This window comes from Rattus norvegicus, chromosome 9 (genome assembly GCF_021556685.1).
Source record: "Rattus norvegicus strain SHRSP/BbbUtx chromosome 9, alternate assembly SHRSP_T2T, whole genome shotgun sequence".
NCBI classification, from domain to species: Eukaryota; Metazoa; Chordata; class Mammalia; order Rodentia; family Muridae; genus Rattus; species Rattus norvegicus.
The window spans coordinates 18,984,548-19,119,910 of NC_141542.1; the positions used below are offsets into that span (position 1 = coordinate 18,984,548).

General features: G+C 41.8%; 4 protein-coding genes and 1 pseudogene across 10 annotated transcripts in view; all 5 read right to left on the minus strand.

Moving 5' to 3' along the window:
• Positions 1-11,997: 11,997 nt before the first annotated feature.
• Positions 11,998-19,832, minus strand: LOC148003401 (uncharacterized). Of its 2 annotated transcripts, none has more exons than XM_087568606.1 (5): positions 19,639-19,832; positions 18,656-18,815; positions 17,536-17,667; positions 16,685-16,868; positions 11,998-12,385 (listed from the first exon to the last, which is right to left on the minus strand). In XM_087568606.1, the coding sequence occupies exons 1-5, from the start codon at positions 19,766-19,768 to the stop codon at positions 12,236-12,238; spliced, it is 756 nt and encodes a 251-aa protein (XP_087424732.1). In that variant the 5' UTR covers positions 19,769-19,832; the 3' UTR covers positions 11,998-12,235. The 2 variants fall into 2 exon arrangements, with proteins under 2 accessions (XP_087424732.1, XP_087424733.1); XM_087568607.1 differs by having other exon boundaries at positions 11,998-12,401.
• Positions 19,833-48,161: 28,329 nt separating this feature from the next.
• Positions 48,162-69,044, minus strand: LOC148003402 (disks large homolog 5-like). Of its 2 annotated transcripts, XM_087568627.1 has the most exons (6): positions 68,758-69,028; positions 60,328-60,463; positions 59,446-59,605; positions 57,983-58,114; positions 57,131-57,314; positions 48,162-53,014 (listed from the first exon to the last, which is right to left on the minus strand). In XM_087568627.1, the coding sequence occupies exons 2-6, from the start codon at positions 60,455-60,457 to the stop codon at positions 53,009-53,011; spliced, it is 612 nt and encodes a 203-aa protein (XP_087424753.1). In that variant the 5' UTR covers positions 60,458-60,463; positions 68,758-69,028; the 3' UTR covers positions 48,162-53,008. The 2 variants fall into 2 exon arrangements, with proteins under 2 accessions (XP_087424753.1, XP_087424754.1); XM_087568628.1 differs by lacking the exon at positions 60,328-60,463 and having other exon boundaries at positions 68,758-69,044.
• A 15,983-nt stretch (positions 69,045-85,027) lies between these two features.
• LOC148003403 (disks large homolog 5-like) lies at positions 85,028-90,275 on the minus strand. Its single transcript, XM_087569132.1, has 5 exons — positions 90,122-90,275; positions 89,232-89,391; positions 87,770-87,901; positions 86,918-87,101; positions 85,028-85,045 (listed from the first exon to the last, which is right to left on the minus strand). The coding sequence occupies exons 1-5, from the start codon at positions 90,249-90,251 to the stop codon at positions 85,028-85,030; spliced, it is 624 nt and encodes a 207-aa protein (XP_087425258.1). The 5' UTR covers positions 90,252-90,275.
• A 7,388-nt stretch (positions 90,276-97,663) lies between these two features.
• LOC148003404 (reticulocalbin-1 pseudogene) lies at positions 97,664-98,469 on the minus strand (annotated as a pseudogene).
• A 21,506-nt stretch (positions 98,470-119,975) lies between these two features.
• Positions 119,976-135,363, minus strand: part of LOC134480512 (uncharacterized) — a 23,468-nt gene continuing 8,080 nt past the window's right edge. Inside the window, exons 2-7 of one of the 5 annotated variants that reach the window (XM_087568602.1) lie at positions 133,166-133,434; positions 128,177-128,308; positions 127,299-127,458; positions 126,179-126,310; positions 125,325-125,508; positions 119,976-121,019 (exon numbers count right to left, since the gene is read on the minus strand). In XM_087568602.1, coding sequence (XP_087424728.1) covers positions 121,014-121,019; positions 125,325-125,508; positions 126,179-126,310; positions 127,299-127,458; positions 128,177-128,308; positions 133,166-133,256 — 705 coding nt within the window. In that variant the 5' untranslated portion in view covers positions 133,257-133,434 and the 3' untranslated portion in view covers positions 119,976-121,013. Of the gene's footprint in view, positions 121,020-125,324; positions 125,509-126,178; positions 126,311-127,298; positions 127,459-128,176; positions 128,394-133,165; positions 133,435-135,363 lie in introns of those variants that run through there. The other 4 variants (XM_087568601.1, XM_087568603.1, XM_087568604.1 and 1 more) reach the window with 4 other exon arrangements.

Below are 135,363 nucleotides of genomic sequence, written 5' to 3' on the forward strand. Positions count from 1 at the left end.
ATCATTGCCAAATCAAATGCAAAGAATGACTACATCTCATCAAGAACTAAGAATTACAACTGTTCTCCAAAGTTTCAGGCTTGCCCTATACCCAGGCCTGTGGCCAATATAATAATAATAATTGTAAACTTATCATTATTTAAACTTTAACTCTTTACTTTTATACTTCAGAGTCCAAAGCTCTGTGTAGAGGGCCGCAATACGTTCGCCACCACTAGTTGGCGCTGTCTTCCACTGCGCCCCACGTGGTAGGTCAGGATAGACTCCGCCATTGCAAGATGGCTCCAACCTTCGCCACGCCAGCCGGCCCCCCCTTTCAGGTAGTTAACTGTGCGCATGTGCAAGAGTGCCTTCCTGCCAGGTCTTTGCCCATTCCGGGGCGTGCCTGATGAGATCATGAGTAAGCAACCAATCAGGTGTGGATGCGTGCGCGAGGGTTAAATAGGCGCGCCTGGCCGGTGCGCGGGGCTTCTGCATGAGATAGGAATAAAGTATCACTCATAGCAAGAATTTCTATGTCTCGCGTGCTTCTTGCCGGCGGAAAGTCGCGCGTGGGACATTTGGTGCCGAGAAATCCGGGACAAAAACATCGCTGGCGCTACGAGAGGCCTCCGTTTCACGGAAGAAATTCAGAAGCTATGGAATACAGGTAAAAAACTCTGAGAGACCATGGCTAGCCTTGATCTGCTCCAACTCAGTCCCCTGCCGGACACGGCAGGTGCCGCTGTGGTTGCTCTGGCAACCCTTGGGCTTTTTCTATTGACCTTTGAGTTTCTAGCTACCGCCAAACAGCGTCAGAGGTCGCGTGGGAACTGCCCAGCTGTAACAGCAAAGCGGAGAGCGTTGGGGGCAGGGAGAGACAGTGCGTCAGAAACAGAGTTAGAGAACGAATTAAAGAGTTTTAAGGGAAAAAGTGCACTTAAGAAAAGAGACCCTCTCGAGGACTTTAGATCCGAGGGAGAGAGAGAGTGGGGAAAAAACGCTCCAGGAGAGAACAAGGGAGGAGATAAACAGAACACAGTATTTTGGGAGAAAAACTTTTGTCTTAGTGCTTATGAAAGGTGTAATTAAGCTCCCGCACCGACTCTGGGGACACTGCGGCGTCCGGGCGCTGACGCGACAGCTTTACAGAGTCATACTGATCAGATTTGATAGAGGCAGACCGCCTGAAAATTTATTCAGGAGAATCAAACAAAAGGACATCTCAGTGCCCGTGCACAGCCTGATAGAGTTAATGTAATTGGGTTGTGAGTAAAGATACTCAGGGCTGTGTTTCACTTCCATAGCATTGGCGAATATCGGTCGTACTGCTCAGATATCTCTCAGTGTCTTACAGAATTGGGTTTCAACACGTTGGTGGACTAGTCCAGGAATTGAGACAATCCATCGCCCATATCAGCTCCACTCGATGGATAGTCGCCGTGAACACCATCTGGCTTTTTCCCCTCTTTCTCTATTGTTTGTCTCTGGTGCACCAGGATGTCCCCATGTCTGTCAGTGTATGTATGTGGTTTTTGTTTCTCGTTGTCTAAAAGTTTTATGTTTCATGTTCAAAAGAAAAAATGGTAAAAACTTTATCTGCCGGTCGTGCACACCTTGACTTGGTTTTAACTCGCTTCAAGAAGGGAACAACGAATAAAAAACAGTTTTAATCGGGTCTTTGAAGCCCTGTGCCTAGAGCCAGGTGTCTAGATTAGCTAGAGAAGCTGACCAGAAGCTAAGCGTCTACACGAGCTGATCTTAAAAGCGCCAACAGCTTCTTTGGTACAAGAGTTGATAGCTGTTTCTCTTAGAAAAATCCCTGACTGATTAATTGACTCAACAAGTGACAAGGTGCTTCTCCTAAAATCATAACAAAAGGGTAAAAATGGTGTTTGGTCTAAATATTAAAGATAGGTGTAGCCACTTCAATTTTGTTTCTCATTGGTTTTAAATGTATAAATATGCTCTACTTGCCTTGGTTATGGACTATTGGCTTTCAAGTTATTGGATATGGTTAAAAAGGTATAATATTGGTAACAGAAAGTTGACATAAAGCTGGTAATCTGGATGGAGTCATTCTAGATATCGTGTGACATGAGCCAACCCAGGGAAACAGGTCTAAATTGAGGTAATATTTTTATGGAACTCTTATCCTAGAAACCAGGCTTCTAAAAGAATTTAGGACATTGTCCCTTGAGGTATTGGAGACCGCACCATTGTGAGTCCAAATGTAAGAATTGACAGTCAAACTTTGTAACATAATAGATAGACCTGGGGTGCCTTGGAGACTAGATTGTTTGTTGGAGGTTGAGTTTTGCTTTCCAAAGTTGTGGCTTGCCCAGAAGTTATCTGTATTCTAATGCTAATTTCCACTGCCCAGAGAACAGCTGCCTAGTCCCGTACTCAGAACTCAGGTGACCTCGTGGCTGTGTTCTGGTGTTAAAAAGAGATCTTAAAGATTGTGATTTAGGATTGCCAGTGTTACATTGACTAACTCAAACATATTTTTAATTAAGGAAAAATCATACAGGTAGAGATTGTTACAAGATTTACGAAGGATTGATGAGGTTTTGGAACTTGTGAGAGCATTACAGCCAGTTTACTTACTCCAACTGCCATTTCAGGATAGATTTAGAGGATTGCTAACAGCCTCATGTTAGATAATTTTGTTGCTTCTTCAGTGTAAGAAGTTAGAACTTAAATCTTTCAATGTATATAGAAATTTTTACTACAAAACTTTGCTCTTAAATTGAGCTTTAATATTTGGGGAGTAGCTGTCACACTACTCCAGATAAGAATATTTGAAGCTAATTTTAAGCTTCTAAAGATATGTCAATTGGCTAAGTACCTCACCTTACCAGAGGACTTAGGTCTTTGTTATGCACATTGGAGATAAAGCTTCAGCTGTGTTAGTACAGAGTTGTGGACTAGAGTCATGGAAGTATTTTGAATAGAAACCTGGTAAAACATCTTATTCCAAACAACAGTTAATTGGTTACTACTAAATACTGATATTTGGCCTATTACATATACAACTTTTTCAGGCAAAATTGATAATTTTACTCTTTACATGCTTTTGTACTTCCTGCATATTTGTGCGTACAACACATAGGAAATGCGCTTAGTGCATTTATAGGTGGTTCATCTAATGAAAAGGCTACATGTATGATTACATCACTTGTTTATTCTCCTGAGTTTCTGCTGCTTCAGCACAGATTATTAAATTCCATGGTTTAGCCACTGTTTTTAAAATGTTAAAAAATCAAGCTTTCAATTCATATACTGATAGCCAATGTGTGGTTTGTGGTTTACAATTGATTTCAATTACTTAATGCTTTATTAGAGACAAGTTTTCTACATGAAATCAGTGAGTGATTTCAGTGTAAATGTCTGACAACTCACTGTCCCTTCAGTGCTCTGGCTCAGACAACTAAACAAAACCATAGACCCAGCTCTTTAAAAATGGTAATAGAGTTGCTAACACACCCTCACGAAAAGAGGAAGACTACATTTGCTTACTTTCAACTCCCAGCTTCACCCTGCCAGCTCAGGGATTTCTAGTAAGACTGAATCTGGACAATATTTACAAGATTTGACATTTCTAATTAATGCTTATGTTTAGGTAAATAAAGTTTGTGAGGTGCTAGAGAAATGGCTTAGTGGTTAAGAGCACTAAATACTGTTCTTTTATAGGACATTTAAGAACTCAAACTGGATTGCCTGGGCTCTTTAGCAAGGGAGGACAGATACCAGACAGATTATAGTCCTTACATAAGAACAATTAGTAAAAAAATCTCATTCTTTATATATCCAATACAATTATGCTGGAGACAATAATTTGGTATACAGGTCAATTTATAAATACAAGTGCTCAGTGTCCTCAATTTAATCCTCGAGGACTTACCTTAATAAATAATATCTTTACTATATCTTAATAAATAAAAGAAGGAGTTATCCCTGTATGCTAAATAATGCTCCTTTTATTTCAATTTTAAAATTTTGGATGCCAAAGTTTATGGCACCCTACAACTAGGCATACTTCTGCCTAGGTGAAATAGAGAGATCCACTTATTGACATGTTCCTGTCCAGATATTTTATATGGGGAAGAGGGAATGTTTGTGTTTTTTCTACAGGATGCTACAAGAGTGTGCCAGCTGCCTGAGTGGTTGCTGAGACTTGCTGATCCTGGTTATTCAGCTCTCCTGGTTCGGGTCCCTGGAGTCATTCCTCTGCCCTGAGAGGAAGATAGAAGATTCCCCTTCATCCTTTGTCATCACAGAGATTTTGCCGTTGCTGCAGTCAGTGTTACCGCTGCGTGTGTTCCCGTCCCACTGTGGCCTACGCTCAGACTCTGTACACTGCTGCTTGCTGACTCCAACTGTTACCCCTGTCCCTTCATTTCTCTGGTGACTCTTGCTGCCTTAACTGGTAACTGGTGTTGTCATTTTACAGATTGTAGCTTCACAGAAAGCCACCTGTGTAAAGCTACAGTGACTGGAGAACTCTGTCCTGGAAAAGACCTTGACACTTTCGCTGCTATTGTAGCAGCCTTTACTGCTGCAGACATTGTGTCTGCAGTGTCTGGAGTTATCCTCCCCCAATCTATTGTTAGACAAGTACAGTGGGTGAACTTTCTGGAGTAGTTACTAACAATTGGGAGTTCTAAATTTTATAGGAGTGGCTTGACTACGGTCCTTGTTGGTAACAGCTGAGGAGGACCATATGAGGTGCCCACTACTTATCGGGAGTGGCTCTGTTTGATGCAGCCCTATGCTGTGGATCAGTATTCATACCATGGTTGGTTTGCAAACTCAGATCTCAACAGTAACGTGACAAGGCCGTTATCACTCAAGCACTTGTGGCCATTGTACAAAGGGCCTCACCTGGAATTGGGTTATCTTGTTCAGGATTTACTCTGTATCTGAGTTCCCTGCTCCTGCACCCCATGGATCTGTGGGTCCATTGCACTGGGAGAAGAGGGACTCTCACTGTATCTGAGTTCTCTGCTCCTGCACCCCATGGATCTGTGGATCCATTGCACTGGGATTGAGAGAGACTCAGTGTTCCTTTGATCAGCCCTTGCACATCGCTGAGGTTTCCTCATTGCACGCGATAGGGTGATCATGACTGCTATAAATTATATAAATTATAAGGGTGAGATGTAGAGGGCTGCAATAACATTCGCCAGCACTAGATGGCGCTGGCTTCCACTGCGCCCCACGTGGTAGGCTAGGATAGACTCTGCCATTGCAAGATGGCGCCAGCCTTCGCCGCACCAGCCGGCCCCCTTTCAGGAAGTTAACTATGCGCATGTGCAAGAGTGCCTTTGTGCCAGGTCTTTGCCCACTCGGGGCGTGCCTTATGAGATCATGGGTAACAACCAACCAGGTGTGGGTGCGCCGCACTAGGGTTTTATAAGCGCGCCATGTTGGCGCGGCATGGTTTTTCCTCTTCTAAGATTAATAAAGTGGTCACAGTAAGGATTTCTAAATGTCCGCGTGCTCCTTGCTGGCGAAAAGTCGCACGCAGGACAGGTCCTAATAGCACAGTCCTACTTTCTTAGAGTAACTCATAGGGACTTACTATATCCATACACCCATAGCTCCATATGCACTGGACCCCAGCGAAGTGCTCAACATTCATTGCATTTGTCACTCAGTTTGCCACAAATGTTAGATATCTGAAAAGTTCACCAAATTTGAAGGTGTGAATAAGTCCCAGTGACTGGAGTAAGCTCAAACAGTCTGTGACAACAAATAACTGCTTGAGCATCCAAGAGACAAGACGCTCACCAGGATCATAGTCTTTTCCCAGTAAGAAAATTTTAATATTAAGGCTTCAGATGAAAAGATAAATTAGGAGTTCTAGGCCAAAAAGTTTTATCCTCTGGCCTCAGGGTTGCAGCCATTCTTTCAGCCCTTCCTGGCCTCTCACAGGATCAGAGTTCTCACCTGGAAGCAGGAATATCTGGAAGGCACATAATACATATCCACAGACTACACTTTGGGTACAAAATGACAGGCAACTTCAAGGCTTAAAGTCATTCTCTCTCTCTCTCTGTTTCTGTCTCTCTCTCTGTCTCTCTGTCTTTCTCTCTGTCTCTCTCTCTCTCTCTCTCTCTCACACACACACACACACACATTTTGTGGCTACACACACTTAACATTCTTTTGTGCACTCTGCCTTTTTAATTGCAATTTTCTTTTCTCATACTCCCACGATCATGCACACGTCTGTTCATTACCCTTTCATTCTCACACACACTCTTCATACACACCTCATACATATCTCACACATACCACATGCACTCTCCTGTCACGCACACACACAATCTTCATACACACCTCATACATATCTCACACACACCACATGCACTCTCCTGTCACGCACACACACAGTCTTCATACACACCTCACACATATCGCACACACACCACATGCACTCTCCTGTCACGCACACACACAATCTTCATACACACCTCATACATATCTCACACACACCACATGCACTCTCCTGTCACTTACACAAACACTCTTCATGCACACCTCATACATATCTCACACACACCACATGCACTCTCCTGTCACGCACACACAGAATCTTCATACACACCTCATACATATCTCACACACACCACATGCACTCTCCTGTCACGCACACACACAATCTTCACGCACACCTCATACATATCTCACACATACCACATGCACTCTCCTGTCACGCACATACACAGTCTTCATACACACCTCACACATATCTCACACACACCACATGCACTCTCCTGTCACGCACACACACAATCTTCACACACACCTCATACATATCTCACACATACCACATGCACTCTCCTGTCACGCACATACACAGTCTTCATACACACCTCACACATATCTCACACACACCACATGCACTCTCCTGTCACGCACACACACAATCTTCATACACACCTCATACATATCTCACACACACCACATGCACTCTCCTGTCACGCACACACACAATCTTCATACACACCTCACACATATCTCACACACACCACATGCACTCTCCTGTCACGCACACACACAATCTTCATACACACCTCACATTCTCTCCTCACTCATTCTCACATGCTCTCCTCATGCTCTCTCCCTGGCTCTCACATTTGTTCTCAGACTTGCTCCCTCATTAGCTCCCTCATTAGCTCCCTCATTCACTCTTCACATTCTCACTCCACTCACTCTTCACATGCTCTTCTCATGCTCTCTCATTCGCTCTCACATTTGTTCTTACATTTGCTCTGTCATTTACTCTCTCATTCACTCCCGCATGCTCTCTCTCATTTACTCTTCACATGTTCTGTAGCCTTTCTCTTGCCCCAGTCCTTTATTCATGATGCAAAAGCGGGTAGAAAAATGACATTTTTTAATCATTGCCAAATCAGATGCAAAGAATGACTACATCCCACCAAGATCTAAGAATTGCAACTGTTCCCCAAAGTTTCAGGCTTCCCCTATACCCAGGCCTGTGGCCAATATAATAATAATTGTAAACTTATCATTATTTAAACTTTAATTCTTTACTTTTATACTTCAGAGTCCAAAGCTCCGAGGTCAGCTAATTGCATTTTCCTGAGACTCTCTAATGATAAATGACATGGGCAAAACTGCCAGGCAGTGGCCAGAAAGAATCAAGGTAACCCTTAGCACAGTAATTCCACTAGCTTTCTGTTCCTTGCACACAATGACTCTCATAAGAGTTCCAGTAGTTTGACTTAGTTTACTAGTATATAATTTTATATATTCTATATTTCCTTAACTAGTCTGTAATATTATATACGACTTATTTCCTAACTTCAATAACCTTTTCCTTTCCTAGCGCCCGATTGTTGACTCTAATTCATTTTCTCTTATTTCCTTCAAGCTGTCTTTGCAAGTCAAACCTTAATCTGGAACTTCAATTGTGCAGTTATTACATATTTTCCAAGATGAGAATACACAATATGCACCTGGGCCGCTAGGGATATGCTGTGCTGTGCCCCTATGCATCAATTTCCAATTGTCTAAGAATCATAACCTCAAGGAACATCTAGTTTCACAGAATTCACCAGAGCAGAAGTAGAAAGACGTAGGAAAGTCAGACATAATAGAATAATTGTGCACACCAAGGCCACCTGATAGGCAGTCACACACAAATGAAATCTATACAGCCCTTGTCCAGGGATAAGGTTTGGAGAAATGGAAACAACCAGTTTTTAAAAAGAGCTACTGCGGGCTACTGAGATGTCTCCATCCCGGACTGCTGCAGGCAGCCTCTTATTTCAGATGGTGGGTTCATGGAGAGATGTGTCTCCTGCTTCTCAGGGTTCCAGAAGCCACCCTACTTTACAAGGAGCTGCTGCAGGCTTCTGAGATGTCTCCATCCCGGCCTACTGCCTGCAGTCCCTGTCATTGTATGTTGTCCCCAGCATTAGCTAGAGCAATCAGACAACAAGAGGAGGTCAAAGGGATACAGATTGGAAAGGAAGATGTCAAAATATCACTATTGCGGACGACAGAAGAGTACAATTGATTCACCCCAAAAGTTACACCAGAGAAATCCTAAGCCTGATAAACAACTTCAGCAAGTGCCTGGGTATAAAATTAACTCAAACAAATCAGTAGCCTTCCTCTACACAAAAGATAAAGAAGCTGAGAAAGAAATTAGGGAAATGACACTTTTCATAACAGTCCCAAATAATATAAAAATACCACAGTGTGACTTTTATCAAACAAGTGAAAGATCTGTGTGACAAGAACTTCATGATCTGAAGAAAGAAATTGAAGAAGATCTCAGAAAATGGAAAGATCTCCCATGCTGGATTGGCAGGATGAAAATGGAAAGATCAACCCATGCTGGGTTGGCAGGATGAAGATAGTAAAAATGGCCATTTTACCCAAAGTGACCTACAGATTCAATGCAATCCCCATCAAAATTCCAATCCAATTCTTCATAGGGTTAGACAGAACAATTTACAAATTCACTTGGAATAACAAAAGAACACAGGATCACTAAAACCATCCCCAACAATAAAGGACTTCCCTGGGAATCACCATCCCTGAACTCAAGCAGTTTACAGAGCATTAGTGATAAAAACTGTATGGTGTTGGTACAGAGACAGGAAGATAGACCAGTGGAATAGAATTGCAGACCCAGAAATGAACCCACACAGCTATGGGCACTTGATTTTCGACAAAGGAGACAAAACCATCCAGTAGAAAAAAGATAGCTTTTTCAGCAAATGGTGCTGGTTCCACTGGAGGTCAGCATATGGAGGAGTACAAATCATCCCCTGCTAATTGCCCTGGACAAAGCTTAAGTCCAGGTGGATCAAGGACCTCTACATCAAACCAGATACACTCAAACGAAGAGAAGCAAAAGTGGAGAAGAATCTTGAACACAAGGATACTGGAAAAAATTTCCTGAACAAAACATGAATGGCTTATGCTCTAAGATCAAGAGTAGACAAATGGGACCTCATAAAGGTACAAAGTTTCTGTAAGGCAAAGGACACTGTGGTTAAGACTAAACAGCAACAAACAGATTGGGAAAAGACCTTTACTAATCCTACAACTGATAGAGGGCTAATATCCAAAATATACAAAGAACTCATGAAGTTGGACTGTAGGGAGACTAATAACCCTAATAAAAATTGCAGTTCAGAGCTAAACAAAGAATTCAGAGCTGAGGAATATGGAGTGGCTGAGATGCACCAAAAGAAATGTTCAACATCTTTAGTTATAAGGCAAATGCAAATCAAAACAACCCTGAGATTCCACCTCACAACTGTCTGAATGCCTAAGATCAAATACTCAGGCAACAGAAGATGCTTGCATGGATATGAGAAAGAGGAACACTCCTCCATTGTTGGTGAGATTGCAGACTGGTACAACCATTCTGGATATCAGTCTGGAGGTTCCTCAGAAAATTAGACATTGCACTAGCTGACGACCCAGTTATACCTCTCTTGCACATATTCCCACAAGATACTCCAACATACAAGAGGGCACATGCTCCACTATGTTCATAGCGGCCATATTTATAATAGTCAGAAAATGAAAAGATCCCAGATGCCCTTCAACAGAGGAATGGAAACAGAAAGTGTGGTACATCTACACAATGGAGTACTACAGCGATATCAAAAACAATGACTTCATGAATTTCATAGGCAAATAGAATGAACTAAAACATATCATCCTGAGTGAGTTAACCCAATCACAGAAACACACACATGTTATGCACTCATTGATAAGTGGATATTAGCCCAAATGCTGGAATTCCCCAAGATTCACAGACCAAATCAAATTCAGGAAGGATGACCAAAATACTGATGCTTCACTTCTTCCTTTAAAAGAGAAGAAGAATCCCTATTGAAGGGATAGGGAGACAAAGTTTAAAACAGAGCCTGGAGGAATGGCCATTCAGAGTCTACCCCACGAGTGACCTATACACATACAGCCTTCAAACTAGATAAGGTGGATGAAGCTAAGAGGTGCAGGCTGACAGGAACTGGATATAGATGTCTCCTGAGAGGCACAGCCAGAGCATGTCAAATACAGTGGAGAATGCTAGCAGCAAACCATTGAACTGAGAACTGGACCTCAGTTGGAGGAATTACAGAAAGATTGGAAGAGCTGAAGGGACTAACAACCCCATAAGAACAACCATGCCTGCCAAGCAGAGTTCCCAGAGACTAAACCACTACCCAATCACTATACAGGGACTGTGCCATGGCTCCATCTGCATGTGTATCAGAGGATGGTCCTCTTGGGCACAAATGGAATGAGCAGCCCTTGGTCCTGCCTAGGCTGGGAAAGTGGATGGATGGTGAACGGAACACCTTTATAGAAGAGGGGGAGGGCGATGGTATTCAGACTTATTTCTGGAAAACAAGGAAGGAATAACATTTGAATTCATAATGAAAAATATCCAATTAAAATTCAAAAACAACAAAATGGTGTTTAGAACTTCAAATAAAAAAAAGCCACAATCAGGAAACAGAATTGTATGCCTCTGGTTTTCTTCAAATATGCTCAGGGCCTGGGTTGGTTCTGGGCCCAGGCTGAACCAAGCAGGTTCCTGCCACTGACTGCTCCTATATTCCTGTTTCCAGAGGCATCATGCAGATTAATATTGGGCAAGAGATATGGGCAAAGTTGGGCAGAAATGGCTTTCTGTCCTGTGGCATCAGGAGTATCTGCATTCCTGGGTGTTCAGCACTCTCCACCACGGGATTTGGGTGCAGGCTTCCTGATTGCTTTAAACTCCCTTATGCCACGTTTATATGTCCTGGGAGATATTACAGAGAAATTAATGTTTATCCCATTAATTTGTTCAACACTCTCATCCACAGAGTATAATTTAGAGGTAACTATATATTTGACAGTAAGCATACACAGTGGGTAATATATGCAATATGAAGTTGAAATTCACAGAGTTTGGAACACAGTGAACAGTGACTGTATAATTGCCTTTGAATCTCAGTCTGACTGGGAAGTGATTTTGATGCCCAGTCCCCATGAGAATGCAGAGATCCATCCCTCCCTGATAGCTGTGGGACTTCAGATGTTGACACTAATGATCAATAAAGAAGGTTCTTAAGAGTGAAGAGTTTGAGATTACTCTTTTTTTTCACCAGGATACATCCAATTTACATGATAGTAACCAGATGCAGGTAGTCAATATATACAGTCTATATCCTTATCAAAATAGAAAACCAAATGAACAAAACAACAAGACATAAATAACAAAACTTCAAATGAATAGGAGGAAAACCAAATAACCAAAATAATCAAAACTCAGGCACACTTTAAATAGAGGAGCTGCGCTAAGCATTGTTTGCTGCTCCTTCTGCAGAATAGATTTATAGCCTGTGTCTCTCCTTGGAGACACAGTAGACAAACAGTTACTGATGGTAATAATCTTTCCAAGAGGAGTGGAAGTAGGTCTGTTTTGTTGGAGTGGGGGTATTAAGAACAAAGCCATCCAATACTGAGTAGAAATGATATTACAGACTTTATCTCAAAGTCTTTCCAATGTTGTGAACTGATCTCCATGAAACTCTTCTGGATGACCCACCAGGACAAGTACACATTTACACGTGCACAGTCTTTCTGGATGACCAGCACCTCTTGATTGATGTGCATCAGCACTTCTCTGAGTCCCTCCAAAAGTTTACACTTGCTGGAGGGTGGGGAGGTGAAAGTACGGCCTATTCAATCCAAAGAAATAAAACTAAAGGAGGAAAATGCAGTCCACAATTGCTATGGACATTACAGATGAGATGCAATAGTGGTGTATTTGCTGTGCACACTTAGTTCTCCTCCTGTAGCACTTCTCTCCAAGGGAGATCTTGCCCTGGTTTGTGTCTTGTTCGAGTTTCTCCTGGAGAATTTCAGACCTAGCAGAGCAAGGGAATAAAGGTTTAGTGAGTGGTTTTCAATTCAGCTCTCCCTCTTTTTTTTTTTTTTTTTATTAACTTGAGTATTTCTTATATACATTTCGAGTGTTATTCCCTTTCCCGGTTTCCGGGCAAACATCCCCCTCCCCCATCCCATTCCTTATGGGTGTTCCCCTCCCAACCCTCCCCCCATTGCTGCCCTCCCCCCCACAGTCCAGTTCACTGGGGGTTCAGTCTTTCAACTCTCCCTCTTACATCAGCTCTATTCAGTTGGACAATCCAGCATGACCTGTCAGCTGAGGTCAGTCCCTGCATCCCCAAGTGTCATAGAGTACCTGCTCTTGGATTTGTATCTCAGCTTTTAAAACTGCTAGAATTTGAACTGTGGACTATACACTGTATTGGAATTTAGAGAAAAATGAGCGTATTTTTCCACTGGTCCAGATATATTATGTTGAATAATAACATTGTACCTATGTCTGAATCTGAGTTCAAGAGAGGGATGAGCAACCTAGAATACCATGTGGATGCCTTCTGGAGAAGATGCCTAGAATTGAGGTGAAAGTTCTGATTATGTTTGCAGTGAAGGAACCTGCCTAGGTTCCATTTTAAGCACTGTACCTGCAAATGCACAGAGAAGCCATCTCACATCAAATCCATGGGAATTGCATGGATCCTGTAATCACTGAGAATGTGCTCCATGCAAATCTTCCCAGCGTATACACGGACATTAAAGGTGATTGTGATGTAGAAACACACCAGCACCCCTGTAAGTCTATGGCTAGTGTAAGGCAATTTGTGAGAGGACAGAAGAGAAAATGTCCTCAATTTTTCCAGAGAGATCACAGGAAGAAAGGAGTAGAACATAGCAAGAAATCCAGAGGATCATATATATTGTTTCATGGGCAAAATTCACATGAACTGTACCAGAACTATACTCTGAGTAGCTCTTTAGCTGCCTGAGGCTGAAATCCATGTAGGTGGTCATTCACCCAAAACGGGTATTTATATAGGGAAGGATATTCAAATGGCTTCTTCCAGCCTGTGTTCCTACCTGAACATTAATGCTTAATGTAAAGACTCCCCAGTATACGCTGGAGGCATAAAAACAAATGTTGAGTGGGATATGTACATAGTGAATAGAGCCTATAGATAGCTCAGTCAGTGATGTGCTGTCCTCTCATTAACCAACATAGACTCAGGGTTCTTTCCCTATTAACAATCTTGCTTTGCAAGTTCCCAGGGCTGTGTAGAGCAGTCTTGTTCCCCAGCAAAGGATCATATGTTGGTGGTGTACTGGACTCTTGTTCTTGTTCACTGTTTCAGACTTTCCCCAAAGTGTGCAGCTTCTTCTAACCTGAGCTGTCTTTACCATAGCCTGAGTGACTTCATGCCCAAAGCTTGAATCATAGGAAATCTCCATAACCAGGATCCAAATCAACAATTTTTCTCCCTGTAATGTGATTGTGCCACAGATATTTTGAGTAAGTACGTAAAAGCTTGCATGGATTTTCTAAGACTGAATCAGAATCTATGCAAGGGCTCCACCCTATGGTACACTTTCACTCCTTGGCTGATGGATGTCTGGATAGATTCTCCTTCAGGGCTACTCTGGGACCACTACAACACTGATGTGCCCTAGTTGCAATGGCAACACCTACTCCTTGTTGTGGAATCACTGGGTTAACTAAACCTTCTGTTCCACTTTCTGAACATGGCTTCTCATAGGGCTACCTGTTCTTACACTCCCAGACCCATCTGAAATTCATCATTTCTCCTAACTCCATTGAGGCTGAAATTAAGGGAGAGAAAATGATGTTGATTGACAGCACTTGCAGAATGCTACACAGATAACATAGGGGAGCGCTTTAGATTATCTGTGCACCTAAAGGGGCTCCTGACACTGCCCTGTTCTTGCACCACAGCATAGCTATGGGGCTTTTGCTGGATGACAATACAACTCCAAGCAACTCAAATTCTCAATGAATAAAATCCAAGCCAAACTCCCAGCGGAAGCTGTAGTGTGCCAAGGTAGCTGGAGAGAAATGGTAGCAGGCCATGTGGAAAGCAACCTTGGAGAAGACACAGTGAGTGACACACCCTTCCAGTGGGCTTTCACCATTCACAAAGAACAGAGAAGCCACATAAACTCATGGATTTTAGAGAGAAGCCCCCCTTACCTCCCTGTACTCCTTTCCTTTGATGTGCTCCAAAGGATTTCAATGCAGACCAGTAGTTTTACCCCTAATCACTTGAAAATCTAACTTTACAGGTGTTTTTGTGTCCTCTTTTTGGGGGGTTGCATTTCTACAGGACTTTATTGTCCTTCTTTTACACCATAACTAAAAGGGACCTGAAAGCTCCAGGCCTGTACCATTTGTTACCACTGTGAAACACGACTCACTTGAACATATTTCCCACTCCTCCCCCAGACTTCACGAGATAATTCTGTTACGGTATTTTTGAAAACAGAATAAATTAATACCTTAAGTGTCCTTTTGCTGTACAGAGCTGGATGGAGATGCCAAATGACTGGGCAGCTGTATTTCATGTTTCATGGATGTAAAGTGAACTCTTAGAGTACTTTTCTCATGAAACTTGGAAATAGAGGGAAACACATTCACTACTGCAAACACAAACACACACAAACACACAGAAATACACAGATACTCACTTGCACGCACAAATGAAAACTTTGATCTTGTGCAGCACATTTCCTGTTGAGTGAGGAATTAGTGGGAGCTATGCTGTGTACAAGTCTCTTAGACTCAAGCAGGCTGTGCTGCCCTGGCCTGTACTCATTTCCACTTCAGGAAACCTTTCTATGCAGATACTTGTTGGTTTTACTAGTAAGTTACATGTTCTGCACAGATAGCCTAAACAATACAACATCAAATTCCCAAGAGAGAGATTCTAGGAAAAGACTCCATCAAGCTCTATGTTGACTCATCATAGGCCCCTCACTAAAACTACCCTGTTTCCTTCATAGAAGACCTTGGAACCATCAGAGAAGACAGGGACTCATGGTCATTTACCAGGAACTTTTCATCACATTAGAGTTCATGTGATGTTAAAACAACCTCAATGTCAGTCAGAAGGAGGCTAAAGAAATAACATACCCTGACTTTTCTGAAATGCAGCACTGTGTACAGTATTGAGAGGGAATCTATCCTTAAAGAATGCCATGCCCATGATATAGTCAGCAAAGCAATATCAGCAGAGGGATGCACTCTAGGATTCCATGCAAGATCATGGTGAAGCCAATAAGACAATCAAGAATCTTCCCGGGGGATACCTCTGTTCAGGTAAAGTGAAGAAATCTAATCCTTATTTTGAAAATAGTTGAATGGTTTAAGAATGTGTTGAGACAAATAAGAGAAAGGGCTCCACCTGGAACTGGACCGGTGATGCAAAGACTGCTGGACAGCACAAAAAAAGGAAGCTTCATGTTTGTTGAGAGACCTAGGCTTAAAGGACGAAGTTGGATAATGACTGGACAAAATTGCTTGTCATTAACTGGCCTCGCCACATGCTTCCTAAGATGCAGATCAGCACAGCAATGCACCTTTCTTGGTGAGAATTGGGGGTATATATGGGTAACTTTGTTCTTGAAGTCTCAAATCTCTCATGCCAACCCTCAGCCTTTGAGAAACCTTTTCCACATCCTTGGTCTTCTATCCAGCTTCAGATTGTAAGGCCCACATATGAACTCTCCAGGAGCACTCAAATAAGACAGGACTGACATGCTGCTCCTCAGGCTCTGTAGTTACCCAAGATCTATGAAACATGAAGACACCATCTTCATATACAGGGAGAAGAGGGGAGGAAGAACAAAAGCCACCACAAATGACAATGAGAACCGGTTCTTTGCCATTTCCACCAGCCTCTCCTCCTTGAAAACTACTTACTTCCTGAGTCTCACAAGATCCCTGTAACGAAAATGAGCTCCAGGCTTTTGCTTCATCCCTCAAAGCCCTGTTCTAGTCTAAAGAGGGGCTCCCACATAGCACCCTCCACACACATGGCATGTAGTGCTGTGATATGTGATCAACCCATCTCCCTTAATAAACTGCAGATTCTCGAAGAGCAGGAACATTCGCTTTCCAAACATGCAGTTTCCTGAAGAGGGGCTATCTCCACAGAAAGCCTTGTAAACCATCACATGAATGAACACTTGGATGAGACCTAGGTCAGGACATGGATCAGTCAATAGACAGTTACATTGGTTTGTCTATGTTTATGGAAAGACCTGAGGACAACCTGACCTGGAGGCCTAATCCTACCTGCTGTTCCTTTGCACTGGGGACACAGATGTTCATTCCGGCCTCTTCACAGAGCCTCTTTGCCTCCACAGAGGATGCTGGCCGTTCAGTCTGCTCCACCAGCAGTTCTCTCTTCTCATTCAGCAAAATCTGTATATTGTTCTTCAATTGAGTTTGCTCACACAGAAGCTGGGAGTTCCTGATGCTGAACCACAAACAAAAAATGGTAAACCCAGCCAGCTTCTATTTGCCTGTCACTCTTGCAAGTCAAATCATCCCTTCAAGGGTCCTCATCCCCAGACATCCCCAGAACAGAGCCACACTATACAAGTTAGCACCAATTAGAGGAGGTCAAATCCAGAACCCACATTCAACATGAATCAAAGTACTTCTGATAATCCTGACACTAAGACGGTTTATATAAATCCAGGAAGAAGAAATGGTCCATATGGGTGCTTATATGTCCATGATATGCTAAAACCATCTTCACGTAGTGGGTAAATCCCCTCTGAGGGGTAATTGAAGTCCCAATAGATATACAATCTTTCCATGTGTTTCTCATGGATCACAGATCTTTAAATCTTCTGTCAGAGTCCTAGAGATTCAGAGTTGATTGATATTCCCATCACGGTACAAAACTTTCTATCTAGAGGATCCTTAATGGGGAAAATAACAATTGGAGGGTCTTCTATACCCTTCACATGTAGGACAACTGAGTCCAAGAGCTACAAACATAAGACCCTTGCCAGGAGGCAGGCTTCTTGTTAAAAGTCAGACACTACAGAACCAGTGCCCTGACTTTGGTTCAATGTCATACAGGACAGGAGCATTCCCTGCCTAGTGCTGGGTTCTCATCTCTGTCAGCGACTCACCGGTAGGAACTGTTCACTTGTATGAGCTCCTTGTACCTCTCCATGGCCTCACTTATTGAACTGGTCATCATTTGCATAGCCATCATTCTCATCTCATGTTCGGATTGAAGTATTGGCAATTCGACATCCAGCCTGTTGTGGGGCATGGCCCAAGAAAAATTAACCATCTGAACTCAGGATTTCAGAATTAAGTGAATTGTAAATTAAAAAAACCCAATAAAAAATTGAAATTTAAGAAATGTGGGGGGAGGGAAGAATGTGGCAAACACAAAGACCAGAGCAAAAACACAACAGTGAGACTCCAACAACAATTCTTTCAAGGAAATATTTCTACGCAAATCAGCAAAGAGTTATTTTGAAATATGGACATTTTCTAAGACTGTGGAGATATGGTTCCCCCAAGACCAACTGTACTGCAGTGGCTTGGGTCTAACAGATAGTTGTGATGATATTTCTTTTGTTTTGAAAACAGGGATTCTCAAACCTTGTTTCCTATTGTTCCATGAATTCCCAGAGGGAATAACTACTTTGACAGGGTAGAGGATTTGTAACCCCTCCTTCCCTCAGGAGGGTCCTATCTACCACCTAAGTAAACAGAAGATGCAAAGTGCTCAGTTGATCAATGTGGGCATCCCCACTATCATGACCTGCAAACTGTCCATCAGACATATCCTAAGATCCCATGAAACTCCCCAGACTCCCTGACCGAGAGCTTAATACCCACAAACACTTTCACATACTTACATACCAATCAATATACAAACACAAGCAGAATCCCAACTACATGCATGGAGGTGCCATAGAATCAGTGTATAATGAAAAAAATTAGAGGAAAAGAGGGATGACGTGCAGGCATTTCATCCCCTCACTTAGAGGCAGCAAGTGTGACCAGGTCCTTCTAGCTGTTGACAGAACCAATGCTAATCCAAGGAGCTCAGGGTCAAGTACAAAAGAGGTTGACCCTAAACACACAGGACCTAGCTTGTCTCACAAGCAAATGCCTTCCAAATCTCCTTAAAATCCAGGATGAGAGGTAAACCTCTCTTGTGCTAAGAGGAAATCTTGGGTTAGCAGAGAGAAAGCACAAGACAGTGAACAGGTTACTGGCCATAATGACTACCTGTGGTCCCAATCATCATAGATATAAAGGTCCAGGATTTGATAAAATTCATCCCTCTCGAATTGACACTTCTGGATTTCAAATTTGAGTTCCTCCAGTTCCTTTAAACACTCCTCTTGCTTACTGATGACATTTTGGGATGATGCCTTCCTACCAAAACCTGTAAATAGATAAACCCAAGTGAATTTGCATATTTGGTGGCCCATGGGCAGAAAAGATCATTCTGAATCCGAAAAGGAGGTGAGGAAGGGGAAATGGTAGAGACTGGGTGAATCCCTTAAAGAACAGAAAAGCTTTCTTAAAGGTGGATTCTTTTTTTTTTTTTTTCCGGAGCTGGGGACCGAACCCAGGGCCTTGCGCTTCCTAGGCAAGCACTCTACCACTGAGCTAAATCCCCAACCCCCTTATAGGTGGATTCTTAAGCTATGTCCCTCTTCCCAACCTCTAATGGCATACACGTGCCACATTCACTATTACAGGACCCCTCACCCTGAATAGTATAACCTGACTGATACATAAACATCTGGGACGTTGTTATCTCATATCAGATGTGTTTCAGTTAATCCTGGAGTTCATACTGCTTAGCACCATCAGGCTCTAATCATGTGTGTTCCACCCAAAGTGTCTGAGAACTCAATTCATTTCTCAGGGTGCATCCTTCCTTGTTCTCACCATCAGAGACTTATGTAACCTACAGTAATCTAGAGGAAGAAATGCTTCAAGTCCCAACCATGGATGGTCACATTTTTAATCTCACTGTGCCTCCTCCTGCCATGCATTGACACTCACAATTAAAATGCTTCCAGAAAAGAAACTGAAGGCTTACCACTTTCTGGCTTTCTCTCAAATTAAAGATCAGGAACTCCTGACTCTTGGTTTGCCTTTGAGAAATCCCAAGGCTCCTGCTTGTAAGGCCTAATCTTAGAAGGCACATCTCAAACATACCTCCTTGAGGATGTTCCCCAACTCTGCCCAGGACTCACCAAGCCTTCCCCAGAATGATTTCCTTCCTTCCAAGGAAGATGAGAGGAGGTCATCTTCCTTCAGCCTTGGTGTGGTCTCTCCTTGATCAACACTTTCCTTCTGAAATAGCCTGAGCGGCTGGCGAAACATGCCTGTTTGTGAACCCAAAGGGAACTGAAGGAATATCCCAAAGGCAGTTGGTGTCACCACAACACTGGTGACATCACAGAAGATTCTAGGGATCTCTTAGATACAATAGATTGTCCAGTGAAGGGCTTACTGATGATGCCACTGGGAAGTTCTATGACCTACCTGCTAACTAGCTCTCCAAAAATTGATCAATTTCTGTGCGGACCCTTTCCTCCAGTCTCTCATACATCACTGGGAATACCATTTGGCAACCTCTATTGCTAAGCTAGATGTTTCTCTGTGCATCATTAGAACTCAACAGTGCTTTTGCTGGGGAGGGTTGCTTACAACCTGAATGAGAGAACAGATTTTTCTTAGCACCCAAATCTCTAGGGACCAAGGAAGAGGGAGTTTTTTCTTAAAAGTAAATCTACTACTCGAGACAATGCATGTGACACACATTTCGATTCCTAAGGTTTTCCTTTTTATGGAGGCCAATATGTTTCTTCTAGACCTCTGAGTGTATAAAACCTGGAAATATTTGCTTACTGTGCAGTCTTGACAGTTGACATTGTTTTTATTTACATATCCATGTATTTCACAAAATCAATGGTCTATTATCTTATTTTTTTAGAATAAAAACTCCTTTTTTCTTGAAACATAGGGATCAACTACAGGGCATATATAAAATAATAAATTTCTGTACCTTTTATATATTAAGTTGGACATCCTCCCTTTCTCAAATATAACAAGACAGTGAAATCGGACATCAGCGAGCAAACGTCAACCTGGACCTTGTGTTACCACATTGTAACCACATAGCCATCCCTTCTCCAATATCGTTCTTCCTGAATTTCCAAGTCCAATCCTGAGGATATTTGGGGCTACATGCTGATATTTTACTCAGAGCAAACATAAAAATCAGGTGGATGGGCAGGGAGTGGAATGGCCTAAGGTTAGGCTAAACCTCAATTTTAATGGGTCCATAAGTTCAGGAGGGAGTCCATTTGGCATTGTCATCTGTGCCTTCTGTGTCCTTATCCCGGGTGTGCTGACTCTGTGATACGATGCCACCTCACCTCACAGATGTCAGGGTGAAAATCATGTATGACTTTTCTGGGAAGAACTCTGCCTTTTACTACCATCTGGAGCTATACAACATCACTATGCACAGCTCAGAAGAGAGGGGTGGAGATTGTGGAGGCCTTAGAAGTTGAGGATCATTTCTGATTAAGGCACATATTTTTTCCTATGTAATTTTTCCCTTGCTCTTTCCCTAATGATGGTTGACTTCATTCCTGGCCTGAAGTCAACTGGATTCCAAGGTTTGGGATTAGGGAAGCCCCTCTTTTTGAGATGACAGGCCCAGCAAGGGATCCCACTGCATACAGGTTCCTATTCCCAAGGAAGTTGTTGCTGCAGAATCACAGCATGGGGGCAGCAGCACGGGACATCTCCCAGCTTTCTCTCCTGCACCTGCAGCACTTTTAATAAGGCTGTTTGTTTGTTTGTTTGCTTTTTATTGGAAATACCTACAAAGCTGGTCAAAATTAATACGTGCCTTAAATTCCAGCACCCACAAAGTATTGTTGTTTTTGCTTTTGTTTTTGTTTTATTTCATTTCATTATTTCTGTAATTGTTGTTAGGATTCTTATTGTTTTCTTTGGTAATTCCATCTAGCTATTCAATTTGTACATAGAATGTAAAGCCATGCTCTGCATGGTCCTGTTATTCATGTTAAGGATTTTTTCTTACCATAACACCACAGATGAACACAATATTTACTTTCAAATCAGGAAAACAGGCATACAGAAGAGAGCTATGTTGTTTGGTCTCAGGTAACCAGCCAATCAGGAGTGTAGGATGGCTTCCCAATGTTTTGGATCAGGTAAGCTTCTGTTATTGAGATGAAAGGCCTCTGCTGAAGCCTCCAGTTGAGTAACAGAGAGCCTGGAAAGACTGAAAGAGTGGTTGTACCTTGAAGGTGAACCCTTCAGTGCCTCTGCAGCCTGAGGCAGAGTTCTACTGGGAACAGAAGAGCACTTGGCCAGAGATCATAGGGGACTGCATTTTGGTTGAGCCCTGAGACCTGGATGAGCAGAGGCCTCCACAGTCCTGATAAAGGGAAGCAGAGCCACATAGATGTGAGGGAACAATGGATCTTTGATCTGCCTGTTCTCTGCTACATTAATCTTTGCTGTATACATAGTATATGTAAATGACTGTAGATGTTAAAGCATGTGCAAGTGTAAACAGAGTAGAGTTAGTTCAGCAATACATTATGTCCCATTTTGTTAAAGACCTTTTTTTATTTCTATTTATATTTTTTTTCTTTTTCTTGACTACTGATACCTGATTACTCTCCCACAATCCTTCCCCAATTCTCCTGGCACAGTCTTCTCTGAGTGTATGAGGGCCAACTGTCTCAGTACCTCCCTTCTTTTAACAAAGCCTTTCCTGGGTGCATTCGTGAGGATGCTGGTTTTGAATGCCTTGGACTTGGCTTTCTTCATGCTCCAGTTTGCTGGCTTTGAGAAGTTTCTGAAGAACTGTCTGTGAACTTGGTACTTCATCCAGATGGTACACAAGAGACAGTGGTTTTGTCAATGGGTCGATAAGTTCTGGAGGGAGTCCATTTGGCATTGTGATATGTGGATTCTGTCTTCTTATCCTAGGTGTTATAATTCCACCTGAATGCTATAATGCCACCCAACCTCAGAGATGTAAGAGTGAAAATCATGTCTGACCTTTCTGGGAAGAACTCTGCCTTTTACTACCATCTGGAGTTATACAACATCACTATACAAAGCTCAGAAGAGAGGGGTGTAGATGTGCGGGCCTTAGAAGTTGAGGATCTTTTCTACTGATTAAGCCACTTCTTTTTCCTATGTAATTTTTCCCTTGCTCTTTTACTAATGATGGCTGACTTCTTTCCTGGCCTGATGTAAACTGGAGTCCAATCTTTTGGATTACCGAACCTTCTAATTTTGAGATGACAGTCCCACCAAGGGTCCTACTGCATACAGAAGGTATGAGTAACTCTCAGGGGCTGGAGTAAGTTAAAAATGTCTGTGACAACAAAGAACTGATTAAGAAAAGAAGAGACCAGCTGCTCATCAAGATCACAGTTGTATGATAGTAAGAAAATGTGAATAGGCATCAGGTGAAAAGATAAATTAATTAGGAGGTCATAGGCCTAGAAGGGTTATCCTTTGCTCTCAGTGGAGCTGCCATTCTTTCTGCCATTCCTTGTCCTCTGCCACAGGACCAGAGATTCCCCAAACAACTGGCTGGCCTTGCCAAAGACCTGGCAGGGTCTCCCTGTAGAATAAGATACTTAGAGTCCTTGAGGACTCACCAAGAGGTCTCCTCCACACAGGTTCCTTGTTGTGAAAGGGAAATGCTCCTGCAGAATCCTGCCATGGCAGCAGGAATTTCAACCTGGCTGCTCTTGGTCCAGCTCACTGGATGCAGGCCTGAGGCCCAGGGGTATCTGGGGAAAGAAGCAGCAGGCACTACCTCACAGCTCTCTCTTTGTTGGATGCAACTGCTAGGACTGTGATGGGATTTTTGTTTCTTTGTGTGTTTATTAGAAATACCTACAAAGCTGATTAAAGTTGTAACATGCCTTCATACCCAGCGTGCAGAATGTTTTTAAATCGTTGTTGTTCCTGTTTTATGTTTGGATTTTGTTTTTTAATCCCCTCAGGAAATTTACCTGTGCTTAGAATGTTAAGCATATGCTCTGGAGGGATCGATTATTCAAGTTAGCCAAAGCTTTTGTTCTCACCATCCACTCCACAGATGATGCCATTTCTTACTTTGAAATAAGAAAACAGTCATAGAGAAGTAAATTAACCTGTAAGCTATCACAGAATAAACACATCATGATTGTGGAATGGCACCCCAGTATTTTGTATTTCCTAAGTTATTTTTATTATAAACTTTTTTTTCTTTTTCTTTGTTTTTTTTTTTTTCTTTTTTTCCCGGAGCTGGGGATCGAACCCAGGGCCGTGTGCTCGCTATGCAAGCACTCTACCGCTGAGCTAAATCCCCAACCCCTATTTTAAACTTTTTTATTGGATTTTTTGGGTACATTTCATTTTTTTTTAAATCCTTAAAGATATCTTTTATTCCTCTCCTCCCATTTACAAGGTGGAATTTCACCTGTGATTGTTAGTCCAGATAGTTTGGTCAATGGCTTAGATATCACCTTGGCCTAGTTTCCTTGGCATAAGCTGTGTTAGAAGCAGACTCAAAGGTTCAGGACTCAACAAATAATGAATTCCACTACATCTGGATACCTAGACTCACAGCCAGGAAGGGACTGGATTTCCATTCACTATTGAAAAAAAAGATGCAGTTCATTAACATGTAAAAAAATTACTCAAGTTATTAAAGTGTTTACCATGGTCATACAGTTTTCAAATACCTGGCATTCATCTTTTTCCAAATCCTAAAATTTCTTTCTTATTCACATTTTCTTTTTTTGATTATTTCTTAGTATTATTATCATATTTTTAAATTTTATTTTTTAATAGATATATACTTTTTATTTACATTTCAAACCTTATTCCCTTTCCCAGCTTTTGGTCCATAAGCCCCCCTCACGTGCCCTCTCCCATATGTATGGTCCCCCAATCCACACCACTTAGAAACCCCTTCCCGGACATTCCCCTGCACTGAGTGTCCAACCTTGTTAAGAACAAGGGCTTCCCCTTCCACAGGTGCCCCAACAAGGCTATTCTCTCCTACATATGCAGTTGGACCCCTGGGTCAGTCCATATATAGTCTTTTGCTAGTGGTTTATTTGGTTGGCATGACTGTTCTTATGGGGTTGCAAGCCCTTCAGCTCTTTGAATCCTTCCTCTAATTCCCATAAAGGGCGTCCTGTTCTCAGTTCAGCAGTTTACTGCCAGCACTGACCTCTTTATTTGACATGCTCTGGATGTGTCTCTCAGGGGAGATGTATATCCGGTCCCTTACAGTAAGCACTTTTTAGCTTCATCAATCTTACCTAGTTTTGGTGGCTGTATATATATATGGACCACATGTGGGGCAGGCTCTGAATGGCTGTTCCTTCGGTCTCTGCTTTAGATTTGGCCTCCATATCCCCTCCTATGTATATTTTTGTTCCCCATTTTAAGAAGGAGTGGGAGCATCTGCACTTTGGTCATCCTTCTTCTGGAGTTTCCTGAGATCTGTAGATTGCATCTTGGGTAATTTGAGGTTTTGGTCAATATCCACTTATCAATGAGTGCATACTGTCAATGAGGGGTGCTGAGAATCTGGAAGAGAATGAGGGACAAGAGATGTGAAGAAGGACGCCAAGAGAAGAGTCTGATCAAGGTGACAATTTTATTTTTCCCCAAGGCTGAATTTGTACCATAAAATGGGTAACAGAGAGAAGAGAGAAGTAAGAAACATTTACCCACGCCAAGGACACAATATTCGTGTGGTCAGGGAATCGGCTGATGTTGACAGGATGTCAGAAAGGTCACAGGTTTGTCATATCTATTAGTCAGCAGGATGTTGGTTTTTCAGAAAGGTTACAGGTCATGACATTGGGTATCTTAACGTCACACGTTATCATATGATTATTCATCTTGCCCACCACATTTGTATTAGTCTTCTGCAGCTGGCTGGGGATTTTCCATGAACCCAGTCATACTTAATGCTCACCATAATAATAACATCAATAATGGAGGGATTCAAGGCCATCGCTCCCAACAGCATACCAAGTGTGTTTTTCTGTGATTGGATTACCTCACTGTGGATGATATTTTCTAGTTCTTTCCATTTGCCTATGAATTGAACATAGCATTGTTTTTGATAGCTGAGTGGTACTCCATTGTGTAGATGTACCACATTTTTCGAATCCATTCCTCTGTTGAAGGGCATCTGGGTTCATTCCAGCTTCTGGCTATTATGAATAAGGCTGCGATGAACTTAGTGCAGCATGTGTGTTGTTGTATGTTGGAGAATCTTTTGGGTATATGCCCAGGACAGGTATAGCTGTGTGCTCAGGTAGTGCAATGTCCAATTTTCTGAGGAACCTTCAGACTGATTTCCAGAGTGCTTGTACCAGTTTGCAGTCCCAGCAAAAATGGACGAGTGTTTCTCTTTCTCCACGTCCTCCCCAGCCTCTGTTGTCACCTGAGTTTTTGATCTTAGCCATCCTGACTGGTGTGAGGTGGATTCTTAGGGTTGTTTTGATTTGCATTTCCCTGATGACTAAGGATGTTGAGCATTTCTTTAGGCGCTTTTCAGGTATTCGATATTCCTCAGCTGAGAATGTTTTCTTTAGCTCTGAACCCCATTTATTAACAGGGGTGTTTGGCTCTCTGTACTCTAACTTCTTGTGTTTTCTGTATACTTTGGATATTACCCTCCATCAGAAGCAGGATTGGTAAAGATTTTTTCCCAATCTGTTGGTTGCCTTTTTGTCCTAATGACACTGTCCTTTGCCTTACAGAAGATTTTCAGTTTTATGAGGTCCCATTTGTCGATTCTTGATCTTAAAGCATAAGCCATTGGTATTTGTTCAGGAAATTTTCCTTAGGGCTCATGTTTTCGAGACTCTTCCCTACTTTTTTTCTATTAATTTTAGTGTATCTGGTTTGATGTGGAGGCCCTTGATCCAATTGGATTTAAGCTTTGTACAGGGTAATAAGAATGGGTCAACTTGCATTCTTCTACATGTTGACCTCCAGTTGAACCAGCACCATTTGTTGCAAATACTATCTTTCTTCCATTGGATGTTTTACCTCCTTTGTCAAAGATCAAATGAGCATAGGTGTGTGGGTTCTTTTCTGTGTCTTCAATTATGTTCCCCTGAGCTGCCTGTCTGTATGCCAATACCATACACACTATTGCTCTGTAATACTGCTTGAGGTCAGAGATGGTGATTCCCCCAGAAGGTCTTTTATTGTTGAGTAGAGTTTTGCTGTCCTGGGTTTTATGTTATACCAAATGACGGCAAATTGCACTTTCTACCTTTATAAAGAATTGAGTAGGAATATTGTTGGTGATGGCATTGTATCTGTAGATTCATTTTGGCAAAATGGTCATTTTTTACCATATTCATCCTGCCAATCTATGAGCATGGGAGATCTTTCCATCTTCTGAGATCTTCGATTTCTTTCTTCAGAGATTTGAAGTTCTTGTCATACAGATATTTTTACTTGCTTGGTTCAAGTAACAGCAAGTTATTTTATATTATTTGGGACTATTCTGAAGGGTGTCATTTCCTTAATTTCTTTCTCAGCCTGTTTACCCTTTGAGTAGAGGAAGACTACTGAATTGTTTGGGTTAATTTTATACTCGGACAGTTTGCTGAAGTTTTTGATCAGGTTAAGTAGTTCTCTGGTAGGATTTTGGTGTTGCTTATGTATACTATCATATCATCTTCAAATATTAGTGTTTTGACTTCATCCCTTCTAATTTTTATCCCTTTGACCTACTTTCACTGTTTGATTGCTATGGCTAGGACCTTAAGTACCATATGGAAAAAGTAGGGAAAGAGTGGGTAGCCTTGTCTAGGCCCTGGTTTTAGTGGGATTCCTTCAATTTTCTCAGTTTAGTTTGATATTACCTACTGGTTGGTTGTATTGTGCCTTTTCCTATATTTAGATATGGGCCTTGAATTCCTGATCTTTCCAGGACTTTATTAATGAAAGGGTATTGAATTTTGTCAAATGATTTCTCAGCATCTAATGAAATGATCATGTGGTTTTGACTTTGTTTATATGATGAATTTCGTTGATGGACTTCCGTATATTAAACCATCCCTGCATCCTTGCCATGAGGCCTACTTGATCATGATGGATGATTGTTTGGATGTGTTCTTGGATTCAGATTGCAGGAATTTTATTGAGCATTTTTGCATTAATATTCACAAATCAAATAGGTCTGAATTTCTCTATCTTTGTTGTATCTTTGTGTGGTTTAGGTATAAGAGTAATTGTGGATTCATAGAAGGCATTTGGTAGTGCTCTGTCTGTTTCTATTTTGCGGAATAGTTTGGACAGTATTGGTATGAAGTCTTCTATGAAGATCTGATAGAATTCTGCACTAAATCCATCTGGTCCTGTGCTGTTTTTGGATGGGAGATGTTTAATAACAGTTTTTATGTCTTTATGAGTTATGGGGTTGTTTGGATGGTTTATTTGTTCCTGATTTAACTGTTGTACCTGGTATCTGTATAGAAAATTGTCCATTTCCTCCACATTTTACAGTTTTGTTGAATATATGTTTTTGTAGTAGAAACTGATGATCCTTTTAATTTCTTCAGATTTTGATGTCTCCCTTTTATTTCTGATTTTATTAATTTGGATACACTCTCTGTGACCTCTGGTTAGTATGGCTAAGTGTTTATTTATCTTGTTGATTTTCTCAAAGAACCAGCTCCTGGGTTTCCTGATTCTTTTAATACTCGGTTTTGTTTCTTCTTGTTTCATTTCAGCCCTGAGTTTGATTATATCCTGCCTTCTACTCAATTTTTTTTCTAGAGGTTTTTGGTGTGCTGTCAAGCTGCTGACATATGCTCTCTCCTGTTTCTTTTTGCAGGCACTCAGAGCTGTGAGTTTTCCTCTTAGCATTGCTTTTATTGTGTCCTATAAATTTGGGTATGTTGTACCTTCATTTTCATTAAATTCTAAGAAATCTTTAATTTCTTTCTTATGTCTCCAATGACCAAGTTGTCATTGACTTCAACTTCCATGTATATGTGGGCTTTCTGTACTTTTTGTTGTTATTGATCAGCAGCCTTAGTCCGTGGGTTTTTGATACGAGGCATGGGATTATTTCTATCTTCCTGTATCTGTTGAGGCCTGTTTTGTGACCGATTATATGGTCAATTTTGTAGAAGGTACCATGAGATGCTGAGAAGAAGGTATATCCTTTGGTTTTAGGGTGTAATTTTCTATAAATATATGTTAAATCCATTTGTTTCATAACTTCTGTTAGTCTTTCTATGTCTCTGTTTAATTTCTGTTTCCCTGATCTGTCCATTGATGAAAGTGGGGTGTTTAAATCTCCTACTATTATTGTTTGGTACAATGTATGATTTTTTCGAGCTTTAGAAAGGTTTCTCATTGTTTAGGGACACAACTGCTATATACTTGACAAATATAGCAATAACCCAGAACATCCGCAGGAAGCCTGTGACCGTTGGCCACATGAGGATGAGTGTCTTTCAAAATTCATCATGATTTTTGATAAGATCTTCCGCATAATTGGTGGCTTGGCTTCCCTCAAACATGGTCCAGTTGTCTAGAATCTCCTCCTTGGACAGCATCTCATGCTTGTTTTCGTCTGACTCATACACCAGATGATGGGCCTCAGCCTGTGCATGCTCATAGTTCTGAGGGAGGATCCAGTGGTGAATCTCATCCTAGTCCAGCTTCCCATCCTTGTTCAGATCTGGGAAATCATTGAACTGCTCCCCAGACAAAACCCAGTCTGTCTTAGGGCAATTGTTCTCATGGGAAAAAGATGTCCACAATGTACTCATCCTTGTCCACAAAACCATCCCGTTCTTGTTGATATCCTCCAGGGTTTCCAGAACTACAATCTCCTCATATGTTCTAAATCCTCTTAGTGTAGAAAAGCAATGAACCCGATCTGAGTAGCTGTCAGGTCACCGTCAAGGCCTTAAACCTCCTCTCATCTCGTGGAGGCAACGTTTTAAAGTTGTGATGATCAGAGCTATCTTGGAATTCAGCAAGGTGTCCCAGGTAGTAGCCATAGGTGGCCTGCTTGTATTCTTCCCAGGAGATCTTTTCCTCTATGTCCCTATCATAATCCTTCCAGAGTTTAGCCACATTATGGTTGATGTACCTTTTCTGTACCTGTTTGACCCAAACTTTCAGGTCTTCAGTAGTAACAAGGCCACCTCCATCATTGTCAATTGGATCAACAATTTTCCCCAGCCTCTCCTGCTCTCATCCAGGCTTAGCTGATCAAAGGTCCTGGAGTCCTCCTTGCCCAGGAAGACCTCATGATTGTACAGGAAGCTGTCCTTGTCCTCTGGTTGCCACTCGCCCTGCTCTGAATCGAGACAAACCATGTGCTCCTTGCTTATCATGCTCTTGGCCCTGAACACCAGGACCAGTGCCAGCAGCAGCCCATGGGGACTCCCAGACTGACACCATGCACCACAGTTGCGATCAAAGGGAGGCAGCAGGGAAGTAGGGACTCAGAGCACCTTAGCCTCTGTCCATCCAGAGAGGGCTTTTGTTACATTTCCAATGTTATCCCTTTTCCTGGTTTCCCATCCAAAAAACCCCTTATAGCACGCCTCCCCCTTCTACTATGAGGGTCTTACCACACCCACCCAAATATCCAGCTCTCCTTGCCTCCCTGTTCTGGTTTATCCTATACTGTGGCATCAAGCCTTGACAAGAGCAAGGGCTTCTCCTCCCATTTGTGCCCAAGAAGGCCATCCTCTTCTACATATGCAGCTGTAGCCATAGGTCTGTCCATGTGTACTCTTTTGATGGTGGTTTCGGCCCTGGGAGCTCTGGGTGTTTTTTAGTGTTGTTCTTATGGGGCTGTAAACCCTTTCAGCTCCCTCAATCCTTTCTCTTACTCCTCCAATGGGGACCCTGCTCTCAGCTGAATGGTTGGCTGCAAGCATCTGCCCCTGTGTTTGTCATGCTCTTTACCCCACTCTTTTGAGCAGATCACCACAGAGCAACGAAGATGTATTGTCTTGGAGTGATGATGTATAGACAAATAGATGATTTCTTAATTCCTAATGATGGTTCGATAAGAATTCCTAAAATTAGATTAGTAACTTTAAGCTTTTATAATAGGACGGCTATTATGTTCTTTCTGGTAATCAAAATTGCATTGAGAACCCTGCCATTCTTAAAGTGTCATGAGTGAATTGCTTCTGCAATACCAAGGAGGCATCTACATATTAGAGCCCATCCTAAGAGGGTATAAACCAATTAACCAAGGTTCATAAAGAGAACTAATGATTTACTATAGGTGCAAGGACTGAACATAAATAATTGACTGAATTTGCCTATAGGTAATTTCACTTATTCTTTTCTCATAAAAATTACAGTTTTTAACTCTCCATGAACGTGCAGAGCTAGTGACAGATGATGATGGTTTATCCTGATGATTACTCTTCATGTATATGCATGTAAACATTCTCTGTCGTAAACTGATTATCCAACTTATGATTGAATTCCTGTGCAAACTTGTGGTGAACTTTTCACTATGTGATGCTGTGTTCAGAAAGATATACAAATGCTGATGACAAAGAGAGAGAAGCTTTTTAGACAGAACTGAACTGAAGAGAACAGAACTCAAGAAGAACATAGAAGTAAAGGCATAGCGTTGAGAGTAAGGCATTAAGAGTAAGGAAATTATTGTGTCATAAGACCAAGAGGAAAGAAGATAAGAAGAAGGGAGCAAGGAGAACCTTCTAAGTCAAACTTTATGGAGGCAAACTTTTGTCTTTTAGGAAAACTGAAGAACTTAGAAATAAAGGTTAAAATCACTGCTCTTCAGCCTTCAGCCTCGCTCACTGGCTAGCTTGTGCTCTTCAGCCTTCAGCTTGGCTCACTGGCTAGCCTCTGCTCTTCAGTCAGGCTCACTGGCTAGCCTCTGCTCTTCAGTCAGGCTCACTGATTAGCCTCTGCTCTTTACTCAGGCTCACTGTCTAGCCTCTGCTCTTCAGTCAGGCTCACTGTGTAGCCTCTGCTCTTCAGTTAGGCTCACTGGCTAGCCTCTGCTCTTCAGTCAGGCTCACTGGCTACCCTTTGCTCTTCAGTCAGGCTCACTGGCTAGCCTTTGCTCTTCAGTCAGGCTCACTGGCTGGTCTCTGCTCTTCAGTCAGGCTCACTGGCTAGGCTCTGCTCTACAGTCAGGCTCACTGTCTAGCCTCTGCTCTACAGTCAGGTTCACTGGCTAGCCTGTGCTCTTCAGTCAGGCTCACTGGCTAGCCTCTCCTCTTCAGCTGGGCTCACTGGCTAGCCTCTGCTTTTCAGTCAGGCTCACTGACTAGCCTCTGCTCTTCAGTCAGGCTCACTGGCTAGCCTGTGCTCTTCAGTCAGGCTCACTGTCTAGCCTCTCCTCTTCAGCTGGGCTCACTGGCCTATGGGGCCCTAGCACATCACTTAACCATCTGCTCATGACTGCCTGACCACAATGACAACCTGGCTTCACTGACTTCTTAAAGTTGTCCTCTAGAAAGAGCACAAGAAACCAAAGAGAAACACCACAGGGACCTTTTACAATGGGCTTTTTTCAACCTTAAGTACTTTCGTTATTTCTTTAAAAAAAGTGAAATATAATTTCTGTAATTCATATGGCCAAGAGAGCTGTGCAGTAGTCATTGCTTTATGGAATTTGGTGCTAAATCAAAAGATTCCTTTATTCTATTACGATGTTATCTGTATGTTGTAAGATGTATCTTTGGAAAACACAACACCAAATTCCTAAAATCTAGATGTTTTAAGACATCAGCTCATGGAGAAACATAACTGCTTACCTATCTAGACTGGCCTTTTTTGCTATACTGCAGGTACTATCAATTTTCCACATTACTTCCATGATTTTCAAGAATGATTAAGAGAAAAATAAGTTGAACATAATGGCCAGAAAGGGGATTCTGTCAAGTTGTCTTGTGTGGGACAAGATACCAAGCTATGACTGGTAAGCCTCAAACCACCTGTTCCCAAAACTGACAGAACTTACAGAAAATACATACTTTCTTATCATTCCTCCTCCCCGATGGTCAGAGATTTATTGAGCACCTACTACGATCCTAGTACTGTGCATCTAAGTGTGTAATGGTGAATCAAAAGCTTAATAAAAAGCTTCATTATGGAATAAAGAAAAATGAACCATAATTTTTAAACTCAGAATTCAATATAGGCAATACCACTATTCCTTTTTTTTTTTTATTAACTTGAGTATTTCTTATATACATTTCGAGTGTTGTTCCCTTTCCTGGTTTCCGGGGAAACATCCCCCTCCCCCCTCCCCTTCTTCATGGGTGTTCCCCTCCCCATCCTCCCCCCATTGCCGCCCTCCCCCCAACAATCTAGTTCACTGGGGGTTCAGTCTTAGCAGGACCCAGGGCTTTCCCTTCCACTAGGTGCTCTTACTAGGATATTCATTGGTACCTATGAGGTCAGAGTCCAGGGTCAGTCCATGTATAGTCTTTCGGTATTGGCTTAGTCCCTGGAAGCTCTGGTTGCTTGGCATTGTTGTACATATGGGGTCTCGAGCCCCTTCAAGCTCTTCCAGTTCTTTCTCTGATTCCTTCAATGGGGGTCCTATTCTCAGTTCAGTGGTTTGCGGCTGGCATTCGCTTCTGTGTTTGCTGTATACTGGCTGTGTCTCTCAGGAGCGATCTACATCCAGCTCCTGTCGGCCTGCACTTCTTTGCTTCATCCATCTTGTGTAATTGGATGGCTGTATATGCATGGGCCACATGTGGGGCAGGCTCTGAATGGCTGTTCCTTCTGTGTCTGTTTTAATCTTTGCCTCTCTCTTCCCTGCCAAGGGTATTCTTGTTCCCCTTTTAGAGAAGGAGTGAAGCATGCACATTTTGATCATCCGTCTTGAGTTTCATTTGGTCTAGGCATCTAGGGTAATTCAAGCGTTTGGGCTAATAGCCACTTATCAATGAGTGCATACCATGTGTGTTTTTCTGTGAGTGGGTTACCTCACTCAGGATGATATTTTCCAGTTCCGACCATTTGCCTACGAATTTCATAAAGTCATTGTTTTTGATAGCTGAGTAATATTCCATTGTGTAGATGTACCACATTTTCTGTATCCATTCCTCTGTTGAAGGGCATCTGGGTTCTTTCCAGCTTCTGGCTATTATACATAAGGCTGCGATGAACATAGTGGAGCACGTGTCTTTTTTATATGTTGGGGCATCTTTTGGGTATATGCCCAAGAGAGGTGTAGCTGGATCCTCAGGCAGTTCAATGTCCAATTTTCTGAGAAACCTCCAGACTGATTTCCAGAATGGTTGTACCAGTCTGCAATCCCACCAACAATGGAGGAGTGTTCCTCTTTCTCCGCATCCTCGCCAGCATCTGCTGTCACCTGAGTTTTTGATCTGAGCCATTATCACTGGTGTGAGGTGAAATCTCAAGGTTGTTTTGATTTGCATTTCTCTTATGACTAAAAATGTTGAACATTTCTTTAGGTGTTTCTCAGCCATTCAGCATTCCTCAGCTGTGAATTCTTTGTTTAGCTCTGAACCCCATTTTTAATAGGGTTATTTGTCTCCCTGCGGTCTAACTTCTTGAGTTCTTTGTATATTTTGGATATAAGGCCTCTATCTGTTGTAGGATTGGTAAAGATCTTTTCCCAATCTGTTGGTTGCCGTTTTGTCCTAACCACAGTGTCCTTTGCCTTACAGAAGCTTTGCAGTTTTATGAGATCCCATTTGTCGATTCTTGATCTTAGCGCATAAGCCATTGGTGTTTTGTTCAGGTAATTTTTTCCAGTGCCCATGTGTTCCAGATGCTTCCCTAGGTTTTCTTCTATTAGTTTGAGTGTATCTGGTTCTATGTGGAGGTCCTTGATCCACTTGGACTTAAGCTTTGTACAGGGTGATATGCATGGATCGATCTGCATTCTTCTGCATGTTGACCTCCAGTTGAACCAGCACCATTTGCTGAAAATGCTATCTTTTTTCCATTGGATGGTTTTGGCTCCTTTGTCAAAAATCAAGTGCCCATAGGTGTGTGGGTTCATTTCTGGGTCTTCAATTCTGTTCCATTGGTCTATCTGTCTGTCTCTGTACCAATACCGTGCAGTTTTTATCACTATTGCTCTGTAATACTGCTTGAGTTCAGGGATAGTGATTCCCCCTGAAGTCCTTTTATTGTTGAGGATAGTTTTAGCTATCCTGGGTTTTTTGTTATTCCAGATGAATTTGCAAATTGTTCTGTCTAACTCTTTGAAGAATTGGATTGGTATTTTGATGGGGATTGCATTGAATCTGTAGATCGCTTTTGGTAAAATGGCCATTTTTACTATATTAATCCTGCCAATCCATGAGCATGGGAGATATTTCCATCTTCTGAGGTCTTCTTCTATTTCTTTCTTCAGAGTCTTGAAGTTCTTATTGTACAAATCTTTTACTTGCTTGGTTAAAGTCACACCGAGGTACTTTATATTATTTGGGTCTATTATGAAGGGTGTCGTTTCCCTAATTTCTTTCTCGGCTTGTTTCTCTTTTGTGTAGAGGAAGGCTACTGATTTATTTGAGTTAATTTTATAGCCAGCCACTTTGCTGAAGTTGTTTATCAGCTTTAGTAGTTCTCTGGTGGAACTTTTGGGATCACTTAAATATACTACCATATCATCTGCAAATAGTGATATTTTGACTTCTTCTTTTCTGATTTGTACCCCTTGACCTCCTTTTGTTGTCTGATTGCTCTGGCTAGGACTTCAAGAACTATATTGAATAAGTAGGGAGAGAGTGGGCAACCTTGTCTAGTCCCTGATTTTAGTAGGATTGCTTCAAGTTTCTCTCCATTTAGTTTAATGTTAGCAACTGGTTTGCTGTATATGGCTTTTACTATGCTTAGGTATGGGCCTTGAATTCCTATTCTTTCCAGGGCTTTTATCATGAAGGGGTGTTGAATTTTGTCAAATGCTTTCTCAGCATCTAATGAAATGATCATGTGGTTTTGTTCTTTTAGTTTGTTTATATAATGGATCACGTTGATGGTTTTCCGTATATTAAACAATCCCTGCATGCCTGGGATGAAGCCTACTTGATCATGGTGGATGATAGTTTTGATGTGCTCTTGGATTCGGTTTGCCAGAATTTTATTGAGTATTTTTGCGTCGATATTCATAAGGGAAATTGGTCTGATGTTCTCTTTCTTTGTTGGGTCTTGTGTGGTTTAGGTATAAGAGTAATTGTGGCTTCGTAGAAGGTATTCGGTAGTGATCCATCTGTTTCAATTTTGTGGAATAGTTTGAATAATATTGGTATGAGGTCTTCTATGAAGGTCTGATAGAATTCTGCACTAAACCCGTCTGGACCTGGGCTCTTTTTGGTTGGGAGACCTTTAATGGCTGCTTCTATTTCCTTTGGAGTTATGGGGTTGTTTAACTGGTTTATCTGTTCCTGATTTAACTTCAGTACCTGGTACTTCAGTACCTAGGAAATTGTCCATTTCCTGCAGATTTTCAAGTTTTGTTGAATATAGGTTTTTATAGTAAGATCTGATGATTTTTTGAATTTCCTCTGATTCTGTAGTTATGTCTCCCTTTTCATTTCTGACTTTGTTAATTTGGATATACTCTCTGTGTCCTCTCGTTAGTCTGGCTAAGGGTTTATCTATCTTGTTGATTTTCTCAAAGAATCAACTTTTGGTTGTGTTGATTCTTTCTATGGTCCTTTTTGTTTCTACTTGGTTGATTTCAGCTCTGAGATTGATTATTTCCTGCCTTCTACTCCTCCGAGTGTATTTGCTTCTTTTTGTTCTAGAGCTTTTAGGTGTGCTGTCAAGCTGCTGACATATGCTCTTTCCTGTTTCTTTCTGCAGGCACTCAGCGCTATGAGTTTTCCTCTTAGCACAGCTTTCATTGTGTCCCATAAGTTTGGGTATGTTGTACCTTCATTTTCATTAAATTCTAAAAAGTCTTTAATTCCTTTCTTTATTTCTTCCTTGACCAGGTTATCATTGAGTAGAGCATTGTTCAATTTCCACCTATATATGGGCATTCTTCCCTTATTGTTATTGAAGAGCAGTTTTAGGCCGTGGTGGTCCGATAGCACGCATGGGATTGTTTCTATCTTTCTGTACCTTTTGAGGCCCGTTTTTTGACTAATTATATGGTCAATTTTAGAGAAAGTACCATCAGGAGCTGAGAAGAAGTTATATCCTTTTGCTTTAGGATAGAATGTTCTATAAATATCTGTTAAGTCCATTTGGCTCATGACTTCTCTTAGTCTGTCTACGTCTCTGTTTAATTTCTGTTTCCATGATCTGTTCATTGATGAGAGTGGGGTGTTGAAGTCTCCTAATATTATTGTGTGAGGTGCAATGTGTGTTTTGAGCTTTAGTAAGGTTTCTTTTACGTATGTAGGTGCCTTTGTATTTGGGGCATAGGATTGAAAGTTCATCTCGGTGGATTTTTCCTTTGATGAATATGAAGTGTCCTTCCTTATCTTTTTTGATGAATTTTAGTTGAAAATTAATTTTATTTGATATTAGAATGACTACTCCAGCTTGCTTCTTCTGACTATTTGCTTGGAAAGTTGTTTTCCAGCCTTTCACTCTGACGTAGTGTCTGTCTTTGTCTCTGAGGTGTGTTTCCTGTAGGCAGCAGAATGTAGGGTCCTTGTTGTGTATCCACTTTGTTAATCTATGTCTTTTTATTGGGGAGTTCAGGCCATTGATGTTGAGAGATATTAAGGAATAGTGATTATTGCTTCCTGTTATATTCATATTTGGATGTGAGGTTATGTATTTGTGCTTTTCTTCTCTTTGTTTTGTTGCCAAGACGATTATTTTCTTGCTTCTTCTAGGGTATAGCTTGCCTCCTTATGTTGGGCTTTACCATTTATTATCCTTTGTAGTGCTGGATTTGTAGAAAGATATTGTGTTAATTTGGTTTTGTCATGGAATATCTTGTTTTCTCCATCTATGTTAATTGAGAGTTTTGCAGGATACAGTAACCTGGGCTGGCATTTGTGTTCTCTTAGTGTCTGTATGACATCTGTCCAAGATCTTCTGGCTTTCATATTTTCTGGCGAAAAGTCTGGTGTGATTCTGATAGGTCTGCCTTTATATGTTACTTGACCTTTTTCCCTTACTGCTTTTAATATTCTTTCTTTATTTTGTGCTCTTAAGGTGCAGCCCGCCCTGCTTGGTGCTTGCTATCCCTGAGGACCAGACCGGTGGCCAGTTGCGAGCGAGCCCCAAGCCTGGATGTACCCTGGCAGGACTGGCCTGGGCTTCTTTCCTGGACACTGCGAGGCTGTAGTCTCCCTTGGAAACACCACCGCTGTCATAGCGCACCCTCCCGTGGCCGAGGTGACCCCCAACGCCGTTACCGCCCCCTTCCCTGGCCGCTTATTCTGCTTTTTCTTTTCTTTTTTTCTTTCTCTTTTTGTTCGCGACGTGGCGCCTGCGAAGAGCTCGCCTCCAGCATGGAGGACATCGTGCAGGCAGAATCACCTCTGGGCCCTGCCGGGGTTGGAGAGGGAGAGAGAGGAGTCAGCTTGGGCGGCGGCGCCCCGGCTGCCGGCACCCGCGGAAGGAAAACTCGCCCAGGCACACGCGCTGCTGCTGGCGCCAATTATAACGCGCGCCCGGTCCCCTCAGGCCCCGCGCTCACCCACGAGCTCTGCGTGCCCTGAGGCCCAGCTCGGGCGCGGTGGAAGGGCGGGGTGGGAAGGACACGTGTGCCCACTACGTGGTGCATACAACACGGGGAGGGCTAAACAGGGAGTTGCAAGGTGCTGAGCTCTGGGCTTCGCCCAGGCCCATCAGTCCTCCCTCAGGGCTCTGCGAAGGCCCAGGGAGGCTTCTGCGGGCCCCCAGGCATAAGGTGACTTACCCAAGGCCATCACCTCTGGAGCTTCGAGCTGCCCCAGGCTTGCAGCTTGGACATTGTCATTGTGGTTGCCACTATCCTAGGCCGGCACAGCAGGGCGCAAGCCACCACCACCTTTCCTCACCTGAAGGCATCCTGATGGTGCTTCAGAGCACATGTCCAGCAGGCGAGCCTCAGGGCACCGGGCCGGGGTCTTGGGTCTGCACCTTGTTGCTAGACCCTCACACATGTGGCAGCATCACACATATGGCTCCTTCTACCAACCGCCACTAATTACCATTTGGACATTCCTTCACAGTGTTCTCAAGAAGAAAGATTGCAAACAAACACAAAAAGAATGAAATTTAAAATCTTTTTTATCAGCTGGAGAGATGGCTTGGTGGTTAAGAGTGCTTCTTTTCCAGTGCTCCCAAGTTCAATTCCCAGCAACCACATTGTGACCTACAACTATCTGTAGTGGGATCCAATGCCCTCTTCTGTCTGAAGCTCTCTTCTGACATGGCAGGCACACTCGCAAACAGAGTGCTCATGTACATAAATAAATAAATCTTTAAAAATAAAACCTTCTAAACAGTTAATGTATCTACATCTAGAAGCTAGAAAAGGGTCACAGCAATATTAAAAATAACTCAGAAATAGTAAAGGGATGTACGAGAGTCACAAAATTCACTGGGCAACATGGTGTATGCCTGGAATCCCAACACTCACAAGGCTGAGGTAGGTGGATTGCCTTGACTTCAAGGCTAGACTAAAGTGTGAGACCTTATACTAGAAAACAAAACAATTGGGGAGGAGATGGAGAGAGAGACAGAGAGACAGAGAGACAGAGAGAGACAGAGAGACAGAGAGACAGAAGAAACCGAGAGGGAGACAGAGACAGAGACAGAGAGAGACAGAAACAGAGAGAGACCTCGATGTCATTTCTTGCACTGATGACAAGCTACTGAAGAATGTCAATGTCTCCTACCAAGCACTGAGATAATGCTAATGACAGAATGGGTTTCTTATTAAGATATCATAAACTGTAGATGGAAAAGTAAAGGAATGTTTAATAAATAAAAGAGAAATCAGACATCGAAACGTAAATTTAGAAGACTGTATATGTTTAAGTCATAGGGGAGGGAATGGGACAATGTGGGGGAGAGAATAATCAGAATAAATTATATATGTGTATGAAAATGTTAACTAAGAGCAACCAATTAAAAGAGAAAAGCAGGTTTATTTTACGATGAAATTGAGTTCCCATATGACACTATGTAACATTTTGTAAATTGATTATATGAATTATCAGCAATAAAAATCAATTGTTATTAAAGATGTGGTTGTGTTCATATTAATTTCAAATATTTAAAATTCTTTCTATTTATTTGCTTATTTATTGATTGATTTTTAAGATAGGGTTTTCCTATGTTGACTTCAAAAAAGAGATCTACCTGCCTATGCCTCCAAAGAGTTAGGATCAAAAGTGTATACTCACACATGAAAGTTACATTCTTAAAGTGAGAAAAAATTACAGCTATCAACTTGGTACAATTATTGAACAGTGATCAAGTGAACAGAAATATCAGAAACACTTTTAAGGCATTAGGTTACTGTTTTCAAAAGGATCTTGAGCAGCATATATAATTAAAATTATCCAGGAGACACATGTTGAAAAAAGACAAGAACGTGGGTAAAGATGATTTAAATATTTTTAATCTATTAAACATTTTAAATTGCATTCGATATGAAAGCTGTAAGTGCTGTAATTCACATTTTTGCTTATATACCATCTTCAATTTTATGTGCATTCTGCAAATATTGTGCATGTTTCTTCAGGCTCTTAATATTTCCCTATGACTGATAACATTCACAGAAATCATATTGAGCAAACTGTATATGTTGACATATAATAGAATTGTATTCTACACAGTATAGCATAGAAATATGTATACATAACTTCCCATATGTTTGTTTATACATATGTAAATGGCTCAAGAATATGAATATCACTTTATCATTTGGTATTATTTTCATCAAAATCCTGAGAACATTGAAATGGCATCAAATAGTGACCAGATCGGCAAAAAAAAAAAAAAAAAAAACAACAACTCCACAAAATAAAACTCTTATAAAGAATCTAACGATACTAGCAAAAGATGCAAAAATATTAAAGTCTCAATGAAGTATAAAGCCAAGATGAAATACTGTATAATATTTTCTCAACTCTAGGATAATTTATTTTTGTACAACTTTCAATAAAAAGCCTGAATTTTGAAGAATTCAAAAGTACTACAGTATAATTATGCAGTGGTCAATACTGTTGCATACCATTTTACATAACTGCATACACTCTCGTTCTTTTGTTCCGTGGTCTAGAGACGAACTCAGGTAGATTTATGGGGAAGCATTGCATTGTAGACTTAAACTGGATTAATTTGGGGGTGAGTAAGTCATATTGTGGTAAAGTTGCTTTAAAAATAAACCGTTGGATATTAGTACGGTAAGTAATTCTCCCTGAAGGAAAAACCAGACACCAAGAACCTAGACCACTGCTGTCCAGGAGAAATTTCTAGATGATAGAAATATTCTATATCTGCGGTGTTTCTGGCTATGGATTCTGGCTGGCTGTTTGCCTCCTGGTTTGCCTGCTGTGACTAAAGAGGCAGATTTTAGTTCTAAGTTTAGTTCATCTCAAATAGCCATGTGTGACCAGTGGGTGCCATTTGGACAGTGTAGCCACAGAAAACTGAAGCAGTGTAACCAAAGACTCACCTAGGAGTCAGTTGACCTCCTAGAAGTGACTTGGGAAAACGTTGGCAATGATAGCCTCTTGGGGAGCTCACCTTCACCAAAAGCAAACTGTGAATCCTCTACTCTTCTGCAATAGTCAGAATGCAACTGGTCTCACACCCACCACAACCCTCACCAAAGACACTTGAGAGGGAGCTGAACCCACTGTGTGCTTTAGATTTCAGTTTAGAAAGCACTTCCTTCAAAGTGGAGCAGACTGAGATTGCCAAGTCCTTTGCGTGGCTCCAGGGACTTGGGCCTGACCAGGAGTGAGGAGGAAATGAAGAATGACATTGGACACACATACATGGGGAAGGCTGGGTCCGTGAGCTGGAGAAAATGCAGCATCCCAGAAGCTCAGCATGTTTATTATATAGAGCTGGCCAGGAAGCAGGGCTGTTGCACAGGGAAACAAGTAGGTGGGCATTACATGCAGATAAACAAGGAGGGGAGGACTATGCATATGTAACTGACAAGGGGTAGATTTAGCTAATCTCAGTAGGAGCAGTCTCTGCAGGGAGCAGTCTTCAGGCTGTAAACATCCAGATGGGGCCAGGGAGAAAGGTAGAGTAGACTTTTTCTGCACATGCTATCAATGTCATCCTGGGAAGGCTTTTGCATGTCTCTGAGCCTCAAGGGGCATGGGGGCCTTTGCCTTTTCCCCATGGATAAACGGCTTTGGGTCCATGGCATGGTCATATCAGGTTTATAGCACACATCCACTTAGGGCTGCACTTCCTCAGGGCTTCCTCTGTTCCCACAGTGAGATCTCAAAAGAAAAACAGAAACCAACAAACAAAATATGTGCTCAGTGAACTGGTTAATTCCCTAACTTATATGGATCCAGTGTCCTAAGTCTAGGACTTCCTCAAAGGCTACAGAAAATCCTGTGGACCTAAATAAGCAAGAAAAAAAAAAACAAAGACCCTTGTCCCCTCCACAAAAAATGAATGGGAGAAAAAATTATTAAAGTTTTCATAGAAAATTGTTTAAGAAAAACACACGGGAATTGTACTTAATAGAGTTAGTGTGCTGAGATGTGAGGCCCACTCACAGCATGCAGCATTTGGAAGTCTCAGACAACTTAACAGAAGAGGACTCCTAATTATTTTTTGTGACCACTCTCCATATACTACTCACAGCTTAATACTAACCTTCATAATTGAGTTGGGGACAGTATTCACCATAGCAGATAATTGAAGCATTTGTGCACACAGACAAATACAAACACACACACACAGACACACACACACACACACACACAAACATGCACACAAAACACACACACTCACACACACACTCACACACACACTCACACACATACACACACACTCACACATACACACACACAAAACACACACAAAACACAAAAAAAACACACACACAGTCAGGAGCACACACAAGAGAAATGCATATTCTATGAAGTTTCTTGGCATATTTTTATTTGTAAGCCTCAATGCTGGAGTATTCTTGGTTTTGCATAAAGTGGGGGGAAAAGTCAGGCTTCATTTTCCCCCTTTTGAAATGACAGATATCTGTGTGTTAAACAGACTCTGATGGCTGTCCAGGCTGCCTCGGCCTATTTGACAGCATCCAGGTCACCTTGGTCAGGACAGTGGTTGCTCTTCTTATTGGCAACTGGTTTGCATCACAAGAGTTTTCCACATCCTTACCAATATTAGAAGTTTGGTGACACAAGCAGCTGGACAAACAGTAAAATTATTGTGGTTTTGCCTTTCTGGAGGACATTAAAATTTACATGGTTTGCATATGGCTTTTTTTTCTTAGCATTTAGTCCTGCTTTAGCACTGTTCAAATGTGGCCATGCAGCCAGCATCCCTTTGCTCCCGGCTCTCAGCACCCCATTCCCGTCACTGATCTGATACATACTTGGTCCCAGAGATGGACAGCAGAGGGACTTGACACACAGCGTCCACTCTGCTCCAATGCTTTGCTTTTTGTAAATTCTTTACAATGGCTATTTCTTGATTTAGTATTCCTATGACCATGACATGTCTTGATATTTTGAGATACGATCTTATTACGCAGCCCAGGGTGGCCTTGATTTCCCAAATCTCTGGCCTTAGTCTTCCACCATTCCCTGATTCTCAGTTTGTTACTAGAGGTAGTTAAATGGCCCCATTTCCAAATCAAATGTTCTTCTGGCTTCATGACTTTGCCCTTTCCACAGACTTTTATTAATTATGCAAAGTAGATGGTGTTTAATGTTTAAATACTAGATATATTAACTCGTCAGACCCCAAGACAACTCTGTGAATTAAACACTCATTATCATCCTCACTGGGCTGATAAGGGAATTGAGTCACACAAGGTAAAATAACTTCTCCAGGGTTGAACATCCAATGGGTGTGAGAGCCAAGCTTTGAGTCCAACTACAAAGTAGATCGGCCTATAATATGTCTGCTGCTGCTGTATATTCAAATGGTAAATTCTGTACCCTAAGGTCTGGTTGCTCCAAGACAAGGAGATCCTCATGTATACCAGATTTTCTTTCTTTTTTTTTTTGCCTCCTAAGTTATCCCTGATTGGTTAATAAAATCCCTACAACATGGGCTGGGCAGAAGAGAGGGGACAGAGCAAAGTTTCCCTGGGCCTGGGGGCTCAGGCAGGGTCCACAAGGAGAGGGAAAAGACATGGAGGAGAAGGAAGGAGACAGCACCCCATAGGGTAGGTGGATCGTGAGTGTATTACCATGAGGGGCAGCCTGTCAGAACAGGAGTGAACCAGGCAGAGCATGGCAAGCAGTACCTTGGGGTTATGGACAGGGAAGCAGAAAAAATAGCACAGAGGGTTGATGTCTGCCCAGCTCTAGTACTTTAAGGCTTATTCTAAATCTAAAAGTTTTGTGTCTTTTATTTGGAAACTAAATGATCTACGGTGGGGGAGAAACCCCCTAATAATATTTACTGTAGCAATGGCCACTCAATTATTGTGGTATTTTAAATATAACACACATTGAATTTCACAATTCAGATGCTAGGCTTTTTATGTTTCCAATGTGACTGTACACCTGAGGTCATGTCTAGGTATAGAGACAGAACATGGCAGAAATGCCTAGAACATTTTAAGGTCATCACACTGACCACATGAAAGCCACAGGCTATACAGACTATGATGGATGGGGAGAAGGCTTAGTGCTCTCTGGAGTCCCCTTCCCTAGTCTTGGGATAAGACTTCCAGTAAGCCAAGACCATATTCCTCTTTCATTTCTCAAGGAGCCAGGGGTAGACCCACATATATGATTTCTTTGCCTGCAGGGTTGTTTTTTTTTCCAAGCGCTGCCCTGTTTGAGGACTTGGCAAAGGTAAGCACCATCAGAGGAAGGCCAGCATATGAATTCTGTATAACTCTGCTCTGACAGCATGTAGCACAATCCTATCATGTACTGGAAGCCTTGCTAGAAATATTAATCAACCTCTAGGATCAAAAGGAAACAACCCGAGGGCCATATGGCTGTAAAGCAAGTCTGAAACCATAGCCCAGTATGGAAGTTCAGCCTTGGATCTTACATCAAACTGCGATAGCACCCAAATGAAAAACGAAACTGAAATGGCAAGGTGACTGGTAATGACCTCATGGCAAGGATATCTAAGTCATGTGGAAAGATCCCAGTGCAAAGACACATGTCCACGAAGCTTTCACCAAGAATCCCTATTCTGTGTTCTACAACATTACACACACACACACAAAGAATACTCATTTATGGTCAGCTATGGGGATTGATTCTCTGGGAATCTGACTTTGAGATTGACATAGATGTATAAAGGTGTTTGACAAGTGCTCTTGGGGACCATGGCTGTGACAAAGAGGAGAGAAGAGGATGGGGCAGAGAGCACTCTGGCTCTAATGCAGTCACAAGGGTATGCAGGCAGCCCTGTGTGGGGCTCAGGAGCTGGCCTGACCCTGAAGTCTTAGCCTGCACTGGAACAAGCAGGAGGCCCGGCCTTAAAGTCTCCATTGGCTAAGGACGAGGTTCCTGGTCAGAACCCAGTTACCACATTGTAACCACATAGCCATCCCTTCTCCAATATCATTCTTCCTGAATTTCCAAGTCCTATCATGAGGATATTTGGAGCTCCACTCTGATCTTTTACTCATAGCAAACATAAAAATCAGGTGGATGGGCAGGGAGTGGAATGGCCTAAGGTTAGGCTAAACCTCAATTTTAATGTGTCCATAAGTTCAGGAGGGAGTCCATTGGCATTGTCATGTGTGGCTTCTGTGTTCTTATCCCGGGTGAGCTGACTCTGTGATACGATGCCACTTCACCTCACAGATGTCAGGGTGAAAATCATGTATGACTTTTCTGGGAAGAACTCTGCCTTTTCCTACCATCTGGAGTTATACAACATCTCTATGCACAGCTCAGAAGAGAGGGGTGGAGATTGTGGAGGCCTTAGAAGTTGAGGATCTTTTCTGATTAAGGCACATATTTTTTCCTATGTAATTTTCTCCTTGTTCTTTCCCTAATGATGGTTGACTTCATTCCTGGCCTGAAGTCAACTGGATTCCAAGGTATTGGATTAGGGAAGCCCCTATTTTTGAGATGACAGGCCCAGCAAGGGATCCCACTGCATACAGGTTCCTATTCCCAAGGAAGTTGTTGCTCCAGAATCACAGCATGGGGGCAACAGCACAGGATATCTCCCAGCTTTCTCTCCTGCACCTGCTGCAACTGTAATAAGGCTGTTTGTTTGTTTGTTTGTTTGCTTTTTATTGGAAATACCTAAAAGCTGGTCAGAGTTAATACATGCCTTTAATACCAGCACCCACAAGGTATTTTTGTTTTTGCTTTTGTTTTTGTTTAATTTCATTTCATAATTTCTCTATATTTGAGTTAGGATTCTTATTGTTTTCTTTGGTAATTCCCTCTAGCTATTCAATTTGTATATAGAATGTAAAGCCATGCTCTGCATGGTCCTCTTATTCATGTTAAGGATTTTATTCTTACCACCAATGCCACAGATGAACACAATATTTACTTTCAAATCAGGGAAACAGGCATAAAGAGGAGAGCTATGTTGTTTGGTCTCAGGTAAGCAGGCAATCAGGAGTGTAGGATGGCTTCCCAACGTTTTGGATTAGGTAAGCTTCTGTTATTGAGATGAAAGGCCTCTGCTGAAACCTTCAGTTAAGTAACAAAGAGCCTGTAAAGACTGAAAGAGTGGTTGCACCTTGAAGGTGAAGGCTGGCACTTCAGTGCCTCTGCAGCCTGAGGCAGAGTAATTTTGGGAAGACAAGAGCACTTGGCCAGAGATCATAGGGGACTGCATTTTGCTTGAGCCCTGAGACCTGGATGAGAGGAGGCCTCCACAGTCCTGATAAAGGGAAGCAGAGTCACATAGATGTGAGGGAACAATGGATCTGTGATCTGCATGTTATCCATTTCATTTATCTTTGCTGTGTACATAGTATATGTAAACGACAAGGGCATCCTACTTTATCACATCTAGTCTCTCTAGATGTTAAAGCATGTGCAAGTGTAAACACGGTAGAGTTAGTTCAGCAATACATTGTGTCCCATTCTGTTAAAGACCTTTATTTTATTTCTATTTATATATTTTTTCTTTTTCACTTTACGTTCTGCTCACTGACTACTGATACTTAATTACTCTCTCCCACAAACCTTCCCCAATTCTCCTGGCACAGTCTTCTCTGAGTGTATGAGGGCCAACTGTCTCAGTACCTCCCTTCTTTTAACAAAGCCTTTCCTGGGGGCATTGGTGAGGATGCTGGTTTTGAATGCCTTGGACTTGGCTTTGTTCATGCTCCAGTTGGCTGGCTTTGAGAAGTTTGTGAAGAACTGTCTGTGAACTTGGTACTTCATCCAGGTGCTACACAAGAGGTAGTGGTTTTGTTAATATTTTTGAGAGTATATTTCAATCAAACCTCTCCTACTAATATCCTAACAATGACAAAGGTAATGGGAGGCTACACATCTATTTCATTAGTTTTCAGTTCTTCTCAGAGCAGCAGTGTAGAAGCCCACAAAGCTGGCATAGTGAAGTGAGGTCACGCAGGGGTCCTAAGAGCACAGTCCTACTTTCTTAGAGTAACTCCTAGGGACTTACCATATCCATACACCCGTAGCTCCATATGCACTGGACCCCAGTGAAGTGCTCAACATTCATTGCTTTTTTACTCAGTTTGCCACAAATGTTAGAAATCTGAAAAGTTCAGCAAATTTGAAGGTGTGAAAAACTCCCAGTGACTGGAGTAAGCTCAAACAGTCTGTGACAACGAAGAAATGATTAAGTATCCAAGAGAGAAGACCCTCACCAGGATCGTAGTCCTATTCCAGTAAGAATATTTAATAATAAGGCTTCAGGTGAAAAGATAAATTAGGAGGTCTAGGCCAAATATTTTATCCTCTGCCCTCAGGGTTGCAGCCATTCTGTCAGACTTTCCTGGCCTCTGTCACAGGATCAGAGTTCTCACCTGGAAGCAGGAATATCTGGAAGGCACATAATACATATCCACAGATGACTCTTTGGGTACAAACTGACAGGCAACTTCAAGGCTTAAAGTTATTCTCTCTCTCTCTCTCTCTCTCTCTCTCTCTCTCTCTCTCTCTCTCTCTCTCCCTCTCCCTCTCTCTCTCTCTCTCTCTCTCTCTCTCTCTCTCTCAGCTTGAGGCTGCACACACTCTGCATTCTTTTGTGCACTCTGCCTTTTTTATTGCAGTTTTCTTTTCTCAAACTCCCACAATCATTCACACATCTGTTCATTACCCTTTCATTCTCACACACACTCTTCATACACACCTAACACATATCTCACACACACCACATGCACTCTCCTGTCACGCACACGTGCACTCTTCATACACACCTCATACATAACTCACACACACCACATGCACTCTCCTGTCACGCACACACACAATCTTCATACACACCCCACATTCTCCCCTCACTCACTTTCACATTCTCTTCTCATGCTCTCTCTCTGGCTCTCACATTTGTTCTTACATTTGCTCTGTGATTTACTCTCTCATTCACTCCCTCATGCTCTCTCTCATTTACTCTTCACATGTTCTACAGAACTACAGCCTTTCTCTTAACCCAGTCCTTTATTAATAATCCAAAAGCGGGTAGAAAAAAGAGATTTTATAATCATTGCCAAATCAAATGCAAAGAATGACTACATCACACCAAGAACTAAGAATTACAACTGTTCTCTAAAGTTTCAGGCTTGCCCTATACCAAGGCCTGTGGCCAATATAATAATAATAATCGTAAACTTATCATTATTTAAACTTTAACTCTTTACTTTTATACTTCAGAGTCCAAAGCTCTGAGGTCAGCTACCTGCACTTTCCTGTGAAGCTCTAATGATAAATGACATAGGCAAAACTGCCAGGCAGTGGCCAGAAAGAATCAAGGTAACCCTTAGCACACTAATTCCACTAGCGTTCTGTTCCTTGCACACAATGACTCTCATAAGGGTTCCAGTAGTTAGACTTAGTTTACTAGTATATTATTTTATATATTCTATACTTCCTTAACCAGTCTATAATATTATGTAAAACTTACTTCCTAACTTCAATAACTTTTTCCTTTCTTAGGGTCCCAATGTTGGCTCAAATTCATTTTCTCTCATTTTCTTCAAGCTGTCTTTGCAAGTCAAACCCTAATCTAGAACTACAATTCTGCAGTTATTACATTTTTTCCAAGATGAGAATACACAGTATCCACCTGGGCCACTAGGGCTGTGCTGTGCTGTGCCCCTATGCATCAATTTCCAATTGTCTAAGAATCATAATATCAAGGAACATCTAGTTTCACAGAATTCACCAGAGCAGAAGGAGAAAGAAGTAGGAAAGTCAGATATAATACAATAATTGTGCACACCAAGGCCAACTGATAGGCAGTCACACAAATGAAATCTATACAGCCGTTGTCCAGGGCTAAGGTTTGGAGAAATGGAAACAACCAGTTTTTACAAAAAGCTACTGCGGGCTACTGAGATGTCTCCATTGTATGTTGTCCCCAGCATTAACCAAAACTCAGACAACAAAGGGAGGTCAAAAGGATACAGATTGGAAAGGAAGAAGTCAAAATATCACTGTTGCAGAGGATAGGGTAGTATACATGGGACACCCCAAAAGTTACAACAGAGAACTCCTAAGCCTGATAAACAACTTCAGCAAAGTGGTTGGGTATAAAATTAACTCAAACAAATCAGTAGCCTTCCTCTACACAAAAGATAAACAAGCTGAGAAAGAAATTAGGGAAATGACACCTTTCATAGTAGTCCCAAATCATATAAAAATACCTCAGTGTGACTTTTATCAAACCAGTGAAAGATCTGTGTGACAAGAACTTCATGATATGAAGAAAGAAATTGAAGAAGATCTCAGAAAATGGAAAGATCTCCCATGTTCATGGCTTGGCAGTATGAAGATAGTAAAAATGGCCATTTTCCCAAAGTGACCTACAGTTGCAATGCAATCTCCATCAAAATTCGATTCCAATTCTTCATAGGGTTAGACAGAACAATTTGCAAATTCATTTGGAATAACAAGTAACGCAGGATAGCTAAAACTATCCTCAACAATAAAAGGACTTCCCTGGGAATCACCATCCCTGAACTCAAGCAGTTTACAGAGCATTACTGATAAAACTGTATGGTATTGTTACAGAGACAGGAAGATAGACCAGTGGAATAGAACTGCAGACCCAGAAATGAACCAGCATACCTATGGTCCCTTGATTTTTGACAAAGGAGACAAAAGCATCCAGTGGAAAAAGGATAGCATTTTTAGCAAAGGGTGCTGGTTCAAATGGAGGTCAGCATATGGAGGAGTACAAATCATCCCCTTCTTATTACCCTGTGTAAAGCTTAAGTCCAGGTGGATCAAGGACCTCTACATCAAACCAGATCACTCAAACTAATAGAAGAATCTTGAACACATGGACACTGGAAAAAATTTCCTGAACAAAACACGAATGGCTTATGCTCTAAGATCAAGAATAGACAAATGGGACCTCATAAAGCTACAAAGCTTCTGTAAGACAAAGGACACTGTGGATAGGACAAAACAGCAACCAACAGACTGGGAAAAGACCTTTACTAATCCTACAACTGATAGAGGGCTTATATCCAAAATATACAAAGAACTCATGAAGTTGGACTGTAGGGAGACTAATAACCCTATTAAAAATTGCAGTTCAGAGCTAAACAATAATTCATAGCTGAGGAATATGGAGTGGCTGAGAAGCACCAAAAGAAATGTTCAACATCTTTAGTTATAAGGGGAATGCAAATCAAAACAACCCCAAGATTCCACCTCACACCAGTCTGAATGCCTAAGATAAAACACTCAGGCGATAGAAGATGCTTTTGCGGATGTGAAAAAGAGGAACACTCCTCCAATGTTGGTGAGATTGCAGACTGGTACAACCATTCTGGATATCAGTCTGGAGGTTCCTCAGAAAATTAGACATTGCACTAGCTGAGGACCCAGCTATACTTCTCTTGCACATATACCCAAAAGAAGCTCCAACATACAACAGGGCACATGCTCCACCATGTTCATAGCAGCCTTATTTATAATAGTCAGAAAATGAAAAGATCCCAGATGCCCTTCAACAGAGGAATGGAAACAGAAAGTGTGGTACATCTACACAATGGACTACTACAGATATATCAAAAACAATGACTTCATGAAATTCATAGACAAAGAGAACGAACTAAAACATATTTTCCTGAGTGAGTTACTCCAATGACAGAAATACGCACATTGTATGCACACATTGATAAGTGGATATTAGCCCAAATGCTCAAATTCTCCGAGATTCACAGACCAAATGAAATTCAGGAAGGATGACCAAAATGCCGATTCTTCACTCCTTCCTTTAAAGGAGAAGAAGAATCCCTATTGAAGGGATAGGGATGCAAAGTTTAAAACAGAGCCTACAGGAATGGCCATTCAGAGTCTACCCCACTTGTGGCCTGTACATATACAGCCTTCAAACTAGATAAGGTGGATGAAGCTAAGAAGTGCAGGCTGATAGGAATTGGATATAGATGTCTCCTGAGAGGCACAGCCAGATCATGTCAAATACAGTGGCAAATGCTAGCAGCAAACCATTGAACTGAGAACCGGACCTCAGTTGGAGGAATTACAGAAAGATTGAAAGAGCTGAAGGGACTCGCAACCCCATAAGGACAACCATGCCTGCCAAGCAGAGATCCCAGAGACTAAACCACTACCCAATCACTATACAGGGACTGTGCCATGGCCTCATCTGCATGTGTATCAGAGGATGGTCTTCTTGGGCACAAATGGAATGAACAGCCCTTGGTCCTGCCTAGGCTGGGAAAGTGGATGGCTGGTGAAGGGAATACTTTTATAGCAGAGGTGGAGGGCGATGGTATTCAGACTTATTTCTGGAAAACAAGGAAGGAATAACATTTGAATTCGAAATGAAAAATATCCAACTAAAAATCAACAACAACAAAATGGTATTTTGAGCTTCGAATCAAAATAAGCCACAGTCAGGAAACAGAGAATTGTATGCCTATGGTTTTCTTCAAATATGCTCAGGGCCCAGGTAGGTTCTGGGTCCAGGCTGGACCAAGCAGATTCCTGCCACTGACTGCTCTTCTATTCCTGTTTCCAGAGGCACCATGCAGATTAATATTGGGCCAGAGATGTGGGCAGAGCTGGTCAGAAGTGGCTTTGTTTCCTGTGGTCTCAGGATTATCTGCATTCCTGGGTGTTCATCATTTTCTGCCCCGGGATTTGGGTGCAGGATTCCCGATGGCTTTAAACTCCCTTATACCATGTTTATATGTCCTGGGAGGTGTTACAGAAAAATTAATGTTTATCCTATTAATTTGGTCAAAACTGCCATCGACAGAGTATAATTTAGAGGTAACTATATATTTGACAGCAAGCATACACAGTGGGTAATGTATGCATGATGAAGTTGAAATTCAGAGTTGGAAACACAGTGAACAGTGACTGTATGACTGCCTTTGAATCTCAGTCTTACTGGGAAGTGATTTGATGCCCAGTCCCCATGAGAATGCAGAGATCCATCCCTCCCTGATAGCTGTGGGACTTCAGATGTTGACACTAATGATCAATAAAGAAGGTTCTTAAGAGTGAAGAGTTTGAGAGTACTCCTTTATTGACCAGAATACATCCAATTTACTTGATAGTAACCAGATGCAGGTAGTCAATATATACAGTCTATATCCTTATCAAAATAGAAGCAAATGAACAAAACAACAACAGATAAATAACAAATCTTCAAATGAATAGAAGGAAAACCAAATAACCAAAACAATTAAAAATTAACCAAACTTTAAATAGAGGAATTGCACTAAGCATTTTTTGCTGCTCCTTTTGCAGAATAGACTTATAGCCTGTGGCTTGCCTTGGAGACATAGTAGACAAGCAGTTAGTGATGGTAATAATCTTTTCAAGAGGAGTGGAAGTAGGACTGTTTTGTTGGAGTGGGGGTATTAAGGAAAAAGCCTACCAATACTGAGTATAAATGATATTACAGACTTTGTCACAAAGACATTCCAATATTGTGATCTGATCTCCATGAAACTCTTCTGGATGACACATCAGAACAAGTACAAATTTACACGTGCACAGTCTTTCTGGATGACGAGCAGCTCTTGATTGATATGCATCAGCACTTCTCTGAGTCCCTCAAAAAGTGTGCACTTGCTGGAGTGAGGCAAGGTGAAAATACAGCGTATTCAATCCAAAGAAATCAAACTAAAGGAGGAAAATGCAGTCTACAATTGCTATGGACACTACAGATGAGATGCAATAGTGGTGTATTTGCTGTGCACACTTAGTTCTCCTCCTGTACCTCTTCTCTCCAAGGGAGATCTTGTCCTGGACTGTGTCATGTTCGAGTTTCTGCTGGAGAATTTCAGACCTACCAGAGCAAGGGAAAAAAAGTTTAGTGAGTGGTTGTCAATTCAACTCTCCCTCATGCATCAGCTCTATTCAGTTGGATAATCCAGCATGACCTGTCAGCTGAGGTCAGTCCCTCCATCCCCAAATGTCATAGAGTACCTGCGCTTGGATTTATATCTCAGCTTTTAACACTGCTAGAATTTGAACTGTGGACTATGCACTGTACTGGGATTAAGAGAAAAATGAGCATTTTTTCCCACTGGTCCAGGTATATGACATTGAATAATAACATTGTAGCTATGTCTGAATCTGAGTTCAAGAGAGGTATGAGCATCCTAGAATACCATGTGGATTCCTTCTGGAGAACATGCCCACAATTGAGGTGAAATTTCTGATTATGTCAGCACTGAAGGAACCGGTCTAGTTTCCATTTGTAACCACTGAATCTGCAAATACACAGAGAAGCCATCTCACTTCAAATTCATGCTCACCGCACAGATCTTGTAATCACTGAGAATGTGCTCCATGCAAATCTTCCCAGCGTACACATGGACATTAAAGGTGATTGTGATGTAGAAACAGAACAGCACCCCTGTAAGTCTATGGCTAGTGCAAGGCAGTTTGTGAGAGGACAGAAGAGAAAATGTCCTCAGATCTTTCCGGAGAGATTACAGGAAGAAAGGAGTAGAACATAGCAAGAAATCCAGAGGATCATATATATATTGTTTTATGGGCAAAATTCACATGAACTGTACCAGAACAATACTCTGAGTAGCTCTTTAACTGCCTGAGGCTGAAATCCAGGTGGGGTGGTCATCCACCCAAAAAGGGTATTTATATAGGGAAGGATATTCAAATGGCCTCTTCCAGCCTATGTTCCTACATGAACATTAATGCTTAATGTAAAGATTCCCCAGGATTCACTGGAGGCATAAAAACAAATGTTGAGTGGGATATGTACATAGTGGCCAGAGCCTATAGACAGCTCAGTCAGTGATGTGCTGTCCTCCCATAAACCGTCATAGACTCAGGGTTCTTTTTCCATTAACAATCTGTCTTAGCAAGTCCCAAAGGCTGTGTAGAGCTGTCTTGTTGCTCAGCAAAGGATCATATGTTGGTGGTGGACTAGACTCTTGTTCTTGTTCACTCTTTCAGACTTTCTCCAAAGTGTGCAACTTCTTCTAATCGGAGCTGTCTTTACCATAGCCTGAGTGACTTCATGCCCAAAGCTAGAATCATAGGAAATCTCCATAACCAGGATCCAAATCAACAAATTTTCTCCCCGTAATGTGATTGTTCCACAGATAATTTGAATAAGTAAGTAAAAGCTTGCATGGATTAACTCACACTGAATCAGAATCTATGGAAGGGCTCCATCGTATGGTACACTTTTACTCCTTGGCTGATGGACGTCTGGATAGATTCTCCTTCAAGGTTACTCTGGGACCACTACAACATTGATGCTCCCTAGTTGCAATAGCAATACCTACTCCTTGTTGTGGAATCACTGGGTTAACTAAAACTTCTGTTCCACTTTCTGAACATGGCTTCTCATAGGGCTACCTGTTCTTACACTGTCAGACCCATTTGAAGCTCATCATTTCTCCTAACCCATTGAGGCTGAAATTAACTGAGAGACAATGATGTTGATCGACAGCACTTGCAGAATGCTACACAGATAACATAGGGGAACGCTTTGGATTATCTGTGCACCTAAAGGGGCTCCTGATACTGCCCTATTCTTGCACCACAGCATAGCTATGGGACTTTTTCTGGATGAAGATACAATTCCAAGCAACTCAAATTCTCAATGAATAAAATCCAAGCCAAACTCCCAGGGGAAGTTGTAGTGTGCCAAGGTAGCTCGAAAGAAATGGTAGCAGGCAATGTGGAAAGCAACCTTGGAGAAGACACAGTGAGTGACACAACCTTCCAGTGGGCTTTCACAATTCACAAAGAACAGAGAAGCAACATAAACTCATGGATTTTATAGAGAAGCCTTGCCCTTACCTCCTAGTACTCCATTCCGTTGATGTGCTCCAAAGGATTTCAATGCAGATCAGAAGTTTTGCCCCTAATCACTTGAAAATCTAACTTTACAGGTGTTTTTGTGTCCTCTTTTTGGGGGTTGCATTTCTAAAGGATTTTATTGTCCTGCTTCTACACCATAACAAAAAGGGACCTGCAAGCCCTAGGCCTGTACCATTTGTTACCCCTGTGAAACGGGACTCTCTTGAACATATTTCCACTCCTCCCCCAGACTTCACAAGATAATTCTGTTCTGAAATTTTTGGAAACAGAATAAATTAGTAATTTAAGTGTCCTTTTGCTGTACAGAGCTAGATGGAGATGCCAAATGACTGGGCAGCTCTATTTCATGTTTCATGGATGTAAAGTGAATGCTTAAGAGTACTTTTCTCATGAAACTTGGAATTGAGGGAAATACACGTTCACTACTGCAAACACACACACACACACACACACACATACCCACACACACACAAACACAGACACACAGATACACACTCGCATGCACAAATGAAAACTTTGCTCTTATGCAGCTCATTTCCTGTTGAGTGAGGAATTAGTGGGAACAATGCTGTGTACAAGTCTCTTAGACTCAAGCAGGCTGTGCTGCCCTGCCCTGTACTCATTTCCACTTCAGGAAACCTTTCTATGCAGATACTCGCTGGTCCGACAAGTAAGTTACATATTCTGCACAGATAGCCTAAACAACACAACATCAAATCCCCAAGAGAGAGATTTCTAGGAAAAGACTCCATCAAGCTCTATGCTGACTCATCATAGGCCCCTCACTAAAGCTACCCTGTTTCCTTCATAGAAGACTTTGGAAGCATCGGAGAAGACAGTAACTCACGGTCAGTTACCAGGAACATTTGATCACATTAGAGTTCCTGTGATATTAAAACAACCTCAATGTCAGTCAGAAAAAGGCTAAATAAATAACATACAGTGAATTTTCTGAAATGCAGCACTGTGTACAATATTGAGAGGGAACCTATCCTGAAAGAATGCAGTGCCCATGATATAATCAGCAAAGCAATGTCAGCAGAGAGTTGCACTCTAGGATTCCATGCAAGATCATGGTGAAGCCAATAAGACAATCCAGAATCTTCCCGGGGGATAACTCTGTTCAGGTAAAGTGAAGAAATCTAATCCTTATTTTTAAAATAGCTGAATGGTTTAAGAATGTGTTGAGACAAATAAGAGAGGGGGCTCCACTTGGAACTGGACGAATGATGCAAAGACTGCTGGCCAGCACAAAACAGGAAGCTTCATGTTTGTTGAGAGACCTAAGCTTAAAGGACTAAGTTAGATAATGACTGGACAAAACTGCATGTCATGAACTGGCCTCCCCGCATGCTCCCTAAGATGCAGGTCAGCACAGAAATGCAACTTTCTTGGTGAGAATTGGGGGTACATACGGATAACTTTGTTCTTGAAGTCTCAAGTCTCTCATGCCAACCCTCAGCCTTTGAGAAACCTTTTCCCCATCCTTGCTCTTCTAACCAGCTTCAGGTTGTAAGGCCCAGTTATGAACTCTCCAGGAGCACTCAAATAAGACAGGACTGACATGCTGATACACAGGCTCTGTAGTTACCCAAGATCTATGAAGCATGAAGTCACCATCTTCATATACAGGGACATGAGGGGAGGAAGAACAAAAGCCACCACAAATGACAATGAGAACCATTTCTTTGGCATTTCCACCAGGCTCTCCTCCTTGAAAACTACTTACTTCCTGAGTCTCACACGATCCCTGTAAAGAAAATGAGCTCCAGTCTTTTGCTTCATCCCTCAAAGCCCTGCTCTAGTCTAAAGAGGGGCTCCCACATAGCACCCTCCATACATAATGGCATGTAGTGCTGTGCTGTGTGATCAACCTATCTCCCTTAATGAAGTGCAGATCTCGAAGAGCAGGAGCATTTGCTTTCCAAACATGCAGTTTCTTGAAAAGGGGCTATCTCCACAGAAAGCCTTGTAAACCATCACATGAATGAACACTTGGATGAGACCTAGGTCAGGACATGGATCAATCAATGGACAGTTACATTGGTTTGTCTATGTTTATGGTAAGACCTGAGGACAACCTGACCCTGAGCCCTAACCCTACCTGCTGTTGCTTGGCTCTGGGGTCACAGATGTTCATTCCGGCCTCTTCACAGAGCCTCTTTGTCTCCACAGAGGATGATGGCAGTTCAGTCTGCTCCACCAGCAGTTCTCTCTTCTCATTCAGCAAAATCTGTATATTGTTCTTCAATTGAGCTTGTTCACGCAGGAGCTGGGAGTGCCTGATGCTGAACCACAAACAAATAATGGTAAATCCCAGCCAGCTTCTATTTGCCTGTCACTCCTGCAAGTCCAATCATCCCTTCAAGGGTCCTCATCCTCAGAAATCCCCAGAATAGAGCCATACTATAGAGGTTAGCACCAATTAGAGGAGGTCAAATCCAGAATCCACATTCCACAAGAATCAAAGTACGTCTGAAAATCCTGACACTAAGACGGTTTATATAAATCAAGGAAGAAGAGATGGTCCATAAGGGAGCTCGTATGTCCATGGTATGGTGAAACCATCTTCACGTTGTGGGGAAAGCCCCTCTGAGGGGTAGTTGAAGACCCAATAGCTATAGAGTCTTTCCATGTGTTTCTCATGGATCACAGATCTTTAAATCTCCTGTCAGAGTCCTAGAGATTCAGAGTTGATTGCTATTCCCATCATGGTGCAAACCTTTTCTATCTAGAGGAACTTTAATTGGGAAAATAACAATTGGAGGGTCTTCTACACCCCTACATGTACGACAACTGAGTCCAAGAGCTACAAATCTAAGACCCTTGCCAGGAGGCAGCCTTCTTGTTAAGAGTCAGACACTACAGAACCAGAGCCCTGACTTTTGTTCAAAGTCATACAGGACAGAAGCATTCCCTGCCTAGTGCTGGGTTCTCATCTCTGTCAGCGACTCACCGGTAGGAACTGTTCACTTGTATGAGCTCCTTGTACCTCTCCATGGCATCACTTATTGAGTTGGTCATCATTTGCATAGACATCATTCTCATCTCATGTTCAGATTGAAGGACTGGCAATTCGACATGCAGCCTGGGTTAGGTCATGGCCAAAGGAACAAATAATGTTTTGAACTCACGATTTTAGAATTAGGTGAAATGTAAATAAAAATATATAATAAAAAATTTCAAAATCAAGAAATGGTGGAAGGGAAGAAAATGGCAAACTCAAAAACCAGACCAAAACACAACAATGAGACTCAACCACAGAAAATATTTCTATGTAAATAAGCAAACATTTGTTTTGTAATAAGGACTCCTTGGAATCCTGAGAGATATGGTTCTGCAAAGACTCACTATATAGGAGTGGGCAGAGCCTGAGAGCTGCCTGTTTGGGAATAACAACTGTCAAGACCACAGTGACCATTTCTAGGTCACAATAAACAATCCCTGGATAGTTAAAAAAATAAAAAAACTAAAGATCAAAGCAGGTGAAACAAATTAGGTAAAATCAGACTGTTCTCTCTATTACTTAAACTCAGTATGTTCCACATACTTGCTCCTTCAAAGTATTTGTACTGGTTAAGTTTATTATCCTGGGCACAGGAAAACAGAGTCACGGTACCAGTTGGAGGGACCTGACCTTCAAGAGCTGGCCAGGTGAGCATGATGGAATTGACTAGTTCAGGAAGAAGATTCCTCCAGTCTGTGCCACAGCTTTGGGCCCAAGAGAGAGCTGTGATGACATTTCTCTTGTTTTGAAAGCAGGTATACTCAATCCTTGGTTTCTATCATTACATGAATTCCCAGAGGGCATAACTAAGTTTGACAGGGAAGAGGATTTATAGCACCTCCTCCCCTCAGGAGAGTTCTGTGTGCCACCAAGGTATACAGAAGGAGCAAAGTGCTGTGTTGATTAATGTGGGCCTCCATGTACTCATCACTATCATGACCTGCAAACTGTTGATCAAACAAATCCTCAGACCCAATCAAAGGTCCCAGACGTCCTGATCCAGAGTAAACCACCAACAAATACTGCCACATATATACACACCAACCCATATCCAAACACATTTAGAATGCCAACTACATCCATGGAGGTGCCATAGAATCAGTGTATAATGAACAAATTCAGAGGAAAGAGTGATAACGTGCAGGCATTTCATTCACACACACAGTTGCAGCAAGTGTGACAAGGTCCTTCTAGCTGTTGACAGAACCAATGCTAATCCAAGAGGCTCAGGGTCAAGTACAAAAGAGGTTGACCCTAAACACACAGCACCTAGCTCATCTCACAAGCAAATGCCTGCCAAATCTCCTTAAAATCCAGGATGAGAGGTGAAACTCTCTCGTGCTATGAGTAAATCTTGAGGTAGCAGAGAGAGAGCGCAAGACAGTGAATAGGTTACTGGGCATAATGACTACCTGTGGTCCCACTCATCATAGATATAAAGATCCAGGATTTGATAAAGTTCATCCCTCTCGAATTGACACTTCTGGATTTCAAATTTGAGTTCCTCCAGTTCCTTTAGACACTCCTCTTCCTTAGTGATGACATTTTGGGATGATGCCTTCCTACCAAAACCTGTACACAGATAAACCCAAGTGAATTTGCATATTTGAACCAATGGGCAGAATAGATCATTCTGAATCCGAAAAGGAGGTTGAGGAAGGGGAAATGGTAGAGACTGGGTGAATCCGTGAAAGAGCAGAAAAGCTTTCTTAAAGGTTGATTCTTAAGCTATGTCCCTGTTCCCAACCTCTAATGCCATACACGTGCCACACTCACTATTACACAATCCGCGGCACTGAGAGTTATAATCTGACTGAGACATAAACATCTGCGACATTGTTATGTCAGATGTGGTGCAGATAATCCGGGAGTTCATAATGACTTCATAATGTTTAGCACCATCAAGCTCTAACCAAGTGTGGTCCAGCCCAAAGTGTCTGAGAACTCAATTCATGACTAGGGGTGCATCCTTCCTTGTTCTCGCCATCAAGACTTATGTAACCTACAGTAATCTAGAGGATGAAGTGCTTCAACTCCCAACCATGGATGGTCACATTGTTAATCTCACAGTGCCTCCTCCTGCCAATCATTGACACTCATAGTTAAAAAGCTTCAAGAAAAGACACTGAAGTCTTACAACTTTATGGCTTTCTCTCAAATTAAAGATCAGGAACTCCTGACTCTTGGTTTGCCTTTGAAAAATCCCAAGGCTGCTGCTTGTAAGGCCTAGTCTTAGAAGGCACATCTCAAACCTACCTCCTTGAGGATGTTCCCCAACTCTGCCCACGACTCACCAAGCCTTCCCAAGAATGATTTCCTCCTTCCTGTTTCACTAGAGAGGGGGTCAGCTTCCCTCTGACCTGGTGTGGTCTCTCCTTGATCAACACTTTCCTTCCGAAATAGCCTGAGCAGCTGGCGAAACATGCCTGCCTGTGAACCCAAAGGGAACTGAAGTAATATCCCAAAGGCAGTTGGTGTCACCACAACACTGGTGACATCACAGAAGATTCTAGGGATCTCTTAGATACAATAGAGTGTCCAGTGAACGGCTTACTGGTGATGTCACTGGAAAATTCTATGGCCTACCTACTAACCAGCTCCTCCCACACTGATGAATTTCTGTGGGGACCCTTTCCTCCAGTCTCCCATGTGTCACTGGGAATACCATTTGGCAACCTCTATTTCAAAGCTAGATATGTCTCTCTGCTTCATTAGAAGTCAACAATGCTTTTGCTGTGGAGGGTTTCTTATAACCCTGAATTGGAGAACAGATTTTTCTTAGCACCCAAATCTCTAGGGACCAAGGAGGAGGGAGATTTTACTTAAAAGTAAATCTACTACTCGAGACAATGCATGTGACATGTATTTCGATTTCTAAGCTTTTCCCTTTTTCTGGAGGCCAATATATTTCTTCTATACCTCTGAGTGTATAAAACCTGGAAATATTTGCTTACTGTGCAGTCCTTGAAAGCCGACATTGTTTCCATTTACATATCCATGTATTTCACAAAATCAATGGTCTATAATCCTATTTTTTTGCAATAAAAACTCCTTTTACTTGGGAACATAGGGATCAACAACAGGGCATATATAAAATAATAAATTTCTGTCTGTTTTATATATTATGTAGGACATCCTCCCTTTCTCAAATATAACAAGACAATTAAATTGGACATCAGTGAGCAAATGTCAACCTGGACCTTGTGTTACTACATTGTTACTATATAGCCATCACTTCTCCAATATCCTTCTCCGTGAATAGACAAGTCTAGGCATGAGAATATTGGGGACTACAACATGATCTTTTACTTGTAGCAAACATAAGAATCAGGAGGACCGGAAGGGAGTAGAATGGCCTGAGTTCAGGTTGAACCTCAATTTTAATGGGTCCATACGTTCAGGAGGGAGTCTATTTGGCATTGTGATATATGGATTCTGTCTTCTTACCATAGGTGTTATAATAATTCAACATGAATGTGTGCTATAATGACAGCCCAACTCAGAGATGTAAGAGTGAAAATCATGTCTGACCTTTCTGGGAAGAACTCTGCCTTTTACTACCATCTGGAGTTATACAACATCACTATACAAAGCTCAGAAGAGAGGGGTGCAGATGTGCGGGCCTTAGAAGGTGAGGATCTTTTCTTCTGATTAGGGCATTTGTTTTTCCTATGTAATTTTTCCCTTGCTCTTTTACTAATGATGGCTGACTTCTTTCCTGGCCTGAGGTAAACTGGAGTCCAATCTTTTGGATTACCGAACCTTCTATTTTTGAGATGACAGTCCCACCAAGGGTCCTACTGCATACAGAAGGTATGAATAAGTCTCAGGGGCTGGAGTAAGTTAAAAAGGTCTGTGACAACAAAGAACTGATTAAGAAAACAAGAGCCCAGCTGCTCATCAAGATCACAGTTGTATGATAGTAAGAAAATGTGAATAGGGCATCAGGTGAAAAGATAAATTAATTAGGAGGTCATAGGCCTAGAAGGGGTAGCCTTTGCTCTCAGTGGAGCTGCCATTCTTTCTGCCATTCCTCACCCTCTGCCACAGAACCAGAGACTTCCCCAAACAACTGGTTGGCCTTGCCAAAGACCTGGCAGGGCTTCTCCCTGTAGAATAGGACACATAGAGTCCTTGAGGACTCACCAAGAGGTCTCCTCCACACAGGTTCCTTGTTGTCAAAGGGAAATGTTCCTGCAGAATCCTGCCATGGCAGCAGGAATTTCAACCTGGCTGCTCTTGGTCCAGCTCACTGGGTGCAGGCCTGAGGCCCAGGGGTATCTGGGGAAAGAAGCAGCAGGCACTACCTCACAGCTCTCTCTTTGTTGGATGCAAGTGCTAGGACTGTGATGGGATTTTTGTTTCTTTATGTGTTTTATCAGAAATACCTACAAAGCTGATTAAAGTTGCAACATGCCTTCATACCCAGATTGCAGAATGTTTTTACATCGTTGTTGTTCCTGTTTTATGTTTGGATTTTGTTCTTTAATCCCCTCAGGAAATTTCCCTGTGCTTAGAATGTTAAGCACATGCTCGGGAGGGATCGATTATTCAAGTTTGGCAAAGCTTTTGTTCTCACCATCACTCCACAGATGATGCCATTACTTAATTTGAAATAAGAAAACAGTTATAGAGAAGTAAATTAACATGCAAGCTATCAAAGAAGAAACACATCATGATTGTGGAATGTTACCCCAGTATTTTGTATTTCCTAAGTTATTTTTATTTTAAACTTTTTTATTGGATTTTTTTGGGTACGTTTCATCGTTTTTAAATCCTTAAAGGTATCTTTTATTCCTCTCCTCCCATTTACAAGGTGGAATTTCACCTGTGATTGTTAGTCCAGATGGTTTGGTCAATGACTTAGATATCACCTTGGCCTAGTTTCCTTGGCATAAGCTGAGTTAGAAGCAGGCACAAAGATTCAGGACCAACAAATAATGAATTCCACTACATCTGGATACCTAGCCTCACAGCCAGGAAGGGACTGTATTTCCATTTGCTATTTAAAAAAAAGATGCAGTTCATTAATATATAAAAACTTTCTCAAGTGTATTAAAGTGTTTACCATCGTCATACAGTTTTTCAAATACCTGGCATTCATCTTTTTCCAAAACCTAAAATATCTTTCTTATTCACATTTTTTTGATTATTTTTGTTATTAGTATCATTTTTTTAAATTTCAGTTTTTTAATAGATATATATGTTTTATTCAAACGTTATTCCCTTTCCCAGCTTTTGGTCCATAACCCCCCTGCCATGCCCTCTCCCATATGTATGGTCCCCCAATCCATGCCACTTAGAAACCCCTTCCCGGACATTTCCCTGCACTCAGGGTCCAACCTTGTTAAGAACAAGGGCTTCCCCTTCCACAGGTGCCCCAACAAGGATATTCTCTCCTATATATGCAGTTGGACCCCTGGGTCAGTCCACGTATAGTCTTTTGCTAGTGGTTTATTTGGTTGGCATTGCTGTTCTTATGGGGTTGCAAGTCCTTTAGCTCTTTGAATCCTTCCTCTAATTCCCATAAAGGGCGTCCTGTTCTCAGTTCAGTAGTTTACTGCCAGCACTGACCTCTTTATTTGACATGCCCTGGATGTGTCTCTCAGGGGAGATGTATATCCGGTCCCTTTCAGTAAGCACTTTTTAGCTTCATCAATCTTACCTAGTTTTGCTGGATGTATATATATGGGCCACATGTGGGGCAGACTCTGAATGGCTGTTCCTTCGGTCTCTGCCTTAGTTTTGGCCTCCATATCCCCTCCTATGGATATTTTTGTTCCCCCTTTTAAGAAGGAGTGGGAACATCTGCACTTTGGTCATCCTTCTTCTTGAGTTTCCTGAGATCTGTAGATTGCATCTTGGGTAATTTGAGGTTTTGGTCAATATCCACTTATCAATGAGTGCATACTGTCAATGAGGGGTGCTGAGTACCTGGAAGAGAATGGGGGACAAGAGACGCGAAGAAGGACGCCAAGACAAGAGTCTGATCAAGGTGACAATTTTATTTTTCCCCAAGGCTGAATTTGTACCATAAAAAGGGTAACAGAGAGAGGTGAGAAGTAAGAAAATTTACCCACACCAAGGACACAATATTCGTGTGGTCAGGGAATCAGCTGATGTTGACAGGTTGTCAGAAAAGTCACCCGTTTGTCATATCTATTAGTCAGCAGGATGTTGGTTTTTCAGAAAGGTTACAGGTCATCACATTGGGTATCTTAACGTCACACGTTATCATATGATTATTCATCTTGACCACCACATTTGTATTAGTCTTCTGCAGCTGGCTGGGGATTTTCCATGAACCCAGTCATACTTAATGCTCACCATAATAATAACATCAATAATGGAGGGATTCAAGGCCATCGCTCCCAACAGCATACCAAGTGTGTTTTTCTGTGATTGGATTACCTCACTGTGGATGATATTTTCTAGTTCTTTCCATTTGCCTATGAATTGAACATAGTCATTGTTTTTGATAGCTGAGTGGTACTCCATTGTGTAGATGTACCACATTTTTCGAATACATTCCTCTGTTGAAGGGCATCTGGGTTCATTCCAGCTTCTGGCTATTATGAATAAGGCTGCTATGAACATAGTGGATCATATGTGTTGTTGTATGTTGGAGCATCTTTTGAGTATATGCCCAGGACAGGTATAGCTGTGTGCTCAGGTAGTGCAATTTCCAATTTTCCAGGAACGTTCAGACTGATTTCCAGAGTTCTTGTACCAGTTTGCAATCCCAGCGACAATGGACGAGTGTTCCTCTTTCTCCACATCCTCGCCAGCATCTGTTGTCACCTGATTTTTTAATCTTAGACATCCTGACTGGTGTGAGGTGGATTCTTAGGGTTGTTTTGATTTGCATTTCCCTGATGACTAAGGATATTGAGCATTTCTTTAGGTGCTTTTCAGCTATTCTATATTCCTCAGCTGAGAATGTTTTCTTTAGCTCAGAACCCCATTTATTAACAGGGGTGTTTGGCTCTCTGTACTCTAACTACTTCTGTTTTGTGTATACTTTGGATATAAGCCCTCCATCCGATGCAGGATTGGTAAAGATTTTTTCCCAATCTCTGGGTTGCCTTTTTGTCCTAATGACACTGTCCTTTGCCTTACAGAAGCTTTTCAGTTTTATGAGGTCCCATTTGTCGATTCTTGATCTTAAAGCATAAGCCATTGGTATTTTGTTCAGGAAATTTTCCTTAGTGCTCATGTCTTCGAGACTCTTCCCTACTTTTTATCCATTACTTTTAGTGTATCTGGTTTGATGTGGAGGTCCTTGATCCACTTGGACTTAAGCTTTATCCAGGGTAATAAGAATGGGTCAACTTGCATTCTTCTACATGTTGACCTCCAGTTGAATCAGCACCATTTGTTGAAAATACTATCTTTCTTCCATTGGATGTTTTACCTCCTTTGTCAATGATCAAATGACCATAGGTGTGTGGGTTCTTTTCTGTGTCTTCAATTATGTTCCACTGTGCTGCCTGTCTGTATGCCAATACCATACAAACTATTGCTCTATAATACTGCTTGAGGTCAGAGATGGTGATTCCCCCAGAAGGTCTTTTATTGTTGAGTAGAGTTTTGCTATCCTGGGTTTTATGTTAACCAAATGACGGCAAATTGCACTTTCTACCTTTATAAAGAATTATGTAGGAATATTTTTGGTGATGGCATTGAATCTGTAGATTGCCTTTGACAAAATGGTCATTTTTACCATATTCATCCTGCCAATCTATGAGCATGGGAGATCTTTCAATCTTCTGAGACCTTCTTCAATTTCTTCAGAGATTTGAAGTTCTTGTCATACAGATTTTTTACGTGCTTGGTTCAAGTAACAGCAAGTTATTTTATATTATTTGGGACTATTGTGAAGGGTGTCATTTCCCTAATTTCTTTCTCAGCCTGTTTACCCTTTGAGTAGAGGAAGACTACTGAATTGTTTGGGTTTATTTTATACTCGGACAGTTTGCTGAAGTTGTTGATCACGTTAAGTAGTTCTCTGGTAGAATTTTGGTGTTGCTTAAGTAGACTATCATATCATCTTCAAATATTAGTGTTTTGACTTCATCCCTTCTAATTTTTTCCCTTTGACCTACTTTCATTGTTTGATTGCTATGGCTAGGACGTTAAGTACCATATTGTACTTAAGTAGGGAAAGAGTGGGCAGCCTTGTCTAGTCCCTGATTTTGGTGGGATTCCTTCAATATTCTAAGTTTAGTTTGATGATAGGTACAGGTTTGATGTATTTTGCATTTTCCTATATTTAGATTCAGGCCTTCAATTCCTGATCTTTCCAGGACTTTATTAATGAAAGGGTAATGAATTTTGTCAAATGATTTCTCAGCATCTAATGAAATGATCATGTGGGTTTTTTTCCTTTGAGTTTGTTTATATGGTGAATTTCGTTGATGGACTTCCGTATATTAAACCATCCCTGCATCCTTGCCATGAGGCCTACTTGACCATGATGGATGATTGTTTGGATGTGTTCTTGGATTCAGTTTGCAAGAATTTTATTGAGCATTTTTGATCAATATTCATAAATAAAATAGGTCTGAATTTCTCTATCTTTTTTGTATCTTTGTGTGGTTTAGGTATAAGAGTAATTGTGGCTTCATAGAGGGAGTTTGGTAGTGCTCTGTCCGTTTCTATTTTGCGGAATAGTTTGGACAGTATTGGTATGAAGTCTTCTATGAAGGTCTGATAGAATTCTGCACTAAATCCATCTGGTTCTGGGCTCTTTTTGGATGGGAGATGTTTAATAGCAGTTTCTATGTCTTTATGAGTTATGGAGTTGTTTCAATGGTTTATTTGTTCCTGATTTAACTGTGGTACCTGGTATCTGTATAGAAAATTGTCCATTTCCTTCACATTTTCCAGTTTTGTTGAATATATGTTTTTGTAGTAGGATCTGATGATCTTTTTAATTTCTTCAGATTTTGTTGTTATGTCTCCCTTTTATTTCTGATTTTATTAATTTGGATACACTGTCTGTGACCTCTGGTTAATATGGCTAAGCGTTTATGTATCTTGTTGATTTTCTCAAAGAACCAGCTCCTGGGTTTGCTGATTCTTTTGATACTCGGTTTTGTTTCTTCTTGTTTGATTTCAGCCCTGTGTTTGATTATTTCCTGCCTTCTACTCCTCTAGGGTTTATTTAATTTTTTCTAGAGCTTTTAGGTGTGCTGTCAAGCTGCTGACATATGCTCTCTCCTGTTTCTTTTTGCAGGCATACAGAGCTATGAGTTTTCCTCTTAGCGCTGCTTTTATTGTGTCCCATAAGTTTGGGTATGTTTTATCTTCATTTTCATTAACTTCTAAGAAGTCTTTAATTTCTTTCTTATGTCTCCAATGACCAAGTTGTCATTGACTTCAACTTCCATGTATATGTGGGCTTTCTGTCCTATTTGTTGTTATTGATCAGCAGCCTTAGTCCGTCGTTTCTACTACATTTCTTGGTTAGGTGATACACTTGATCTTTAAAGACAGGCAATGTACTTGATCTTTAAGCCCTGTCCACATAGAAACTGCAGTAGATGACAATCTTTTGTAAGATTTATTTATTTATATGTCAGACAATGCAGCTGTCTTCAGACACACCAGAAGAGGGCATCAGTACTCATTACAGATGGTTGTGAGCCACCATGTTGTTGCTGGCATTTGAACTTAGGACCTCTGGAAGAACACTTGGTGTTCTTACCCACTGAGCCATCTCTGCAGCCCTCACAATGGCCTCTTACACAGCATCACAGTGGTCCATTTCACTAGATGGCTCCAGGATGATAACAGAGAAACTTTCACAGTTCCTGAGCACTTCTGAGTTCAAACACCACCAGTGCCCACTCTGTGCTGTTGGCACATTCTGACCTTCTCCTAAGGGTTGTCAGCCACAAAAGGGACGGGTTAGCCCCAGACAGCATTCACTGCCCAATCCTAAAAACCCCCTCGATTCTGAAAAAGCCACATTCCATGCTTGCTCCATATTTGAGGAAGCCAAATGGTTGATCTGGCTCAAGGCTCTACTTTTCTTAGCTCATCAACTTTCTTTTTCCACTTCTTGTCACAAGAAATATTTTTTTTATGCTGCAACTACACTGCAATGAGTGAAGGAAACCACCATCAACTCTGGGTGCCACCTCTTGAAATTTAAAATTCACAAAACAATTCATGGCTTTCTAATCAGCACCATGGAAAATAAACAAAAACAAGCAAAACCATTCCAAAGGAACTTGCTGATCTGAAGGTCTGCTCATAGCAGGCAGGAAAGAATTAAATTATGCAGAACTGTAATCTCTCAGAGCTTTGGAGGCTAAAAAAGAGGAAATTTCTGTTTATGTTCCCTTTCTCCGAGTAATTGAAGGAGGGTATTTTACATCCTCCAAATACAATCTCTTGCAAGAGGCAACCAATTTCAAAGTAGATCAGAAGAAATCTATTAAATAATACATTCATTGCCTGAGGTTTTAAGAAAATATTTTCCCACGATCCCCGTCCTCTAACAGCACACTCCAGATTACCTCTCCACTCTTTCCCAATGCCATGGGCTTTCCAATCCCTACTTCAGCTCTCCATACATCCCTGAACCCTCCCTTCCCCTACCCAATGGGCTCACTTTGCACTGCCTCCTTCTGCCACTGCTTTCCCAGGACAGGGGGAAGGGGGGCGGGGGGGCAGGGCCAGAACCAGCCAAGGAGGGACGCGGGTCTCCTACCTACCTTGATTCTGCTGCTCTGGCAGTGCAGCCCGCCCTGCTTGCTGCTTGCTGTCCCTGGGGACCAGACCGAGGTCCGGCTAGGGGTCCGGGCAAGCGCCAGGCCTCAAGGTCCCCTGGCAGGGCTGTCCTGGGCTTTTTCCCTGGACACTGCGAGGCTGCAGTCTCTGTTGGAAACCCCGCCGCTGTCATAGGGCGCCTGCCCCAGGCGGAGCTGACCCCCAACGCCGCTAAGGCCCCCTTCCCTGGTCTCTTCTTCTGCTTTTCTTTTCTTTTTTTCTTTCTCTTTTTGTTCGCGAGGTGGCGCCTGCGAAGAGCTCGTCTCCAGGAAGGAGGACATCGTGCAGGCAGAATCACCTCTGGGCCCTGCTGGGGTCGGAGAGGGAGAGAGAGGAGTCAGCTTGGGCGGCGGTGCCCTGGCTGCCAGCCCCTGCGGAAGGAAAACTCGTCCAGGCACACGCGCTGCTGCCGGCGCCAAATATAACGCGGGCGCCCGGTCCCCTCAGGCCCCGCGCTCACCCACGAGCTCCGCGTGCCCTGAGGCCCGGCTCGGGCGCGGTCGAGCTGCGGGGTGGGAAGGACACGTGTGCCCACTCCGTGGGGCAGACAACAGGGCAAGGCGCGACACCGGGAGGCCCGTGGTGCGGAGCTCCGGGCTCTGTCCAGGCGGGTCAGTCCCCTCTCAGGGCTCTAAGGATGCGCAGGGCGGCTTCTGCGGCCCCCAGGCCCAGCGTGACCTAACTGTGGCCATAGCCTCCGGAGCTTCCAGGTGCCCCAGGCTGGAGGCTTGGGCCTGGCGATTGTGGTTGCCACTCTCCTAGGCCGGCTCAGCAGGGCGCAAGCCACCACCTGCAGTCCTCACCTGAAGGCATCCTGAGAGCCCACATCCAGCAGGCGAGCCACAGGGCACAGGGCCATGGTCTTGGGTCTGCACCTTGTTGCCAGCCCCTCACACATATGGCAGCATCACACATATGGCTCCTTCTACCAACCGCCACTAATTACCATTTGAACATTCCATCACAGTGTTCTCAAGAAGAAAGATGCAAACAAACACGAAAAGAATGAAATTTAGAATCTTTTTTATCAGGCTGGAGAGATGGCTTGGTGGTTAAGAGCGCTGCTTCTCCATTGCTCCCAAGTTCAATTCCCAGCAACCACATTGTGACCAACAACTATCTATAGTGGGATCCAATGCCCTCTTCTGTCTGAAGTTCTCTTCTGACATGCAGGCACACTCGCAAACAGAGTGCTCATGTACATAAATAAATAAATCTTTAAAAATAAAACCTTCTAATCAGTTAATGTATCTACATCTAGAAGCTAGAAAAGGGTCACAGCAATATTAAAAATAATTCAGAAATGGTAAAGGGATGTATGAGAGTCACAAAATTCACTGGGCAAGATGGTGTATGCCTGGAATCCCAAAACTCACAAGGCTGAGGTAGGTGGATTGCCTTGAGTTCAAGGCTAGACTAAAGTGTGAGACCTTGTATTAGAAAACAAAACAATTGGGGAGGGGATGGAGAGAGAGACAGAGAGACAGAGAAAGACAGAGAGGGAGACAGAGACAGAGAGCCAGCGCCAGAGAGAGACAGAGACAGAGAGAGAGAGAGAGAGAGAGAGAGAGAGAGAGAGAGACCTTGACATCATTTCTTGCACTGATGACAAGCTACTGAAGAATGTGAATGTCTCCTATCAAGCACAGAGAGTGCTAATGACAGAATGGGTTTCTTATTAAGATATCATAAACTATAGATGGAAAAGTAAAGGAATGTATAATAAATAAAAGAGAAATCAGACATCGGAAACCTAAATTTAGAAGACTGTATATGTTTAAGTCACAGGGGAGGGAATGGGACGATGTGGGGGAGAGAATAATCAGAATAAATTATATATGTGTATGAATATGGAAACTAAGAGCAATCAATGAAAAGAGAAAAGCAGGTTTATTTTACGATGAAATTGAGTTCCCATATGACACTATATAACATTTTGGATTATATGAATTATCTGCAATAAAAAAATCAATTGTTATTAAAGATGTGGTTGTGTTCACTAAAGTGTGAGACCTTGTATTAGAAAACAAAACAATTGGGGAGGGGATGGAGAGAGAGACAGAGAGACAGAGAGACAGAAGAGACAGAGAGACAGAGAGACAGAGAGGGAGTCAGAGACAGAGATAGAGAGATAGAGATAGAGAGAGAGAGAGAGAGAGAGAGAGAGAGAGAGAGCTTGATGTCATTTCCTGCACTGATGACAAGCTACTGAAGAATGTGAATGTCTCCTATCAAGCACAGAGAGTGCTAATGACAGAATGGGTTTCTTATTAAGATATCATAAAATGTAGATGGAAAAGTAAAGGAATGTATAATAAATAAAAGAGAAATCCTAAATTTGGAAAGCCTAAATTTAGAAGACTGTGTAAGTTTAAGTCATAGGGGAGGGGATGAGACGATGTGGGGGAGAGAATAATCAGAATAAATTATATATGTGTATGAAAATGTTAACTAAGAGCAACCAATGAAAAGAGAAGAGCAGGTTTATTTTACGATGAAATTGAGTTCCCATATGACACTATATAACATTTTGTGAATGGATTATATGAATTATCTGCAATAAAAAATCAAGTGTTATTAAAGATGTGGTTGTGTTCATATTAATTTCAAGTGTTTTAAATTCTTTTTTTACTTGCTTATTTATTGATTGATTTTTTTTAAGATAGGGTTTTCCTATGTAGACCAGGTTGACTCAAAAAAGAGACCCACCTGCCTATGCCTCCAAAGAGTTAGGATCAAAAGTGTATACACACACATGAAATTTACATTCTTAAAGTCATAAAAAATTATAGCTATCAACTTGGTACAATTATTGAACAGTGATCAAGTGAATAGAAATATCAGAAACACACTTAAGGCATTAGGTTACTGTTGTTTAAAGGATCTTGAGCAGCATATATATTTCAAATCATCCAGGAGATACATTGTGAAAAAAAATGAAACTGGGTAAAGATGATTTAAATTTTTTTAATCTATTAAAAATTTTAAAGTGCATTCGATATGAAAGTGTAAGTGATATACTTCACACTTTTGCTTATATACCATCTTCAATTTTATGTGCATTCTGCAAATATTGTCCATGTTTATTCAGGCTCTTATTATTTCCCCATGACTGATAACATTCACAGAAATCATATTGAGCAAACTGTATATGTTGACGTATAATAGAATTGTATTCTACACAGTATAGCATAGAAATATGTATACATAACTTCTCATATGTGTGTATATACATATGTAGATGGCTCAAGAAAATGAGTATCACTTTATCATTGTGGTATTATTTTCATCAAAATCCTGAGAACATTGAAATGGCATCAAATAGTGACCAGATCTGCAAAAAAATCCACAAAATAAACTCTTACAAAGAATCTAAAGATATTGGCAAAAGATGCAAAAATATTAAAGTCTCAATGAAATATAAAGTCCAGATGAAATTCTGTATAATATTTTCTCAACTCTAGGATAATGTATTTTTGTACAACTATCAATAAAAGGCCTGAATTTTGAAGAATTCAAAAGTAGTGCAGTATAATTATGCAGTGGTCAATACTGTTGCATACCATTTTACATAACTGCATACACTCTTGTTCTTTTGTTCCGTGGTCAAGCGACGAACTCGGGAAGATTTATGGGGAACCATTGCATTGTAGACTTGAACTGGATTAATTTGGGGGTGAGTAAGTCATATTTTGGTAACGTTGCTTTAAAAATAAACCTTTTGATATTAGTACAGCAAGTAATTCTCCCTGAAGGAAAAACCAGACACCAAGAACCTAGACCACTGCTGTCCATGAGAAATTTGTAGATGATAGAAATATTCTATATCTGCAGTATTTCTGGCTATGGATTCTGGCTGGCTGTTTGCCTCCTGGTTTGCCTGATGTGACTAAAGATGCAGATTTTAGTTCTAAGTTCAGTTCATCTCAAATAGCCATGTGTGACCAGTGGGTGCCATTTGAACAGTGTAGCCACAGAAAACTGAAGCAGTGTAACCAAAGACTCACCTAGGAGTCAGTTGACCTCCTAGAAGTGACTTGGGAAAACGTTGGCAATGATAGCCACTACTTAACTACTAAATATATTGATTCATCAGTCCCAAAGACAACTCTGTGAATTAAACACTCGTTATCATCCTAACTGTGCAGATAAGGGAATTGAGTCACACAAAGGTAAAATAACTTCTCCAGGGTTGAACATCTAACGGGTGTGAGAGCCAAGCTTTGAGTCCAACTACAAAGTAGATCGGCATATAATGGGTTAGTCTGTGCTGCTGTATATTCAAATGCTAAATTCTGTACCCTAACGCCTGGTTGCTCCAAGACAAGGAGATCCTCATGTATACCAGATTTTTTTTTTGCCTCCTATGTTATCCCTGATTGGTTAATAAAATCCTTACAACAAGGGCTGTGCAGAAGAGAGGGGACAGAGCAAAGTTTCCCTGGGCTTGGGGGCTCAGGCAGGGTCCATGAGGAGAGGGAAAGGACATGGGAGGAGAAGGAAGGAGACACCACCCCATAGGGTAGGTAGATCATGAGTGTATTGCCATGAGGGCCAGCCTCTCAGAACAGGAGTGGCCCAGGCAGAGCATGGCAAGCAGTACCTCGGGGTTATGGACAGGGAAGCAGAAAAAATAGCACAGAGGGTTGATGTCTGCCCAGCTCTAGTACTTTAAGGCTTATTATAAATCTAAAAGTTTCGTGTCTTTTATTTGGGAACTAAGTGATCTACGGTGGGGTAGAAACCCCCTAATAATATTTACTGTAGCAATGACCACTCAATTATTGTGGTATTTTAAATATAACACACATTGAATCTCACAATTCAGGTGCAAGGCTTTTTATGTTTCCAATGTGACTGTACACCTGAGGTCATGTCTAGGTATAGAGACAGAACATGGCAGAAATAACTAGAACATTTTAAGGTCATCACACCGACCAAATGAAAGCCACAGGCTATACAGACTATGATGGATGAGGAGAAGGCTTAGTGCTCTCTGGGAGTCCCCTTCCCAAGTATGGGATAAGACTTCCAGTAAGCCAAGACCATATTCCTCTTTCATTTCTCAAGGAGCCAGGGGTAGACCCACGTATATGATTTCTTTGCCGGCAGGGTTTTTTCCAAGTGCTGCCCTGTTTGAGGACTTGGCAAAGGTCAGCACCGTCAGTGGAAGGCCAGCATATGAATTCTGTATAACTCTGCTCTGACAGCATGTAGCACAGTCCTATCAAGTACTGGAAGCCTTGCTGGAAAGATTAATCAACCTCTAGGATCAAAAGGAAACAACCCGAGGGCCATATGGCTGTAAAGCAAGTCTGAAACCATAGCCCAGTATGGAAGTTCAGCCTTGGATCTTACATCAAACAGCTATAGCATCCAAAACAAAAACGAAACTGAAATGTCAAGGTGTCTGGTAATGACCTCATGGCAAGGATATCTAAGTCATGTGGAAAGATCCCAGTGCAAAGACACATGTCCACAAAGCTTTCACCAAGAATCCCCATTCTGTGTTCTAAAACATGATATATATACACACACAGTGAATACTTATTTATGGTCAGCTATGGGGATTGATTCTCTGGGAACCTGACTTTGAAATAGAGATAGATGTATAAAGGTGTTTGACAAGTGCTCTTGGGGACCATGGCTGTGACAAAGAGGAGAGAAGAGGAGAGGGTGGAGAGCACTCTGGCTCTAATGCAATCAGGAGAGTATGTAGGCAGCCCTGTATGGGGCTCAAGAGGTGGCCTGACCCTGAAATCTTAGCCTGCACTGGAACAAGCAGGAGGCCCAGCCTGAAAGTCCCCATTGGCTAAGGACGAGGTTCCTGGTCAGAAACTAGTTACCACATTGTAACCACATGGCCATCCCTTCTCCAATATCATTCTTCCTGAATTTCCAAGTCCAATCATGAGGATATTTGGGGCTACACTCTGATCTTTTACTCAGAGCAAACATAAAAATCAGGCGGATGGGCAGGGAGTGGAATGGCCTAAGGTTAAGCTAAACCTCAATTTTAATGGGTCCATAAGTTCAGGAGACAGTTCATGTGGCATTGTCATCTGTGGCTTCTGTGTCCTTATCTCGGGTGTGCTGACTCTGTGATAAGATGCCACCTAACCTCACATATGTTAGGATGAAAATCATGTATGACTTCTCTGGGAAGATCTCTGCCTTTTACTACCATCTGGAGTTATACGACATCACTATGCACAGCTCAGAAGAGAGGGGTGGAGATTGTGGAGGCCTTAGAAGTTGAGGATCTTTTCTGATTAAGGCACATATTTTTTCCTATGTAATTTTTCCTTGGCTCTTTCCCCAATGATGGTTGACTTCATTCCTGGCCTGAAGTAAACTGGATTCCAAGGTTTTGGATTAGGGAAGCCCCTATTTTTGAGATGACAGGCCCAGCAAGGGATCCCACTGCATAATGGATCCTATTCCCAAGGAAGTTGTTGCTGCAGAATCACAGCATGGGGGCAGCAGCACAGGATATCTCCCAGCTTTCTCTCCTGTACCTGCTGCAAGTGTAATAAGGCTGTTTGTTTGTTTGTTTGTTTGTTTGTTTGTTTTGTATTAGAAATACCTACAAAGCTGGTCAGAGTTAATACATGCCTTTTATACCAGCACCCACAAGGTATTTTTGTTTTTTCTTTTGTTTTTGTTTTATTTCATTTCATAATTTCTGTAATTGTTGTTAGGATTCTTATTGTTTTCTTTGGTAATTCCCTCTAACTCTTCACTCTGTACCTAGAATGTAAAGCCATGCTCTGCATGGGCCTGTTATTCATTTTAAGCATTTTATTCTTACCACCAACACCACAGATGGTCACATTATTTACTTTCAAATCAGGAAAACAGGCATAAAGAAGAGAGCTATGTTGTTTGGTCTGAGGAAACCAGCCAATCAGGAGTGTAGGATGGCTTCCCAATGTTTTGGATCAGGTAAGCTTCTGTTATTGAGATGAAAGGCCTCTGCTGAAGCCTCCAGTTGAGTCACAGAGAGCCTGGAAAGACTGAAAGAATGGTTGCACCTTGAAGGTGAAGGCTGGCCCTTCAGTGCCTCTGCAGCCTGAGGCAGAGTTCTTTTGGGAACTCAAGAGCACTTGGCCAGAGATCATAGGGGACTGCATTTTGCTTGAGCCCTGAGACCTGGATGAGTAGAGGCTTCCACAGTGTTCATAAAGGGAAGCAGAGTCACATAGATTCGATGGAACAATGGATCTGTGATCTGGACGTTATCCACGTCATTTATCTTGGCTGTGTACATAGTATATGTAAATGAAAAGGGCATCCTACTTTATCACATCTAGTCTCTCTAGATGTTAACACATGTGCAAGTGTAAACAGAGTAGAGTTAGTTCAGCAATACATTGTGTTCCATTTTGTTAAAGACTTTTATTTTATTTCCATTTATATATTTTTTTCTTTTTCTTCACTACTGATACCTAATTACTCTCCCACAATCCTTCCCCAATTCTCCTGGCACAGTCTTCTCTGAGTGTATGAGGGCCAACAGTCTCAGTATCTCCCTACTTTTACCAAAGCCTTTCCTGGGGGCATTGGTGAGGATGCTGGTTTTGAATGCCTTGGACTTGGCTTTCTTCATGCTCCAGTTTGCTGGCTTTGAGAAGTTTTTTAAGAACTGTCTGTGAACTTGGTACTTCCTCCAGATGGTCCTCAAGAGGCAATGGTTTTGTTAATATTCCTGAGAGTATATTTCAATCAAACCTATCCTACTAATATCCTAACAATGACAAAGGTAATGGGAGGCTACACATCTATTCCATTAGTTTTCAGTTCTTCTCAGAGCAGCAGTGTAGAAGCCCACAAAGCTGGCAAAGTGAAGTGAGGTCAGGCAGGGATCCTAAGAGCACAGTCCTACTTTCTTAGAGTAACTCCTACGGATTTACCATATCCATACACCCATAGCTCTATATGCACTGGACCCCAAGGAAGTGCTCAACATTCATTGCTTTTGTCACTCAGTTTGCCACAAATGTTAGAAATCTGAAAAGTTCAGGAAACTGGAAGGTGTGAATAAGTCCCAGTGACTGGAGTAAGCTCAAACAGTCTGTGACAACAAAGAACTGATTGAGCATCCAAGAGACAAGACACTCACCAGGATCGTAGTTTTATCCCAGTAAGAAAATTTAATAATAAGTCTTCAGGTGAAAAGATAAATTAGGAGGTCATAGACCTAAAAGTTTTATCCTTTGTCCTCAGGGGAGCAGCCATTCTTTCAGCCTTTCCTGGCCCTCGGTCACAGGATCAGAGTTCTCACCTGAAAGCAGGAATATCTGGAAGGCACATAATACATATCCACAGACTCCTCTTTGGGTACAAACTGATAGGCAACTTCAAGGCTTAAAGTCATTCTCTCCTCTCTCTCTCTCTCTCTCTCTCTCTCTCTCTCTCTCTCTCTCTCTTTCTCTCTCTCTCTCTCAGCTTGAGGCTGCACACATGCTGCATTCTTTTGTGCACTCTGCTTTTTTTATTGCACTTTTCTTTTCTCAAACTCCCAGAATCATGCACACGTCTGTTCATTACCCTTTCATTCTCACACACACTCTTCATACACACCTCGTACATATCTCACACACACCACATGCACTCTCCTGTCACTCACACACACAGTCTTCATACACACCTCATACATATCTCACACACACCACATGCACTCTCCTGTCACGCACACACACAATCTTCATACACACCTCACACATATCTCACACACAGCACATGCACTCTCCTGTCACGCACACACACAATCTTCACACACACCTCACACATATCTCACACACAGCACATGCACTCTCCTGTCACGCACACACACAGTCTTCACACACACCTCACATTCTCTCCTCACTCATTCTCAAATGCTCTCCTCATGCTCTCTCCCTGGCTCTCACATTTGTTCTCAGAATCGCTCTCTCATTAGCTTCCTCATTTACTCTTCACATTCTCTCTCCACTCACTCTTCACATGCTCTTCTAATGCTCTCTCATTCGCTCTCACATTTGTTCTTACATTTGCTCTGTCATTTACTCTCTCATTCACTCCCTCATGCTCTCTCTCATTTACTCTTCACATGTTCTGTAGCCTTTCTCTTGCCCCAGTCCTTTATTAATAATCCAAAAGCGGGTAGAAAAAAGAGATTTTATAACCATTACCAAATCCAATGCAAAGAATGACTACATCTCACCAAGAACTAAGAATTTCAACTGTTCTCCAAAGTTTCAGGGTTGCCCTATACCCAGGCCTGTGGCCAATATAATGATAATAATTGTAAACTTATCATTATTTAAACTTTAACTCTTTACTTTTATACTTCAGAGTCAAAAGCTCCGAGATCAGATAATTGCATTTTCCTGTGACACTCTAATGATAAATGACATGGGCAAAACTGCCAGGCAGTGGCCAGAAAGAATCAAGGTAACCCTTAGCACACTAATTCCACTAGCGTTCTGTTCCTTGCACACAATGACTCTCATAAGAGTTCCAGTAGTTTGACTTAGTTTACTAGTATATTATTTTATATATTCTATAATTCCTTAACCAGTCTATAATATTATGTAAAACTTACTTCCTAACTTCAATAACTTTTTCTTTTCTTAGGGTCCCAATGTTGGCTCTAATTCATTTTCTCTTATTTTCTTCAAGCTGTCTTTGCAAGTCAAACCCTAATCTAGAACTACAATTCTGCAGTTATTACATTTTTTCCAAGATGAGAATACACAGTATCCACCTGGGCCACTAGGGCTGTGCTGTGCTGTGCCCCTATGCATCAATTTCCAATTGTCTAAGAATCATAACATCAACGAACATCTAGTTTCACAGAATTCACCAGAGCAGAAGGAGAAAGAAGTAGGAAAGTCAGATATAATACAATAATTGTGCACACCAAGGCCAACTGATAGGCAGTCACACACAAATGAAATCTATACAGCCATTGTCTAGGGCTAAGGTTTGGAGAAATGGAAACAACCAGTTTTTACAAAAAGCTACTGAGGGCTACAGAGATGTCTCCATTGTATGTTGTCCCCAGCATTAGCCAGAACTCAGACAACAAAGGGAGGTCAAAAGGATTCAGATTGGAAAGGAAGAAGTCAAAATATCACTGTTGCAGAGGATAGGGTAGTATACATGGGACACCCCAAAAGTTACAACAGAGAACTCCTAAGCCTGATAAACAACTTCAGCAAAGTGGTTGGGTATAAAATTAACTCAAACAAATCAGTAGCCTTCCTCTACACAAAAGATAAACAAGCTGAGAAAGAAATTAGGGAAATGACACCTTTCATAGTAGTCCCAAATCATATAAAAATACCTCAGTGTGACTTTTATCAAACAAGTGAAAGATCTGTGTGACAAGAACTTCATGATCTGAAGAAAGAAATTGAAGAAGATTCAGAAAATGGAAAGATCTCCCATGTTCATGGCTTGGAAGTATGAAGATAGTAAAAATGGCCATTTTCCCAAAGTGACCTACAGTTGCAATGCACTCTCCATCAAAATTCGATTCCAATTCTTCATAGGGTTAGACAGAACAATTTGCAAATTCATTTGGAATAACAAGTAACGCAGGATAGCTAAAACTATCCTCAACAATAAAAGGACTTCCCTGGGAATCACCATCCCTGAACTCAAGCAGTTTACACAGCATTAGTGATATAACTGTATGGTATTGGTACAGAGACAGGAAGATAGACCAGTGGAATAGAACTGCAGACCCAGAAATGAACCAGCACACCTATGGTCCCCTGATTTTTGACAAAGGAGACAAAAGCATCCAGTGGAAAAAGGATAGCATTTTTAGCAAAGGGTGCTGGTTCAAATGGAGGTCAGCATATGGAGGAGTAAAAATCATCCTCTACTTATTGCCCTGTGTAAAGCTTAAGTCCAGGTGGATCAAGGACCTCTACATCAAACCAGATCACTCAAACTAATAGAAGCAAAAGCGGGGAAGATTCTTGAACACATGGACACTGGAAAAAATTTCCTGAACAAAACACGAATGGCTTATGCTCTAAGATCAAGAATAGACAAATGGGACCTCATAAAGCTACAAAGCTTCTGTAAGACAAAGGACACTGTGGTTAGGACAAAACAGCAACCAACAGATTGGGAAAAGACCTTTACTAATCCTACAACTGATAGAGGGCTAATATCCAAACTATACAAGAACTCATGAAGTTGGACTGCAGTGAGACTAATAACCCTATTAAAATTGAGGTTCACAGCTAAACAAAGAATTCATAGCTGAGGAATATGGAGTGGCTGAGAAGCACCAAAAGAAATGTTCAACATCTTTAGTTATGTGGGAAATGCAAATCAAAACAACCCTGAGATTCCACCTCACACCAGTCTGAATGGCTAAGATCAAACACTCAGGCTATAGAAGATGCTTGCACGGATGTGAGAAAGAGGAACAATCCTCCATTGTTGGTGAGATTGCAGACTGGTACAACCATTCTGGATATCAGTCTGGAGGTTCCTCAGAAAATTAGACATTGCACTAGCTGAGGACCCAGCTATACCCCTCTTGCACATATATCCAAAAGATGCTCCAACATACAACAGGGCACATGCTCCACCATGTTAATAGCAGCCTTATTTATAATAGTCAGAAAATGAAAAGATCCCAGATGCCCTTCAACAAAGGAATGGAAACAGAAAGTGTGGTACATCTACACAATGGAGTACTACAGAGATATCAAAAACAATGATTTCATGAAATTCATAGGCAAAGAGAACGAACTAAAACATATCATCCTGAGTGAGTTAACCCAATGACAGAAACACACACATGGTATGCACTCATTGATAAGTGGATATTAGTCCGAATGCTCTAATTCTCCAAGATTCACAGACCAAATGAAATTCAGGAAGGATAACCAAAATGCTGATTCTTCACTCTTTCCTGTACAGGAGAAGAAGAATCCCTATTGAAGGGATAAGGAGGCAAAGTTTAAAACAGAGCCTAGAGGAATGGCCATTCAGAGTCTACCCCACGAGTGGCCTATACATATACAGCCTTCAAACTAGATAAGGTGGATGAAGCTAAGAGGTGCAGGCTGATAGGAACTGGATATAGATGTCTCCTGAGAGGCACAGCCAGATCATGTCAAATACAGTGGCAAATGCTAGCAGCAAAGCATTGAACTGAGAACTGGACCTCAGTTGGAGGAATTACAGAAAGATTGAAAGAGCTGAAGGGACTTGCAACCCCATAAGAACAACCATGCCTGCCAAGCAGAGTTCCCAGAGACTAAACCAGTATCAATCACTATACAGGGACTGTGCCATGGCCTCATCTGCACGTGTATCAGAGGATGGTCTTCTTGGGCACAAATGGAATGAGCAGCCCTTGGTCCTGCTTAGGCTGGGAAAGTGGATGGATGGTGAAGGGAACACCTTTATAGAAGAGGGGGAGGGTGATGGTATTCAGACTTATTTCTGGAAAACAAGGAAGGAATAACATTTGAATTCGAAATGAAAAATATCCAACTAAAAATCAACAACAACAAAATGGTATTTTGAGCTTTGAATCAAAATAAACCACAGTCAGGAAACAGAGAATTGTATGCCTATGGTTTTCTTCAAATATGCTCAGGGCCCAGGTAGGTTCTGGGCCCAGGCTGGACCAAGCAGGTTCCTGCCACTGACTGCTCCTCTATTCCTGTTTCCAGAGGCACCATGCAGATTAATATTGGGCCAGAGATGTAGGCAGAGCTGGTCAGAAGTGGCTTTCTGTCCTGTGGTCTCAGGATTATCTGCATTCCTGGGTGTTCATCATTTTCTGCCCCGGGATTTGGGTGCAGGATTCCCGATGGCTTTAAACTCCCTTGTACCATGTTTATATGTCCTGGGAGGTATTACAGAAAAATTAATGTTTATCCTACTAATTTGGTCAAAACTCTCATCGACAGAGTATAATTTAGAGGTAACTATATATTTGACAGCAAGCATACACAGTGGGTAATGTATGCATGATGAAGTTGAAATTCAGAGTTGGAAACACAGTGCACAGTGACTGTATAAATGCCTGTGAATCTCAGTCTGACTGGGAAGTGATATGATGCCCAGTCCTCATGAGAATGCAGAGATCCATCCTTTTCTGATAGCTGTGGGACTTCAGATGTTGACACTAATGACCAATAAAGAAGGTTCTAAGAAGTGAAGAGTTTGAGATTACTCCTTTATTGACCAGAATACATCCAATTTACTTGAGAGTAACCAGATGCAGGTAGTCAATATATACAGTCTATATCCTTATCAAAATAGAAAAGCAAATGAACAAAATAACAACAGATAAATAACAAATCTTCAAATGAATAGAAGGAAAACCAACTAACCAAAACAATTAAAAATTAACCAAACTTTAAATAGAGGAATTGCACTAAGCATTTTTTGCTGTTCCTTTTGCCGAATAGACTTATAGCCCGTGACTTGCCTTGGAGACATAGTAGACAAGCAGTTAGTGATGGTAATAATCTTTTCAAGGGGAGTGGAAGTAGGTCTGTTTTGTTGGAGTGGGGGTATTAAGGATAAAGCCTACCAATACTGAGTATAAATGATATTACAGACTTTGTCTCAAAGACGTTCCAATGTTGTGAACTGATCTCCATGAAACTCTTCTGGATGACCCATCAGGACAAGTACAAATTTACACGTGCACAGTCTTTCTGGATGACCAGCAGCTCTTGATTGATGTGCATCAGCACTTCTCTGGGTCCCTCAAAAAGTGCACACATGCTGGAGAGAGCCGAGGTGAAAGTAAGGCCTATTCAATCCAAAGAAGTTAAACTAAAGGAGGAAAATGCAGTCCACAATTGCTATGGACATTACAGATGAGACGCAATAGTGGTGTATTTGCTGTGCACACTTAGTTCTCCTCCTGTAGCTCTTCTCTCCAAGGGAGATCTTGTCCTGGTCTGTGTCATGTTCGAGTTTCTGCTAGAGAATTTCAGACCTAGCAGGGCAAGGGAATAAAGATTTAGTGAGTGGTTGTCAATTCAGCTCTCCCTCTTACATCAGCTCTATTCAGTTGGACAATCCAGCATGACCTGTCAGCTGAGGTCAGTCCCTGCATCCCCAAGTGTCCTAGAGTACCTGTGCTTGGATTTATATCTCAGCTTTTCAAACTGCTAGAATTTGAACTGTGGACTATGCACTGTACTGGGATTAAGAGAAAAATGAGCATTTTTTCCCACTGGTCCAGGTTTATTATATTGAATAATAACATTGTAGCTGGGTCTGAATCTGAGTTCAGGAATGGTATGAGCAACCTAGAATACCATGTGGATTCCTTCTGGAGAACATGCCCAGAATTAGGGTGAAAGTTCTGATTATGTTAGCACTGAAGGAACCTGCGTAGGTTCAATTTGTAACCACTGAGTCTGCAAATGCACAGAGAAGCCATCTCACATCCAATCCATGGGAATTGCATAGATCCTGTAATCACTGAGAATGCGCTCCATGCAAATCTTCCCAGCGTACACACGGACATTAAAGGTGATTGTGATGTAGAAACAGAACAGCACCCCTGTAAGTCTATGGCTAGTGTAAGGCAATTTGTGAGAGGACAGAAGAGAAAATGTCCTCAGATCTTTCCGGAGAGATCACAGGAAGAAAGGAGTAGAACATAGCAAGAAATCCAGAGGATCATATATATTGTTTCATGGGCAAAATTCACATGAACTGTACCAGAACAATACTCTGAGTAGCTCTTTAGCTGCCTGAAGCTGAAATCCAGGTGGGGTGGTCATCCACAAAAAGGGTATTTATATAGGGAAGGATATTCAAATGGCTTCTTCCAGCCTGTGTTCCTACCTGAACATTAATGCTTAATGTAAAGATTCCCCAGGATTCGCTGGAGGCATAAAAACAAATGTTGAGTGGGATATGTACATAGTGGCCAGAGCCCATATACAGCTCAGTCAGTGATGTGCTGTCCTCCCATAAACCGTCATAGACTCAGGGTTCTTTCCCCATTAACAATCTGGCTTAGCAAGTCCCAAAGGCTGTGTAGAGCTGTCTTGTTGCTCAGCAAAGGATCATATGTTGGTGGTGGACTAGACTCTTGTTCTTGTTCACTCTTTCAGACTTTCCCCAAAGTGTGCAACTTCTTCTAATCGGAGCTGTCTTTACCATAGCCTGAGTGACTTCATGCCCAAAGCTAGAATCATAGGAAATCTCCATAACCAGGATCCAAATCAACAAATTTTCTCCCTGTAATGTGATTGTTCCACAGATAATTTGAATAAGTAAGTAAAAGCTTGCATGGATTATCTCACACTGAATCAGAATCTATGGAAGGGCTCCATCGTATGGTACACTTTCACTCCTTGGCTGATGGACATCTGGATAGATTCTCCTTCAAGGTTACTCTGTTACCACTACAACATTGATGCTCCCTAGTTGCAATGGCAATACCTACTCCTTGTTGTGGAATCACTGTGTTAACTAAAACTTCTGTTCCACTTTCTGAACATGGCTTCTCATAGGGCTACCTGTTCTTACACTGTCAGACCCGTCTGAATTTCATCATTTCTCCTAACTCCATTGAGGCTGAAATTAACTGAGAGACAATGATGTTGATTGACAGCACTTGCAGAATGCTACACAGATAACATAGGGGAGCGCTTTAGATTATCTGTGCACCTAAAGGGGCTCCTGAAACTGCCCTGTTCTTGCACCACAGCATAGCTATCGGGCTTTTGCTGGATGACGATATAACTCCAAGCAACTCAATCTCAATGAATAAAATCCAAGCCAAACTCCCAGGGGAAGTTGTAGTGTGCCAAGGTAGCTGGAAAGAAATGGTAGCATGCAATGTGGAAAGCAACCTTGGAGAAGACACAGTGAGTGACATAACCTTCCAGTGGGATTTCACAATTCACAAAGAACAGAGAAGCAGAATAAACTCATGGATTTTTCTAGAGAAGCCTTGCCCTTACATCCCAGTACTCCATTCCTTTGATGTGCTCCAAAGGATTTCAATGCAGATCAGTAGTTTTGCCCCTAATCACTTGAAAATCTAACTTTACAGGTGTTTTTGTGTCCTCGTTTTGAGGGTTGCATTTCTAAAGGATTTTATTGTCCTGCTTCTACACCATAACAAAAAGGGACCTGCAAGCTCTAGGCCTGTACCATTTGTTACCCCTGTGAAACACGACTCACTTGAACATATTTCCACTCCTCCCCCAGACTTCACAAAATAATTCTGTTCTGAAATTTTTGGAAACAGAATAAATTAGTAATTTAAGTGTCCTTTTGCTGTACAGAGCTAGATGGAGATGCCAAATGACTGGGCAGCTCTATTTCATGTTTAATGGATGTAAAGTGAATGCTTAGAGTATTTTTCTCATGAAACTTGGAAATAGAGGGAAACACACGTTCACTACTGCAAACACACACACACACATATACCCACACCACACACACACACACACACACACACACACGCACGCACACACACTCATACACAGATACACACTCGCAAGCACAAATGAAAACTTTGCTGTTAGGCAGCACATTTCCTGTTGAGTGAGGAATTAGTGCAAACAATGCTGTGTACAAGTCTCTTAGACTCAAGCAGGCTGTGCTGGCCTGGCCTGTACTCATTTCCACTTGAGGAAACCTTTCTATGCAGATACTTGCTGGTCCAACAAGTAAGTTACATGTTCTGCACAGATAGCCTAAACAACACAACATCAAATCCTCAAGAGAGAGATTTCTAGGAAAAGACTCCATCAAGCTCTATGCTCATCATAGGCCCCTCACTAAAACTACCGTTTCCTTCATAGAAGACTTTGGAAGCATCAAAGAAGACAGTGACTCATGGTCAGTTTCCAGGAACATTTGATCACATTAGAGTTCCTGTGATATTAAAACAACCTCAATGTCAGTCAGAAAAAGGCTAAATAAATAACATACAGTGAATTTTCTGAAATGCAGCACTGTGTACAATATTGAGAGGGAATCTATCCTGAAAGAATGCAGTGCCCATGATATAGTCAGCAAAGCAATGTCAGCAGAGGGTTGCACTCTAGGATTCCATGCAAGATCATGGTGAAGCCAATAAGACAATCCAGAATCTTCCCGGGGGATAACACTGTTCAGGTAAAGTAAAGAAATCTAATCCTTATTTTTAAAATAGCTGAATGGTTTAAGAATGTGTTGAGACAAATAAGAGAGGGGGCTCCACTTGGAACTGGACGAATGATGCAAAGACTGCTGGCCAGCACAAAACAGGAAGCTTCATGTTTGTTGAGAGACCTAGGCTTAAAGGACTAAGTTAGATAATAACTGGACAAAACTGCATGTCATGAACTGGCCTCCCCGCATGCTCCCTAAGATGCAGGTCAGCACAGAAATGCAACTTTCTTGGTGAGAATTGGGGGTACATACGGATAACTTTGTTCTTGAAGTCTCAAGTCTCTCATGCCAACCCTCAGCCTTTGAGAAACCTTTTCCACATCCTTTCTCTTCTAACCAGCTTCAGGTTGTAAGGCCCAGTTATGAACTCTCCAGGAGCACTCAAATAAGACAGGACTGACATACTGATACACAGGCTCTGTAGTTACCCAAGATCTATGAAGCATGAAGTCACCATCTTCATATACAGGGACATGAGGGGAGGAAGAACAAAAGCCACCACAAATGACAATGAGAACCATTTCTTTGGCATTTCCACCAGGCTCTCCTCCTTGAAAACTACTTACTTCCTGAGTCTCTCACGATTCCTGTAAAGAAAATGAGCTCCAGGCTTTTGCTTCAACCCTCAAAGCCCTGTTCTAGTCTAAAGAGGGGCTCCCACATAGCACCCTCCATACATAATGGCATGTAGTGCTGTGCTGTGTGATCAACCTATCTCCCTTAATGAAGTGCAGATTCTCGAAGAGCAGGAGCATTTGCTTTCCAAACATGCAGTTTCTTGAAAAGGTACTATCTCCACAGAAAGCCTTGTAAACCATCACATGAATGAACACTTGGATGAGACCTAGGTCAGGACATGGATCAGTCAATAGACAGTTACATTGGTTTGTCTATGGTTATGGTGAGACATGAGGACAACCTGACCCTGAGCCCTAACGCTACCTGCTGTTGCTTGGCTCTGGGGTCACAGATGTTCATTCCGGCCTCTTCACAGAGCCTCTTTGCCTCCACAGAGGATGCTGGGAGTTCAGTCTGCTCCACCAGCAGTTCTCTCTTCTCATTCAGCAAAATCTGTATATTGTTCTTCAATTGAGCTTGTTCACGCAGGAGCTGGGAGTGCCTGATGCTGAACCACAAACAAAAAATGGTAAATCCCAGCCAGCTTCTATTTGCCTGTCACTCCTGCAAGTCCAATCATCCCTTCAAGGGTCCTCATCCTCAGAAATCACCAGCATAGAGCCACACTATACAAGTTAGCACCAATTAGAGGAGGTCAAATCCAGAATCCACATTCCACATGAATCAAAGTACTTCTGAAAATCTTGACACTAAGACGGTTTATATAAATCAAGGAAGAAGAAATGGTCCATAAGGGAGCTCGTATGTCCATGGTATGGTGAAACCATCTTCACATTGTGGGGAAAGCCCCTCTGAGGGGTAGTTGAAGACCCAATAGCTATACAATCTTTCCATGTGTTTCTCGTGGATCACAGATCTTTAAATCTCCTGTCAGAGTCCTAGAGATTCAGAGTTGATTGATATTCACATCATGGTGCAAACCTTTTCTATCTAGAGGATCTTAAAAGGGGAAAATAAAAATTGGAGGGTCTTCTACACCCTTCACATGTACGACAACTGAGGCCAAGAGCTACAAATCTAAGACCGTTGCCAGGAGGCAGCCTTCTTGTTAAGAGTCACACACTACAGAACCAGAGCCCTGAATTTGTTCAAAGTCATACAGGACAGAAGCACTCCCTGCTTAGTGCTGGGTTCTCATCTCTGTCAGCGACTCACCAGTAGGAACTGTTCACTTGTATGAGCTCCTTGTACCTCTCCATGGCATCACTTATTGAGTTGGTCATCATTTGCATAGCCATCATTCTCATCTCATGTTCGGATTGAAGGACTGGCAATTCGACATGCAGCCTGGGTTAGGTCATGGCCAAAGGAACAAATAACCTTTTGAACACATGATTTCAGAATTACGTGAAATGTAAATAAAAATATATAATAAAAAATTTCAAAATCAAGGAATGGTGGAAGGGAAGAAAGTGGCAAACTCAAAAACCAGACCAAAAGACAACAGTGAGACTCAATCCACAGAAAATATTTCTATGTAAATAAGCATACATTAGTTTTGAAATAAGGACTCCTTGGAATCCTGAGAGATATGGTTCTGCAAAGACTCACTATATAGGAGTGGGCAGAGCCTGAGAGCTGCCTGTTTGGGAATAACAACTGTCAAGACCACAGTGACCATTTCTAGGTCACAATAAACAATCCCTGGATAGTTAAAAAAAATAAAAAAATAAGATCAAAGCAGGTGAAACAAATTAGGTAAAATCAGACTGTTCTCTCGATTACTTAAACTCAGTATGTACCACATACTTGCTCCTTCAAAGTATTTGTACTGGTTAAGTTTATTATCCTGGGCACAGGACAACAGAGCCAAGGGACCAATTGGAGGGACCTGAGCTTCAAGAGCTGGCCAGGTGAGCATGATGGAATTGACTAGTTCAGGAAGAAGATTCCTCCAGTCTGTGCCACAGCTTTGGGCCCAAGAGAAAGCTGTGATGACATTTCTCTTGTTTTGAAAGCAGGTATACTCAATCCTTGGTTTCTATCGTTACATGAATTCCCAGAGGGCATAACTAAGTTTGACAGGGAAGAGGATTTATAGCACCTCCTCCCCTCTGGAGAGTCCTGGGTGCCACCAAGGTATACAGAAGGAGCAAAGTGCTCTGTTGATCAGTGTGGGCCTCCACGTACTCATCACTTTCATGACCTGCAAAGTGTTGATCAAACAAATCCTCAGACCCCATCAAAGGTCCCAGACGACGTGATCCTGAGTAAAACACCACATGTACTTCCACATACACACATACCAACCCATATCCAAACACATTTAGAATGCCAACTACATGCATGGAGGTGCCATAGAATCAGAGTATAATGAACAAATTCAGAGGAAAGAGTGATGACGTGCAGGCATTTCATTCACACACACAGTTGCAGCAAGTGTGACCAGGTCCTTCCAGCTGATGACAGAACCAATGCTAATCCAAGAGGCTCGGGGTCAAGTACAAAAGAGGTTGACCCTAAACACACAGCACCTAGCTCATCTCACAAGCAAATGCCTGCCAAAGCTCCTTAAAATCCAGGATGAGAGGTGAAACTTTCTCGTGCTATGAGTAAATCTTGAGGTAGCAGAGAGAGAGCGCAAGACAGTGAACAGGTTACTGGGCATAATGTCTACCTGTGGTCCCACTCATCATAGATATAAAGATCCAGGATTTGATAAAGTTCATCCCTCTCGAATTGACACTTCTGGATTTCAAATTTGAGTTCCTCCAGTTCCTTTAGACACTCCTCTTGCTTACTGATGACATTTTGGGATGATGCCTTCCTACCAAAACCTGTAGACAGATAAACCCAAGTGAATTTGCATATTTGATGGCCCATGGGCAGAAAAGATCATTCTGAATCTGAAAAGGAGGTTGAGGAAGGGGAAATGGTAGAGACTGGGTGAATCCATGAAAGAGCAGAAAAGCTTTCTTAAAGGTTGATTCTTAAGCTATGTCCCTCTTCCCAACCTCTAATGCCATACACGTGCCACACTCACTATTACACAACCCCCGGCACTGAAAGTTATAATCTGACTGAGACATAAACATCTGCGACATTGTTATCTCACATCAGATGTGGTGCAGATAATCCTGGAGTTCATAATGACTTCATAATGCTTACCACCATCAAGCTCTAACCAAGTGTGGTCCAGCCCAAAGTGTCTGAGAACTCAATTCATGACTAGGGGTGCATCCTTCCTTGTTCTCGCCATCAGACACTTATGTAACCTACAGTAATCTAGAGGATGAAGTGCTTCAACTCCCAACCATGGATGGTCACATTGTTAATCTCACAGTGCCTCCTCCTGCTATTATTTGACACTCACAGTTAAAAAGCTTCAAGAAAAGACACTGAAGTCTTAAAACTTTATGGCTTTCTCTCAAATTAAAGATCAGGAACTCCTGACTCTTGGTTTGCCTTTGAAAAATCCCAAGACTCCTGCTTGTAAGGCCTAGTCTTAGAAGGCACATCTCAAACCTACCTCCTTGAGGATGTTCCCCAACTCTGCCCACGACTCACCAAGCCTTCCCCAGAATGATTTCCTCCTTCCTGTTTCACTAGAGAGGGGGTCAGCTTCTCTCTGACCTGGTGTGATCTCTCCTTGATCAACACTTTCCTTCCGAAATAGCCTGAGCAGCTGGCGAAACATGCCTGCTTGTGAACCCAAAGGGAACTGAAGTAATATCCCAAAGGCAGATGGTGTCACCACAACACTGGTGACATCACAGAAGATTCTAGGGATCTCTTAGATACAATAGAGTGTCCAGTGAACGGCTTACTGGTGATGTCACTGGAAAGTTCCATGGCCTACCTACTAACCAGCTCTCACCACACTGATGATTTTATGTGGGGACCCTTTCCTCCAGTCTCCCATGTGTCACTGGGAATACCATTTGGCAACCTCTATTTCAAAGCTAGATATGTCTCTCTGCTTCATTAGAAGTCAACAATGCTTTTGATGGGGAGGGTTGCTTACAACCCTGAATTGGAGAACAGAGTTTTCTTAGCACCCAAATCTCTAGGGACCAAGGAAGAGGGAGATTTTTCTTAAAAGTAAATCAACTACTTGAGACAATGCATGTGACACACATTTCCATTCCTAAGCTTTTCCCTTTTTCTGGAGGCCAATATATTTCTTCTATACCTCTGAGTGTATAAAACCTGGAAATATTTGCTTACTGTGCAGTCCTTGACAGCCAACATTGTTTCCATTTACATATCCATGTATTTCACAAAATCAATGGTCTATAATCCTATTTTTTTTGCAATAAAAACTCCTTTTCCTTGGGAACATAGGGATCAACTACAGGGCATATATAAAATAATAAATTTCTCTTTCTTTTATATATTATGTAGGACATCCTCCCTTTCTCAAATATAACAAGACAATTAAATTGGACATCAGTGAGCAAATGTCAACCTGGACCTTGTGTTACTAATTTGTAACTACATAGCCATCACTTCTCCAATATCATTCTTCCTGAATAGCCAAGTCTAGGCATGAGAATATTGGGGGCTGCACCATGATCTTTTCCTTCTAGCAAACATAAGAATCAAGAGGACGGGAAGGGAGTGGAATGGTCTGAGTTCAGGTTGAACCTCAATTTTAATGGGTCCATAAGTTCAGGAGGTTGTCCATTTGGCATTGTGATATATGGATTCTGTCTTCCTATCCTAGGTGTTATAATTCCACCTGAATGTGTGCTATACTGCCACCCCATCTCACAGATGTAAGAGTGAAAATCATGTTTGACCTTTCTGGGAAGAGCTCTGTCTTTTACTACCATCTGGAGTTACACAACATCACTATACAAAGCTCAGAAGAGAGGGGTGCAGATGTGCGCGCCTTAGAAGTTGAGGATCTTTTCTTCTGATTAGGGCACTTATGTGTCCTATGTAATTTTTCCCTTGTTCTTTTACTAATGATGGCTGACTACTTTCCTGGCCTGAGGTAAACTGGAGTCCAATCTTTTGGATTACCGAATCTTCTATTTTTGAGATGACAGTCCCACCAAGGGTCCTACTGCATACAGAAGGTATGAATAATTCTCAGGGGCTGGAGTAAGTTAAAAACGTCTGTGACAACAAAGAACTGATTAAGAAAACAAGAGCCCAGCTGCTCATCAAGATCACAGTTGTATAATAGTAAGAAAATGTGAATAGGCATCAGGTGAAAAGATAAATTAATTAGGAGGTCATAGGCCTAGAAGGGGTAGCCTTTGCTCTCAGTGGAGCTGCCATTCTTTCTGCCATTCCTCGCCCTCTGCCACAGGACCAAAGACTTCCCCAAACAACTGGCTGGCCTTGCCAAAGACCTGGCAGGGCTTCTCCCTATAGAATAGGAAATGCAGAGTCCTTGAGGACTCACCAAGAGGTCTCCTCCACACAGGTTCCTTGTTGTCAAAGGGAAATGTTCCTGCAGAATCCTGCCATTGCATCAGGAATTTCAACCTGGCTGCTCTTGGTCCAGCTCACTGGATGCAGGCCTGAGGTCCAGGGGTATCTGGGGAAAGAAGCAGCAGGCACTACCTCACAGCTCTCTCTTTGTTGGATGCAACTGCTAGGACTGAGATGGGATTTTTGTTTCTTTGTGTGTTTATTAGAAATACCTACAAACCTGATTAAAGTTGTAACATGCCTTCATACCCAGCGTGCAGAATGTTTTTACATCGTTGTTGTTCCTGTTTTATGTTTGCATTTTGTTTTTTCATCCCCTCAGGAAATTTCCCTGTACTTAGAATGTTAAGCATGTGCTCGGGAAGGATCGATTATTCAAGTTTGGCAAGTTTCTCAGTATCCACTCCACAGATGTTGCCATTACTTACTTTCAAATAAGAAAACAGTTATAGAGAAGTAAATTAACCTGTAAGCTATCACAGAAGAAACACATCATGATTGTGGAATGGCACCCCAGTATTTTGTATTTCCTAAGTTATCTTTATTTTAAACCTTTTTATTGGATTTTTTGGGTACATTTCATTTTTTTCTAAATCCTTAAAGGTATCTTTTATTCCTCTCATGCCATTTACAAGGTGGAATTTCACCTGTGATTGTTAGTCCAGATAGTTTGGTCAATGGCTTAGATATCACCCTGGCCTAGTTTCCTTGGCATAAGCTGAGTTAGAAGCAGACTCAAAGGTTCAGGACTCAACATATAATGAATTCCACTACATCTGGATACCTAGCTGTATTTCCATTCACTATTAAAAAAAAAGATGCGGTTCATTAACGTGTAAAAATTTTCTCAAGTATATTAAAGTGTTTACATGGTCATACAGTTTTTCAAATACCTGGCATTCATCTTTTTCCAAATCCTAAAATTTCTTTCTTATTCACATTTTCTTTTTTTGATTATTTCTTAGTATTACTATCATTTTTAAAGTTTTAGTTTTTTAATAGATATATATTTTTCATTCAAACATTCTTCCCTTTCCCAGCTTTTGGTTCAGGAGCCACCCTGCCGTGCCCTCCCCCATATCTATGGTCCCCCAATCCACGCCACTTAGAAACGACTTCCTGGACATTCCCCTGCACTGACGGTCCCACCTTGTTAAGAACAAGGGCTTCCCCTTCCACAGGTGCCCCAACAAGGCTATTCTCTCCTACATATGCAGTTGGACCGCTGGGTCAGTCCATGTATAGTCTTTTGCTAGTGCTTTATTTGGTTGGCATTGCTGTTCTTATGAGGTTGCAAGCCCTTTGGCTCTTTGAATCCTTCCTCTCATTCCCATAAAGGGTGTCCTGTTCTCAGTTCAGTAGTTTACTGCCAGCACTGACCTCTTTATTTGACATTCCCTGGATGTGTCTCTCAGGGGAGATGTATATCCTGTCCCTTTCAGTAAGCACTTTTTAGCTTCATCAATCTTGCCTAGTTTTGGTGACTGTATATATATGGGCCACATGTGGGGCAGACTCTGAATGGCTGTTCCTTCAGTCTCTGCTTTAGATTTGGCCTCCATATCCCCTCCTATGGATATTTTTGTTCCCTATTTTAAGAAGGAGTAGGAGCATCTGTACTTTGGTCATCCTTCTTCTGGAGTTTCCTGAGATCTGTAGATTGCATCTTGGGTAATTCGAGGTTTTGGTCAATATCCACTTATCAATGAGTGCATACTGTCAACGAGGGGTGCTGAGTACCTGGAAGAGAATGAGGGACAAGAGATGTGAAGGACTCCAAGACAAGAGACTGATCAAGGTGACAATTTTATTTTTCCCCAAGGCTGAATTTGTACCATAAAATGGGTAACAGAGAGGAGAGAAGTAAGAAACATTTACCCACGCCAAGGACACAATATTCATGTGGTCAGGGAATCGGCTGATGTTGACAAGTTGTCAGAAAAGTCACCCGTTTGTCATATCTATTAGTCAGCAGGATGTTGGTTTTTCAGAAAGGTTACAGGTCATGACATTAGGTATCTTAATGTCACACGTTATCATATGATTATTCATCTTGACCACAACATTTGTATTAGTCTTCTGAGGTGGCTGGGGATTTTCCATGAACCCAGTCATACTTAATGCTAACCATAATAATAACATCAATAATGGAGGGCTTCAAGGACATCGCTCCCAACAGCATACCAAGTGTGTTTTTCTGTGATTGGATTACCTTACTGTGGATGATATTTTCTAGTTCTTTCCATTTGCCTATGAATTGAACGTAGCATTGTTTTTGATAGCTGAGTGGTACTCCATTGTGTAGATGTACCACATTTTTCGAATCCATTCCTCTGTTGAAGGGCATCTGGGTTCATTCCAGTTTCTGGCTATTATGAATAAGGCTGTTATAAACTTAGTGCAGCATGTATGCTGTTATATGTTGGAGCATCTTTTGGGTACATGCCCAGGACAGGTATAGCTGTGAGCTCAGGTAGTGCAATATCCAATTTTCTGAGGAACCTTCAGACTGATTTCCAGAGTGCTTGTACCAGTTTGCAATCCCAGCAACAATGGAGGAGTGTTCCTCTTTCTCCACATCCTCGCCAGCATCTGTTGTCACCTGAGTTTTTGATCTTAGCCATCCTGACTGGTGTGAGGTGGATTCTTAGGGTTGTTTTGATTTGAATTTCCCTGATGACTCAGGATGTTGGGCATTTCTTTAGGTCCTTTTCAGCTGTTCGATCTTCCCAGCTGAGAATGTTTTCTTTAGCTCTGAACCCCATTTATTAACAGGGGTGTTTGGCTCTCCGTACTCTAACTTCTTGTGTTTTGTGTATACTTTGGATATTAGCCCTCCATCAGATGCAGGATTGGTAAAGATTCTTTCCCAATCTCTTGGTTGCCTTTTTGTCCTAATGACACTCTCCTTTGCCTTACAGAAGCTTTTCAGTTTTATGAGGTCCCATTTGTCGATTCTTGATCTTAAAGCATAAGCCATTGGTATTTTGTTCAGGAAATTTTCCTTAGTGCTCATGTCTTCCAGATTCTTCCCTACTTTTTTCTATTAATTTTAGTGTATCTGGTTTGATGTGGAGGCCCTTGATCCACTTGGACTTAAGCTTTGTACAGGGTAATAAGAATGGGTCAACTTGCATTCTTCTACATGCTGACCTCCTGTTGAACCAGCACCATTTGTTAAAAATGCTATGTTTCTTCCATTGGATGCTTTAACTCCTTTGTCAAAGATCAAATGACCATAGGTGTGTGGGTTCATTTCTGTGTCTTCAATTATGTTCCACTGATCGGCCTGTCTGTATGCCAATACCATACAAACTATTGCTCTGTAATACTGCTTGAGGTCAGAGATGGTGATTCCCCCAGAAGGTCTTTTATTGTTGAGTATAGTTTTGCTGTCCTGGGTTTTATGTTATACCAAATGACGGCAAATTGCACTTTCTACCTTTATAAAGAATTGAGTAGGAATATTGGTGGTGATGGCATTGAATGTGTAGATTGCTTTTTGCAAAATGGCCATTTTTTACCATATTCATCCTGCCAATCTATGAGCATGGGAGATCTTTCCGTCTTCTGAGATCTTCTTCAATTTCTTCAGAGATTTGAAGTTCTTGTCATACAGATTTTTTACTTGCTTGGTTCAAGTAACAGCAAGTTATTTTATATTATTTGGGACTATTGTGAAGGGTGTCATTTCCTTAATTTCTTTCTCAGCCTGTTTACCCTTTAAGTAGAGAAAGGCTACTGAATTGTTTGAGTTAATTTTATACTTGGACAGTTTGCTGAAATTGTTGATCAGGTTAAGTAGTTCTCTGATGGAATTTTGGTGTTGCTTAAATATACTATAATATCATCTTCAAATATTAGTGTTTTGACTTCATCCCTTCTAATTTTTATCCCTTTGACCTACTTTCATTGTTTGATTGCTATGGCTAGGACTTTAAGTACCACATTGAAAAAGTAGGGAGAGAGTGGGCAGCCTTGTCTAGTACCTGATTTTAGTGGGATTCCTTCAATTTTCTCAGTTTAGTATGATGTTAGCTACTGGTTTGATGTATTCTGCATTATCCTATATTTAGATATGGGCTTTGAATTCCTGATCTTCCCAGGACTTTATTAATGAAAGGGTATTGAATTTTACCAAATGATTTCTCAGCATCTAATAAAATGGTCATGTGGGTTTTTTTTCCTTTGAGTTTGTTTATATGGTGAATTTCGTTGATGGATTTCTGTATATTAAACCATCCCTGCATCCTTGCCATGAGGCCTACTTGATCATGATGGATGATTGTTTGGATGTGTTCTTGGATTCAGTTTGCAAGAATTTTATTGAGCATTTTTGCATCAATATTCATAAATAAAATAGGTCTGAATTTCCCTATCTTTGTTGTATCTTTGTGTGGTTTAGGTATAAGAGTAATTGTGGCTTCATAGAAGGAATTTGGTAGTGCTCTGTCTGTTTCTATTTTGCAGAATAGTTTGGGCAGTATTGATATGAATTCTTCTATGAAGGTCTGATAGAATTCTGCACTAAATCCATCTGGTCCTGGGCTCTTTTTGGATTGGAGATGTATAATAACAGTTTCTATTTCTTTAGGAGTTATGTCGTTGTTTAGATGGTTTAATTGTTCCTGATTTAACTGTGGTACCTGGTATCTGTATAGAAAATTGTCCATTTCCTCCACATTTTCTAGTTTTGTTGAATACGTTTTTGTAGTAGGATCTGATGATCTTTTTAATTTCTTCAGATTTTGTATTTATGTCTCCATTTTATTTCTGATTTTATTAATTTGGATACTCTCTCTGTGACCTCTGGTTAGTATGGCTATGTGTTTATTTATCTTGTTGATTTTCTCAAAGAATCAGCTCCTGGGTTTGCTGATTCTTTTGATACTCGGTTTTGTTTCTTCTTGTTTGATTTCAGCCCTGAGTTTGATTATTTCCTGCCTTCTACTCCTCTAGGGTTTATTTAATATTCTTCTAGAGCTTTTAGGTGTGCTGTCAAGCTGCTGACATATGCTCTCTCCTGTTTCTTTTTGCAGGCACTCAGAGCTGTGAGTTTTCCTCTTAGCGCTGCTTTTATTGTGTCCCATAAGTTTGGGTATGTTGTATCTTCATTTTCGTTAAATTCTAAGAAGTCTTTAATTTCTTTCTTATGTCTCCAATGACCAAGTTGTCATTGCCTTCAACTTCCATATATATGTGGACTTTCTGTCCTATTTGTTGTTATTGATCAGCAGCCTTAGTCCGTGGTTTTTTGATAGGATGCATGGGATTATTTCTATCTTCCTGTATCTGTTGAGGCCTGTTTTGTGACCGATTATATGCTCAATTTTGGAGAAGGTACCATGGGATGCTGAGAAGAAAGTATATCCTTTGGTTTTAGGGTGGAGTGTTCTATAAATATATGTTAAATCCACTTGGTTCATAACTTCTGTTAGTCTTTCTATGTCTCTGTTTAATTTCTGTTTCCCTGATCTGTCCATTGATGAAAGTGGGGTGTTTAAATCGCCTATTATTATGGTTTGTGGTGCAATGTACGATTTTTTGAGCTTTAGAAAGGTTTCTCATTGGGGACACAACTGCTATATACTTGACAAATATAGCAATAACCCAGAACATCCGCAGGAAGCCTGTGACCGTTGGCCACATGAGGATGAGTGTCTTTCAAAGTTCATCATGATTTTTGGTAAGATCTTCCTCATGATTGGTGGCTTGGCTTCCCACAAACATGGTCCAGTTGTCTAGAATCTCCTCCTTGGACAGCATCTCATGCTTGTATTTGTCTGACTCATACACCAGATGCCGGTCCTCAGCCTGTGCATGGACTATGAAGTCCTGAGGGTCCAGTGGTGAATCTCATCTTAATCCAGCTTCCCATCCTTGTTCAGATCTGGGAAATCATTGAACTGCTCCCTAGACAAAACCCAGTATGTCTCAGGGCAATTGTCCTCATGGGAAAAAGATGTCCACAATGTACTCATCCTGGTCCACAAAACAATCCCCGTTCTTGTCGATATCCTCCAGGATTTCCAGAACTACATTCTCCTTCATATGTTCTAAATCCTCTTAGTGCAGAAAAGCAATGAACCCGTCCTGAGTAGCTGTCAGGTCACCATCAAGGCCTTAAACCTCCTCTCATCTCGTGGAGGCATCTTTTTAAAGTTGTGATGATCAGAGATATCTTGGAAATCAGCAAGGTTTCCCAGGTAGTAGCTAGAGGTGGCCTGCTTGTATTCCTCCCAGGAGATTTTTTCCTCTATGTCCCTATCATAATCCTTCCAGAGTTTAGCCACATTATGGTTGCTGTATCTTTTCTGTACCTGTTTGATCCAAACTTTCAGGTCTTCAGTAGTAAAAAGGCTGCCTCCATCACTGTCAATTGGATCAACAATTTTCCCCAGCCTCTCCTGCTCCCATCCAGGCTTAGCTATCAAAGGTCTTGGAGTCCTCCTTGCCCAGGAAGACCTCATGATCATACAGGAAGCTGTGCTTGTTCTCTGGTGGCCACTGGCCCTGCTGTGAATCAGGACAAACCATGTGCTCCTTGCTCATCATGCTCTTGGCCCTGAACGCCAAGACCAGTGCCAGCAGCAGCCCATGGGGAGTCCCAGGCTGACACCTTGCATCACAGTTGTGTACAAAGGGAGGCAGCAGGCTCAGATCAAAGGGGTGTGGGCTCAGAGCACCTTAGCCACTGTCCATCCCCAGAGAGGGCCTTTGTTACATTTCAAATGTTATCCCTTTTCCTGGTTTCCCATCCACAAAACCCCTTATCAAACCCCCTCCCCCTTCTACTCTGAGGGTGTTACCACACCCACCCAAACACCGAGGCCTACCTGGCTCGCTGTTCTGGTTTCCCCTACAGTGGGGCATCAAGCCTTGACAAGACCAAGGGCTTCTCCTCCCATTTGTGCCCAAGAAGGTCATCCTCTTCTACACATGCCGCTATAGCCATGGGTCTGTCCATGTGTACTCTTTGGATGGTGGTTTCAGCCCTGCGAGCTCTGGGTATTTTTAGTGCTGTTCTTATGTGGCTGTAAACCCCTTCAGCTCCCTCAATCCTTTCTCGTACTTCTCCATTGGGGACCCTGATCTCAGCTAAATGGTTGGCTGCAAGCATCTGCCTCTGTATTTGTCATGCTCTTTACCCCACTCTTTTCAGCACATCACCACAGAGCAACGAAGATGTATTGTCTTGGCATGATGATGTACAGACAAATAGATGATTTCTTATTTCCTAATGATGGTTCTATAAGAATTCCTAAAATTAGATTAGTAATTTGAAGCTCCTTTATAATGGAACTGCTATTATGTTTTCTCTGGTAATCAAAATTGCATTGAGAACTCTGCCATTCTTAAAGTGTCACGAGTGAATTGCTTCTGCCAAACCAAGCAGGCATCTACAAATTAGAGCCCATCCTAAGAGGGTATAAACCAATTAACCAAAGTTCATAAAGAGAACTAATGATTTACTATAGGTACAAGGACTGAACATAAATAATTGACTGGATTTGCCTATAGGTAATTTCACTTATTCTTTTCTCATAAAAATTACAGTTTTTAACTCTCTATGAATGTGCAGAGCTAGTGACAGATGGTGATGGTTTATCCTGATGATTACTTCTCCTGGATGTGCATGTAAACATTCTCTGTTGTAAACTGATTATCCAAATTATGATTTGAATTCCTGTGCAAACTTGTGGTGAACTTTTCACCATGTGATGCTGTGTTCAGAAAGATATACAAATGCTGAGGACAAAGAGAGAGAAAGCTTTTCAGACAGAACAGAACTGAAGAGAATAGAAGTGAACAGAACTCAAGAAGAACTTAGAGGTAAAGGCATAGCGTTGAGAGTAAGGCATTGAGAGTAAGAAAATTATTGGGTCAGAAGAGCAAGAGGAATGGAGATAAGAAGAAGGGAGCACGGAGAACCTTGTAAACCAAACTGTATGGAGGCAAACTTTTGTAGAAACTTTTAGGAAAACTGAAGAACTTAGAAATAAAGGTTAAAATCACTGCTCATCAGCCTTCAGCATGGCTCAGTGGCTAGCCTCTGCTCTTCAGTCAGGCTCAGTGGCTAGCCTCTGCTCTTCAGTCAGGCTCAGTGGCTAGCCTCTGCTCTTCAGTCAGGCTCAGTGGCTAGCCTCTGCTCTTCAGTCAGGCTCACTGGCTAGCCTCTGCTCTTCAGCCTGGCTCACTGGCTAGCCTCTGCTCTTCAGTCAGGCTCACAGGCTAGCCTCTACTCTTCAGTCAGGCTCACTGGCTAGCCTCTGCTCTTCAGCCTGGCTCACTGGCTAGCCTCTGCTCTTCAGTCAGGCTTACTGGCTAGCCTCTGCTCTTCAGCCTGGCTAACTGGCTACTCTCTGCTCTTCAGTCAGGCTCACTGGCTAGCCTCTGCTCTTCAGCCTGTCTCACTGGCTAGCCTCTGCTCTTCACTCAGGCTCACTGCCTAGCTCTCCTCTTCAGCTGGGCTCACTGCCTAGCCTGCACTCTTCAGCTGGGCTCACTGGCCTATGGGGCCCCAGCACATCGCCTAACCATCTGCTCATGACTGCCTGACCACACTGACCACCTGACCTCCCTGACTTCTTAAAGTCATTCTCTAGAAAGAGCACAAGGAACCAAAGAGAAACACCATAGGGACCTTTTCCATTGGCTTTGCTTAACCTTAAGTGCTTTCATTATTTCTTTAAAAGAGTGAAATATAATTTCGGCTATTCATATGGCCAAGAGAACTGTGCAGTAGTCACTGCTTTATGGAATTTGGTGCTAAATCAAAAGATTCCTTTATTCTATTATGATGTTATCTGTATGCTGTACAATGTATGTTTAGAAAACACAACACCAAATTCCTAAATCTAGATGTTTTAAGACATCAGCTCATGGAGAAACATAACTGCTTACCTATCTAGACTGGCCTCTTTTGCTATACTGCAGGTACAATCAATTTTCCAAACTAGTTCCATGATTTTCAAGAATGATTAAGAGAAAAATAAGTTCAACATAATGGCCAGAAAGGGGGTTCTGTCAAGTTGTCTTATGTGGGACAAGATACCAAGCTATGATGGTAAACCTAAAACCACCTGTTCCCAAAACTAAGAGAATTTACAGAAAATACATACTTTCTTATCATTCCTCCTCCCCGATGGTCAGAGCTTTATTGAGCATCTACTACGATTCTATCACTGTGCATCTCAGGGTGTAATGGTGAATAAAAAACTTAATAAAAAGCCTCATTAAGGAATAAAGAAAAATGAAACGTAACTTTGAAACTCAGAATTCAATATAAGCAAAACCACCATTTCTTTAACTGGTGATTTCTGAAAACTTCATCATTTTTTCCATGGGCTTCCACAGTAATGATACTCAGTCTCGATTTTGTAAGACACAAAAAGCAAGTCACACTTCTTTCTTGGCTCCCACAACTGTCAAAGGGAACAACACTGTCGCTGTCCATTGTGTTTCCCTATCAATCCTGCTATGGATGGTAATACATTCCAGTCTTTTCAATGTGAAAACAGGCCACCACTTGAGGGGAAAGGTTATTACAATTACCCAAACCAGTATATTCTCTAAAATTTTCACATGACATTTCACTGATATCACAATGCAAATTCACCACAAATATTTTTTTTCAGGGCTGGGGATTGATCACCACAAATATTTAACCAATGAAAACAGAAATATTGAATAGCTCTGCAAATAGGATCAATGATCATATACACTTGAAAACAACTATCATGGAAACAAATGACGTACTAGGAGAAAAGATACATCATTAAAAGGTACAGAAGCAGCAAAAAAGACACTACATTTCTTGGTTTAAAAATTAGGTGATACACTTGATCTTTAAAGACAGACAATGTACTTGATCTTTAAGCCCTTCAACTGTGCCCTGTCCACATAGAAACTGCAGTAGATGACAATCTTTTGTAAGATTTATTTATTTATATGTCAGACAATGCATCTGTCTTCAGACACACCAGAAGAGGGCATCAAATACTGACCAGACTGGTAAAAAAAAAAAACAAAAAAAAACAAAAAGAAAAAAAACTCCAAAAAATAAAACTCTTATAAAGAATCTAACGATACTAGCAAAAGATGCAAAAATATTAAAATCTCAATGAAAAAAAAGCCCAGATGAAATACTGTATATTTTCTCAACTCTAGGATAATGTATTTTTGTACAACTATCAATAAAAGGCCTGAATTTTGAAGAATTCAAAAGTAGTGCAGTATAATTATGCAGTGGTCAATACTGTTGCATACCATTTTACATAACTGCATATACTCTCATTCTTTTGTTCCGTGGTCTAGCAACGAACTCGGGTAGATTTATGGGGAACTCGGGTAGATTTATTGGGAACCATTGCACTGTAGACTTAAACTGGATTAATTTGGGGATGAGTAAGTCGTATTTTGTTAAAGTTGCTTTAAAAATAGACCGTTGGATATTAGTATGGCAAGTAATTCTCCCTGAAGGAAAAACCAGACACCAAGAACCTAGACCACTGCTGTCCAGCAGAAATTTCTAGATGATAGAAATATTCTATATCTGCTGTGTTTCTGGCTATGGATTCTGGCTGGCTGTTTGCCTCCTGGTTTGCCTGCTGTGACTTAAGAGGCAGATTTTAGTTCTAAGTTCAGTTCATCTCAAATAGCCCTGTGTGACCTGTGGGTGCCATTTGAACAGTGTAGCCACAGAAAACTGAAGCAGTGTAACCAAAGACTCACCTAGGAGTCAGTTGACCTCCTAGAAGGTGACTTGGGAAAACGTTGGCAATGATAGCCTCTTGGGGAGCTCACCTTCACCAAAAGGAAACTGTGCATCCTTTACTCTTCTGCAATAGTCAGAATGTAACTGGTCTCACACCCACCCCAACCCTCACAAAAGACACTTGAGAGGGAGCTGAACCCACTGTGTGCTTTAGATTTCAGTTTAGAAAGCACTTCCTTCAAAGTGGAGCAGACTGAGATTGTCAAGTCCTTTGTGTGGCTCCAGGGACTTGAGCCTGACCAGGGGTGAGGAGGAAATGAAGAATGACATTGGACAAACATACATGGGGAAGGCTCGGTCCGTGGGCTGGAGAAAATGCAGCATCCCAGAAGTTCAGCATGTTTATTATATAGAGCTGGCCAGGAAGCAGGGCTGTTGCACAGGGCAGCAAGGAGGTGGGCATTACATGCAGATAAACAAGAGGGGAGGACTATGCATATGTAACTGACAAGGGGCAGATTTAGCTAATCTCAGTAGGAGCAGTCTCTGCAGGGAGCAGTCTTCAGGCTGTAAATATCCAGATGGGGCCACAGAGAAAGGTGGAGTAGACTTTTTCTGCACACATTATCAATGCCATCCTGAGAAGGCTTTGTCATGTCTCTGAGCCTCAAGGGCATGGGGGCCTTTGCCTTTTCCCCGTGGATAGATGGCTTTGGGTCCATGGCATGGTCATATCATGTTTAAAGCACACATCTATTTAGGGCTGCACTCCCTCAGGGCTTCCTCTGCTCCCACAGTGAGATCTCACAAGAAAAACAGAAACCAAACAAAGAAGAAATGTGCTCAGTGAACTGGTTAATTCCCTAAAGTATACAGATCCAGTGTCCTAAGTCTAGGACTTCCTCCAAAGCCACAGAAAATCCTGTTGACCGAAAATAAGCAAAAAAAAAAAGACCCTTACCCCCCCCCAAAGAAATGAAAGGGAGAAAAAAACTATTAAAGGTTTTCATAGAAAATTGTTTAAGAAAAACACACGGGAATTGTACTTAATAGAGTTAGTGTGCTGAGATGTGAGACCCACTCACAGCATGCAGCATTTGGAAGTCTCAGACAACTTAACAGAAGAGGACTCCTAATTATTCTTTGTGACCACTCTCCACATACTACTCACAGTTTAATATTAACCTTCTTAATTGAGTTGGGGACAGTATTCACCATAGCAGATAATTGAAGCATTAGTGCACACAGACACAGAAACACACAAAACACACACACACACACACACACACACACAAAACACGCACACTCACACACACACAAAATATACACTTACACACACACAAAACACACACAAAACACACACACTCACACACATATTCACACACACTCACACACATATTCAAACACACTCATACACAGAAGCACACATACACATACACACACACTCACACATACACACACACAAAACACACACAAAACACACACAAAACACATACCAAACACACACACACTCAGTAGCACACACAAGAGAAATGTATATTCTATGAAGTTTCTTGGCATATTTTTATTTGTAAGCCTCAATGCTGGAGTATTCTTGGTTTTGCATAAAGTGGGGGGAAAAGTGTGGCTTCATTTCCCCCCTTTTGAAATGACAGATATCTGTGTGTTAAACATACTCTGATGGCTGTCCAGGCTGCCTCGGCCTGTTTGACAGCATTCAGGTCACCTTGGTCAGGACAGTGGTTGCTCTTCTTATTGGCAGCTGGTTTGCATCAGAAGAGTTTTTCACATCCTTACCAATATTAGAAGTTTGGTGACACAAGCAGCTTGACAAACAGTAAAATTATTGTGGTTTTGCCTTTCTGGAGGACATTAAAATTTACATGGTTTGCATATGGCTTTTTTTCTTAGCATTTAGTCCTGCTTTAGTGCTGTTCAAATGTGGCCATGCAGTCAGCATCACTTTGCTCCGGGCTCTCAGCACCCCATTCCCGTCACTGATCTGATGCATACTTGGTCCCAGAGATGGACAGCAGAGGGACTTGACACACAGCGTCCACTCTGCTCCACTGCTTTGCTTTTTGTAAATTCTTTACAATGGCTATTTCTTGATTTATTATTACTATGAACCTGAATTGTCTTGATATTTTGAGATAGGATCTTATTATGCAGCCCAGGGTGGCCTTGATTTCCCAAATCTCTGGCCTTAGTCTTCCACCATTCCGTGATTCTCAGTTTGTTATTAGAAGTAGTTGTATGGCCCCATTTCCAAATCAAATGTTCTTCTGTCTTTATGACTTTGCTCTTTCCACAGACTTTTATTAGTTATGCAAAGTACATGGTGTTTAATGTTTAACTACTAGATATATTGACTCGTCAGTCCCCAAGACAACTCTGTGAATTAAACACTCGTTATCATCCTCACTGTGCAGATAAGGGAATTGAGTCACACAAGGTAAAATAACTTCTCCACGGTTGAATATCCAATGGGTGTGAGAGCCAAGGTTTGAGTCCAACTACAAAATAGATTGGCCTATAATGTGTCTGCTGCTGCTGTATATACAAATGCTAAATTCTGTACCCTAACACCTGGTTGCTCCAAACAAGGAGATCCTCATGTATACCAGATTTTTTTTTTTTGCCTCCTAAGTTATCCCTGATTGGATAATAAAATCCCTACAACATGGGCTGGGCAGAAGAGAGGGGACAGAACAAAGTTTCCCTGGGCCTGGGGGCTCAGGCAGGGTCCATGAGGAGAAGGAAAGGACATGGAGGAGAAGGAAGGAGACACCACCCCATAGGGTAGGTGGATCGTGAGTGTATTACCATGAGGGGCAGCCTGTCAGAACACGAGTGACCCAGGCAGAGCATGGCAAGCAATACCTCGGGGTTATGGACAGGGAAGCAGAAAAAATAGCACAGAGGGTTGATGTCTGCCCAGTTCTAGTACTTTAAGGCTCATTCTAAATCTAAAAGTTTTGTGTCTTTTATTTGGGAACTAAATGATCTACGGTGGGGTAGAAACCCCCTAATAATATTTACTGTAGCAATGGCCACTCAATTATTGTGGTATTTTAAATATAACACACATTGAATCTCACAATTCAGGTGCAAGGCTTTTTATGTTTCCAATGTGACTGTACACCTGAGGTCATGTCTAGGTATAGAGACAGAACATGGCAGAAATACCTAGAACATTTTAAGGTCACCACACCGACCAAATGAAAGCCACAGGCTATACAGACTATGATGGATGAGGAGAAGGCTTAGTGCTCTCTGGGAGTCCCCTTCCCTAGTCTTGGGATAAGACTTCCAGTAAGTCAAGACCATATTCCTCTTTCATTTCTCAAGGAGCCAGGGGTAGACCCACATACATGATTTCTTTCCCTGCAGTGTTTTTTCCAAGTGCTGCCCTGTTTGAGGACTTGGCAAAGGTAAGCACCGTCAGAGGAAGGCCAGCATATGAATTCTGTATAACTCTGCTCTGACAGCATGTAGCACAATCCTATCAAGTACTGGAAGCCTTGCTGGAAAGATTAATCAACCTCTAGGATCAAAAGGCAGCAACCCGAGGGCCACAGGGCTGTAAATCAAGTCTGAAACCATAGCCCAGTATGGAAGTTCATCCTTGGATCTTATGTCAAAGAGCATTAGCATCCACAAGAAAAAAGAAACTGAAATGGAAAGGGGACGGGTAATGAACTCATGGCAAGGATATCTAAGTCATCTGGAAAGATCCCAGTGGAAAGACATCTAGCAAAGACACATGTCCAAGAAGCTCTCACCAAGAATCCCCATTCTGTGTTCTAAAACATTATATATACACACACATTGAATACTCATTTATACTCAGTTATGTGGATTGGTTCTCTGGGAACCTGACCTTAAGATAGAGATACATGTATAAAGGTGTTTGACAAGTGCTCTTGGGGACCATGGCTTTGACAAAGAGGAGAGAAGAGGATAGGGTGGAGAGCACTCTGGCTCTAATGCAGTCACAAGAGTATGCAGGCAGCCCTGTGTGGGGCTCAGGAGGTGGCCTGACCCTGAAGTCTTAGCCTGCACTGGAACAAGCAGGAGGCCCGGCCTTAAAGTCCCCATTGGCTAAGGACGAGGTTCCTGGTCAGAACCTAGTTACTACATTGTAACCACATAGCCATCCCTTCTCCAATATCATTCTTCCTGAATTTCCAAGTCCAATCATGAGGATATTTGGGGCTCCACTCTGATCCTTTACTCAGAGCAAACATAAAAATCAGGCAGATGGGCAGGGAGTGGAATGGCCTAAGGTTAGGCTAAACCTCAATTTTAATGGGTCCATAATTTCGGGAGGGAGTCCATTTGGCATTGTCATCTGTGGCTTCTGTGTCCTTATCCCGGGTATGCTGACTCTGAGAAACGATGCCACCTCACCTCACAGATGTCAGGGTGAAAATCATGTATGACTTTTCTGGGAAGAACTCTGCCTTTTACTACCATCTGGAGTTATACAACATCACTATGCACAGCGCAGAAGAGAGGGGTGGAGATTGTGGAGGCCTTACAATTTGAGGATCTTTTCTGATTGAGGCCCATATTTTTTCCTATGTAATTTTTCCCTTGCTCTTTCACAAATGATGGCTGACTTCATTCCTGGCCTGAAGTAAACTGGATTCCAAGGTTTTGGATTAGGGAAGCCCCTATTTTTGAGATGACAGGCCCAGCAAGTGATCCCACTGCATACAGGTTCCTATTCCCAAGGAAGTTGTTGCTCCAGAATCACAGCATGGGGGCAGCAGCACAGGATGTCTCCCAGCTTTCTCTCCTGCACCTGCTGCACTTTTAATAAGGCTGTTTGTTTGTTTGCTTGCTTTTTATTGGAAATACCTACAAAGCTGGTCAGAATTAATACATGCCTTAAATTCCAGCACCCACAAAATATTGTTTTTGCTTTTGTTTTTGTTTTATTTCATTTCATTATTGCTGTAATTGTTGTTAGGATTCTTATTGTTTTCTTTGGTAATTCCCTCTAGCTATTCAATTTGCAAGTAGAATGTAAAGCCATGCTCTGCATGGTCCTCTTATTCATGTTAAGGATTTTATTCTTACCACCAACAGCACAGATGAGCACAATATTTACTTTCAAATCAGGAAAACAGGCAGAAAGTAGAGAGCTGTGTTGTTTGGTCTCAGGTAACCAAACAATGAGGAGTGTAGGATGGCTTCCCAATGTTTTGGATCAGGTAAGCTTCTGTTATTGAGATGAAAGGCCTCTGCTGAAGCCTCCAGTTGAGTAACAGGGAGCCTGAAAAGGCTGAAAGAGTGGTTGTACCTTGAAGGTGAAGGCTGGCCCTTCAGTGCCTCTGCAGCCTGAGGCAGAGTTCTACTGGGAACAGAAGAGCACTTGGCCAGAGATCATAGGGGACTGCATTTTGGTTGAACCGTGAGACCTTAATGAGCAGAGGCCTCCATAGTCCTGATAAAGGGAAGCAGAGCCACATAGATGTGAGGGAACAATGGATCTTTGATCTGCCTGTTCTCTGCTACCATAATCTTTGCTGTATACATAGTATATGTAAATGACAAGGGCATCCTACTTTATCACATCTAGTCTCTCTAGATGTTAAAGCATGTGCAAGTGTAAACAGAGTAGAGTTAGTTCAGCAAAACATTGTGTCCCATTTTGTTAAAGACCTTTATTTTATTTCTATTTATATATTTTTTTTCTTTTTCTTGACTACTGATACCTAATTACTCTCCCACAATCCTTCCCCAATTCTCCTGCCACAGTCTTCTCTGAGTGTGTGAGGGCCAACTGTCTCAGTACCTCCCTCCTTTTACCAAAGCCTTTCCTGGTAGCATTGGTGAGGATACTGGTTTTGAATGCCTTGGACTTGGCTTTCTTCATGCTCCAGTTTGCTGGCTTTTGGAAGTTGGTGAAGAACTGTCTAGGAACTTGGTACTTTATCCAGATGGTACACAAGAGGCAATGGTTTTGTTAATATTCTTGAGAGTATATTTGAATCAAACCTTTCCTACTAATATCCTAACAATGACAAAGGTAATGGGGGGCTACACATTTATTCCATTAGTTTTCAGTTCTTCTCAGAGCAGCACTGTAGAAGCCCACAAAGCTGGCAAAGTTAAGTGAGGTCAGGCAGGGGTCCTTGTAGAGGGCCGCAATAACATTCGCCACCACTAGATATCGCTGGCTTCCACTGAGCCCCACGTGGTAGGCTAGGATAGACTCTGCCATTGCAAGATGGCGCCAGCCTTCGCCGCATCAGCCGGCCACCTTTCAGGAAGTTAACTGTGCGCATGTGCAAGAGTGCCTTTGTGCCAGGTCTTTGCCCACTCCGGGGCGTGCCTTATGAGATCATGGGTAACAACCAATCAGGTGTGGGTGCGCCGCACTAGGGTTTTATAAGCGCGCCATGTTGGCGCGGCATGGTTTTTCCTCTTCTAAGATTAATAAAGTGGTCACAGTAAGGATTTCTAAATGTCCGCGTGCTCCTTGCCGGCGAAAAGTCGCGCGCGGGACATTTGGTGCCGAGAACCCGGGACCCAGAAAGCTACATCATCGCCGGTGCCAAGAGGAAGCCTCCGTTTCACGGAAGAAATCCAGAAACTGTGGAATGCAGGTAAAAAACTCTGAGAGACTATGTTTAGCCTTGATCTGCTCCAGCTCAGTCCCCTGCCAGACGCGGCAGGTGCGGCTATGGTTGCTCTGGCAACCCTCGAGTTGTTTCTATTGACCTTTGAGTTTCTAGCTATCGCCAAACGGCATCAGAGGTCGCGTGGGAACTGCCCAGCTATAACAGCAAAGCGGAGAGTGTTGGGGGAAGGGCGAAGCGACAAAGGGTCAGAAACAGAGGGTAGTGAAAAGTTGCAACGAGAAAAGGATCCTGATCGATCTCAAGGACCAGGCCCCCCTGCGGTCTTACCACCACCAGAGGTGAAAGATTGGGGAAAGAACGTCCCGGGTGAGAAGGGAGGAGGTAAAAGGAACACAGTATTTTGGGAGAAAAACTTTGTCTTGGTGCTTATAAAAGGTGTTATTAAGCTCCCGCACCGGCTCTGGGGACGCCGCGGCATCCGGGCGCTGACTCGACAGCTTTACAGAGTCATACTGATCAGATTTGATAGAGGCAGACCGCCTGAAAATGTATTCAGGAGAATCAAGCAAAAGGACATTTCAGTGCCCGTGCACAGCCTGATAGAGTTAATATAATTGGGTTGTGAGTAAAAATACTCAGGGCTGTGTTTCACTTCCATACCATTGGCAAATGTTGGTTGTGCCGCTCAGATAATATATCTCAGTATCTTACAGGAATTGGGTTTCAACACGTTGGTGGACTAGTCCAGGAATTGAGACAATCCATCGCCCATATCAACTCCACTCGAGTGGATAGTCACCGTGAACACCATCTGGCTTTTTCCCCTCTTTGTCTATTGTTTGTCTCTGGTGCACCAGGATGTCCCCATGTCTGTCAGTGTATGTCTGTGGTTTTTGTTCCTCGTTGTCTAAATGTTTTATGTTTCATGTTCAAAAGAAAAAATGGTAAAAACTTTACCTGCTGGTCGTGCACACCTTGACTTGGTTTTAACTCGTTTCAAAAAGGAACAAATGAATAAAAAACAGTTTCAATCAGGCCTTTAGAGCCCTGCACCTGTAGCTAGGAATATAGGTCAGCTGGAGAAGCTGCCCAGAAGCTAAGCGTCTACACGAGCTGATCTTAAAAGCGCCAACAGCTTCTTCATACAAGAGTTGATAGCTGTTTCTCTTAGAAAAATCCCTGACTTATTACTTGACTCAACAGGTGACAAGGTGCTTCTCTTAAAATCATAGCTAAAAGGGTAAAAATGGTGTTTGGTCTAAATATTAAAGATAGGTGTAGCCACTTCAATTTTGTTTCTCATTGGTTTTAAATGTGTAAATATGCTCTACTTGCCTTGGTTATGGACTATTGGCTTTCAAGTTATTGGATATGGTTAAAAAGGTATAATATTGGTAACAGAAAGTTGACATAAAGCTGGTAATCTGGATGGAGTCATTCTAGATAACATGTGACATGAGCCAACCTAGGGAAACAGGTCTAAATTGAGGTAATATTTTTATGGAACTCTTATCCTAGAAACCAGGCTTCTAAAAGAATTTAGGACATTGTCCCTTGAGGTATTGGAGACCGCACCATTGTGCGTCCAAATGTAAGAATTGACAGTCAAACTTTGTAACATAATAGATAGACCTGGGGTGCCTTGGAGACTAGATTGTTTGTTGGAGGTTGAGTTTTGCTTTCCAAAGTTGTGGCTTGCCCTGAAGTTATCCGTATTCTAATGCTAATTTCCACTGCCCAGAGAACAGCTGCCTAGTCATGTACTCAGAACTCAGGTGACCTCGTGGCTGTGCTCTGGTGTTACAAAGAGAACTTAAAGATTGTGATTTAGGATTGCCAGTGTTACATTGACTAACTCAAACATATTTTTAATTAAGGAAAAATCATACAGGTAGAGATTGTTACAAGATTTACGAAGGATTGATGAGGTTTTGGAACTTGTGAGAGCATTACAGCCAGTTTACTTACTCCAACTGCCATTTCAGGATAGATTTAGAGGATTGCTAACAGCCTCATGTTAGATAATTTTGTTGCTTCTTCAGTGTAAGAAGTTAGAACTTAAATCTTTCAATGTATATAGAAATTTTTACTACAAACCTTTGCTCTTAAAATGAGCTTTAATATTTGGGGAGTAGCTGTCACACTACTCCAGATAAGAATATTTGAAGCTAATTTTAAGCTTCTAAAGATATGTTAATTGGCTAAGTACCTCACCTTACCAGAGGACTTCGGTCTTTGTTATGCACATTGGAGATAAAGCTTCAGCTGTGTTAGTACAGAGTTGTGGACTAGAGTCATGGAAGTATTTTGAATAGAAACCTGGTAAAACATATCTTATTCCAAACAACAGTTAATTGGTTACTACTAAATACTGATATTTGGCCTATTACATATACAACTTTTTCAGGCAAAATTGATAATTTTACTCTTTACATGCTTTTGTACTTCCTGCATATTTGTGCGTACAACCCATAGGAAATGCGCTTAGTGCATTTATAGGTGGTTCATCTAATGAAAAGGCTACATATATGATTAGATCACTTGTTTATTCTCCTGAGTTTCTGCTGCTTCAGCAAAGATTATTAAATTCCATGCTTTAGCCGCTGTTTTTAAAATGTTAAAAAATCAAGCTTTCAATTCATATACTGATAGCCAATGTGTGGTTTGTGGTTTACAATTGATTTCAATTACTTAATGCTTTATTAGAGACAAGTTTTCTACATGAAATCAGTGAGTGATTTCAGTGTAAATGTCTGACAACTCACTGTCCCTTCAGTGCTCTGGCTCAGACAACTAAACAAAACCATAGACCCAGCTCTTTAAAAATGGTAATAGAGTTGCTAACACACCCTCACGAAAAGAGGAAGACTACATTTGCTTACTTTCAACTCCCAGCTTCACCCTGCCAGCTCAGGGATTTCTAGTAAGACTGAATCTGGACAATATTTACAAGATTTGACATTTCTAATTAATGCTTATGTTTAGGTAAATAAAGTTTGTGAGGTGCTAGAGAAATGGCTTAGTGGTTAAGAGCACTAAATACTGTTCTTTTATAGGACATTTAAGAACTCAAACTGGATTGCCTGGGCTCTTTAGCAAGGGAGGACAGATACCAGACAGATTATAGTCCTTACATAAGAACAATTAGTAAAAAAATCTCATTCTTTATATATCCAATACAATTATGCTGGAGACAATAATTTGGTATACAGGTCAATTTATAAATACAAGTGCTCAGTGTCCTCAATTTAATCCTCGAGGACTTACCTTAATAAATAATATATTTACTATATCTTAATAAATAAAAAGGGGGAGTTATCCCCGTATGCTAAATAATGCTCCTTTTATTTCAGTTTTAAAATTTTGGATGCCAAAGTTTATGGCACCCTACAACTAGGCATACTTCTGCCTAGGTGAAATAGAGAGATCCACTTATTGACATGTTCCTGTCCAGATATTTTATATGGGGAAGAGGGAATGTTTGTGTTTTTTCTACAGGATGCTACAAGAGTGTGCCAGCTGCCTGAGTGGTTGCTGAGACTTGCTGATCCTGGTTATTCAGCTCTCCTGGTTCGGGTCCCCGGAGTCATTCCTCTGCCCTGAGAGGAAGATAGAAGATTCCCCTTCATCCTTTGTCATCACAGAGATTTTGCCGTTGCTGCAGTCAGTGTTACCGCTGCGTGTGTTCCCGTTCCACTGTGGCCTATGCTCAGACTCTGTACACTGCTGCTTGCTGACTCCAACTGTTACCCCAGTCCCTTCATTTCTCTGGTGACTCTTGCTGCCTTAACTGGTAACTGGTGTTGTCATTTTACAGACTGTAGCTTCACAGAAAGCCACCTGTGTAAAGCTACAGTGACTGGAGAACTCTGTCCTGGAAAAGACCTTGACACTTTCGCTGCTATTGTAGCAGCCTTTACTGCTGCAGACATTGTGTCTGCAGTGTCTGGAGTTATCCTCCCCCAATCTATTGTTAGACAAGTACAGTGGGTGAACTTTCTGGAGTAGTTACTAACAATTGGGAGTTCTAAATTTTATTATAGGAGCAGCTTGACTATGGTCCTTGGTGGTAACAGCTGAGGAGGACCAAATGAGGTACCCACTACTTATCGGGAGTGGCTCTGTTTGATGCAGCCCTATGCTGTGGATCAGTATTCATACCATGGTTGGTTTGCAAACTCAGATCTCAACAGTAACGTGACAAGGCCGTTATCACTCAAGCACTTGTGGCCATTGTACAAAGGGCCTCACCTGGAATTTGGTTATCTTGTTCAGGATTTACTCTGTATCTGAGTTCCCTGCTCCTGCACCCCATGGATCTGTGGGTCCATTGCACTGGGAGGAGAGGGACTCTCTCTGTATCTGAGTTCTCTGCTCCTGCACCCCATGGATCTGTGGATCCATTGCACTGGGATTGAGAGAGACTCAGTGTTCCTTTGATCAGCCCTTGCACATCGCTGAGGTTTCCTTATTGCACGCGATAGGGTGATCATGACTGCTATAAATTATATAAATTATAAGGGTGAGATGTAGAGGGCTGCAATAACATTCGCCAGCACTAGATGGCGCTGGCTTCCACTGCGCCCCACGTGGTAGGCTAGGATAGACTCTGCCATTGCAAGATGGCGCCAGCCTTCGCCGCACCAGCCGGCCCCCTTTCAGGAAGTTAACTGTGCGCATGTGCAAGAGTGCCTTTGTGCCAGGTCTTTGCCCACTCCGGGGCGTGCCTTATGAGATCATGGGTAACAACCAACCAGGTGTGGGTGCGCCGCACTAGGGTTTTATAAGCGCGCCATGTTGGCGCAGCATGGTTTTTCCTCTTCTAAGATTAATAAAGTGGTCACAGTAAGGATTTCTAAATGTCCGCGTGCTCCTTGCTGGCGAAAAGTCGCACGCAGGACAGGTCCTAATAGCACAGTCCTACTTTCTTAGAGTAACTCATAGGGACTTACCATATCCATACACCCATAGCTGTATATGCACTGGACCCCAGCGAAGTGCTCAACATTCATTGCATTTGTCACTCAGTTTGCCACAAATGTTAGATATCTGAAAAGTTCACCAAATTTGAAGGTGTGAATAAGTCCCAGTGACTGGAGTAAGCTCAAACAGTCTGTGACAACAAATAACTGCTTGAGCATCCAAGAGACAAGACGCTCACCAGGATCATAGTCTTTTCCCAGTAAGAAAATTTTAATATTAAGGCTTCAGATGAAAAGATAAATTAGGAGTTCTAGGCCAAAAAGTTTTATCCTCTGGCCTCAGGGTTGCAGCCATTCTTTCAGCCCTTCCTGGCCTCTCACAGGATCAGAGTTTTCACCTGGAAGCAGGAATATCTGGAAGGCACATAATACATATCCACAGACTACTCTTTGGGTACAAAATGACAGGCAACTTCAAGGCTTAAAGTCATTCTCTCTCTCTCTCTGTTTCTGTCTCTCTCTCTGTCTCTCTGTCTTTCTCTCTGTCTCTCTCTCTGTCTCTCTCTCTCTCTCTCTCTCTCTCTCTCTCTCTCTCTCTCTCACACACACACACACACATTTTGTGGCTACACACACTTAACATTCTTTTGTGCACTCTGCCTTTTTAATTGCAATTTTCTTTTCTCATACTCCCACGATCATGCACACGTCTGTTCATTACCCTTTCATTCTCACACACACTCTTCATACACACCTCATACATATCTCACACATACCACATGCACTCTCCTGTCACGCACACACACAATCTTCATACACACCTCATACATATCTCACACACACCACATGCACTCTCCTGTCACGCACACACACAGTCTTCATACACACCTCACACATATCGCACACACACCACATGCACTCTCCTGTCACGCACACACACAATCTTCATACACACCTCATACATATCTCACACACACCACATGCACTCTCCTGTCACTTACACAAACACTCTTCATACACACCTCATACATATCTCACACACACCACGTGCACTCTCCTGTCACGCTCACACAGAATCTTCATACACACCTCATACATATCTCACACACACCACATGCACTCTCCTGTCACGCACACACACAATCTTCACACACACCTCATACATATCTCACACATACCACATGCACTCTCCTGTCACGCACATACACAGTCTTCATACACACCTCACACATATCTCACACACACCACATGCACTCTCCTGTCACGCACACACACAATCTTCACACACACCTCATACATATCTCACACATACCACATGCACTCTCCTGTCACGCACATACACAGTCTTCATACACACCTCACACATATCTCACACACACCACATGCACTCTCCTGTCACGCACACACACAATCTTCATACACACCTCACACATATCTCACACACACCACATGCACTCTCCTGTCACGCACACACACAATCTTCATACACACCTCACATTCTCTCCTCACTCATTCTCACATGCTCTCCTCATGCTCTCTCCCTGGCTCTCACATTTGTTCTCAGAATCGCTCTCTCATTAGCTCCCTCATTCACTCTTCACATTCTCACTCCACTCACTCTTCACATGCTCTTCTCATGCTCTCTCATTCGCTCTCACATTTGTTCTTACATTTGCTCTGTCATTTACTCTCTCATTCACTCCCGCATGCTCTCTCTCATTTACTCTTCACATATTCTGTAGCCTTTCTCTTGCCCCAGTCCTTTATTCATGATGCAAAAGCGGGTAGAAAAATGACATTTTTTAATCATTGCCAAATCAGATGCAAAGAATGACTACATCCCACCAAGATCTAAGAATTGCAACTGTTCCCCAAAGTTTCAGGCTTCCCCCATACCCAGGCCTGTGGCCAATATAATAATAATTGTAAACTTATCATTATTTAAACTTTAATTCTTTACTTTTATACTTCAGAGTCCAAAGCTCCGAGGTCAGCTAATTGCATTTTCCTGAGACTCTCTAATGATAAATGACATGGGCAAAACTGCCAGGCAGTGGCCAGAAAGAATCAAGGTAACCCTTAGCACAGTAATTCCACTAGCTTTCTGTTCCTTGCACACAATGACTCTCATAAGAGTTCCAGTAGTTTGACTTAGTTTACTAGTATATAATTTTATATATTCTATATTTCCTTAACTAGTCTGTAATATTATATAAGACTTATTTCCTAACTTCAATAACCTTTTCCTTTCCTAGCGCCCGATTGTTGCCTCTAATTCATTTTCTCTTATTTTCTTCAAGCTGTCTTTGCAAGTCAAACCTTAATCTGGAACTTCAATTGTGCAGTTATTACATATTTTCCAAGATGAGAATACACAATATGCACCTGGGCCGCTAGGGATATGCTGTGCTGTGCCCCTATGCATCAATTTCCAATTGTCTAAGAATCATAACCTCAAGGAACATCTAGTTTCACAGAATTCACCAGAGCAGAAGTAGAAAGACGTAGGAAAGTCAGACATAATAGAATAATTGTGCACACCAAGGCCACCTGATAAGCAGTCACACACAAATGAAATCTATACAGCCCTTGTCCAGGGATAAGGTTTGGAGAAATGGAAACAACCAGTTTTTAAAAAGAGCTACTGTGGGCTACTGAGATGTCTCCATCCCGGACTGCTGCAAGCAGCCTCTTATTTCAGATGGTGAGTTCATGGAGAGATGTGTCTCCTGCTTCTCAGGGTTCCAAGAAGCCACCCTACTTTACAAGGAGCTGCTGCAGGCTTCTGAGATGTCTCCATCCCGGCCTACTGCCTGCAGTCCCTGTCATTGTATGTTGTCCCCAGCATTAGCCAGAGCAAGCAGACAACAAGAGGAGGTCAAAGGGATACAGATTGGAAAGGAAGATGTCAAAATATCACTATTGCGGATGACAGAAGAGTACACTTGATTCACCCCAAAAGTTACACCAGAGAACTCCTAAGCCTGATAAACAACTTCAGCAAGTGCCTGGGTATAATATTAACTCAAACATATCAGTAGCCTTCCTCTACACAAAAGATAAAGAAGCTGAGAAAGAAATTAGGGAAATGACACCTTTCATAACAGTCCCAAATAATATAAAAATACCACAGTGTGACTTTTATCAAACAAGTGAAAGATCTGTGTGATAAGAACTTCATGATCTGAAGAAAGAAATTGAAGAAGATCTCAGAAAATGGAAAGATCTTCCATGCTCATGGCTTGTCAGGATGAAGATAGTAAAAATGGCCATTTTACCCAAAGTGACCTACAGATTCAATGCAATCCCCATCAAAATTCCAATCCAATTCTTCATAGGGTTAGACAGAACAATTTGCAAATTCACTTGGAATAACAAAAGAACACAGGATCGCTAAAACTATCCCCAACAATAAAGGACTTCCCTGGGAATCACCATCCCTGAACTCAAGCAGTATTACAGAGCATTGGTGATAAAAACTGTATGGTATTGGTACAGAGACAGGAAGATATACCAGTGGAATACAATTGCAGACACAGAAATGAACCCACACACCTATCTATGATCACTTGATTTTTGACAAAAGAGACAAAACCATCCAGTGGAAAAAATATACTTTTTAAGCAAATGGTGCCAGTTCCACTGGAGGTCAGCATATGGAAGAGTCCAAATCATCCCCTGCTTATTGCCCTGGACAAAGCTTAAGTCCAGGTGGATCAAGGACCTCTACATCAAACCAGATACACTCAAACAAAGAGAAGCAAAAGTGGGGAAGAATCTTGAACACAAGGACACTGGAAAAAATTTCCTGAACAAAACACAAATGGCTTATGCTCTACGATCAAGAGTAGACAGATGGGACCTCATAAAGGTACAAAGCTTCTGTAAGGCAAAGGACACTGTGGTTAAGACTAAACAGCAACAAACAGATTGGGAAAAGACCTTTACTAATCCTACAACTGATAGAGGGCTAATATCCAAAATATACAAAGAACTCATGAAGTTGGACTGTAGGGAGACTAATAACCCTAATAAAAATTGCAGTTCAGAGCTAAACAAAGAATTCACAGCTGAGGAATATGGAGTGGCTGAGATGCACCAAAAGAAATGTTCAACATCATTAGTTATAAGGGAAATGCAAATCAAAACAACCCTGAGATTCCACCTCACACCAGTCTGAATGCCTAAGATCAAATACTCAGGCAACAGAAGATGCTTGCATGGATATGAGAAAGAGGAACACTCCTCCATTGTTGGTGAGATTGCAGACTGGTACAACCATTCTGGATATCAGTCTGGAGGTTCCTCAGAAAATTGGACATTGCACTAGCTGACGACCCAGCTATACCTCTCTTGCACATATTCCCACAAGATACTCCAACATACAAGAGGGCACATGCTCCACCATGTTCATAGCGGCCATATTTATAATAGTCAGAAAATGAAAAGATCCCAGATGCCCTTCAACAGAGGAATGGAAACAGAAAGTGTGGTACATCTACACAATGGAGTACTACAGCGATATCAAAAACAATGACTTCATGAATTTCATAGGCAAATAGAATGAACTAAAACATATCATCCTGAGTGAGTTAACCCAATCACAGAAACACACACATGGTATGCACTCATTGATAAGTGGATATTAGCCCAAATGCTGGAATTCCCCAAGATTCACAGACCAAATCAAATTCAGGAAGGATGACCAAAATGTAGATGCTTCACTTCTTCCTTTAAAAGAGAAGAAGAATCCCTATTGAAAGGATAGGGAGACAAAGTTTACAACAGAGCCTGGAGGAATGGCCATTCAGAGTCTACCCCACGAGTGACCTATGCACATACAGCCTTCAAACTAGATAAGGTGGATGAAGCTAAGAGGTGCAGGCTGACAGGAACTGGATATAGATGTCTCCTGAGAGGCACAGCCAGAGCATGTCAAATACAGTGGAGAATGCTAGCAGCAAACCATTGAACTGAGAACTGGACCTCAGTTGGAGGAATTACAGAAAGATTGGAAGAGCTGAAGGGACTAACAACCCCATAAGAACAACCATGACTGCCAAGCAAAGTTCCCAGAGACTAAACCACTACCCAATCACTATACAGGGACTGTGCCATGGCTCCATCTGCATGTGTATCAGAGGATGGTCCTCTTGGGCACAAATGGAATGAGCAGCCCTTGGTCCTGCCTAGGCTGGGAAATTGGATGGATGGTGAAGGGAACACCTTTATAGAAGAGGGGGAGGGCGATGGTATTCAGACTTATTTCTGGAAAACAAGGAAGGAATAACATTTGAATTCAAAATGAAAAATATCCAATTAAAATTCAACAACAACAAAATGGTGTTTAGAACTTCAAATAAAAAAAAGCCACAATCAGGAAACAGAATTGTATGCCTCTGGTTTTCTTCAAATATGCTCAGGGCCTGGGTTGGTTCTGGACCCAGGCTGAACCAAGCAGGTTCCTGCCACTGACTGCTCCTATATTCCTGTTTCCAGAGGCATCATGCAGATTAATATTGGGCAAGAGATGTGGGCAAAGTTGGGCAGAAGTGGCTTTCTGTCCTGTGGCATCAGGAGTATCTGCATTCCTCGGTGTTCAGCACTCTCCACCACGGGATTTGGGTGCAGGCTTCCTGATTGCTTTAAACTCCCTTATGCCACGTTTATATGTCCTGGGAGATATTACAGAGAAATTAATGTTTATCCCATTAATTTGTTCAACACTCTCATCCACAGAGTATAATTTAGAGGTAACTATATATTTGACAGTAAGCATACACAGTGGGTAATATATGCAATATGAAGTTGAAATTCACAGAGTTTGGAACACAGTGAACAGTGACTGTATAATTGCCTTTGAATCTCAGTCTGACTGGGAAGTGATTTTGATGCCCAGTCCCCATGAGAATGCAGAGATCCATCCCTCCCTGATAGCTGTGGGACTTCAGATGTTGACACTAATGATCAATAAAGAAGGTTCTTAAGAGTGAAGAGTTTGAGATTACTCTTTTTTTTCACCAGGATACATCCAATTTACATGATAGTAACCAGATGCAGGTAGTCAATATATACAGTCTATATCCTTATCAAAATAGAAAACCAAATGAACAAAACAACAACACATAAATAACAAAACTTCAAATGAATAGGAGGAAAACCAAATAACCAAAATAATCAAAACTCAGCCACACTTAAATAGAGGAGCTGCGCTAAGCATTTTTTGCTGCTCCTTCTGCAGAATAGATTTATAGCCTGTGTCTTTCCTTGGAGACACAGTAGACAAGCAGTTACTGATGGTAATAATCTTTCCAAGAGGAGTGGAAGTAGGTCTGTTTTGTTGGAGTGGGGGTATTAAGGACAAAGCCATCCAATACTGAGTAGAAATGATATTACAGACTTTATCTCAAAGTCTTTCCAATGTTGTGAACTGATCTCCATGAAACTCTTCTGGATGACCCACCAGGACAAGTACACATTTACACGTGCACAGTCTTTCTGGATGACCAGCACCTCTTGATTGATGTGCATCAGCACTTCTCTGAGTCCCTCCAAAAGTTTACACTTGCTGGAGGGTGGGGAGGTGAAAGTACGGCCTATTCAATCCAAAGAAATAAAACTAAAGGAGGAAAATGCAGTCCACAATTGCTATGGACATTACAGATGAGATGCAATAGTGGTGTATTTGCTGTGCACACTGAGTTCTCCTCCTGTAGCACTTCTCTCCAAGGGAGATCTTGCCCTGGTTTGTGTCTTGTTCGAGTTTCTCCTGGAGAATTTCAGACCTAGCAGAGCAAAGGAATAAAGGTTTAGAGAGTGGTTGTCAATTCAGCTCTCCCTCTTTTTTTTTTTTTATTAACTTGAGTATTTCTTGTATACATTTCGAGTGTTATTCCCTTTCCCGGTTTCCGGGCAAACATCCCCCTACCCCCTCCCCTTCCTTATTGGTGTTCCCCTCCCAACCCTCCCCCCATTGCTGCCCTCCCCCCCACAGTCTAGTTCACTGGGGGTTCAGTCTTTCAACTCTCCCTCTTACATCAGCTCTATTCAGTTGGACAATCCAGCATGACCTGTCAGCTGAGGTCAGTCCCTGCATCCCCAAGTGTCATAGAGTACCTGCTCTTGGATTTGTATCTCAGCTTTTAAAACTGCTAGAATTTGAACTGTGGACTATACACTGTATTGGAATTTAGAGAAAAATGAGCGTATTTTTCCACTGGTCCAGATATATTATGTTGAATAATAACATTGTACCTATGTCTGAATCTGAGTTCAAGAGAGGGATGAGCAACCTACAATACCATGTGGATGCATTCTGGAGAAGATGCCTAGAATTGAGGTGAAAGTTCTGATTATGTTTGCAGTGAAGGAACCTGCCTAGGTTCCATTTTAAGCACTGTACCTGCAAATGCACAGAGAAGCCATCTCACATCAAATCCATGGGAATTGCATGGATCCTGTAATCACTGAGAATGTGCTCCATGCAAATCTTCCCAGCGTACACACGGACATTAAAGGTGATTGTGATGTAGAAACAGAACAGCACCCCTGTAAGTCTATGGCTAGTGTAAGGCAATTTGTGAGAGGACAGAAGAGAAAATGTCCTCAGATCTTTCCGGAGAGATCACAGGAAGAAAGGAGTAGAACATAGCAAGAAATCCAGAGGATCATATATATTGTTTCATGGGCAAAATTCACATGAACTGTACCAGAACTATACTCTGAGTAGCTCTTTAGCTGCCTGAGGCTGAAATCCGTGTAGGTGGTCATTCACCCAAAACGGGTACTTATATAGGGAAAGGATATTCAAATGGCTTCTTCCAGCCTGTGTTCCTACCTGAACATTAATGCTTAATGTAAAGACTCCCCAGTATACGCTGGAGGCATAAAACAAATGTTGAGTGGGATATGTACATAGTGAATAGAGCCTATAGACAGCTCAGTCAGTGATGTGCTGTCCTCTCATAAACTGACATAGACTCAGGGTTCTTTCCCTATTACCAATCTTGCTTTGCTAGTTCCCAGGGCTGTGTAGATCAGTCTTGTTCCCCAGCAAAGGATCATATGTTGGTGGTAGACTAGACTTGTTCTTGTTCACTGTTTCAGACTTTCCCCAAAGTGTGCAGCTTCCTCTAATCTGAGCTGTCTTTACCATAGCCTGAGTGACTTCATGCCCAAAGCTAGAATCATAGGAAATCTCCATAACCAGGATCGAAATCAACAATTTTTCTCCCCGTAATGTGATTGTGCCACAGATATTTTGAGTAAGTACGTAAAAGCTTGCATGGATTTTCTCAGACTGAATCAGAATCTATGGAAGGGCTCCACCCTATGGTACACTTTTACTCCTTGCCTGATGGACATCTGGATAGATTCTCCTTCAGGGCTCCTCTGGGACCACTACAACACTGATGCTCCCTAGTTGCAATGGCAACACCTACTCCTTGTTGTGGAATCACTGGGCTAACTAAACCTTCTGTTCCACTTTCTGAACATGGCTTCTCATAGGGCTACCTGTTCTTACACTCCCAGACCCATCTGAAATTCATCATTTCTCCTAACTCCATTGAGGCTGAAATTAAGGGAGAGAAAATGATGTTGATTGACAGCACTTGCAGAATGCTACACAGATAACAGAGGCGAGCGCTTTAGATTATCTGTGCACCAAAGGGGCTCCTGACACTGCCCTGTTCTTGCACCACAGCATAGCTATGGGGCTTTTGCTGGATGACAATACAACTCCAAGCAACTCAAATTCTCAATGAATAAAATCCAAGCCAAACTCCCAGCGGAAGCTGTAGTGTGCCAAGGTAGCTGGAGAGAAATGGTAGCAGGCCATGTGGAAAGCAACCTTGGAGGAGACACAGTGAGTGACACACCCTTCCAGTGGGCTTTCACCATTCACAAAGAACAGAGAAGCCGCATAAACTCATGGATTTTAGAGAGAAGCCCCCCTTACCTCCCTGTACTCCTTTCCTTTGATGTGCTCCAAAGGATTTCAATGCAGACCAGTAGTTTTACCCCTAATCACTTGAAAATCTAACTTTACAGGTGTTTTTGTGTCCTCTTTTTGGGGGGCTGCATTTCTTTTTTTTGGGGGGGGGGCTGCATTTCTACAGGACTTTATTGTCCTTCTTTTACACCATAACTAAAAGGGACCTGCAAGCTCCAGGCCTGTACCATTTGTTACCACTGTGAAACACGACTCACTTGAACATATTTCCCACTCCTCCCCCAGACTTCACGAGATAATTCTGTTACGGTATTTTTGAAAACAGAATAAATTAATACCTTAAGTGTCCTTTTGCTGTACAGAGCTGGATGGAGATGCCAAATGACTGGGCAGCTGTATTTCATGTTTCATGGATGTAAAGTGAACTCTTAGAGTACTTTTCTCATGAAACTTGGAAATAGAGGGAAACACATTCACTACTGCAAACACAAACACACACAAACACACAGAAATACACAGATACTCACTTGCACGCACAAATGAAAACTTTGATCTTGTGCAGCACATTTCCTGTTGAGTGAGGAATTAGTGGGAGCTATGCTGTGTACAAGTCTCTTAGACTCAAGCAGGCTGTGCTGCCCTGGCCTGTACTCATTTCCACTTCAGGAAACCTTTCTATGCAGATACTTGTTGGTTTTACAAGTAAGTTACATGTTCTGCACAGATAGCCTAAACAATACAACATCAAATTCCCAAGAGAGAGATTCTAGGAAAAGACTCCATCAAGCTCTATGTTGACTCATCATAGGCCCCTCACTAAAACTACCCTGTTTCCTTCATAGAAGACCTTGGAACCATCAGAGAAGACAGGGACTCATGGTCATTTACCAGGAACTTTTCATCACATTAGAGTTCATGTGATGTTAGAACAACCTCAATGTCAGTCAGAAGGAGGCTAAAGAAATAACATACCCTGACTTTTCTGAAATGCAGCACTGTGTACAGTATTGAGAGGGAATCTATCCTTAAAGAATGCCATGCCCATGATATAGTCAGCAAAGCAATGTCAGCAGAGGGATGCACTCTAGGATTCCATGCAAGATCATGGTGAAGCCAATAAGACAATCCAGAATCTTCCCGGGGGATACCTCTGTTCAGGTAAAGTGAAGAAATCTAATCCTTATTTTGAAAATAGTTGAATGGTTTAAGAATGTGTTGAGACAAATAAGAGACAGGGCTCCACCTGGAACTGGACCGGTGATGCAAAGACTGCTGGACAGCACAAAAAAAGGAAGCTTCATGTTTGTTGAGAGACCTAGGCTTAAAGGACGAAGTTGGATAATGACTGGACAAAACTGCATGTCATGAACTGGCCTCCCCGCAGGCTCCCTAAGATGCAGATCAGCACAGCAATGCACCTTTCTTGGTGAGAATTGGGGGTATATACGGATAACTTTGTTCTTGAAGTCTCAAATCTCTCATGCCAACCCTCAGCCTTTGAGAAACCTTTTCCACATCCTTGTTCTTCTATCCAGCTTCAGATTGTAAGGCCCACATACGAACTCTCCAGGAGCACTCAAATAAGACAGGACTGACATGCTGCTCCTCAGGCTCTGTAGTTACCCAAGATCTATGAAGCATGAAGTCACCATTTTCATATACAGGGACATGAGGGGAGGAAGAACAAAAGCCACCACAAATGACAATGAGAACCATTTCTTTGGCATTTCCACCAGGCTCTCCTCCTCGAAAACTACTTACTTCCTGGAGTCTCACAAGATCCCTGTAATGAAAATGAGCTCCAGGCTTTTGCTTCATCCCTCAAAGCCCTGTTCTAGTCTAAAGAGGGGCTCCCACATAGCACCCTCCACACACATGGCATGTAGTGCTGTGATATGTGATCAACCCATCTCCCTTGATAAACTGCAGATTCTCAAAGAGCAGGAGCATTCGCTTTCCAAACATGCAGTTTCCTGAAGAGGGGCTATCTCCACAGAAAGCCTTGTAAACCATCACATGAATGAACACTTGGATGAGACCTAGGTCAGGACATGGATCAGTCAATAGACAGTTACATTGGTTTGTCTATGTTTATGGAAAGACCTGAGGACAACCTGACCTGGAGGCCTAATCCTACCTGCTGTTCCTTTGCACTGGGGACACAGATGTTCATTCCGGCCTCTTCACAGAGCCTCTTTGCCTCCACACAGGATGCTGGCCGTTCAGTCTGCTCCACCAGCAGTTCTCTGTTCTCATTCAGCAAAATCTGTATATTGTTCTTCAATTGAGTTTGTTCACGCAGAAGCTGGGAGTGCCTGATGCTGAACCACAAACAAAAAATGGTAAACCCAGCCAGCTTCTATTTGCCTGTCACTCTTGCAAGTCAAATCATCCCTTCAAGGAATCCCTCATCCCCAGACATCCCCAGAACAGAGCCACACTATACAAGTTAGCACCAATTAGAGGAGGTCAAATCCAGAATCCACATTCAACATGAATCAAAGTACTTCTGATAATCCTGACACTAAGACGGTTTATATAAATCCAGGAAGAAGAAATGGTCCATATGGGTGCTTATATGTCCATGATATGCTAAAACCATCTTCACGTAGTGGGGAAATCCCCTCTGAGGGGTAATTGAAGTCCCAATAGCTATACAATCTTTCCATGTGTTTCTCATGGATCACAGATCTTTAAATCTTCTGTCAGAGTCCTAGAGATTCAGAGTTGATTGATATTCCCATCATGGTGCAAACCTTTTCTATCTAGAGGATCCTTAACGGGGGAAATAACAATTGGAGGGTCTTCTATAGCCTTCACATGTAGGACAACTGAGTCCAAGAGCTACAAACATAAGACCCTTGCCAGGAGGCAGGCTTCTTGTTAAAAGTCAGACACTACAGAACCAGTGCCCTGACTTTGGTTCAATGTCATACAGGACAGGAGCATTCCCTGCCTAGTGCTGGGTTCTCATCTCTGTCAGCGACTCACCGGTAGGAACTGTTCACTTGTATGAGCTCCTTGTACCTCTCCATGGCCTCACTTATTGAACTGGTCATCATTTGCATAGCCATCATTCTCATCTCATGTTCGGATTGAAGTATTGGGAATTCGACATCCAGCCTGTTGTGGGGCATGGCCCAAGAAAAAAATAACCATCTGAACTCAGGATTTCAGAATTAAGTGAATTGTAAATTAAAAAAACCCAATAAAAAATTGAAATTTAAGAAATGTGGGGGGAGGGAAGAATGTGGCAAACACAAAGACCAGAGCAAAAACACAACAGTGAGACTCCAACAACAATTCTTTCAAGGAAATATTTCTACGCAAATCAGCAAAGAGTTATTTTGAAATATGGACATTTTCTAAGACTGTGGAGATATGGTTCCCCCAAGACCAACTGTACTGCAGTGGCTTGGGTCTAACAGATAGTTGTGATGATATTTCTTTTGTTTTGAAAACAGGGATTCTCAAACCTTGTTCCTATTGTTCCATGAATTCTCAGAGGGAATAACTACTTTGACAGGGTAGAGGATTTGTAACCCCTCCTTCCCTCAGGAGGGTCCTATCTACCACCTAAGTAAACAGAAGATGCAAAGTGCTCAGTTGATCCATGTGGGCATCCCCACTATCATGACCTGCAAACTGTCCATCAGACATATCCTAAGATCCCATGAAACTCCTCAGACTCCCTGACCGAGAGCTTAATACCCACAAACACTTTCACATACTTACATACCAATCAATATACAAACACAAGCAGAATCCCAACTACATGCATGGAGGTGCCATAGAATCAGTGTATAATGAAAAAAATTAGAGGAAAAGAGGGATGACGTGCAGGCATTTCATCCCCTCACTTAGAGGCAGCAAGTGTGACCAGGTCCTTCCAGCTGCTGACAGAACCAATGCTAATCCAAGGAGCTCAGGGTCAAGTACAAAAGAGGTTGACCCTAAACACACAGGACCTAGCTTGTCTCACAAGCAAATGCCTTCCAAATCTCCTTAAAATCCAGGATGAGAGGTAAACCTCTCTTGTGCTAAGAGGAAATCTTGGGTTAGCAGAGAGAAAGCACAAGACAGTGAACAGGTTACTGGCCATAATGACTACCTGTGGTCCCAATTATCATAGATATAAAGGTCCAGGATTTGATAAAATTCATCCCTCTCGAATTGACACTTCTGGATTTCAAATTTAAGTTCCTCCAGTTCCTTTAAACACTCCTCTTGCTTACTGATGACATTTTGGGATGATGCCTTCCTACCAAAACCTGTAAATAGATAAACCCAAGTGAATTTGCATATTTGGTGGCCCATGGGCAGAAAAGATCATTCTGAATCCGAAAAGGAGGTGAGGAAGGGGAAATGGTAGAGACTGGGTGAATCCCTTAAAGAGCAGAAAAGCTTTCTTAAAGGTGGATTCTTAAGCTATGTCCCTCTTCCCAACCTCTAATGCCATACTCGTGCCACATTCACTATTACAGGACCCCTCACCCTGAATAGTATAACCTGACTGAGACATAAACATCTGGGATAATATTATCTCATATCAGATGTGGTGCAATTAATCCTGGAGTTCATAATGCTTAGCTCCATCAAGCTCTAATCATCTGTGTTCCAGCCCAAAGTGTCTGAGAACTCAATTCATTTCTCGGGTTGCATCCTTCCTTGTTCTCACCATCAGAGACTTATGTAAACTACAGTAATCTAGAGGAAGAAATGCTTCAACTCCCAACCATGGATGGTCACATTTTTAATCTCACTGTGCCTCCTCCTGCCATGCATTGACACTCACAATTAAAAAGCTTCCAGAAAAGAAACTGAAGGCTTACCACTTTCTGGCTTTCTCTCAAATTAAAGATCAGGAACTCCTGACTCTTGGTTTGCCTTTGAGAAATCCCAAGGCTCCTGCTTGTAAGGCCTAATCTTAGAAGGCACATCTCAAACATACCTCCTTGAGGATGTTCCCCAACTCTGCCCAGGACTCACCAAGCCTTCCCCAGAATGATTTCCTTCCTTCCAAGGAAGATGAGAGGAGGTCATCTTCCTTCAGCCTTGGTGTGGTCTCTCCTTGATCAACACTTTCCTTCTGAAATAGCCTGAGCGGCTGGCGAAACATGCCTGTTTGTGAACCCAAAGGGAACTGAAGGAATAACCCAAAGGCAGTTGGTGTCACCACAACACTGGTGACATCACAGAAGATTCTAGGCATCTCTTAGATACAATAGATTGTCCAGTGAAGGGCTTACTGATGATGCCACTGGGAAGTTCTATGACCTACCTGCTAACTAGCTCTCCAAAAATTGATCAATTTCTGTGCGGACCCTTTCCTCCAGTCTCTCATACATCACTGGGAATAGCATTTGGCAACCTCTATTGCTAAGCTAGATGTTTCTCTGTGCATCATTAGAACTCAACAGTGCTTTTGCTGGGGAGGGCTGCTTACAACCTGAATGAGAGAACAGATTTTTCTTAGCACCCAAATCTCTAGGGACCAAGGAAGAGGGAGTTTTTTCTTAAAAGTAAATCTACTACTCGAGACAATGCATGTGACACACATTTCGATTCCTAAGGTTTTCCTTTTTATGGAGGCCAATATGTTTCTTCTAGACCTCTGAGTGTATAAAACCTGGAAATATTTGCTTACTGTGCAGTCCTTGACAGTTGACATTGTTTTTATTTACATATCCATGTATTTCACAAAATCAATGGTCTATTATCTTATTTTTTTAGAATAAAAACTCCTTTTTTCTTGAAACATAGGGATCAACTACAGGGCATATATAAAATAATAAATTTCTGTACCTTTTATATATTAAGTTGGACATCCTCCCTTTCTCAAATATAACAAGACAGTGAAATCGGACATCAGTGAGCAAACGTCAACCTGGACCTTGTGTTACCACATTGTAACCACATAGCCATCCCTTCTCCAATATCGTTCTTCCTGAATTTCCAAGTCCAATCATGAGGATATTTGGGGCTACACGCTGATCTTTTACTCAGAGCAAACATAAAACTCAGGCGGATGGGCAGGGAGTGGAATGGCCTAAGGTTAGGCTAAACCTCAATTTTAATGGGTCCATAAGTTCAGGAGGGAGTCCATTCGGCATTGTCATCTGTGGCTTCTGTGTCCTTATCCTGGGTGTGCTGACTCTGTGATATGATGCCACCTCACCTCACAGATGTCAGGGTGAAAATCATGTATGAGTTTTCTGGGAAGAACTCTGCCTTTTACTACCATCTGGAGTTATACAACATCACTATGCACAGCTCAGAAGAGAGGGGTGGAGATTGTGGAGGCCTTAGAAGTTGAGGATCTTTTCTGATTAAGGCACATATTTTTTCCTATGTAATTTTTCCCTTGCTCTTTCACTAATGATGGTTGACTTCATTCCTGGCCTGAAGTCAACTGGACTCCAAGGTTTGGGATTAGGGAAGCCCCTCTTTTTGAGATGACAGGCCCAGCAAGGGATCCCACTGCATACAGGTTCCTATTCCCAAGGAAGTTGTTGCTGCAGAATCACAGCATGGGGGCAGCAGCACAGGACATCTCCCACCTCTCTCTCCTGCACCTGCAGCACTTTTAATAAGGCTGTTTGTTTGTTTGTTTGTTTGCTTTTATTTGGAAATACCTACAAAGCTGGTCAAAATTAATACATGCCTTAAATTCCAGCACCCACAAAGTATTGTTGTTTTTGCTTTTGTTTTTGTTTTATTTCATTTCATTATTTCTGTAATTGTTGTTAGGATTCTTATTGTTTTCTTTGGTAATTCCATCTAGATATTCAATTTGTACATAGAATGTAAAGCCATGCTCTGCATGGTCCTGTTATTCATGTTAAGGATTTTTTCTTACCACCAACACCACAGATGCACACAATATTTACTTTCAAATCAGGAAAACAGGCATACAGAAGAGAGCTATGTTGTTTGGTCTCAGGTAACCAACCAATCAGGAGTGTAGGATGGCTTCCCTATGTTTTGGATCAGGTAAACTTCTGTTATTGAGATGAAAGGCCTCTGCTGAAGCCTCCAGTTGAGTAACAGAGAGCCTGGAAAGACTGAAAGAGTGGTTGTACCTTGAAGGTGAACCCTTCAGTGCCTCTGCAGCCTGAGGCAGAGTTCTACTGGGAACAGAAGAGCACTTGGCCAGAGATCATAGGGGACTGCATTTTGGTTGAGCCCTGAGACCTGGATGAGCAGAGGCCTCCATAGTCCTGATAAAGGGAAGCAGAGCCACATAGATGTGAGGGAACAATGGATCTTTGATCTGCCTGTTCTCTTCTACATTAATCTTTGCTGTATACATAGTATATGTAAATGAGTGTAGATGTTAAAGCATGTGCAAGTGTAAACAGAGTAGAGTTAGTTCAGCAATACATTATGTCCCATTTTGTTAAAGATCTTTATTTTATTTCTATTTATATTTTTTTTTCTTGACTACTGATACCTGATTACTCTCCCACAATCCTTCCCCAATTCTCCTGGCACAGTCTTCTCTGAGTGTATGAGGGCCAACTGTCTCAGTACCTCCCTTCTTTTACCAAAGCCTTTCCTGGTGGCATTCGTGAGGATGCTGGTTTTGAATGCCTTGGACTTGGCTTTCTTCATGCTCCAGTTCGCTGGTTTGGGAAGTTGGTGAAGAACTGTCTGTGAACTTGGTACTTCATCCAGATGGTACACAAGAGGCAATGGTTTTGTCAATGGGTCCATAAGTTCAGGAGGGTGTCCATTTGGCATTGTGATATGTGGATTCTGTCTTCTTATCCTAGGTGTTATAATTCCACCTGAATGTGTGCTATAATGCCACCCAACCTCACAGATGTAAGAGTGAAAATCATGTTTGACCTTTCTGGGAAGAACTCTGCCTTTTACTACCATCTGGAGTTATACATCACTATGCAAAGCTCAGAAGAGAGGGGTGCAGATGTGCAGGCCTTAGAAGTTGAGGATCTTTTCTACTGATTAAGCCACTTCTTTTTCCTATGTAATTTTTCCCTTGCTCTTTTACTAATGGTGGCTGACTTCTTTCCTAGCCTGAGGTAAACTGGAGTCCAATCTTTTGGATTACCGAACCTTCTAATTTTGAGATGACAGGCCCACCAAGGGTCCTACTGCATACAGAAGGTATGAGTAAGTCTCAGGGGCTGGAGTAAGTTAAAAACGTCTGTGACAACAAAGAACTGATTAAGAAAACAAGAGACCAGCTGCTCATCAAGATCACAGTTGTATGATAGTAAGAAAATGTGAATAGGCATCAGGTGAGAAGATAAATTAATTAGGAGGTCATAGGCCTAGAAGGGTTATCCTTTGCTCTCAGTGGAGCTGCCATTCTTTCTGTCATTCCTCACCCTCTGCCACAGGACCAGAGACTTCCCAAAACAACTGGCTGGCCTTGCCAAAGACCTGGCAGGGTCTCCCTGTAGAATAAGACACTTAAGAGTCCTTGAAGACTCACCAAGAGGTCTCCTCCACACAGGTTCCTTGTTGTCAAAGGGAAATGTTCCTGCAGAATCCTGCCATGGCAGCAGGAATTTCAACCTGGCTGCTCTTGGTCCAGCTCACTGGGTGCAGGCCTGAGGCCCAGGGGTATCTGGTGAAAGAAGCAGTACGCACTACCTCACAGCTCTCTCTTTGTTGGATGCAACTGCTAGGACTGTGATAGGATTTTTGTTTCTTGTGTGTTTATTAGAAATACCTACAAAGCTGATTAAAGTTGCAACATGCCTTCATACCCAGAGTGCAGAATGTTTTTACATCGTTGTTGTTCCTGTTTTATGTTTGGATTTTGTTTTTTAATCCCCTCAGGAAATTTCCCTGTGCTTAGAATGTTAAGCACATGCTCAGGAGGGATCGATTATTCAAGTTCGGCAAAGCTTTTGTTCACACCATCACTCCACAGACGATGCCATTACTTACTTTGAAATAAGAAAACAGTCATGGAGAAGTAAATTAACCTGTAAGCTATCACAGAAGAAACACATCACGATTGTGGAATGGCACCCCAGTATTTTGTATTTCCTAAGTTATTTTTATTTTAAACTTTTTTATTGGATTTTTTTGGGTACATTTCATCTTTTTTAAATCCTTAAAGGTATCTTTTATTCCTCTCCTCCCATTTACAAGGTGGAATTTCACCTGTGATTGTTAGTCCAGATAGTTTGGTCAATGGCTTAGATATCACCCTGGCCTAGTTTCCTTGGCATAAGCTGAGTTAGAAGCAGACTCAAAGGTTCAGGACCAACAAATAATGAATTCCACTACATCTGGATCCCCAGCCTCACAGCCAGGAAGGGACTGTATTTCCATTCACTATTTAAAAAAAAGATGCAGTTCATTAACATGTAAAAAATTTCTCAAGTATATTAAAGTGTTTACCATGGTCATACAGTTTTTCAAATACCTGGCATTCATCTTTTTCCAAAACCTAAAATATCTTTCTTATTCACATTTTTTTGATTATTTTTTGGTATTAGTATCATTTTTTTAAATTTCAGTTTTTTAAATAGATATATGTTTTATTCAAATGTTATTCCCTTTCCCAGCTTTTGTTCCATAAGTCCCCCTGCCGTGCCCTCTCCCATATGTATGGTCCCCCAATCCACGCCACTTAGAAACCCCTTCCCGGACATTTCCCTGCACCCAGGGTCCAACCTTGTTAAGAAAAAGGGCTTCCCCTTCCACAGGTGCCCCAACAAGGCTATTCTCTCCTACATAAGCAGTTGGACCCCTGGGTCAGTCCACGTATAGTCTTTTGCTAGTGGTTTATTTGGTTGGCATTGCTGTTCTTATGGGGTTGCAAGCCCTTCAGCTCTTTGAATCCTTCTTCTAATTCCAATAAAGGGCGTCCTGTTCTCAGTTCATTAGTTTACTGCTAGCAATGACCTCTTTATTTGACATGCTCTGGATGTGTCTTTCAGGGGAGATGCAAATTTGGTCCCTTTCAGTAAGCACATTTAGCTTCATCAATCTTACCTAGTTTTGGTGGCTGTATATATATGGGCCACATGTGGGGCAGGCTCTGAATGGCTGTTCCTTTGCTCTCTGCTTTAGATTTGGCCTCCATATCCCCTCCTATGGATATTTTTGTTCCCCATTTTAAGAAGGAGTGGGAGCATCTGCACTTTGGTCATCCTTCTTCTTGAGTTTCCTGAGATCTGTAGATTGCATCTTGGGTAATTTGAGGTTTTGGTCAATATCCACTTATCAATGAGTGCATATTGTCAATGAGGGGTGCTGAGTACCTGGAAGAGAATGAGGGACAAGAGATGTGAAGAAGGACTCCAAGACAAGAGTCTGATCAAGGCGACAATTTTATTTTTCCCCAAGGCTGAATTTGTACCATAAAATGGATAACAGAGAGAGGAGAGAAGTAAGAAACATTTACCCACGCCAAGGACACAATATTCCTGTGGTCAGGGAATCGGCTGATGTTGACAGGTTGTCAGAAAGGTCACAGGTTTGTCATATCTATTAGTCAGCAGGATGTTGGTTTTTCAGAAAGGTTACAGGTCATGACATTGGGTATATTAATGTCAGACGTTATCATATGATTATTCATCTTGACCACCACATTTGTATTAGTCTTCCGCATCTGGCTGGGGATTTTCCATGAACCCAGTCATACTTAATGCTAACCATAATAATAACATCAATAATGGATGGCTTCAAGGCCATCGCTCCCAACAGCATACCAAGTGTGTTTTTCTGTGATTGGATTACCTCACTGTGGATGATATTTTCTAGTTCTTTCCATTTGCCTATGAATTGAACGTAATCATTGTTTTTGATAGCTGAGTGGTACTCCATTGTGTAGATGTACCACATTTTTCGAATAAATTCCTCTGCTGAAGGGCATCTGGGTTCATTCCAGCTTCTGGCTATTATGAATAAGGCTGCTATGAACATAGTGGATCATATGTGTTATTGTATGTTGGAGCATCTTTTGAGTATATGCCCAGGACTGGTATAGCTGTGTGCTCAGGTAGTGCAATGTCCAAATTTCCAGGAACGTTCAGACTGATTTCCAGAGTTCTTGTACCAGTTTGCAATCCCAGCAACAATGGACGAGTGTTCCTCTTTCTCCACATCCTCGCCAGCATCTGTTGTCACCTGAGTTTTTGATCTTAGACATCCTGACTGGTGTGAGGCGGATTCTTAGGGTTGCTTTGATTTGCATTTCCCTGATGACTAAGGATATTGAGCATTTCTTTAGGTGCTTTTCAGCTATTCTATATTCCTCAGCTGAGAATGTTTTCTTTAGCTCCAAACCCCATTTATTAACAGGGGTGTTTGGCTCTCTGTACTCTAACTTCTTCTGTTTTGTGTATACTTTGGATATAAGCCCTCCATCAGATGCAGGACTGGTAAAGATTTTTTCCCTATCTGTGGGTTGCCGTTTTGTCCTAATGACACTGTCCTTTGCCTTACAGAAGCTTTTCAGTTTTATGAGGTCCCATTTGTCGATTCTCAATCTTAAAGCATAAGCCACTGGTATTTTGTTCAGGAAATTTTCCTTAGTGCTCATGTCTTCGAGACTCTTCCCTACCTTTTATCCATTACTTTTAGTGTATCTGGTTTGATGTGGAGGTCCTTGATCCACTTGGACTTAAGCTTTGTACAGGGCAATAAGAATGGGTCAACTTGCATTCTTCTACATGTTGACCTCCAGTTGAATCAGCACCATTTGTTAAAAATACTATCTTTCTTCCATTGGATGTTTTACCTCCTTTGACAAAGATCAAATGACCATAGGTGTGTGGGTTCTTTTCTGTGTCTTCAATTATGTTCCACTGATCTGCCTGTCTGAATGCCAATACCATACAAACTATTGCTCTGTAATACTGCTTGAGGTCAGAGATGGTGATTCCCCCAGAAGTTCTTTTATTGTTGAGTATAGTTTTGCTATCCTGGGTTTTATGTTCTACCAAATGACAGCAAATTGCACTTTCTACCTTTATAAAGAATTGAGTAGGAATATTATTGGTGATGGCATTGAATCTGTAGATTGCCTTTAGCAAAATGGTCATTTTTTACCATTTTCATCCTGCCAATCTATGAGCATGGGAGATCTTTCAATCTTCTGAGACCTCTTCAACTTCTTCAGAGATTTGAAGTTCTTGTCATACATATTTTTTACTTGCTTGGTTCAAGTAACAGCAAGTTATTTTATA

Coding starts and splice junctions, on each gene's coding strand:
- LOC148003401 (XM_087568606.1), bottom strand. CDS start 19,768: ATGTTTCGCCAGCCGCTCAGGCTATTTCAGAAGGAAAGTGTTGATCAA. Junction 16,869..17,535: donor CAAGTGAACAGTTCCTACCG/GTGAGTCGCTGA, acceptor TTTGTGGTTCAG/CATCAGGAACTCCCAGCTTC. Junction 12,386..16,684: donor CCAGTGCAAAGGAACAGCAG/GTAGGATTAGGC, acceptor GAAATTCTCCAG/GAGAAACTCGAACAAGACAC.
- LOC148003402 (XM_087568627.1), bottom strand. CDS start 60,457: ATGTTTCGCCAGCTGCTCAGGCTATTTCGGAAGGAAAGTGTTGATCAA. Junction 59,606..60,327: donor ATCATTCTTGGGAAGGCTTG/GTGAGTCGTGGG, acceptor ATCTGTGTACAG/GTTTTGGTAGGAAGGCATCA. Junction 57,315..57,982: donor CAAGTGAACAGTTCCTACCG/GTGAGTCGCTGA, acceptor TTTGTGGTTCAG/CATCAGGCACTCCCAGCTCC.
- LOC148003403 (XM_087569132.1), bottom strand. CDS start 90,251: ATGTTTCGCCAGCTGCTCAGGCTATTTCGGAAGGAAAGTGTTGATCAA. Junction 87,902..89,231: donor TATGATGAGTGGGACCACAG/GTAGACATTATG, acceptor GACCTAACCCAG/GCTGCATGTCGAATTGCCAG. Junction 87,102..87,769: donor CAAGTGAACAGTTCCTACTG/GTGAGTCGCTGA, acceptor TTTGTGGTTCAG/CATCAGGCACTCCCAGCTCC.